At 37.5% G+C, this 137944-nt stretch overlaps 8 protein-coding genes and 1 long non-coding RNA gene across 15 annotated transcripts in view; 3 read left to right on the top strand and 6 right to left on the bottom strand.

Moving 5' to 3' along the window:
• The window catches only part of LOC135737955 (uncharacterized), a 29555-nt gene extending 20219 nt beyond the window's left edge, over nt 1-9336 (bottom strand). Inside the window, exons 1-2 of the long non-coding RNA XR_010528627.2 lie at nt 8936-9336; nt 8673-8783 (exon numbers count right to left, since the gene is read on the bottom strand). This is a non-coding gene — a long non-coding RNA (uncharacterized lncRNA). The remainder of the gene's footprint in view (nt 1-8672; nt 8784-8935) is intronic.
• A 16555-nt stretch (nt 9337-25891) lies between these two features.
• Nucleotides 25892-38647, bottom strand: smek1 (SMEK homolog 1, suppressor of mek1 (Dictyostelium)). The gene is made up of 15 exons (XM_065268402.2): nt 37479-38647; nt 37341-37396; nt 37043-37141; nt 36316-36933; nt 31831-31908; nt 31635-31751; nt 31338-31454; nt 31110-31241; nt 30889-30991; nt 30583-30741; nt 29369-29538; nt 27983-28125; nt 27666-27856; nt 27362-27573; nt 25892-27254 (listed from the first exon to the last, which is right to left on the bottom strand). The coding sequence occupies exons 1-15, from the start codon at nt 37618-37620 to the stop codon at nt 27135-27137; spliced, it is 2457 nt and encodes an 818-aa protein (XP_065124474.1). The 5' UTR covers nt 37621-38647; the 3' UTR covers nt 25892-27134.
• A 3296-nt stretch (nt 38648-41943) lies between these two features.
• On the bottom strand, nt 41944-43570 carry erh (ERH mRNA splicing and mitosis factor). Its single transcript, XM_065255991.1, has 4 exons — nt 43434-43570; nt 42859-42946; nt 42643-42763; nt 41944-42532 (listed from the first exon to the last, which is right to left on the bottom strand). Exons 1-4 carry the CDS (start codon nt 43434-43436, stop codon nt 42430-42432), a joined length of 315 nt encoding a protein of 104 aa, XP_065112063.1. The 5' UTR covers nt 43437-43570; the 3' UTR covers nt 41944-42429.
• A 274-nt stretch (nt 43571-43844) lies between these two features.
• On the bottom strand, nt 43845-48202 carry paplnb (papilin b, proteoglycan-like sulfated glycoprotein). Its single transcript, XM_065268359.2, has 13 exons — nt 48150-48202; nt 47630-47739; nt 47507-47567; nt 47315-47417; nt 46764-46894; nt 46586-46686; nt 46267-46468; nt 45932-46108; nt 45698-45848; nt 45128-45208; nt 44841-44982; nt 44661-44736; nt 43845-44526 (listed from the first exon to the last, which is right to left on the bottom strand). The coding sequence occupies exons 1-13, from the start codon at nt 48198-48200 to the stop codon at nt 44245-44247; spliced, it is 1668 nt and encodes a 555-aa protein (XP_065124431.2). The 5' UTR covers nt 48201-48202; the 3' UTR covers nt 43845-44244.
• Nucleotides 48203-51703: 3501 nt separating this feature from the next.
• On the top strand, nt 51704-57718 carry drc1 (dynein regulatory complex subunit 1 homolog (Chlamydomonas)). Its single transcript, XM_065268378.1, has 16 exons — nt 51704-51914; nt 52067-52154; nt 52350-52462; nt 52864-53047; nt 53123-53260; nt 53391-53477; nt 53562-53684; nt 53847-53986; nt 54068-54202; nt 54861-55215; nt 56137-56226; nt 56305-56400; nt 56473-56588; nt 56724-56876; nt 56992-57094; nt 57598-57718. Exons 1-16 carry the CDS (start codon nt 51784-51786, stop codon nt 57631-57633), a joined length of 2088 nt encoding a protein of 695 aa, XP_065124450.1. The 5' UTR covers nt 51704-51783; the 3' UTR covers nt 57634-57718.
• A 629-nt stretch (nt 57719-58347) lies between these two features.
• On the top strand, nt 58348-63043 carry kcnf1a (potassium voltage-gated channel, subfamily F, member 1a). 2 transcript variants are annotated; one of them, XM_065268383.2, is made up of 3 exons: nt 58348-58432; nt 58792-59944; nt 60035-63043. In XM_065268383.2, exons 2-3 carry the CDS (start codon nt 58800-58802, stop codon nt 60261-60263), a joined length of 1374 nt encoding a protein of 457 aa, XP_065124455.1. In that variant the 5' UTR covers nt 58348-58432; nt 58792-58799; the 3' UTR covers nt 60264-63043. The 2 variants fall into 2 exon arrangements, with proteins under 2 accessions (XP_065124455.1, XP_065124454.1); XM_065268382.2 differs by having other exon boundaries at nt 58792-63039.
• A 9719-nt stretch (nt 63044-72762) lies between these two features.
• LOC135738100 (uncharacterized) lies at nt 72763-74213 on the bottom strand. The gene is made up of 2 exons (XM_065255992.2): nt 73783-74213; nt 72763-73712 (listed from the first exon to the last, which is right to left on the bottom strand). The coding sequence occupies exons 1-2, from the start codon at nt 74120-74122 to the stop codon at nt 73054-73056; spliced, it is 999 nt and encodes a 332-aa protein (XP_065112064.2). The 5' UTR covers nt 74123-74213; the 3' UTR covers nt 72763-73053.
• A 2316-nt stretch (nt 74214-76529) lies between these two features.
• On the bottom strand, nt 76530-124299 carry rock2b (rho-associated, coiled-coil containing protein kinase 2b). Of its 6 annotated transcripts, none has more exons than XM_065268211.2 (34): nt 123716-124299; nt 114995-115076; nt 113203-113303; nt 110834-110971; nt 110135-110395; nt 109248-109392; nt 109029-109167; nt 108505-108596; nt 103977-104139; nt 102064-102157; nt 101524-101612; nt 101351-101399; nt 99801-99936; nt 99477-99568; nt 96159-96405; nt 95511-95617; nt 95260-95419; nt 94873-95033; nt 94573-94757; nt 92082-92151; nt 88847-88950; nt 87937-88123; nt 87761-87854; nt 87586-87680; nt 85925-86110; nt 85504-85675; nt 84918-85130; nt 83103-83173; nt 82926-83014; nt 82479-82557; nt 82121-82385; nt 81730-82036; nt 78131-78213; nt 76530-77181 (listed from the first exon to the last, which is right to left on the bottom strand). In XM_065268211.2, the coding sequence occupies exons 1-33, from the start codon at nt 123812-123814 to the stop codon at nt 78180-78182; spliced, it is 4506 nt and encodes a 1501-aa protein (XP_065124283.1). In that variant the 5' UTR covers nt 123815-124299; the 3' UTR covers nt 76530-77181; nt 78131-78179. The 6 variants fall into 6 exon arrangements, with proteins under 6 accessions (XP_065124283.1, XP_065124280.1, XP_065124281.1 ...); XM_065268208.2 differs by lacking the exon at nt 78131-78213 and adding an exon at nt 77498-77593; XM_065268209.2 differs by lacking the exon at nt 78131-78213 and adding an exon at nt 77498-77593 and having other exon boundaries at nt 83103-83170.
• A 972-nt stretch (nt 124300-125271) lies between these two features.
• On the top strand, nt 125272-137636 carry ak9 (adenylate kinase 9). Its single transcript, XM_073816302.1, has 36 exons — nt 125272-125690; nt 125929-126123; nt 126218-126281; nt 126366-126418; nt 126914-127010; nt 127134-127246; nt 127438-127599; nt 127866-127982; nt 128284-128358; nt 128868-128969; nt 129052-129191; nt 129273-129595; nt 130301-130431; nt 130530-130674; nt 130780-130897; nt 131047-131156; nt 131359-131406; nt 131523-131717; nt 131807-131937; nt 132115-132318; nt 132399-132698; nt 132776-132897; nt 132975-133194; nt 133325-133423; nt 133511-133726; nt 133855-134073; nt 134248-134458; nt 134560-134761; nt 134868-135014; nt 135178-135395; nt 135780-135976; nt 136061-136230; nt 136319-136417; nt 136706-136808; nt 137044-137158; nt 137350-137636. The coding sequence occupies exons 2-36, from the start codon at nt 126013-126015 to the stop codon at nt 137589-137591; spliced, it is 5319 nt and encodes a 1772-aa protein (XP_073672403.1). The 5' UTR covers nt 125272-125690; nt 125929-126012; the 3' UTR covers nt 137592-137636.
• Nucleotides 137637-137944: the final 308 nt, after the last annotated feature.

Raw genomic sequence — 137944 nt, 5'->3', positions numbered from 1 at the left:
AATAAATATTGATTTCCCAGACGCTCATACAGTCTGCACAAGTTTACAGACTGCAGATTTATATAACAAAGACCACCAACAATCATTTTAACACCTCTGCAGTGCAATCATGCAAAATTTAAATTCTATATTATTTTATATATTTTGCATATAATTAAAAAAATATTATTTGTAATGGGACTCAAAAATAATACTTTTAATATATTGTTTCCAGCAATAAATGACTTTATTTTTTGGCATTCCAATAGATTGAATAATAATAAATGTGCCTTACATTACTAAAATGTGTTTATTACTATTTACCATAAAGATATTAAATTGATGCCGATAAAACCCATAAATAATGTAAATCAAAAGTTGTGGAGTTTAATTAAAATAAATAAAATGACAAGCATTGGGTAAATAATGAATTAATTGTTTTGGTTTAATATACTGTACTATTGTCCAGTAACCTTTATGTGATTTTATTGGTTTTATTCAAGCTAAATCCGACTAAATAAAACCCGACTATATTCAGAAGTCATTTTTAAAGGTTCGAATTGACAAAAATTGTGAAATTCCTGTCTTACAATGTAGGAAATGTATGATATTGTCCACACTACATGTAAAGAACAAAGCCTGGATAGCAGGCTGCAGTCTCCCAGGTGCTGCGAACAAAGAATCTCAGCTCACGGCTGAAAAGTGTATTACACAACTGCAGCGCTGTGCAATAAAGGATTGGCTGAGATGAGCTTAAATCTGACTCCAGGTAATAAATCCACAAACGCACATACACACACTTTCTCTTGTGTATAGACAAAGCCTCAGTCTTCTTCTCTTTGTTACCAATCTCCCTTCATGGGCTCTTAACCTTAAAGCTGAAACAACTAGCCCTACAGTATGTAGTTCATAAAAAAGCATGTTGGGACACACACAGTGCAGGGTCTCGGCAACAAAGAAAATGTACAGTACAGGCTGACTGCTGGGCTTTTCAAATGATCCAGTACCAAAGCATTAAGAGCCATTAATCATGAGCAGGACCGGCGATATGAATTCATGAGCGCATCACGCTGGGGTCATCTCAGTCATTCAGCCGAGTGTTTCCTCGGCATTCCCACGACATTCACGCAGAATTCTCAAACCTTACCACACACGGAGCCCGAACCGAACTCCCCGTACCTCACAAAGGTAAACGGCTCCCAGCATACGGGAGGGAGTCGGCTCCTGTCCGATTCAGTCAAAGCAAACGTCCGTCCGCGCACAATCGCTCAGTATGGAAGAAGACAAGAGACAAAATTACCAAGCACAACCAATTAAAGAACACAATGTGTTGAAGAAAAGTGAAAAACACAGAGAGGGAAAAGAATAGAAAGGCAAAAATCCTTTCCTTTGTTATGGCCATGTTTGAAGCCTTTGTGCCAATGGAAATGTTTCAGGTTTAAGTGAATAGCCAGTGACGGGTGAGCAGAGTAGCGGGGCACATGAATTACCCCGGGAGGGGCGGTGGATGACCGGAGGGGACGCAAGAACAATGGCAGAGCGCTGGTCCGGGCTGGAGCTCTATTTGTGCGGCAGATGGATGCTGCTTTGCGCAATTTGTGCGCTGTACATGATAAGAGGCCCAGTAGAGCTCAATTAATTTTACTGTCCGATCACACACATACATTAAGCAATAATATCTACTTATTTGGTATAATTAACCCTTAATGGTACACAATGAGGACAAAATCTCTCCTTAAAATTAAACCCTATAACAATATCAATAAGCATTTGTTTTGTTGCTTTAAGGCCACATTGTACCACAAATGGACCATGTAAAACAACACTTGATAACCTTCATGCAGAGCGGGAATTAAATGAAACCTTAATGAGTTTGGACAACCCCTCTCCCTCATAGCGCTGCCGTTTGGTAGCGGAGCTCAGGTTCTGCTGTCATTTCCATATCATTACACAATCATTGTTGTTGGATTTCAGCCTCCTCAGTGTCCCAGCTCCATGGCTGCTCTTGCTTATTAGGGGCCCTGAGGTTGGTCCGCTCGCCTCTGCCCTACACACAGCACTCTGTTCTGGTGAGCATCGTAGGTGGGTGAGGCGGAGGGCCAATCACCCACATTAATTCCCAGGAGTGGAGCACCATGGGCCCCCAAGATTCCCCCCAGGGGTAGAGGCATCTGGATAGGGGGAAGAGGGGGGCACGATTGTCAAAAGCCATCAGATCTCAATATAAAGCAGAGTTTTTCCACTTTTTTTACTTTTTAAAATCCTTTCTCTTTCTTTTCATCGCCCCCTTTTCATTTTTCTTCAATGGCGGTTTCTTTCGGCCTTTCTCTCTTCTACTCTCCCCATTATATTTTCTGCTCTCTAGAATTGGTTGTGGAATGCATGCCTCGGGATTTTAAAGAGGTAGTGCACCCAAAAATGAAAGTCTTCTGTCATTTACTCGCCTTTATGCTGTTCCAAACCTGCATGACTTCCCTTCTTCTCCATCACAGCTATAAGAAAATCTTTTCACCCTTCGCAACAAGACACAGATGATGCCATACATAATAAATGCATCAGAATGAATATAGTGTGCATTTGCATTATTAATAATAGCCGGGGTGAGTGAGTTCATACATACAGAGAGAAATGAGACAGGCGCACACACACAAAGCAAATCACTCTCTGTACATGACCTCATCTGTAAGTTTATATAATCTACTTATATCATTGATTTACACCAATGAATGCTACAGACACTCATCTGTGTTTCATCATTTCATAATCCTGATCCACCTGCAACATTTTTTGATGATGTAATAAGTATGAAATGTTACATTACCGCATATGATAAATAATTACAGAGTAGATCTTACACTTTCAATGCAAATGTTTTATGCCCTACAAAAATTTACCATGGTAACTATAGTTAGGGCTGTCACTATTATGAAATTTGGGTGGCGGTTGATTGTCTAATAAATTGTGATGATTATGGCGATTAATTGTCTGTTTTATTGCTTTGATATTTACTTCTCATAATTTTTTTTTCATGAAATAATTTTCACACATGATCCTACTAAGGTCATATTAGTACTGGACCACATGTCTGTAGTGGCTGCAAAAAAATCAATTTCTTACAGATTCTTAAGTATAGCATCCTTCACTTCCTTAAATTTGGAGTTGTTGTTGTTTTGGAAATGTATGTTTTACTTGGCAGTTCATACTGCTTATCAAAGTTTTGCAGCATTTCTTTAAAAAAAAATGTCCACTGTATTGAATGGTTATGGCTTTACAATGTTGTTTATACAAGCGCTGCAGCTCCCCCTTGTGTTTTTAAAGAGATGTGCAATCATTGCGGTGATCTGAAATCATCACGATGAGGTCAAACAATCGCGATGAAACGATTATTTAATCGTTGTGACTGCCCTAACTATAGTTACTCAGTTACTAACTTTTCCAAAGCGACTTACAAACAAGAGCATTTAACATTTTGTCTAGTTCTAAACAAAATACCATAGTCTCACTCTTAATAGATATTATTACAATTGCAAATTATAATAAAATAATATGGCATCTCTCTAAAACAAAAGCATTCAAAATCTTTCTATACGAGTTCAGTATCGTATAGCATCAATATTTGATTTCAATCGTTGACTTCAATTTTTGACACTGCCTTACTCAGTAAGTTTATATTTTCACTAGGCATGGGCCGGTTACCGATTTCAAGGTTTTAAACAGTCGAGGTTACAAAACCACTAACATTTTCTGTAATACCGTTTGCAAGGTATGATTAATAAAATCATTAAGTCATGTAATTTACCAACCCAGTCTCACAGCAAGTCGTGTTATAGTAACGAAAATTTTGATTTATTTATTCGTGTTTGATGACACAAATTTCCGCTGTTTTTCGTGTCTCTGGAGACGAATGTTTTTATCATCCTTCCCAGCACGAATTTCTATCAATGGCTGTTCGTGTCTGTGACACGACTTTCTTTATCGTGTCATTTTATATTTAGTTTTTTCATCGTTCTTTTCTATTTTTTGACCATTGTCGCTTGGGGTTAGGGTTAGAATCACTTTTTGCGACTTCCTAACCCAAATCCCAACTCTAACCCCAACTCCAGGCGAGAATAGTTTTAAAAGCGGACGAAAAACATGTAGAACTCAATGCAAAAAATTACATCCTAATGCAAACCCCGTATCTAACCCTAACCCCAAGCGACAATGATTTAAAAATAGGAAAGAACGATGAGAAAACAAAATATAAAATGACACGATAAAGAAAGTCGTGTCACAGACACAAACAGCCATTGATAGAAATTCGTGCTGGGAAGGAAGAAAAAGACATTCGTCTCCAGAGACACGAAAAACAGCGGAAATTCTTTTCATCAAACACGAATAAATTAATAAAAAAAATTCGTTACTATAACACAACTTGCCGTGAGACTGTGTTGCAATGCATTTACATGTAATATATATTACAAAAATATTTTTTGAAAGAAAATTCTAATTTAAAGGCTTCATTTTCACCCAGCATACATGTTATATGTTGCTTAAAAAATAAAATGTATTGTGTCCAGTTAAAAAGTTGTTGTTTGTATACGTCTGAAAATAACACATTTTAGTGTTTTAATAACAAAAGCGCAATACTGTGAAACTGTGGTATTTTTGCTTAAGGTTATCATACCGCCAAAATCTCATACCGGCCCACGCCTAATTTCCACTGAATGTTCTTTACATGATGTAGGATTTAAAAAAAAGAGTAAATCACAAAAATGACTTTAGCTGGGTTTTCATAGATTGGGTCCCACATGATTGAAAGCCGTATATAAACAAGTTACCGCAGTTGTCTTGTAGTAACAATAAAGCATTGTGCTGTAAACTAACAAAGATCACAAAACATTATCCAAATGTGTTTGTGTGTTAGAGAGAAACCACAAAGAAAAGAGAGGGAGACAAAGAAAAGGAAAAAGAGAAACACGCAATTATCCTTAAATCAAGCCACAAGACATCTCAAGAGTGTAATGTTAATGTCTGAGGCAGAAGCGACACATAAAGGGAACAAGATCTGCATCTCTGCTCTCTGTTCAAACAACCAATTAGCCAATCAGCAACCAAAGCTCTACATGGTTGTAGATTTTAATTGGCAGTTTCCTCCTCCCCTTCCCTAACACGTTTTGTTTTTGTGCAGTCACAGAAAGGAAAGACTCATCTGCTTCAACGCAGCGGCAGCAGTGAAACTCACCAACCCTCGCGGCACAACACGGGCACTTATCTGCATATGACAGAGATGATTTAAATAAAGAGTACATATGTAAAACAGGGGGCGGAGTGCGTACTTTGTTAAAGCAGTCCTAATTATTCAAGTAAGCTGTCGGCCAATCAAAGGCCTGCTTAGAGTAATAATAAACCGTGGCGCACCCGAAATAAAGATTGTGCCTAATCTGATGACATGCATTTTAGAGTAACATGCTAGAACAGAAGCTATATTGATTAATTGTAAATTATCACTTTTAAAATCAGCAAGGCAGTTTCTAGCTTCTAAGCTCTATTCAGATGAGACTGGAGTCTTTATGTTGAAGATTTCACTAGTAAGGCCATGAGGAGGAAGAGACATACAAATATACACCAAGACCACCCCAACTGTCACGGTTGCTGTGGAATGTAGCGTTACCACAAAAACGATGGGGTCTCCCCCTAAACCGCAGTGAAAGGGGTGGGGGGATGCTTTCTTCCACCTTTTCCATCTAAATCTGAGAGCAAGTTTAGAGTATATCCTGCCCTGGAACCGTTTTCCAATGCTTTTGATCACGGAGACTCCTCTCTGAACTCACTGAGATTGGGTCCAGGAGGAAAACGGGCAGGTTTGTTGTACTTAAGCCGTTTAAATTCCAGTTCTGAACAGACAGGAAAAAATGAGGGAGCCTGTGACCATTATGTCCACATTTTCCCCCTAAAGTCACAGGGAATGTTTGGTGTGGAAATCACGCGTTACCTTAAAAGCACATTTCAGTTCTTTAAATTCTCATTCCCCAGGGGGTTATTTAATACATGAAGCACTTCCAGTTCAAAAATAACATAACCCCTCCGAGCATGAGGTCTTCATGAAGTGCGCAGAAGCCACACACCATCACTTCAACATCAAAATATTTGTGACTGCGGACGAAGATTTTATTGCTCAGTGGTTGCTCTTCCTTGGCTCAGGAGAATAAAGTTTATTTAAGTATCAACTTTCTCGGTCTAAGATGTTTCTTAAAATTTGCCAAATTTGAGCTCAGTCTGTGACATTATTGAGATTTCTTCAGAAACATCTGTGAGATTTTTTTTTTTTATTTTAGAAAAAAACATCTGAGACACATTTATTAAATCTCTTTGATGTCTACTAGAAATAACTACGATATTAAAGTCGCAATGAAATTGAAATGAAAAAACTGTAATTTGCTTTGGAATATTGTGGTGTTTTTTTTACAAATTACTTCTGCGAGCTTCATTATTAAAAAAAACATGTGCCCTTATAATCTTTAATCAAAAATGCAAATCTCATTCCATCCAGGAAACAATAGGTGTGTTTAAGTTTATGCGAAGATGCACAGAACAATCGGCGAGGTTTGCCGCTTGCAGTCGAGGGAGGAGCTGAAGACGGAGCCATCAAGTCGGACAGCCGCTGTTTCCTTTTTTATTGTGAATTATTAAGTGATTTAGATGGTGAATTTGTCAAAAACAAATCTTCTAATAAAGAGTTGCAACCAGAAACACTTTATATTGAATTTTTTCAATTTATATTTATTAATTTATATGTATTGCTGCTTATACTGTATGCCCGAAATAACGGGAAACATAAGCCTGCATTATTAAAATACCAATAGAGTTTGGTCTTTCGCTTCTTTTTATTTTTATTTTATTACATGACAAAATATATTAACGAGTTTTACCTGTTATAAAAACTTTTTTATATATAATTTATATATATGTTTATTAGTGGAACTAAAGGTTGGATTAAATATGAAACGCACATGATCGTTGTCATCAGTGAGGCGCCAATCACGAAGAGCTATGTCATCATCAGAACTGTGCAGCCGCTCTGGAAGGTCTCTCGCCAGTACTTTAAAACCATACGTCACAGTCACATGCCTTCAGCACAGCTCAAGTCTGACAAAATTTCTATCCAGCATGCACTGCTTCAAGTCAGCCGCCGATCAGTCCGCGCAGCTCCACATGAAGTCGAACACAACTAATGTCTCTTTACATCCGGTCATATGGCAGGTAGGCGGGGTCCCGCAACAGCACCCAACCTTAAGCGGTCCTATTAGTTCTCGATGCACTAATTCAAGTCCAGCCTACCTTTTTTCATTTCAAAAGCCGTTTCACTTGGATATACCTCACTACGGGGAATATAAAAGCTTCGCCATTTCGGTTTCATGGTGACTTCTGTGACTAGTGGTATTTGCAGGTTTGTTTCCTTCGAATGTTTTGTTGTCGTAAAGAATTAGGACTCATGGAAGACAACAGATTCAAAGTCATACAGGTTCATAAGTTCATAGTTCATAGACACAATCACAACAAAGTCAAAACAAATGTAAGGGGGCATGTACACCAAAACATTTATATGCGGCTAAAACGCCAGGCAGACGCCGACTGTAGGTGCTTGCCAGATTTTTTCAGCTGTGCGCTTTGGTTGCTACTTCTGCTTTATCAGTTGTTAAATGATGTGCTGGTTGGTTGTTGTGATATTTGTCCCACCCCTCCTCCACTGTGATTGGACGACCAAGTGAGAAGTGACATTGACAAGCTGAGCTTTTCACCCAAAGTTGAATATTTTTTCAACTCTCAATGCTCACTGAGCTCAGAAAAAACGCAGAGTGCCAGCGCTCAGCGTGGACAAAACCTGCCAGCTGCTGGAGTTTTTGAAAAGTGCAGCGCTTCCATTGGAAACAACTGAAAACATACGCCGGCCGCCGACGTAAACACTTTGGTGTGCACCCTACCATAGCCACGTAAAAGCAACATTAATTGTGCACAAATTAACCAAAGTCGTCAATTACATCACGATGTGCGCGAAAGCAACATATAAATATAAACATATATATAAATATAAATATAGATTTACTGTTAAAAAGCAACTATGGTCTGATTCACAATTAACATTTCCTTTGGTGTGTAAGTGTGTGTTAGTACATGTTAACCATATTCAAAAGGTACAAACCCCCAAGGTAAACGATGACGCGAGTTATCATTTCCATTGTGAATCTCTTTTCTTGGACTACAACAAACACATGGATTGTAGGCACCGGTTTACTTCCTGGGCCTGTTGACGTGGACACGACGGACATTATCATAATTCCTCCCGCTTTGACTCACAGCCTGTAAATTAACTCCTGTCAGCATTGCATTGTGAGCAAATCTTTCAAATGTGCGTCACATTTCCGGCTGATGTCAGAGGTATTCAGGCCAATCACAACGTACAGATTAGCTGGCCAATCAGGGACACAGATCTTTTCAGATTAAAGAGTTTTGTACAAAATCAAAGCATTTGAGGAAGGCAGGATATCTGGTGAAACAAAAATGTACGGTATGTGGAAAATATTGTGCTTTTTAAGCATAAACTACGCAAAGACGCTGTATAATACCAAATACACAAAATAATGTCGTTTTTAGCAATGAAATAGGTGCTCTTTAATAGGTTGTGCTTTTGTAAAAGCTTGAATGATACTGACCGGGTTCTCAGCCTTTTGTGAGGTGAAATCTTTTTGGTTGTGGTCCAAACATATCCTCATATCACAGGCCTCCTTGTTAGAGTTCGTGTATGTCCACTTAGATCAAAAAACCTGGATAATAAAAACAAGCTTTAAATATATGGGCATGTATTTCCTGCGACACACATATTGCTTCGGGGCAATTTAACTGAGAACCTAAATTGTAGACAGCAAGATGTTTCTCATTGTGAGAGAGTGTGTGTTGGTCTTGTGTGTATTCTTACCGTCGCATGTGTTTCTGATGAGCAAATATAGATCTGAATTTCAAATAAAAGTAATGGCGAGCAGACGCCGTGTATATGGGTTAACATTCCTGGGCGTTGAGGTAAGGGGAAGTGAAATTAAAAATATCCCGGTCGGTTGGCTCAGCTCCAGGCGTGTGAACCAGCGGGAGGCCCCGCCGTAGCAAACGGTTAACGGAGCGGGTGAACGGTAGCGGGCGCTGAGCGCAGCGGTTCCCGGTGACATTTCAAGCGGGAGGCTGTTTCAGCGCCGGACGCGATGATTAATGACTAGCATTATCCCTACTGAGAGAAAACACACCACTCGCCGCCCCCCAAAAATATACATGTGCCTCTTCCTTCGAGAATAAAGGGATGAAAAGAACAAGTGTGGAAAGGTTCAATTCCTTCATCCTCTCTCGGCTCTGTACGTACTGCGGCAAACTCACACATATGGCACATCTGATGGCAATCATCTCTCTCTTTATCTTCCACAAGAGATATTTATTACTTTCTCTATAGCAGAGATTGTGTGACCGAGCTGTGCAACGGAGTAAAACAAACACCGGTTGTGTTACAAATCAAAAAGTAGTGCATACTGTCTCTGCAATAAAAATAAGATGAGAGGAACTCAAACATTTATCAAACACTCGATCTTATTACATTGCATGTTGAAGTAACCGATGAGAACTATGAGAAAATAAATAATGATGTATACTTAACGTGTAATTTTAATTTATGTAAACATGTCCCTGCATTGGAAATCACATACAGTACTTCCATACTTTATAGTATGCAAAAATCAGTGTGCAAAATTAGTACTATTTCCAAGTATGCATAAAACAGTCTGGCTGCGTCCGAAACCGCATACTGTTCAGTAGGTTCCGGCCCTGTCCCAAATGTCACACTCCAGACTTGTGGTCCTCCTCAGAGTCCACACTTTGATTACATCATGCAGTGCAGACCATAGGGACCCTTGATGCGAGTCAACGTGGGTACAACGGAGGCATATTTTGGGACAGACTCGAGTGTCATGCCTCCCTTCCGTCGTCTGATTGGTCTGCTTGCTCTTTCGCAAGGACTTGCGCGAAGCCTGCTACAGTGCGGGCTTTGCCGAAGACTGCATCAAGGGGGCAAAGGGGGCGCTGATGAGCACACTTCGAAGAGTAAAAATGACAGATGGGACACCCTACGGATTTGTAGACTAAGCAAGCATGCGCAATTTAAGGCCACGAGACCGACCCCTTCTTCAGACAGCCAGTGACGTTATCGCTGTGTGTCGCCCGTCTCTTTCAATGAGGTGTTTCTAAATCTGCTTGTCATAAACAAATGAGTACCATCCACGCCAGTAACTGACGAGAGAAGGATGACGTGAACTCCACTGCTTTGTTCTCATTGGTAGTCGCTCCCGAAAGTCGCTCGACATTTGCATAAAGTTAAATTTTTCTTAACTTTCTCGCGTCGCTGGACACGCCCATACGGTCGCCAACGGTCACTTTCGCTCGTGTCGCCGGAAGTCGCCAGGTTTCCATTGAAATGAATGAGATTGCGTCGCTCTGCTACTGCTTGTCGTTGGCTGTCTGAATGGGGCGCGAGAGTCTACATGAACCCCAAGGCGACATCTAGTGTATAAATCTATGGCTGCTTTTGCCTTTCTTCTTCGTTGCATAACTCCACTCCTGGGGCATCATGGGATAGTGAAGTGTCCATAGTATGCACGCTTCGAAATCTAACCGGAAGTAGTAGGTCATCCAGGTACTTTTCGCATACTTTTTTTGGAATACTATGTATTTGGACATACTACTTGCCTCACCTACTGCTTTTCACCTACTATATAGTATGGAAGTAGGCGGTTTCCGACACAGCATATGTGAAAAATACCCAGATGATACTGCATCCAATGAGATTTCATCAGATTGATACTTTTCCATCCCATAAAACACTGGAGCTAAGAAGATGGCCAAATTTAATCAATATGTAATTTAATTAAGTATGTATTATTATTACACAATTCTGGACGCACTGCACAGGCCGAAAATGGAGATCTTGAGTAGGCCTATGTTGCATTCTGGAACACAATATCTCATGCACTGAGCTTTAAACTCAACAATAGGTTGAAACAACCCAGCATAAGGTAAATTACAACCCAGTGTGTTGAAAATAACCCAGCATTTTTTTAGAGTTTAGGTATTCATACTTTGCAAAGTACACAGACAGCATGCTGCCAAAAAGTATGAATAGTATGGCAGTATGCTGTTCTGCACATTCCCCTACTCTCTCTTTTTCTCTCTCTCTCTAATCATAATGTTTAGATAGACGCTCACTTTTTAATGTATTTCCCCTATGGCTTCCCCTTTCCCACATCATCACATTCACATTTAAATTTCAATGTGCTGAGATTGAAGCAGCTGATAGATGTTGATGATACATTAGCAGGCTTTTAAATCCACTTTGGTATCTGTGTGAGACATATACACAACAGACTGATTTTATTAGAGCATGCTGTTACGTGTGTGTGTCTGTTTGTGTGTGTGTAACCTAATGCCTTCTAAAGTGTGGCCGATCAATGAGGATAGAGACTCTGCTAGAATTTCGCCTTCTCAGCACGCTGGAGGTTGGAGCTCGGTCTGTTCACTTTGACCTCCACAGGCCAGAGGACATCTGTCTGGCCTTACCGATCACCACCTGCTACAGTAATACAGCACCTACACACTACACAAACAGCATTCTATTAGGAAAATAACAAGATCTTATCAGAATAACAGAATTAACAGTGTTTATTTTTTTTGCACTACTAAACAACTACACTTGCTGCCACAACTTGCATCACTTATTAATCATATACTGTATTTTTCCCTGCATACATTCTGCATAGCTTTTTGTGGAAGAATGTAAATAGCGGCAAATATGTGTCTGAATCCGTCTGTTGATCTTTCAACAAAACACTTGATCATTCCAGACAAAACCAGTCTGATTTTCTTCACTTTTCCTTTCAACGGCAGAACCCCTCTGCTCTTTGGAAAGTATCAGGTCACTCTTTAGACAAACAGAACGTCCAAATACATCTCGTACGTCACACCTCCCGTTTTAAAGCTTTGTGTGACACAAGCAAGCAGATTTTTTGGAATGTCACCAAACAGTGAAACGTGACTCTCAAACTGTCACCCATGACCGAGCACAGAGCATGCGGCCTCACGGTGACCTCTGACCCGGATCCACTAGGCATCATTTTTCTAGACCTCAACCCTGACCTTAACGGATTGCATTTGGATATCATTGATCAGTTTGGCCAAGCAGTCTTTTGTGGTCGGTGACATTCCTGTTCCAGAAGGTTCCAGGGAGGTCTCATAATACCAGTAACCTTTCACCTAAAGAAGTGGGCATGGACTTCTGGTTAATCCAGTCATTGAACTGTGCATCAAATGGCACAGTTAGTGGCGCTTATGTGAAAACAGCTCATCGCTCATTATTGATGTTTTAATCTGATCCAAACGGTGTTTAATTGGTTAAAAAGCAGAGTGGGGCAGAAACAGTGTGTTGTTTAATTATATTCATTTAAATTCAATTGAATTTATATAATGCACAAGCAGCAGCAAGGAAAACATTTAAGTACAATGTTTTGAGTTTCATTTCCTTATTGTGCACTCTTCAAGAAAATTTTTGGTTTTGTATTTTTAAAGGGCTGTACAGTACACCCGGTATAACTTTACAATGTATCCTAATGCTTACCTTAAACTTCCATGAAGGAAGCACTTGCGGTTACATTCTTGACTCCTTCCTTGAATCGTTTTGAGACCATTGATGTAAAAATATAAAAAGTGAAAACAAATGTAGATTAGAACTGGACAGCGCTTGCTAAATTTTACATGTAATGCTTTGATGTCATGTTTGAAATTGTTGCATATACACTATTTAACAAACCTCAAATTTTACATTCTGCCCTGAGCCAATCAATTATTAATCTGTAAATGCAAACCAATCTGTAAATACAAACAAGCCTCCATCTTAGTCCAGAAAGTCTGTGTAAGCTGTCAAGAGTAAGTGTAAAACAAAATTATGTCGGCACACAAAAGTCATATCAGCTGATATGAATCACACTCAAGGGCTTTTCAGAAGAGATAACCCTGGGCATTCATAATCTCATGTTTCAAACTGTGAATTTCAAAACCCTAGGTTAATGTTTAAATTTGCATATTTGCAGTGTAAACAGTCATGATTGGATAAAAAGCGATGTCAAACTGACTAAATTAAAATAACGTGCTGACACTTTAAATAACCGATTGTCTTGTGCTTGTAAGGAAATCTCTCAGCCTCCTTTTTTATTTTTACTCCAATTTGGGTGTTTTTTAGTACACAGATTGAGTAATATGAGGTACATGCTCTTTAGTTTCTGATTGGCTATCTGTTTTGCTTAGGATTCAGTCACAACACTCTAACCCCGCAAAAGCAGGGGTAACTCTGCTTTGGAGCAGGGTTTCATAACCCTAGGTTAATTTCAGGGCTCATTAACCTAGGGTTAAAATCGGGGTTTAGAACGAAGGGTTAAGTACAGTGTGAAAAGCTCTTTAGAGATGTGTACCACATTCACTGATTCATAAAGGAATGTATAAAGGAAATATTCAGTCATAGGTGTGTTGTAAAGCAGCAGAGCGCTTCCAACCCAAGATCTGTTAACTGTCTCACCTGCTTTATAGGCCACACTGGGAAACTAAGAAAAACCATGTAAAATCACAGCAGCAATAGCCGACATTTCACATCTACAGACCCCATGTAGTCTAGTTATGAGTAACCCAAATAAAGCCAAAATAAACTTGAATTTGACATTTTTTTGTTCTTGCCAAAGTAACTTGTGAGATGTATGATATTTCATCATGGAAGCAAAGTCAACAGTAATGTGTTTGGTTTTATTTATTTATTTCATAATTTTTTGGGCTATGGTTAGACGTCTATAAAATTTTCAATGACAGCCCAAATTTTGCCTTGTTTTAGCCTAGATGTCTAGGCTGTGTTTGGATGGCTATTAGATTTCTTTGAAATGCAAAATTGCTTGCAGAGTTTGGCAAAGTTGAGCAAAAAAAAACTTCTTAAAAGAGTGAAGCGACCAGGAGATGCTGCTTGTTGTTCCCAGACCGGGTTTGGATGAATCCAGGACTAGGCCTTAGTTATATTAGGACATTAAGTAGTTTTTACAAACAAACCTCACAAAAAACATTACGGGTGTGCATCTTGAGACAAAACAACAGCACTGATATATGTTAAGATATGTCAATGCAAAGTGTTTTTGAATTAAGGCAGCTCAAATATGCATTTTAAACTGGGATAAACCCTGTCCGGGAAACCACCCCATTGTGTGTTTCGTTCTAACTCGTTCTTATGGACAAGATATAGCACTTACACACAAGGTTATATAGATTTAAAACAGCATTAAGGTGAGTAAACAATGAGGGAATTTTTAAGCTTTAATTGAACATAAATGCTATCAGATGCTATCAGTGTTGGGGGTAACGCATTACAAGTAACTTGCTTTACATGATAATATTACTTTTCTGAAGTAACGAGTAAAGTAACGCATTACTTTATAAAAGTACACATTAATACTTGAGTTACTTTTTAAAAAAAAGTAATGCGAGTTACTTTTCAGTTTAATTAATTTGATGTAAAAAAAAACATGTACTGTATTAAACTGAACGTATTAACGTAGAATTACACACTCTATGCGTGAACAGTTTTAGTCAGAAATGGAGATGGCAGACCAGAGCTTCATATTTTTGGAAATATGCTATTTTTTAATGCAGATTTTCTATGCAAAAACACCTGCAAGGTAAGAAAAAGTAACGCAAAATATTAACGTGAGCATTATTTTCCATGAAAAGTAATGAAGTAACGCAATTAGTTACTTCTTTGAGGAATAACTTAATATTGTAATGCATTACTTTTAAAAGTAACTTTCCCCAACACTGCATGCTATTAAGCAAAATGATCTCACGGAAAGTCATGTTATAGTCACGAAAAATAAAATAAATTTATTTGTGTTCATGGCACAAAATTCAGCTTTTTTCATGCATTCAGCACAAATGTCTTTTTCATGTCACACACACAAATTTTTATTAAAAGTTTCTCACATCTCTTGCACGACTTTCTCTTTCGTTCATTTTATGTATTGTTTTCTCATTTTTTCCCCCTATTTTTAAATCATTGTCGCTTGGGGTTGGGTTTAGATTTGGGATTTGGGTTAGGTTGTTCTTTTATGTATTGGTTTCTACATGGTTTTCTTCCGCTTTTAAAAGTAGTCTCGCCTGGAGTTGGGGATATAGGGTTAGGATGTCTAAAAATGTAACAGAAAGTGATTCTAACCTCAACCCAAAGCGACAATGGTAAGAAAATAGGAAAAAAATATATGGAGGTGTTTCAATATTTGAAAGTGTTTACAGCCTTCATACAGTAGGCTTTTGTTGAGCCTTTTGTATTGGATGTGCAGGATGATCTGTTTCGATCAAATAAAGTGTTTCAGTGATTCTTTCAAACTGTTGCCTCTCTTTGTTTCAATAACTTTAAACTTTTGGGTAAAGTTTACTTAAATATTGTAAGGCAATCGGTTTCCTAAGATTTCCTTAGTATTGCGAACACTTAGCATTGTAAGGATAACTTGCCTTAATGAGTACTGCTAACTGAACATAACTCGGTTCGGTTGTCTGAACTGATATTTCCTTAGTGAAAGGAGCTAATGATTTTTGAGTTCACTGTACTACCATGACATGGGTTGTCTGGACTAACATTTTTTTGTCATAATAACTAATGATTTTGCGTTAACTGTACTCAAGTGTACTACCATGATATGAGTTGTCCTAACACGTTTCTTTTCAGCTACAACAACTTAAAAATTGATTGTAAACTTTACTTTAAAATTTTGAGGCAATCAGTTTCCTACGTTTTTTTAAGTAAAGTCAACAAATTACTTTTACAGTGAAAACAATACATAAAATGAAACAAAAAAGAAAGTTGTGCACAGGACACGAAAATCTATTTATAGAAATTTGTGCGAGTGACACGACAAAGATATTTGTGCTCAAGGCACAAAAAAGCGGAATTTTGTGCCATGGACAAAAATTAATGAATCAACTACAACATGACTTTCCGTGAGATCAGTCTGGTATGAACATATCCTTGTTTTATTTTTTATGATGTATTTTGTTTGAAGCCTGAATAAGTCATAAATGAAAGGCAAATTTATTTCTGCCGAGTTATCCTGTAGGTGATGTGTGATGTTTTATGAAAAAGGACGGAAATGATTCTTCAAAGCAAAAAGGAACATACCAGAAATAAATCAAACAAAATAAACAATACCTTATAACAGCTGCAGCTGCTTTTCAAAACGTTCTGTATCAAAAAAAGCCAAGAGATATCCACCTGAAAAAAGATCATGGTTAGGAGCAACTGTCACTTTTACAGAAGGCAAATAAAGCTGATGAAAAAGTCTTTTATGCTTCTCAACATGTTATTGCCTCAGGTCATAGTAACAGACTGCGATTAAACATGTTTTTGATTAGCGTGTGAAGGCCTGACAGTCTTTGAAACACATGGACTGAAGCAGACCCACACAATAGATTGCTCTTCCTCGGAGACCACACTGATCTGCCATCAGCATGTGACCACCGGCGGAGACGGTAGACAATTGCGTTTCGACAAATCACTGTTCTTAAACCAGCCATAAAATCTGTGAATATATTACCTAACCTCTAAATTCAAAAGCAGCTGTTAACTGTACCGGTTCTGACCCAGAGAGGGTTTGATAGAGAAGTCGAATGGTCCACTGTGATTTGTGGTCGGTGGGGAATGGCTAAGCCTCAGCTGGGGAGTGTTTCCTGTGTCATCTCATGAAAGACCATTTTACAGTCTGAGCGGTTGGCTTTATGGACAGCAGGAGAGCGATCTCTACGGCCCTGATTTACTTTAACAGAGATGACTCTGTTCTCTCCCTCGCACACAGAGACATACATAAATCCACACGCACGGTTTCCGAAATAACCTGTAAAGAGTCATGCAGATTTAACTTATGTGCAAAAACAAAGAAAACAAAGCAAGGTATTGTAGAGTATACTGCTACTGAGAAAAATCACAAGTCCTTTCTTGGTTTTGCAAGTTTTTACATTAGTTACTTAAAGCTCACATAACATAAGCTGTTTCTGATGTTAATCTTATAGAGTAGTATTAGATTTTTCATATATCCAAGGAGTTTAATCAGATTTATAAAAGACAGATGAGCTCTACCAATTCTTTCAAAATAAACCCGAGCTCCTGGAGGCAAGCCACGGGCGGACCAAATCATGAGCAAGCAACACACAAAAAATATTATCCCACTATCTCTGAATAACTTAATAATTCGCTATATGTTCGTGTCATTTACATTATATGCACTTATGCGCCGATTGCCAACAAAACACAGACATTTGATGCAGTTTTACTTTCTGCCTGAGACCGCCCCATTTAAATGAAATCCAGCATTAAACAAATACACTGGCACAACTCTGCTGCTACCCTGGATAATTAAACTATATCCATTGTTTCCATAAGGATGGGTTTATTGGAAAGCTGAACAAGCTTTAATTTTCCTCACAAACAACAACACACTTCTTTGGCGACGTTGATTTTGTGTCCGCTCTTGGTTGGTGTGCGCGTGTGATAATCTGGTGAAAGTGCCCATATATGGACTTCCACCGTACTTTCTGCACTGAAATTGCCTATAAAATTGTTATGTATGAATCTTTCATGTTTCGAAAAAACTTTCAGAAACTTGTACGAACTCTTGCGCTGTGTATTCACTGTGTAACTCTTGCGCTGTGTAAAATTACATTTTGCCTATGTTTAGCATGAGGAATCCAGCTCTTAAACAAGGTTAATAAGTCATAAATGCATGAAATAGCTTTAGAGCCCCCCTTTAAAATCTATTTCACCTTGCAATGCAATACTAAATACAGGGTTCCCACGCCTTAGTTAACTTCAAATTTCAACCTTTCAAAAACTTTCCAGGTCCAATACCCTCAAATTCAAGGACTAAATGTGAGGACACATTTCAAGTGAGAGCAAGGTTACATCGTGTTACCTTTTAAGATACATCGTTGCTTTCACTTTTGAGGGAACTCACGCTGCGTCACTGCTGTGACACTTTAGGGACGCCTCCAGGGGTGTGTATATCAAATTCAACCAATGGTGAGGCTTAACGACAGAGATAGGGTGACACGGGAGCCAGGAAGTATATCACTATCTGAAATATTGCCGAAGATGGCGTTACAGGGACGCAGGAAGTATGGTAAGTGAGACGCAGCGTCTGGTTCCCTTCTCAGGAAACAACAGTTACATACATAACCCGAGATATTTTCATTTATCAAACACAACTTTGCATTTTGGTATGAATAAACATTCGCATACAGAAGATATAAGCATTTAAAGCGAACAGTTTAGCACGGGTGCTTAAAAAGTCTAGAAATGTTTTTTGATATTATCCTACACTACACAGGGAATAATATGAATTTTTTTCCAGAAAACTTCTTGCATAAAATAGAATTATGCACTTTCAGTGACCTGTATCTATGTGCGTATATTTTCAAAAACTTCCCAGGGCCTTGAATTTTTTCCCCAGATTCACAAACTTTCAAGAATTTTAAGGACCCGTGGGAACCCTGTAAATAGACTTTTTACGATAGTTTTACTATTTTGACTTCCAGGACCACTCATGGTCTGCAACAATATGTAAGGCAATCCACTCGCAATTTCTAACAAAAAAAATATTGTAGAGCCTGACCTAACTAAAAAAAATTATAGTCCTTATAAAAATAAACAAACACAAAGACATCTTGATATTTAGCAGTTTTACCTTATTTTAATACCTGTTTTGTCTTATTTTTAATACATTTGTTTGAGGCCCTCTAGTTGCAGGATTGCCAAGCCACGGAATAATCCTACGTGTTGAAGGTGGAGCGATTTTGTTTATAAGGTGATCATTTATAAAAACAATGTGTTTATCTTTACTAGTAATTTTCAAAAAGAAATAGTGTGTGCGCATAACAGAGTGTACATATGTGTTTCAGTTATTGAAGTTTTGGATTTAGGCTAGGGTCATATTTGAGCAAGTTTTGATTGACCAAGGCTGCTTTTGTTACACGTCTGGCAACCTTGAGTTTCTCCAACCCCTGGTTAAGAAACACTGCTACAGAGCATCTTCTACCAAAAAATATGATGCTAACAAGCTTAAAATAACTTACTAACATTAAAATGAACAATGTAGACAAACATTTCAAACAAGTGACATTGTGCCAACTATATTTAAAATTTTAATGTTAACAAGTTTAAATGATGTACAAATGCAGATTTGGCATTATATATATATATATATATATTTATTAATGTTTAAGTGAATTCAAGTCCTACATCTTCACTCATGTATTTGCTTTAGCTCAAAATAATTTATCCACTGATCACTGGCATCAATTTCCCCAATGCAATCAGTGATTGAAAAACCTTAAAGCAATGGCAACAGCCTGTTTTAGACATCAGTGTGTGTGTATTAAGGCTTATGAGACAGATATGAGAGCTCAGAGAGAAACACTGGTCTTTAATGCTGTTGTTTTCATGATGCACTCAAAAGGGTTTTTAAAATGAGGGGGGAGAGAGAGAGAGAGAGGGAGAGAGAGAGAGAGAGAGAGAGAGAGAGAGAGAGAGAGAGAGAGAAAATATAGATGCTTTTATACATAGAGACCTGCAAAAATATGTTTTATATCCCTTTTTCAGATGCTTGAGACATTATGCAATTAGGCTTTAATTGATCTTTTTTCCAAACCAATCCAATTTGGCTCTGGGCAGTACACAAAGAGCTGTGGGCACAAAGAGGAAGCATGTGGGCTTTTTTGCATCTGCTGGTAGGTGTAAATCAAACGTGTGGTCACTGACAAGGTTTTTGTCAAGGTTGCTTTTCTGCAAACTCAGATGTGGAGGAATTTCAAAGGTCTTACGTGACGGCATGCCCCATATGCCAATGAGAGAACGCTGGTCTGGGGTTTGTCACCAGCTAATCCAGCCACTTTCAACCGCAAAATAAGAAAAGCAGTAAAGAGCATAACAGTACTAACAGTGGTACAGTTTGACACACTTCTCTTATCTCTTGCCCATAGCCCCAGGCTATTAACAGCACAGTGAATGAGTGAAAGAGATTCAAGACAGCCGTACAGCGCTAACCAGCAGCACAGATTGACACGCTTCTCTTATCTCTCGCCCAGGCAACAGAACCTGCAGGGAGAGAGAGAGCAACAGTCATGACCCTTTACACAGATGCCACCCAGACTGACACTGCAAAAGCCCATAGACTCACCATGATCCAGCATTCAGTCAATGAATCTGTAAGAAAATAGTACAAACACAATTTATATAATTATTAGAAAAGTATATAAAAATTGAATAGTGCTTTTTAACAATAAAACCCTAAAGCTGCTGCCAAAAAACATTTAAAGATATGTAGGTTATACTTACTATCAAGAACATTAGGTTAATTTAAATCTTCTTAATTAAACTGGTTTGTCTGAATGCTCGATTCTGATTGGTTCTAAGGTTTGCAACAAAAAAGTTAAATCGCAAGGTAGTTCCAGTCAGTTTGATCCCCATTTTTTAAAGGAAAACACCACTTTTTTAAATATTTTACTATGTTCTTACCTCAACTTAGATGAATTAATACATACCTATCTTTTTTCAATGCGTGCACTTAATCTTTGTACAGCCCGCTGTGAATGTGTTAGCATTTAGCCTAGCCCCATTCATTCCTTAGGATCCAAACAAGGATGAATTAAGAAGCCACCAAACATTTCCATGTTTTCCCGATTTTAAGACTCTTACATAAAACGTGGTGATTTTTTAAGCAGATAAAATTGAGAACTATATTGTATGGCAGAAGAGCACTTAGTTTGCAGCACTTCGACCTCAGCACACATTAACATCATCCCCTCTCAGCAAACTTCTGCACCCGAGCAATGTTGCCAGGTTTGCGGTTTTCCCGCACAATTGGTTTTATAATGTGCCGCGGCCACAAAAAAATGTTTATCTGTAGGTTTATAAAATGAACGTTCTTTATTTTCCTAATATGCATTAATAACAAAAGCAATACCTGTCAACCCAAGGACTGCTGCAGAGTCAGGAAGTCAGTGGAAAAGTCAGTGGAGGGGCGCGTTTTGCTCTTAATATCACTTCAGAAACGTGTTACAGTTACGTCTATCATGAGAGGATATTTACAGACTATGTGAACCTATCTTTGTATGATATTTTCAAGTTAAATAAAACATTTTAAAGGAACAGTATGTAGGATTGTGGCCAAAACTGGTATTGCAATCACAAAACTTGTGTCTGAAACTGGTACTGCAATCACACAGCTGGTGGCCAATACACAAAATGACAACATAAACATCAGTTGAGGGCTGCAACTCCACTTTTTAAATGACAATATCCTGGCCAGACCACTGTTGTCAGTAATACAAGTATTTGAAATGAAAATGATTTCTTAATGTCTAGTGACATAACAGGGCCATTTTATGATTTATTGATATACATGTCTTACATACTGTTCCTTTAAATACAGAGATAGTATGTTAAAAGGGCAGAGTTCATATACTGTCTCAAAATGGCATGGTTGGGTACAGTTGGGTACTAAAGTAGAATATTTTTGTATATTTATGCTGCGTTCCAGGCAACCTGTAACCCGTAACTCACGACTTCAAAACCACGACTCACGACTTTGAACTGGGAGTACATCGATCTAGTACGAGTTCACGGGTGGGAAGTCACGGGTTTGACTGCCGTTCCAGAGCACTTTCACCGGTAGAAGGTTGTAAAAACACGAGTTACAGGCTACCTGGAACGCATAGGGTCGTGAGTCGTGGTTTTGAAGTCGTAACTCACGGGTTTAAAAACCTGCCTGGAACGCACCATTAGAACAGAATAGTGTGTGAAAATAGAGATCATCCCGCAGTTTTCAACTGTAATTGGACAAATGTAAAAATTGGGCTAGTTTTCATTCCTTTTGGGCGGGTTTTAAGTTGTATTGGGCTGGAAATTTTTCTTGAACCTGGCAACCATGCACCGGAGGTCAAATTGCTGCAAACTAAGTGCTCTTCCGCAATACAATATAGTTCTCATTTTTTATCAGCTTAAAAAAATTGTCATTTTTCGTATAATTATTAATAACATTATGGCTATAATTCATATAATTAATTCAAAGAAATGCAATCCTGTCACCCTGCTTTATATCTCTGCGTCGGATTTAAACCGTGCAAAATGAGACGTAATTGACGAAAATAAAATAACCACCTTTGTTACTAACATTGGCCGTCCGAATCGAAAGTTTACATGATCAATAACAACTTTAACTTTTTTTACTTGGCAATGAACGGTATAAACGGGATAATCTGGATATATGTGCATTCAAATCTTAAAAAAAGGGCTCTGTTTCCCGCTACTTTTCACAATACAAAAGTTGCATACTACTCATATTCATACACTCTATCTGCATACTTATATAATGCTATCCCAGACATATCCGAATGACCTCCTAGGAGAAGAAAAGATGAAACACAGAATCAACGAAGACATCATCACCGAACAGGCTAAAAAAAAAAAAACACTCAAACGGGAAAAAACTAAAACTGTGGATGTGGAATGGATGTTTATAAAGGACCTTGTGATCGTGGCACACCGAACAAAGGCTTTAGTGAGTATTCCCAAAGATCAATCACTTATAAGACGTTTACCCCAAGCTCCATTCAGCAATCAGCAAAACTCAAAATAAAACAAATCCCAATCATGTGAATCAGTCGGTTTCTTTAGCGCCTTAATCTCAACCATATGGTCAAACTTTTGCCCTCTTCACACAGCTACCGGGCACCGTTACACGACGCGTAAACGGAAAGGCGCCCGTGGCTCCTCGCTCCCAAACGGATACGCTAGAGTTTTACACGGTGATTAATCACACAAACAGACACGCTATGCTGAACATGCCCCTCGATCACCTCCACAGCGGCGAACAGGGCCAAGAGAAGGCCGCCCGGCCTACACAGTAGCCACTTTGTGCGGGGAACACAAGCGATTGTTGGTGCGGGCGACAGGGTCGAGTTGTGCACATGAAAGTGCACATTGTGCGGCTGTTTTGACAACCTCGTTGGGAGACACTGAGGATTTCCTGCTCGGCAGACCTTACCGCGGCTAAACGATTATACAATCTGTCACAAAAGCCTTTCTTCTGGTGCTAAGGTGTGTGTATAGGCATCCCCGCCATCTGCTGGGAGCATATAGGCTGTGCAGTAAGTACAAGAACGTAAGACTGTGGGGTAAAATGCACAGATTTGTGTCCCTGCCTGTAAATAAAGTCTTATTATCTAATAATGAGATTAGGAACATTAAAGTATGATTTTAATCTTTGATATGAACCTTATTCAATATATTAAATATATCATCAAGATGATTTTATGTAGAAACCAAAGATCACACTTAAATTTTCTCAAACTTTTTTTTATCAAATATATCAGGACAAGTCAGTTGAATATGTCAGATTGAAACCAGCAACACCATATTTGTTGACTAGGTTAACCAGATTGAATAGCCCTGCTGATAGCAATAGAGACCATAGATATTCTAATCTAATGGATTTAATGGGAATTGTATTTAATGGAAATATAATGGTCTTAACTGGTAACGTGTTGGATGTTACCGTGGCAGATGTGAACCAATAAAACACCATTAAATCCTACTGGAATAAATGTAATGGGTTTAATGGTAAACAGCTGATAATGGTATTTGTAATAGAAACCATTAGAATTCTATTTTTTTCAGCAGGAAGACCACCTAGACCAGCAAAAGCCAAACTGGACCATCAATGTAACTTTACCAGGTTGAATGAAAACAAATCAGTTAAACCATCACATTTAAACTCAGCCTATTTTTGATTGGCTGCATTATTAAATTTTTTTATTCAATGTCTGGGTGGTTTCAGATCAAAAGGCACATCTGTAGAATCTCTCCATTGGCATCTTAACAGGCTTGATGCACACTGGCACCGTCGCGTGCCAAAGGAAAGGACCAGTAATCCTCTCTATAAATAAAGTCGCAGACCACCCCACACATCGAGGGAGACACTCGCTTCAGTCCGTGCAGTGATGTTGGCACAGCAAATCTCCTTTGAGGAACTGCCAGTCGCACTTCATCTGACTGCTGTGGGACGAAGATGAGCCGGACCCTGAGAGTGTTTGTATGGTTTGATTGGTCACGGTAACTTTTCTAATTAAAAGGCACATGGCATTGTTTGATTTACACTACGGGGTGTGCCAGGTCACTGCATGGGCAATAACAGGTGCGTGTTGTTTAAATGGGCATCATCTCAAAGATGAGACATATTGCTTTTTAAGAGGACATTCAACTAATTGAAGTTAATAGAGTATTCAATACATTTTATTTAATGTTAAAGCTAAAAACAGACCAGGACTTTGGTAAGTGAATTTGATTATCTTAATTAAAAATATGATTTTGTTTGTGCAAATGGTTGTCACACCTCATAGAAACGCTATGGAAAGGATTCGTACATTTTCTTAAAAAAAAAAAAAAAACATAATTTACTCACCACCATGTCATCCAAAATGTTGATGTCTTTCTTTGTTCAGTCGAGAAGAAATTATGTTTTTTGAGGAAAACATTCCAGGATTTTTCTTATTTTAATGGACTTTAATGGACCCCAACACGTAATGGTTTTAATGCGGTTTAAAATTGCAATTTCAAAGGACTCTAAACCAGTGGTTTTCAATCTTGTCCTAGGGGACCCACAGCTCTGCACATTTTGTATGTCTCCCTTAACTGACACACCCAGTTCTGTTCATGGATCTCTCCCTTAATGAGCTGATGATCTGAATCAGGTGTGTTAGATAAGGGAGACATGCAAAATGTGCAGGGCAGTGGGTCCCCTAGGACAAGATTGAAAACCACTGCTCTAAACGATCCCAAATGAGGCAAAAGGGTCTTATCTACCGAAACGATTGTCATTTTTGACCAGAAAAATATTCACTTTAAACCACAACTTCTCGTCTATCTCCAGTCCTGTGGCGCACCAGCGCGACCTTACGTAATTGCGCAATGCCGGGAAAGGTCACGTGTTACATATATAAAACGCACATTTGCGGACCATTTTAAACAATAAACGGACACAAAGACATTAATTAGTATCATTCCACATACAACAACGTAGAGACGGTCCTCTTTCTCCACACTTGTAAACACAGGGGCGTAGTTTCGATACGTCATCCGTGACCTCTTGACGTGATGACGTATTAAGTGAGGTCACGCTGGCGCATCACAGGACCAAAGATAGACAAGAAGTTAAAAGTGCATATTTTTTATTTTTCTTGTCAAAAATGATAATCGTTTTGCTAGATAAGACCCTCATGCCTTGTTTGGGAGTCCTTTGAAACTGAAGTCCTTTGAAACTGAAATAAACTGCATTAAAACTGTTACGTGTTGAGGTCCATTAAAGTCCATTAAAATGAGAAAAATCCTGGAATGTTTTCCTCAAAAAAATAATTTCTTCTCGACTGAACAAAGAAAGACATCAACATTTTGGATGACATGGTGGTGAGTAAATTAAATGGATTTTTTAAAGAAAATTGACTAATCATTTAACGCCACCTGCATTCCAGATCTAGTTTTCCTTGTTTATAATAAAATAATTAATTTCTTGAACCGGTGCCAATTATTTGGCCTCTCTTTGTGGTCCTTATTTCAAGTGTGCACCTATTGCTAAGTAAAGGGGAAGTGCGCCCTCTAGTGCACACTTGCCTGCACTCCATGCTCAACTACTTGAACTAAGATTATGTGTATAGCATGTTCGTGATTTGTGATACATAAAACTGTACTTGAAAACACTCAAAGTAAAACAAATGATAATTCAGAAAATAAAAACTTATCTTTAATTGTGTGCAGGTTGTTTAGCAAGACTCTGTCAAGTAGAGGCAAGATTCTCCACTGATGTATTCAGACTAAGCAGACAGGAGGATCAAAATATTTCAGTGACGAAATCCCAAAAGACAAAATATCAGCACAGTTGACATGATACAGGGAACCAGCACAACCGTGAGAGATCTACTACAGCAAAGATCTTTTAATGGTCCCAAATATACCGAACAACTAAGAGTACACTCATGTAAAAGAAAAAAATGAAGATATGACAAAAACCGATCACATCTAGAGTTCCACTCAATCTTTAATCAAGACGGGCTTACAAATTTTCCAAAAAAATCTGCAGTTTTGAAGGGCAAAAAAAGGGTAAAATTATCTCCCCACTGAGGTTTTAAAAACCTGTTCAAGTGCGGCTGAAAACATCCTGAACATTAAAGGCAGGTCTCTTGTGTCGTTTAAAAAAATGAGGAGGAGAGAAGAACTGAATCAGAAAAGGGGGAAACTGCTGGCTTTGAAAGAGGAAGAACTTCCGCTGAGCCACAAGAACAACGGTGACATCATAAACAATGACGACACAGACCTCTCTTTGCTCCCTAGTGTCCCGCCTGGCCCTAGAAACTCAAAAAAGGAAAAAAGATCAAGAAAAAAAAAGGCAAGAGAAAAGGGGCTAGAGGAAGGAGAGAAAGAAATGGAGATGGAGTCAGCAAAGGTGAGTGGTGGGTGTGGATTGGCTGGCCCAATTGGGTCATGTGAGGTCCTTCCCTGAGAGGGGGCAGTGTGTCCTGGTCCAAGCCTGGGACGCTCTGTGGGGCAACAGCTTTGAGAGTCTGAGTGCGCGAGGTCTTTTTCACCCCCCAGTTCATTTAGCTTAGTTGAAATTCATTTTTGTTAAATCCTTTTGTCCAAACCACAGTTTCATCTTCGCTCTCTCCATCCGTTTCGCGAGTCTTTTTTCGCTCTCTCTCTCGCTCTCAGATTGGCACTTGGACAAACTCCGCGTGGAGACATTCACCTTTTCGCTCTGTGGCCGAATCTTCTCTCTCGCGCTCCCTTCCTCTGTTCCTCACATAGCGCCCCATGGACTCCTGCGGGGGGCTGCATTCGTTCATTTATCCATTCGTTTGTGTATTCATTCATTTTGTTTCAGTTTTGAGTTCTAGGCTGAGCGCTGCAATAGTCTCTGGACAAAACTCCCGTCGAGCGTTGCTTTGCTGACTGAAGAGGGAGTGCTTTAGGAGCTCAGCTTGGATTTCTTGGACAGAGGAGGACTTTCTTCTTTACTGTCTGCATCTTCCTCATCCTCGTCCTCTTCATCATCATCAGGATAATCCACCAAACCCACCAGACCTCCCTGCAGTGGGAAACAGGTGTCATTCATCAAAACACTTTATTAGGTAGTTTTGTAAAACTTGTGATGATGTTAAAATGTACACTAGTACCTCAATATTATTGACTAACCTTAGTGGTGACAGCTGCCGTAGGGGGAGAGCTCCGGGCTCCTGTCCCGGGCGAGCTTGGCGAACCAGGTGAACCGGGGTGGAGGGATGCGGTTGGGGGAGACGACAAACTGGGTTTAGGGGAGCTAGAGAAGGAGAGTTTAAAACTGGGGCTCTGGCGTCCTGAGAGGCTTGCCTTCCCTGTCAACACCTCCTTCTCTTCCGACTCTTTCACTTAGGGAATGAGAGAGAGAAAAACAAGTGAACACTCCAACCTAAACTCCTAATTTATCAAAGCAGTTGGTCAATCATACGTAGTCACATACGTTTCTTTCTCTCCATGAATTTGCTGATGGGATCCATCAGGTCCTCATCGCTTTTCATCTTATCTGAGGGTGGCACAACAGCTTCACCGTCCTCCAAGTCCTCCTCATCCGTGTTAAACCACATCTCCTCCTCATCTTCAAGTGTGCGTGCGTCCCGACGAAAACGGTGATTTCTCAGAATTGACCGCATGCTGGGGAGAATTACAAGCAATGTTTGATTTATTAATCAATATGCAAATGCATTTGAAAGTAACAATTCAATGCAAAAATTATTAATACTTGATCCATGTCAACACTGATCTGAAATGACCTCTTACCTGTCAAGTTTAGGGTTGTCTTGCCTTTCTCTCTGCTGTTCATATCGAAGCTTTAGTCCCTTAAATGTCTGAACATAGTCTACGTCCTCCAGGGCCTTCCAGTAGTTCTCTATGATATGAGCTGTGAGAGATTTCACGTCCTCCTTTGCGCACACAAAATGCAACAATTATACAAAAAGTCAACACAATTATTAATCTAGCTATATGTAATCATTTTACGAACAACTGGGCAAATGGGTACACAAGCTATGTGTGCGGGAGGGTTTAATGTAAATTCTCAACTCTTTATTTCGACAATAACCCGCCTAAGACATTGTGCAGACAGCACTGAAAAAAAAATGTTGGAGCAGACCCCTATGCATGAGACTCCAAAGGGCCAGAATGACATGGGAGAGAGCCATTGAGATTACATAGGGAGACTGCTTTATGGAAGGTATTACATTGTTTCTCTGGTCCATGTGTACAATGTGCTATTCCATCACTCAAATCTTTATAAGTGGGGTAAAGTAAAGTATGTGCTTTAGTAGAGGCACACAGCCTGACCTGCTGCCCTGGGTAAGATCCAATACGGTTCAATGTGCAATGACCAGGTACCGATGTCATTGCTGATGCAAAAAACACAAGCAGGTTTGTCACTTTACTTAAGTGATGCTTTATTGTAAGGCAGCTAAATGAGCTCAGGATCATCTTCGAGCAGGGGTCTCCAACATGGTGCCCATGGGCACCAGGGGCCTCATTTATGAAGCGTGCAAAACAGGGCTGGAAACGTGCGTACGCTAGTTCCCACGCAAAGGTTGTGATTTATAAAAAACAAACTTGATGGGAGAATGGCTTGCAAGGTGGGATATTAGAATGATTCATGTACACACACTTGCAGGTGATCTGTGATTTATAAAGGGAAAATTGCTTTGTTTTATAAGTCTTCAAAATTTTTGGTGTATGCCATTTTTGGCTTTTGTGCGTACGTAGACTTTTAGTAAGGATCCTACGCACAGTTTTATACACAAGGCCCCAGGTCTTTTGAGGTATCCGCCAAAGCAATTCTCAATTTTAATATTTATTACATATTTTTTATATAAGCTTGGCTTGAAAAACGTATGTGTTAACATTTTAAACAATACTAAAAAATATCAACAAGTAAAACAAAAAAGTTTTGAATAGGCTATATCAAAGTAACCCTTCAGATCGTTTTATCCATTGTAATAGCCCTTGCTCACAAAAAGGTTGGAGGCCCCTGTCTTAGAGTATGTTCAGGAGCGTCACAAGATTTATGTTTACATGTATTAAGTGTTTTGTTATTAACATGTAACTGCACACTCCCAGATCTGCAAATGCTGAGGCATAAACATGTCTGATTTGGCAATTTATCAGTATAAGTGTACTCACCACTCTGACGTACTCGAACATCTCTATGATGGCTGAGTTGATGAGGTTGTATCTGGATCCATTGTTTAGGAAAGCTTTGACCACTGGCTCAAACAGGAAGTTCCTCATAATGTATCTGTTATAAAACTCATCTTTCAGACCAATGATTTTCCTCATGAAACGCAAAGCACCTATAGAAGAGAAATTGGAAACACAAACAGATTTAGCAGTCAAAATGGATGTCTGTCAACAGGGTAGCGCTCAGTTCTTAGATCCATTTTAAATAATGCATTATTTTTCATTATTGATGCTGCTGGCACTACATTTAGAATCACTTGGCATGTCAGGGCTCAACGCGAATATTTTTTTATACTGGCCTGGTCTGGTCAGTGGTTCAGGTTTTCACTTGCCCCGCCAATAAAGATTTTAAATAATAAGTCATGTCAAATATAAGTGTATACATGTACATTTTATTCCTCATTTGTAAAGACAATTGGCAATTTTAAAACTCTAATTCTGAAATTTCATAATCTCTTACTTTTCACTTTGACCCATTTGACTGTTTGAGTTTACAGTCATTCACATCTATTATTATAAACATTATATAACCGCTGCTTACCCCTATTACTTTAGTCTCATTTGGATAAAATAAAAAGATTGACACAGGCAAACAAAATATGAAGTCCAAAATATCACACTATTTTTAATGAAATGTCAGTTTGTGGTAATACTTTACAATAAGGTTGTATTAGTAAACATTAGTAAATGCATTAACTAATATAAACAATATAGTTTTTCACCATGTATTAATTCTTGTGACTCATGTTAATCCATTGATTGAGTATTAATTACTGTTAACAGTAACAACACTTGATTTTATAAATGTATAAGTAAATGCTGAAATTAACATGAACTAAGATTATTAATGCTGTAGAAGTATTGTTTATTGTTAGTTCGTGATAGCTTATGCATTAACTTATTGTTAACAAATACAACCTTTTTGTAGTGTTACCCAGTTTTTTGTTCATGATTCATCAATATCATAAAACTTTCTCTGCATAAAAAAGAAAATCTATTTCCTTATAAATAAATAAAATTAACACTTAACATCACAACAAATATCATTGTCAACTTTTTACAATCAAAATATTTCAAAAATAATAAGCTAAATACATAAATGGTAAAGGCTTTTCATGTTGACTTTAAATTCAGCATGTGTGTGCGTCTATACTCACATAAGGCTAGGAAAGCGTGTTGAGATGCGGTGAGCACCAGGACTCTGCGCAGGATGTCCTTGTTAATGATGTAGTTCTTTATGTGATACGTGTGATGTTCCACGCAGAAGGTGAGGAGCTCGACGATAAGAGCAAGCAGCTGACACGTCTGGAAATCGTCTGACAGGGCGGAAACAGAGAGAAATGGAGATGAAGTCTTTAAATAGCTCTTCTAATGTCAATTGCAGACTAAACATTTTTTTTAAATCTACATGAACATCCAGTCTACACAAATGCACATGCACACAAACATCTCTTGCATCTTACCTTTGCTGGGTTTGTCCTCTGTGGTGTTGGCAAGAAGCGGAGCAGAAAGCACGTGCATGCAATGCTTGTAAAAGAAACTCAAGAACTCGGTCTTCTCGGTTTTCTGCAAGGAATCAGTTGCAACATTACAATCTATTTGTTTATGAGTTGTACCTATGGACATAACTAACGGTGTGGTTTTCCTCATATCAAATACACATTTAAATTACAGTTCTTCTCACATTAGCAGTCGCAAGCATGTTTTCCGGGTCCACTAGTGTCCTGAGCAACCCCATTAGCTGTACGGCTCCACCCAACTCTGGGTCCGTGTCACAGATCATATGCTCAATGATCAGATTTATCAACAGAATGTCCTGTGAACGAAGACAAACAGGCAGTAAAAGTTAAACAGGCATGACTAACAGATGGCTTGTCCAGTCTGAATGTTTACTGTAGCATGTGCAACTTACATCATCATTCTGTTGAGACTCCTGCATAACAAACTCTCGCACCATAGACGGGTTGTACTCCACCAGGTAAGAAAAGATATCAGTGGCTGCTCCACGCACCTGTACATCGTCCATGCCCTTTTACAACCAAATCACGTGCATGTTAGTAAACACAGCACAGGTGTATGTTGCAGAACCTGTTCTTTACGCAACTTCAAATTTTTTGAAATACAATAAGAAGGACACAAGTATAGATTTCAAATGATAATCTCTTCCCTAGAAATTGTTCATCTCGATGCAATAGCAAAACTGTCTTACAAGAATAACTTCCAGCGCTGGCAGGATTCCCATGTTGGAGAGCGTTTTGAAGAATGCATCCCTGTTCTGTGGTTGTAATGTTTGGGAGAATGCACAAAACTCCTTCAAGAAATTTACCTGGAAAACAACAACATCAAAATGACACGTCAGTAACAGGAATTACTTGATGCATATATTAATAATGAGGTTTTCGTACCAGTTCGTGACGTTTGTCGTCATCTGTGGCTTCATCGGTTAACTGCGCAAAGAGCTCAGTCAAAAATTTCTCATCATCCTGAAGACAAGAAAACAACCAGACTAATCAGAAATTGTAAGTTCTAGTTATCGAACCACATATACCAAATTTGTTACATGAGTCATGGTGCAATGAGTTCAAAGTAAAGCTAAGTAATATTTCTTTATGCTCATAGCAATCAACCTCTCCGCTGAACCATACACTTTAAAGAGTTTTGCTTAAAGCACAACAATAAATGTACCAAATATGTTATTGTCCTAGATTTGCTGCACCAGATCCACATTCAATTTCTGTAAATCACAGAGAGCATCAAAGGGTTTAGACATTTGCAACACATTAGGTACGTTTGTAATCGTATTGATGACTCAATCGTGTTGAAAAGTCTTCATGTAAACACCTTACTCAATACGATTGAGGACAATCGGATGCAAATTTGGATTGTATTGATGTACTCCAATCTGTAATCCGATCAGCAGAAGAAAAGTATGCATGTAAATGCGTGAATTGTAGCATTTTCTAAATCGGATGCATAAATATAGATACCTATATCTGAAAACTTCCTAAGAACAACTTTCTCCAACTCAATTTTGACTTTTATCCAGAGATGAAGCGTGAACTCGACAATAATGAGATGCTGTCCGCAGGGTAGCGTTGCCAAGCCCTTTGCTTTTTTGGAGTTTAGATTTGGTCTACTGTTTAAACGGTTTCCACCGGTTTTTTTCTGCGGGTTAAAGATTAGTAGGGATGCACCGATAGGATTTTTTTGGGCAGATACCGATTTAAACAGACAACTTCTGGCCGATGCCGATATTAAACACTTGTATACAATACTATACAGCTGGTCTATAAGCTAGTTTATTTCTGCATCAAATTATTTTTACTGAACATGGATTTGATCTAATTAACATTCAACTGACCAACATAATAAGAGAGGTACAAATTAAGCTAAAACAAATATAATAAGACAGCATGACAACCTTCAAAGGGTGTTTTTGCTATTCAGCATTTATTTTATTAACAACATTAACTCGTTTTTTACATATAATGGATTTCTTTATGCAGTTAATTAATAAATAATCGGTATCGGCCTTTCTCGTGCTATTGCCGATATGCAGATGGTTTAAAATTCATCAAAAATCGGACAATAAATATCGGCGGCCGATACATCGGTGCATCACTAAAGATTAATTGATTTTGTTGATTAGTTATTGGTATTTGGGCTGTGAATAGTCATTGGGATGCTTTGGGCTAGTTTTGAACGTCCATTCGGATGGTTTTGATACGCGAATCTGGCAACCCTGGCTGTGTGCTTGCGGACACTTTCGGTTCAGATTCTATATAATGTACATGTTAACAAACATTTAAATCAGATTAAAATGTTTAGGTTGCATGTAAACTATATCGTCGTAACCTTCAATCGGATTGACAAAATTTTGTGCATGTAAACAAAGCCATTGTAAACTAATCTCTACCTGAAAACGATGATGACTGGGGAAGTGTGCTCAAAATCCTGATATGCTATAGTGTGATTATTATTTTGCAAAAGGCATAACGTTAATGACAGATATATTATCCAAAGAGGCTTCAACACTGCAAATTGTTTAACGGCTAAAACATGTCAAACAGATCACCACAACTAATCAAATTGATTAGTGGACCATCAAGATCCATTCCTAAAAAGAAAGCATATTAAAAAAAACATTGTAAATGTGAACTACTTTACTTTTCTACCATAACAAAGCATTGAGGGTTGATAGTGAAAAAACGAGTAATGCAAGAAAAAGAAAAATACTATATGATAAAATTCTATTATTAAATAGAATACATAATATTATAATAAAATTATGTATTATGTAAATATTTAACAGTGCTACAATAATCACATTAAGTGCAAAACTGTGATTCTATCATAACTAAATTGGGCAAACAACCACTGAATCCACAATTAGGATCAGTTACAATGTGAATGCAATAAGAACTCAGTTCACTTGTGAGACTGAAGTGGTCAGTTTGTTTCATTGAAAAGAAAAGGGTCTCTTAAAATAATTTTTAATAGGAAAAAAAATTATTTGATGATTTTTCACACTCTTTTGAGCACAGCTGCTGTTCCAAATTTCTGTTGTCAGTCTTGAAATACAAGCAGAATATATAAATAATTATATATCACAGTTGATACTGCAATATAGATTTTTTTACCACCCCTGGTGATGTATATTTGATCACTGCATGTCAGCACCAAGGTTAAACATGTTACAGTTACTGTATTCTCCTCATCACTTTTCATGAATATAAAAGATTAAAGAGATTGTTTGCTATACACTGTCATGGGAAAGTACACCTAATTGTTTAGTCTAAAACAGCTTGCAGTATCTACCTATATGGTAGATTGTTTATTCAATCAGAATACAGACAGCTAGTACTGTGATACGGTAATATCATGGCACATATTGCTTTTTTATGTCCATTTATTTGCAAAGTTGGACAGAATAAGCATACTGAACTGATGCTGGCTGAAGGTTTGAGACTCCAGAAAAATAATCATCCAACACGCCTGCCAAAGCGTTTGTGACATCACATGATATTGCTCTAAAGAACATGAAGGTGCTGTTTCCATGGAAACAGGCCCCCTCCCTTCAACTCCACTCCCAGTATACAACATTTCCACTGTAAGAGGTTCACAGAAGCGCAAGAAAGAAGCACGTATATAAAACTATATACAACATTTCTATGCATTAGCTAGAATTAATATAAAATACAATTTGAATGCCACATTGCATGGTCATTCAAACTGTTTTGATCTGTAATAGTTATTAAAAAATAAAGATGGTGCTCCATATGCAAAAATGTTTTCTGTATACAACTGTAAAGCTTTCAGTGTGAAAGCAATAAAGGCTCATGACCTTTACAACAGGCAACCAAAGTTCAACCACCAAGGACATCCCACTGAAACCAAAGAGATGTGCTCAAATAACGAAAACAAGTTTGTTGCAGCACAAATTATTGAACATATCCATTGTATTTTTGCCAGCAATAGATTAGGATGCATTTTATTTGTTGAAATGGAACGTGCTGGTATGTGATAAGCAAAACTGGAATGTACTATGAATTGGGAAATTATTATATCACCTAAACAGCATTTTAATGGTAGTACTAAATTAGTAGTTAGTTCATTACGAAGTCCCTACAGGATTTCGATATTTATTTTTGTGATTTTTGCAATTAAAAATTACTGATTTTACGGCAGTACTTTTCAGAAATTTGTGCAGAAAATTTCATTTCCCCCCTCTACTATTTAGTATTCCAATTGTCTAATATTAAATTATTATTAAGAAGTTCTCAAGTCATTAAAAAAATTTGCAAACAGTGATATAATAAGAACAGAGGAACAAAATAAAAATGACAAATAAATACTCCAAGATAAAGATATATTTTGATTAACATAGACAGTGTAACGCAGTGGTTTTAAAAACTGGGTCGCCAGGATGATTTAAGGAAAATGTTATTAAAATAATAAACTAGGGATGCTTAACGATTAATCGCGATTAATCGTTAGCAGAATAAAAGTTTTTGTTTACATCATATATGTGTGTGAACTGTGTATAATAACTTTGTATAAATAAATGTACACACATGCATGTATATGTTTTAGAAATGTTTACATGTGTATATACATTTGTATATCTATGTATAATTTATATTATATATAAATATAAATACTTAATATATAAAAATAATTTTCTTAAAATTATATATGAATGTGTTCATATTTATATATATACATATTTATTATACACAGTTTACACACATGTGATGTAAACAAAAACTTTTATTCTGCTAACGATTAATCGCGATTAATTGTTTAGCATCCCTATAATAAACCACTTCAGCTGCATAAATGTTTAAAAAATGTTTGATATTAATAAGAACATTAATTAATCCTTTTCACCAACAATAAGAGAGGTGCGAGCCGTAATCTCTTTAAAAAGTTTAAAATTGACTGACCTACAGTAAAGCACAATAGCCAGTCTAAACCAAGTTTTAGAAACCAAGTCTAAAACTACTGTTTCCCTAAAATGTGTGTATACTTGTGTGTTATTATGCGTCTATGTGACCGTTCAAGTGCAAAACAGGTCGGTCCTCATGTGCACAGGAGATTGTGATTGACTGTTAATTGTGGGGTGTAGCATGCTGGAGAGAGAGATTGTTTATGTGCGCTAGTAAACTAAAGTAAGAAATGTTCACCAGGCTGTCTAGTCTGTATGATGATGACACAATATTTGATCATTTTATAAAAACATTATGAGACCTTTTTTAGTTTTTGTAATTATTTTGCAGTGAAATAACGAAATATGAAGGATCGCAAATAACGCAACATTTTGTTGATTGTGTTACGCGATCGCAAAAAACTGGAGGGACTGACTGATCTCACCATGTATGAAAACCCACCTGCAGCATGCCGACAATCTCCACTTTGTTGAAGAAGATGAAGGAGTGCAGGGTGGAGAGCATGTTCTCCTCAAACACAGAGGGGGTGGGTAGCACCATGTCCTGAATGTACTGCACTCGATACGTCTGGTGAATCTTCTGTCGCAACTCTGGGTCTGAAATGGGAATGACCTCTTTGAAGCGTGCCGTTGTGGTCAGGAACTCTCGATGTCTGCGTGGTTGGGGCAGCGACGGGTCGAACTCCAAACACCCGATCACATCCATGATGCATTCTTCAGAGAACATGACTTCGAAAAGCGCCGTGCGATTAAGGAGGAAAATGCCCTTGATTATGTCGTAGAGGTGATGCAGGCCTTCTCTGTTTTCCAGGTCCTCACATACACGGAAAAGCTCTAGCAGCTTGCGGATGTAACCCTCGTTTTCCAGCGCCAGGGCAAGTTTTTCCCGCCGTAATGGAGAAGGTAAGGACGAGGCCACCAGCTCAGCCACTTCCTCCAGCCGGGAAAGCTCACAGGGTGGGAGTTCAAGACCAGGAGAAGACATATCATCAAAGCGCTCTTCTTCAGATTCATCTATGAGCTCCTGGGTGATGTCTACTGAGGGATCCTTTCCCTGGACCTAGAAAAAGAACAGACATACAATGAAGAGTATTGCAGAAAAGACCAAAAATCAGATTATTCAAAAATTTCATGTCGGGTATGACCAACAGGATTAGATATACAATCACCTGGCATATTTTCTCCCAGATCTCATCACAGCCAGCCTTTTCCTGGAAGCTGAGGGCCAGGTCGTAATTTTCAGCCTCAGACCATACTATTAATGTATCCTTTAAAAGAATGTAAAAAAACAATCCATCAACAAATACCGAAAGGACATGAGATTAACAGAAAACAAGGAAGTAATCTACGAACAACTAAACAGGTTCAGATTCACAGTAAGCAATTATATGCTTTTATATAAGAATAAAACATGCTCAAAATTGTACCATTTAAAAGCATAAAATTTTGAACTAAGCTGATAATAACCTGCTGTTTTTGATAGGCGGTATTAGGGTTGATCTTTGACTCCAGCAGCAATGAACCTGTTTAAAAGAAAATATGTGCCTTACTCATAATGTGAATGAAGAATAAAGCACCTTATCTTTGTAGTGTTTTGAAACCCACCATCACTTTCGGCGCGCACCAAGAGAGAGGTGCCTTTCAGCCTCTCCACGTAGGCAGACGACACATGTCCCGTGCCCCGATCATCCCACTGGCGGTCCTCATTCAGAGTATACACCTTTACTCGTCTACGAGTGTCAGTCATCCTTGGAAGTAACTCTCGAGGGGTTTGCCCTTGATTTAATAAAACTCAAAGTCCTCACTTTACAAAATGCAACGAAGTCTGTCTTCTAACCTTAAGATCGGTGTGTGCACAGATCCGCAAACGATTTGTCGTTTACTTGCGACCTGTGGCTGAGCTGATGGGTATATTGTTGTGTGTCTATCTCAGTAAACTCAACTAACGTTATTGCATTGAATTATTCTTACCAGTCTAGCGATGGGCAGCTAGCTGCTGTCTGCAGCCGAAACTCTCCACAACATACCCAATATTTTGAAATATTTAAACCAAGCCACTGAAATCTTTATTCCGCCTTAAAATGGATGAAAATGTGAGAAACTGGCTTAAAAGCATGCAAGAGAAACAGGAATGCAGTTTATTTCTCACCGTGTCCCCTTACTTTTAGCTAGTTATGCTAAGCTAACGCTGCGACTAATTCAGTCAAACGGGGTTAGCTTAGCTAGCACCTCAGCTAGCCGGCTATCTGTTCGCGCGAGCCATTTTAACCCAGAAATTAGAGAACCGCACGCGAATAAACTCCAAAGACGTACCGACAGCGTTATTTGATCATTATACTCGAACGCGTTCAATGAAAATGTGTGGGGAGTCGTGTATAAAATGGCGCGTTCATAATAAGCTAAGCTATATTTTCACCAAGTATTCCGCCATATTCTGGCTAAGGGCCGCGTAGGGACCAGCCAGTCTTTTCACGCAAAGATCAACATTTTCCGACTCAACTATTCAAATAGACTCGCTCGTTTTACTTTCCGGGACGTTAAATTGTCAGCGCGACCGTCGAGCACCATGAAATAGCAGCGTCTTGAAGAAAAGTAATTATTAGCCCCACTGTGAAGATTCGGCCATCTTGGGTCCCCTCAGAAAGCCGCTACGGGGTTTCCTGTGCTGCAGGCGCAGGGCCGTCGCCACAGTTTAAAGACACAGTACGCCAAAATGACAAGCGAAGACAAACGCTGTTTCGTAACACCAGCATTGTTGATATAGGTCGGGAGGAAGAATGCTGTTATTTTATGTACCTGAAATTAATACATAGTTAATTTGCTGAAACACTGTAGTTTTATTAGTTTAAAATAGAGGGTTCAGCCATTTAAGTCCCCATGAAATCAGTTTTTTTTTTTGCTTTTAGTATGAATATGTTAGCTTTAATGATAAACTAGTGTGCTCCAAAACATTGACACAATTGGCACTTAGAAGATTTAGCAATTCAAAACTTACAGTCTATTAACCTTCTTTTCTGTCAGAACAGACAAACAATTTTTATGACATCATTCTGCCCCTCATCTTCTCATCTGATTTTTTGACCAATCAATGCGAGGTAAACTAAACGCTAATGGCTGTTTTAAAAAGAGGAGGAGCCACTGAATATGACCTAAATCAGGGGTGTAAAACATGCGGGCCGAAAACGACCCACAAAGGTTACGCCGCGTAGCCTACTGTGGAAGATATTTTGACCCCATTCTTGGACCCCATTCACTTCCATGGTAGGAAAAAAGAATACTATGGAAGTAAATGGGGTCCACGAACAGTTAGGTTACAAACATTTCTCAAAAAATCTTCCTTTGTGTTCATCAGAACAAAGACATTTATACAGATTTGTAACAACATGAGTTAATGAGATATGATATATGAAATAATGTTTATTTTTGAGTGAACTATCCCTTTACAGAGGTAAATTTGTGTTTATATGTTTTACTTGTTCTACCTACTGGAAAAACCCTAAATGGATAATAATAAAACTGACCAAGAGGTCTGCTGGGCATAAGCAGGTTAACCTTTGTGCCATCTTTTATCAATGGATGTTCATTTTCCAGCTTCTGTCAGCTAGGAACGCAAATCCAAAGTAGGTTTTAGGTAAATTTTCAACCTGTTAAGTAGTGTACACATACTGTGATAAGCAGACAACCCTCAATAGAGGCTACATGAAATATGCTTTCTACTGTATTTATTGGGTAGAAAGCATATAAATTTTAACCCAGAGGTGTGTTCTGTCCAATATTTACCTATCATGGGTCAAAAATATCCCAGACATTTTTAGAGTGTAAGTATATACCTGTAGTAGTTTTTACACACCATTTTCCAAAGATAACTATGAGACAATGTGACAATAGACTGAAGTGTGGTCAGGTTTCCCCAGCAACATTATTGCTACACACAAGTGTACTGGGTCACAGAGACCTTCTGAGTATTAACAGGCAATTTATGAAAACGAAACATATAAAAATGAAAGTTTGGCCCTGAATATGTGGTGGAAAATATAATGCATGTAAGTCATTCCAGTGTTATGGATGTGACATTTGCAAACTTCACAGAGAATGCATTTGTTAAACCCCTGATGATAGATTCCAGACATCAGAAAAATATTTACGAGTTTTCTATTTAAGATGAAGGAAATATACATGTGATAAAAAGTGTTTGGAAGACAATATACTTTGTGGGAATTCTGTGAATTAAAAGGCACAAACCAAATGGAATAATAGTTACCCACAAAATTAAGAAATGATATGCAAAGAACATTTAGGGGTGGTTTCCCAGCTAATCCCAGACAGGGATTAGTTTAAGCCAGGACTAGACCTTAGTTTAATAAGGAAATATAACTAGTTTTAACAAACATACCTTATTAAACATTACTTGAATGGATTTTGAGGCAAAACAAAAGGCACTGATGTATTTTAAGATATGTCAATGCAAGTTGTGTTCAGTTTGGAGACCTCTTAGATTTATTAGTCTAGGATTAGTCTAATCCCTGTCCGGGAAACTTGCCCAAAATGTTTATTTACATTTTTGTATTCCCATTCATAAGGAAGAAATGATATGGGCATGAAATTTCTCCATTATGGACATAACAATTCTGAAATGTACACTTAACTATAGAAAATAATGTTCTGTAGTCCACAACATTAACCACTAGAGGGAATCAATCAGTCCAGAATGAACCGTAAATGACAATCACAAAATTATAGACTTGAAACATTTGAATTTAAATGGCACAACCTAGAAAGAGTAAAAATCTTTAGTCCTATAAACATGTAGGGTTGTCACACCTAGTTTAAAGATATAGGCTAGTGCACCCAAAAATGAAAATTCTGGCATTATTTACTCACCCTCATGTTGTTACAAACCTGTATAAATCTATTTGTTCTGTTGCACACAAAGGAAGATATTTTGAGCAATGTTTGTAAACAAACAATTTTTAAGCACCATTGACTTTCATAAACCTCATTCACACAGCACTTACCCGGAAAATCTGCTTCTGTTTTAACGTAAACACGTCTCGTACATTTTCTGGGATTGCTCCCGGAAAGAGGGTACCTAGTAACGTTCCCATAACATTCCCGGAAAGCCCTCTGTGTGAGTATTTTTGTCTGCTATTGAAGTGCTTCGGTTTACTGCTTCATTACAAGCATCTTCCTTTGTGTTCAGCAGAACAAAGAAATTTATACAGGTTTGTAACAACATGAGGCTGAGTAAATGATGACAGAATTTTCATTTTTTGGTGAACTATGCCTTTAAATAATTGCCATGTGTATTGTTGACACTTGTATGATGAAATACACTCAAGGTCTGCAATCGACACAGGAACAACAACTTGTTTAATACATGCTTCATGACTCCCTCTCATTTGAGCTTTCAAGGGTAACGTCAAGAAACCAATGATAATTTTTTCCACACACAAACAATAAGAGATCATGAAAGTTGCTGAACCGGTAAAGCCGGAAAAACAGAAATACCGGCAAAGAATTCCGTAAATTTGACCCCGTAGCAGAAAAACAGGACGGTCTAGCAATGCTCTCTCTATACTGTATTGGGTTACTTTATAGTAGGAGTGCGGTGTAACGTGTTTTCTTAATTTTATCAGAAAAACATTTAAGTGTCTTTTATCAATTTAAACACTGCTTTGAAACAGGCTCTACAAGTCTAAAAATTGTATAGAGTACAAAGATTCAACAGATTGGTTATATGTTCTGTATAAACATTAGCAGGTTTTCACAAAATAATTTTAATCCGTTTCACAAAACAGCATGAGAAAAGTATGCTTTAATTACTGTAAGTCGGTAGAAAATTAAGCATCCACATAAGCAGGTTCTAAACAAAACAATGCGAGTTTCTTTCAGTAATGAAACACACAGTTAAACTTAACCTAAAGTTATTACAAACTAAGATGTAGTGAAAGCTTACAGTAGCATAATACTTTATGTTAACAGAAAAACAGTTCAATAAAAATAGGCCAAATAAGTATCAAGTCAATTTGTAATGCTTTAAAAAAAAGTAGTGCACTGATATTGTCAATCATCAGAGTAAAGATTTTTTTTATTTTTTACTAATAGCCACTGAAAACATACACAAACTAGAAAAGGTCAACAAAATTTGTACAGGTATTGAGGACCACCATTTACAGGAAATGGGTAATGAGACAACTCAACAATGTGTAAATAGTATACTTTACTGGGTTCAACAACCATTAAAAAAAAACACAAGAAAACACATCTTCATTGATTGAGAGGGTCCTAAAATAAATCCTGTACCCAATTTTACCCATCATAGGCTCATGTCTGATAAATATCCCAAGTCCCTAACTTCTGTTACAAAAATGCAATTTAAAAGGCAAAATAGTTTAACATTTACTGACTGAACAGACATGCAATCAACAAAAACTGAACTAAGCGGTACCACATTAACGTTAGATCTGGCTGCTTTAGTCCTGTGATGTGGCGTAGTTCAGATAAAGTTAATGTCTAGCATCAGTAATAGGCCATTTGCATCTAAGTCACCCACTTCCTATTTCCCTGCCTGTTGGGCCTGACGCCTCAGCAACACGTAGATCTTTTCTTTGATCCAGTCTTTGTTGTAGGGCTGGTAGGTTTGTGTGTCTGCCCTGTAACTGTAAAAAAAAAAAAAAAAACTTAAATTGCTAGATTGATCAAACTATAATAACTTGCATTTCCTAAATTATAGTCCATGAGATCCTGATGTAAAAGTTGCAAAACTTACACAAGACAGCTGAGGTCAGCAAGATCATCAACAAAATCAAATAACTGGCTTATGTCGTATGTGATTGAAGGACTGTTAGGATTCATCCTCTTCAGATGCTCTTCATACATCTTACACACTCCTATTAAGAGAAAAAACATAAACAGGTATTAAAGCATGTAATGCACTTGTTATACTATTAGTACTACTGAAATGGAAAAAGGGGGTAAAACATACCTTCCATGCAGTCATTGACAGACTCGTAGTCTGCATATGTCCTGCCTTCTGGTCTCTTGGTGGGCTGCACCAGCAGAATCGTGTGAGACTGAACGGGACGTAAAAAAGTCAACCATGAATAACGAACTAATTACAACATAATCTAATATTCAAACCAGTAGACCTGGCAAGCAGAAATATTTGTGAATTTATACTTGGAGTCTGACATAAGACCCCTACAAAACAGCTGTTGAGACTCCAACCCTCCCCCAAAAACAAAACAATCTTGACGCTTCTTACACAGACATTAACTTACCCAGATAAAACTAAAAATTAAAAAGCGTTTATTTTAATCACAATCTTAACAAAACAGTTAACGTTACAACGAAATTAAACTACCGTTATAGTGCATTTAAGAGGAAACATGAGAACTCAAACATTCGTGTATTTTCGACGACATTTTGCTACACATCTGCTAGCTGCGCGCGTGTGCTCACTACAATTTTCGTCAAACGGACAATGAAACCCATGTTTATACTATTACAAATGTCAACAATAACACATGTAGTAATAAAATATAGCATTTCAAAACTTACCATAGCTGTGTTTTATACGTAGATGTCGCGAAATGTCCTGTGCTAACCGCTAACTGACACTCGCAGATCGCAGGTACAGAAAGAGCGTAAATGTGCAGCAAACATCCTCTTCCGGTTGTCGATAGAAAGACTTTTCAAAATAAGAGTCGAATTACAATATTTTAAAACGTTGATAAAAGTCATTCCAGTTTTGTAAACGTTTGGAATATAATAAACATGAAAAAAGGCTGGTACACGATGTACGATTTGTGGTAGTAATTTCTCTTTGTTAATGTTTTTTTTTTTTTTGCACATTAACAAATAAAGACTGTGTGCAAGATAACACATACAAGAGATGTATTTTAGTAAATCCTACTAAAGCATCATTAATGTCAATATAATAGAATAATCACCGATCATGGTTTGTGTTTTCTTTTTATTAGCAAGAATATAAGGTTAAGCAGCGAGAGAACTGAAAGAACTGTGGTTACATGTGACTGAAAGAATACATAAAGCTTTAAATGTGTTCGTATTTTCATGAATTCATGTGTATTGTTATTGATCTTGCTGTAGATTTGACACGTTGCCCTTTAGAATAAATTAATCAGGTCTAACATAAATAGGGCATTATTCCTACAGTGGCATCAGTAAGTAAACACTTTTGTTTTTGCATTATGCTGCATCCTTGAAAATTAGCATCTCAATTAATTTCCATCATATCATCCATGAAAAATTATTGTGTGCACCTTTAATTGTGTATATTGTCTTGTATACATAAGTAATCAATTTGGTTGACTTTTTTAGGGATTTTATGACCCCTCTTTAATTCCACCTATGCATGTGATCTCAGTTTATAAACTGTGACCCGCTTGATCCCTTTCCTGAACGTTGGCTTCCTTGAGGCAAGACCTCCGGCAGCACCCTTACATCTCCTCTCACATTCTTCCTTGGAGACAAAGTTATTGCCATTGCCATGGCAACCACCGAACCAAAAATGTGAGCAGGAGCCTGAAGAACGATCAAAGTAGAAACGAGATGTCCAATCAGAGCAGGACCCAGCATCTCTTTCCAAACCACACTCACTAGCAGACTCGATTCGGATGGGAATATGATCCTGAAAACAAAGAGAAACCAAAACAGGGTCATGTTGGAGAGATTATTCATACAATTAAATGACATTGTATGGTAATGGATGGAGCATAGAAGAATAGTAAGGGTGAAAATTAAAAAAAAGAAAACCAATTGCACCCTAGAAATGAGATCAGGACATCCTTGTCTTTTAAAACCTTGGGCAGGTGTAATTCCATCCAGACAGCAACCATATCTATATCATCAGAGATACAAACACACATCATTAATAATTAAAGAAAAATTCAAGTGGGTCAAATTTAAGTGCTTATCTTTGTGACTGTGTGGATGTGTATGTACCTGGTCCTATGACAGTCTTCTTCAGCACAGCCTTCTCCCAGAGGGCCAGAGGCAGCAGTGTGACCATCAGGGCAGCAGCCGAAATTTGATTGGGCACAATATGGGCCAGTCACTGGAGGGTATGGATCACTTTGTCTGTTAACTACCCAAAGAGCCAATGTAGAGGATCAGAACTTACAAATATAGTATGAGTGATGCGTACATGAATTGAAAACTAATTGCAGTTTAAAATTAAAATAATTTGCATATTTCTGTTGACTTATATCTTATGCCAGAAGCTTATTAACCTGAGGGTGCATCATGGGTATGAGGCACGAATCCTTGCAAGGTGCGTTTGTAACCATTTGGGTTCTGAATGCTGGGCACCACTAAACCAAAGCAGATGCAACAATTTTTTTATGCATATGCATACTGTCAGGTTTTACATGCATTGATTATATGTTGCTTTACAAATAAATATCTAAAATGTAAAACTGTGTCAGATAATGTCAGCTTAATTCAGATGTTTTATATATATAATTAGATTTTTTCTTATGCCATTGACAAGTTTTAGGCATAAGTTAGTCTTTATGTTATATTGTTAACTAAAAAAAAAAAAAAAAAAAAATACTAACATACCCTTGGCTATGTATATTGATTTGGACTTGATGAGACTATTTCCAGTGCACTTATGTATTGCTGTTCTTATGTTGCCATAATTGCTTCTATTGTTTACCTCACTTGTAAGTCGCTTTGGACAAAAGCGTCTGCTAAATGACTAAATGTAAATGTAAATGTTAATGTATCTTAACAATGCTTCTAAATTTTTACTGAAAACCAATGGTTTATAAAAATATGTATTGCCAGGTAAAGCTCACTTTGGGCCCTTGGACAAGCCTGTGTGTTGCAGTTCTCCACAGTGTGCGGTTTGCTAAGAGAAGCGCATATTTCATCTGCATACTGATTGTGATCCAAATCCATGCACACCACCTTGCGCTCCCGAGTGCCGGTTCCACAGCTACGAGTACACTGAGAGACATGACAACACACAGATTTAATACTGACCAGCTTCATCGAACTATTCACTTCCTTCGCCTTCTTTCTTTCCTCACCAGGCTGAAGTCATTGGTATAGTATCTGAAAACTTGCTGGCAAGCAGGTCTCTGACAGGATGTGATGTTATGTGGGCGCACAAGGCCATTGCAGTGGTGCTCTGGGATGCGCTGCCCTCTGTCCCCAATGCAAAAGACCTCTCGATTCTGCTGTCCCTTGCCACACGTGACTGAACACTGGAGGAATGGAAATATTGGTTAAGCTAGTTGAGAAATGCTAGTTAAAGGGGTCATGTGCTGCTATTAAAATGCTCCACCAATAAGATAAGATCTTTAGCAAAAACATATTCTTCTGTTCTGTATGTGCATGAATGAAGTTTGAATATAACACATACATCACCAAAGGGGCCGACACTGTACTCCACACAGGGAGGCTGGTTGCAGACTTGCTGGGAAGTTGGTCTCCTGAGGCCTTGTGCAATACAATGGGTGTCATCTACCACAGCTGATGTTCCCTCATTAATACAATGAACAGTACGGGTTTGCACGCCTTGACCACAGTGAACAGAGCACTCTGAATACGACCCATATGTGTACCTACAAACACACACAACATTAAACTAAAAGTCAAAAAAACTTAACAGTGTTTAATGCAGCCTATCTCATCCATGCGTCTTATTAATCTATGTTTACGCTGTAATATATGGTGTTTACCTGTAGGTGTCCATTATGTGGTTAGAAACCTCAGAGCCATGTCTGGAGGTGACAGGAAAAGGGTGATCCTCAAAATCCACAATTTCTCCATGTCTCACCGCCTTTCAGCAAATACATGGGTGTGTTAGAATAAAGTGTTTGCGTGTGTGGTTTTGTGTTATAGCCAGCTTCCACATACTTTGCAGACACCCGCCACACAGACGTTTCTGCGGCCCGGATAGCATGGTGTACCATCCACCACAGCTGCTCGGTGCCGGTAGTAAAAGTTCTGGCCCGTGGGCACACACACCAACTCGCACGGTTTTGAAGCTGGAGCAAAACGTACAGTAAACAGATCATGTGACTACACGAAAAGCCCCATCATACTACTAAACCACCTGAGGGAAGCTTTTAGCCATAGCAAGAAATTTAAGCATCTGGAACGTTCTTGCTTAACCATTGCATCTAATTATAGGTTTTCATTATGTGCTCCACAAATTAAAGCTCCAATTAAAGTCATTGTGAGATCATTATGTCTTTATAGCAACCTACTTTACATTTATGCATCTGCCAGACACTTCTGGAAAAAAATACATTAGGGCGGTCCATGCATTCTATGAGAATTAAACCCATTACTTTGGTGTTAACACCAGGCTCATTTAACAGTTGAGCAAAATAGACTCCCTCATTCAACTTAAGGACCGTATAATAAAAAATACTATTTAATAAAAGTTAATTGTCATTCTTCACCTCCGTAATATGGCCGCCAGCTGTAACTTTTTCCCTGGAATTCCGTTCGGTCAAACAGGGAACACTGTTCTTCACGGAAATCTTTAGAGCCATCAGGGCAGTCCTTAATGGTAAACAAAATTTAGGGCACTGCAATCAACATTGTTTTATTTTAAATTGTGTGTTTGTTTTGTAAAGTATTATGTTGTTTACCTGTGTGTTACAGAGTTTGTAGGATTTGGAAGGCCCTAAACAATTGTGTCCACCATCCGTCCTTAATATAAAAAACAGAGTTAAGAAGAAAGTAGGATAGAAAACATGAAAGAAAAGACCAACCTCATGGTGTTACAGATCCTGGTTCTCACAGCGACTCCTGTGCCACAGGTGCGGCTGCAGGCTCCATACGGTCCATATTCTTCCCAGTAATCATTACTTGGATGGCCAAGCTAAAACAAAAGACATTACCATTTTCTTCCATTAACCTTTATTGTTTTTATAATATCCAATTTAAACACTGATTGATAGATGCCAGATAATTGCCAACTAAGACAAATGTCAATGTGACATTGACAAAACCACATTTTATTAATCCTGTAAACATGCAACAATCTAGAAAAAAGTATATAGAGATATGTCTGAATGTTTGACATTTGTTACACTGTGAAAAATGTATTTTTTTTTTTGTTGTTGTTGTTGCAATTTTATTACACAAAAGGTTATGAATGACTTGGATCAAATTCTAATAACACAAATCCAGACTAATTTCTAAAATAAATTATTTAAATTCCTGACCACAACAGAGAAACTTTTATATTTTGGGACAGAAAGTGTTTTATGTTTTGGTTGTGTTACTCACACTGAGAACTCCATAAACCAAGCAGTACAGCCAAAGAAGACAAAGGATCATCATCTACACAGAGACAGTTATTTTTCACATTTTATTTCTAAATCATAAATAAATATACAGCCACAGAAAAAAATAAGAGAATGTCAATTTCAGTTTTTCTAGATTTACTATTCATAAGGAATGTATTTAAAATAATATTTTTTGTTTTGTCTGTCAACTACTGAGAACATTTCTGCTGAATTCTTAATAAAAAAATTTTTTTTACTTGCATTTATTTACTAAAAATTGAATTGGGGAAAACATGGTCAAAATAACAAAAAAGATGCAGTGTGTTCAGATCTTCAATACTGCAGAGAATTTTCAACAAACAAAATAGTAATGTTTTACATGTATTTTAGGAAAAATTATTTTTTAAACCCTGATTTTTAGACACATCTTTCATGGGTCTTGTCATGCTCTCAGTCTTTTACATTTGCTGTTGGATGACTTTTTGTCACTTCCAAAGTTTGCTTTTGTTGGAATTCAACAGACACTGGATCTAGAAATGATGATTAAAGTCAAAACTGGAATGGTATGTTAATGTTTTCAGCAGCTGTAAATGTTGATATTTAAATTTTGTGATGAATTCTCTTACCTTCAGTGTTGAAGTCACCCAGTCAAAAAATGCACCCAGTCACAGTGAGGGAGTAATGATACTGATGTCCATTCACTTTGGACTAAATACTCAGGACTCTTGGACTTGCCTACACAAACTTACCAATACACACCACTCATATCAGATTACAACAACCCCTCTTAAAAGTCCAGAATTACTGTATAAAAAATTACAGTAGGCTTTTCAAGGACTTATTTAGATTATCAATCATTTTCAGAGAGTGAATTTTTTTTTTTTTGACCTTTTTTTCATTTTATTTCAGTGTTCTTGAACAAAGATCTAGATGGACACATTACATACGGTATGATTAAAAAAACTTTTTTTTTTGTAAAAAAATTAAAATGTAATTGTAATGGAATTTAAAAATCACATTTACAAGTGTGAATATGGAAAGATGAGGGAAACCCGGAACAGTGCACATTATCTATATGACACCTTGGACCTTTCTTTTCTCAGGATAGAGCCCTATAAATTATATTTCAAATGTAGATATGTGATGAGTGAAGATCTCTTTTAGTCATGATGAGTTATTGTGTCAATGTTCTGGCCACAGATGTTCCTTTTAGCACTGCCACTAAACAGTATTAAATCATAGGGTGCAGGCATTATGTGACACCCAAGGCTACAATGTACTATTTAAGGTGCTATTTAAGGTGCTTTCCCTTTTCAGCAACCAAAATGAGACAGACAGAGCTGTCATTTTGAAGGAAAATTCAACACAAACAAGACTCATTCTGCCAGCTTTACCACATAACACAGGATACAACAAAACAACATTCAGAAGTGCATTATTGCCGCAAAAGTAACAAACATGGCATTTTTGTTCAAGTACTTTCATGTGCAACTATAATTATGTCCTTCCTGGATTACTATCCCTGAAAAGAGTAAATATTTAGCTGGTTTGCTCAAAAGAAACAACTATTTATTGCTCCTAAATTTTTGGTTCTTTCTTCTAGATTATAATTTTGTGTTTTTCTCTCAGTTTATCAGAGCTGTCGGTTGAGTTTATCAGCCTGTCTCTCTTTAGAGTCTAGTGCATGCTTTGTCCCCCGAAAGTCCTCAATGGTCTTAAAGGCCTTTTGCAGCTCCTGGGTAAGGCTGGTGTATTTGTCTTTCAGTATTCTGTTTTCCAGGCGGAGTTCAGTGATCAGGCGACTCAGCTCCAGGTTGTTATGGCCACAACGTCCACGTAGCAGCTCCACGTCTCTCAGCAGGACTTCCATGCTCCTCATCAAATACTCCAGCTTCTCCTGTTGTTCTGACATCCTCTTGTCTGTCTTGCTCTTGTGTTTAGGTATCTCATGTGCTTTAGGTGATTATAAAGCTCATAATAGAGGAGATGAAAGCTGTATAAAATATAAAGCTCCTCTCTTCCTTTTTCCTTGCACTTGTGAACTCCTAAAAGACAAATCCAGTTTGCCTAATCCACTCTTTTATCATTACATGCATATGTAAAAAATAAAGGATTAGTTCTCAACTGGTTTTAATACAGGACTTATTTTACATAAACAATTAGGGTGTGACAAGATCTTGTGCGACGAGATGTAGAAACGACAAGGATGGCAACCTGGATGGTAACCCATGATGACTGAGGACCACTGAAGGAGAAACTCTAGTCTCTCTAAATAAATGCATGGATTTAAACACATAAACACATTAACTATACCTACAGAGTAGACAGATGAAGATCGTCTGTTTCTTCATTAGTTCATCAAGATGGAGAATCTATGATCTTATGTCCTGTAAGGCAAAGGCAAATGTCCGATTTACTTTAAGCCACTGTAAGGTGATTATAACGACAACACAAATAGCTACTGTAGCCCCAGACTGTATGACTGCTGATAGACTGTAAAACCGTTTGAACATTACCTTAGTAAATTTTAAAGTATACAACATTTTTTACAATATTTTATAACTATTGTTAATACTACAGAATACAGCATATTACACCCATAGGGCAAAATATATATATTTTTAAATACAATTTTAAATATATTTCAAAGTCTACAAATACTTTTTTTGCCATTTTTTGTATATTTAAATAAAAAGTTGTATGTTACAAACCTGTAAACATAACAAGTTTGAAAAGGTTATAATTAATTATATCTCAACTGGAAAATAAATACTTATAATTTTATTTTTTATACTTACTTATACATTTTATACTCATATTTTATAAATTTTATGCAAACCTTTTTATTTTTGCAAAAAAAATTATATAGGCTTTAATTTTGCTATATGGGTTGTAAAATTAGAAATGTATTTGTTGCCCCTGAAATACATTTTTAAAAATATGTTAATATATGAAGGTTAAACATTGAAGTAAGTTTTACTTACTACAAAATGTATTTTAAAACATATTTTGGTCAAAGAACTGTATTTTTGCCGTATAAGATACTACAATAATTTACTACAGTTTACTTTAATAGGCTACTACAGTATTAGTGTTACATTCCCACATTAAAAATACTGTAGCATACTTTAGTATTTAGTAGTAAAATGTCTAGATATTACAGGGTTTTGAAGATTATCATAATGAATTTAAAAGTATGTTTCAATATTTACAACTTTATTGTTCAATATAGTTAGTAGCCTACTAAATAATACTACAGCTATACATTAACAGTGTAGTAGTAAGTGTTGTAGAGCCTAATAATATACTAAAGTATAAATTTATCAGTTTGATCAATACCAAAGTAGAAAAGTCTCCTTAAATATGAAAGCAGTCAGGTGCACACGAAACACACAAACGAATCCAGCCAAAAACTCCCGTCCAAATAAAAATCAATCTTATTATGTCTGTGGATGAGAGATGAGAACACTGATCTGTAAGATGCGCATGTTATCAGTGAGAGGATGTGACCGGCCAAGCGGAAGTGGCCACTGTATCATAGCAACGCGGCTGTAAACAACGCACGCGCTTAGTTTTGCTACTTTCTTTCTGGTGTTGTTTTTCTCTTTCTACTGTACTTATTAACGCAAGTCAAAATGAACGAACCCGATTCGTTTCCAGTGGATGATGCAGATGAATCTGGACCATCTGTTGAGCCTGAAAACCAGGAGGAGAGAATAAAAGCCCGCCGTCTGCGCATAACCGCACGGAATGAGGCCAAAAAACGGTACGCGTTCTTAGAGACGCTTTTTAGTATTTGTACTATAGTAAACCACAGTACATTAAGGTTGAATAACAAAACCGTATTCAGTTACCACAGTTTATTAAACTAACGTTATGGTATTCTTCATGTGGGATATGGACAATGTGTTGTTGCAGACAAGAGCTTGGAGGAGATTCCCAGGAAAAAGAGGTAATCAAAGAGGAAACACGGACAAGTCTCAAGGAGGTGGAGATATGTGAAAAGGTGAGATACAATTAGATAAAATAATAATTACCAAACTTTTTCATGCCAAGATTTCTCAAGAACTTTATTTAGGAGTCTTGCATTAAAGAGATAGTTACCATTTTTGGTTTTGCATAATGTTGCCTGAAAATGCATTAAAAATAGGCATGTAGTGTGTGAGGTATATTTGGTAACAGTCCTCTGCTTATTTCACAGCACCTGGCAAAATTGCAAAGTGATGGCTTGGAGCTGGTGACCAGCATTCGTGTAGCTGCAGATGCCAGAGAATCGAACAGGAGAACAGAGCAAGAGGAGGCAGATCGGCTGAGGTATCCACATTCGGCATTACATAGTTCATATTCTTCATAGACAATTAAGGTGTTAAAGGGATAGTTCACTAAAAAATGAAAATCCTGTCATCATTTACTCCCTCTCATGTTGTTACAAACCTGTTTAAATGTATTTGTTCTGATGAACACAAAGGATGATATTTTGAGGAATGTTTGTAACCAGACTGATCAGGAGCACCACTGATTTCCATAGTATTATTTTATCCAACTATGGAAGTCAATGGGACTTTTGATCGGTTTGGTTACACATTTGATAGTGTACCAAAAAACAAATTGTATAGGGCACAAATAGAGCCCAAAGCTTTTTTGAAAATTGTACCATTCAAACAAATCGATGACCTTTGCATTCATTGTCATCTTTGCCTTTTGGTCCTGTGAAGGAGAGAAAAGCTGGAAAGCAAGGCCAAGTCCAGCTTGGAGAAGTTTGAGGAGATCACTTACAAGTGGACGGATGCCAAAATGAAACAGACACCACTAAATCTGAGAGATGCTTTAAAGAACCAGCAGCACCTCTGCAACCAGATTATACATGAGAAGAATGAATTGATCAGTGATCTACAGCAGGTGCACACAACACTTTAACCTGCAACCAATGCAAAAACATCAAATCAATGCCAACTTGAGTCTTTGTTTATATAGGAGCTGAAAGCCAGCGATGATCGATATGTCAAAGACTTAAAAAAGCAGACTAAGGACATAGACCTGCTGATCGAGAGGATGGAAGAACAGATCACAAGTTTAAAAAAAGCATACAGGGAGAAGCTGCACCAGATTGAGGTGTGGTATCAAATCATATCTACCATAGAGTTTTTTTTATATGTTTATGATTAAGAATAAGTATTTTCACCATAAAGACAGACCTGGGAATGTATACAGCTTCATGCAATTCCTTATATTGACATTACAGAACGCTTTTGGTGATGAGAGGAGTACTTTGCTAACCAAAAACAGAAAAAAATGGGAACAACAAATGAAGGAACGTCGCGATAAAGAGGTACTGTTTGTAAAGAAAAAACATTGGCAAAAAAAGTCCTTCTGACAAATAGCTAAAAGATTTAAATTAGATTTTTGTCTGTAGCTGAAGAACATGATCCAGAGTTTAGGCCTCATGGAGGAACACGAGGACCTGCTGCAGAAGCTGAGGGTCCAAATAGGTGAAGAATGCAACATAGAGAAAATTAAACTGGATACAGAAGTACAGGTACATACACATAATATTAAAAAACTGCTTACACACACACACACATATATATATATATATATATATATATATATATATATATATATATATATATATATTATTAGAGACTTTAACACTGTAGGGAGAGGTTCAACAAAGGTTTCTTTCTTTTTATGTGTGTAGAATTTAAGGAAAAGGGTACAGGAGGTGAAGTTCAGTTGCCATCTGAATCAGGAGAAACTTGATAACAAATTCAGAACTCTAAAGAGACGAGAAGAGGAAAATGCAATCTTAAAATCCCAACTAAAGAGAAAACTCATTAGGTACTTACCACATTAAGTAAGTTATACACTCTAGTGCAACCACATTAACTAAATTAACAAAATCTGAATTTACTTTTTCAGAATGCAAGATGTTCTCAACAACCTAAAGTCTAAATGTGCAGACCATGAAAAGGAGTTAAAACTGGAGAAACAATCACTGAGCAGGGACTACGCACGCCTCAACCAACAATACAAAGACATGCAGAAGAAAGCAAGGTGAGCATCATAACCTAGAAAGACATTAAATGGACACTCCCCTCCCCTAGAGTTAAACATTCGATTTTTACCGTTTTGGAATCCATTCAGCTGATCTCCGGGTCTGGCGATACCACCATAGCTTAGCATAATCAATTGAATCTGATTAGACCATTAGCATTGCGCTCAAAAATAACCAAAGAGTTTCGATATTTTTCCTATTTAAAACTTGACCCTTTTGGAGTTACATTGTGTACTAAGACTGATAGAAAATTAAAATTTGCGATTTTCTAGGCCGATATGACATGGGTGCAGCAGGCGTAGTGATCCAATTTTAATTTTCCGTCTGTTTTAGTCCACAATGTAACTACAGAAGAGTCAAGTTTTAGATAGGAAAAATATTGAAAGTTTTATTAAAATCTTGTGAAATGTCCCCTTTAAATATGACTGAAAATAAATCTAAACAAGACCTAGAAGAACGTAAGGCTCAATATATAGAATAGTTTTTCAGAATAAATAGGTTGTATGTGTAATATTACGGCTGCTTTTTAAAACAGATTGTGTCACTGTATTATTTTAGTGAGAAAGGTAATAATGCATACATTTGGGGCTATACTGAAAACATCTGGAAGCCTTTGTCTAATGGGCAAAACCTGTGTTTGTGTGTGTGTGTCGCCAGACACTTTGGAGCGCTGGATATGCAGCGCTATGAAAATATATGGCTGATGAATGAAGCGGAGGTTAAGGCCCTGGCACACAAGGCACTAGAGGTGGACAGACTGATTCATGAGCAACAGCTGGGTCTTGCCTGGGAATCGCCTCCGCTTTCTTTCATGGACCGATCTGGCCCATTTGGAGGCGAAGAGCAAGTCCTCCGAACCGCTGGACAGGCAGCTGCAGAGGCCCTCAAGGAGGAGCCACAGGAGGAGGAATCAGGAAATATAGTAGAAGGATCTGAGTATCTCCAAAGCACTGAAGATAGAGTTACTAGGACAACAATGAAGAGAATCCTAGAGATGCTATGTGATGAGACGGTGAGTTTTAATGATTAAAGCTATTCCTTAAATATTTTCTGTAAAAATGATTTTTTGGCTTAGTAAATTTAAAGGGATAGTTCACTTTAAAATGAAAATTCTGTCATCATTTACTCATCCTTGTGTTGTTCTAAACCTGTATGAATTTCTTTTTTCTGATGAACACAAAAGAAGATATTTCGAGAAATGATTGTAAACACACAGCAGAGTGATAGTGACCATTGACTTCCATAGTAGTTAATAAAAAAAATACGATGGAATTTAATGGGTACCGTCAACTGTGTGCTTACCATCATTTATCAAAATATTTTCTTCATCATTTATCACAATATTTCCAAAATATTTTTTCCTACTATGGAAGTCAATGGTCACTATCTGCTGTGTGTTTACAATCATTTCTCAAAATATCTTCTTTTGTGTTCATCAGAAAAAATAAATTCTAAATAAAAAAAATGATTGTTATTTAACCAAATTTTTGTAAAAATAACACAAAAAGGTGAGCAATTCTAAATGAACACATCATTTAATAAATTCAGCTAAATTTCATTATGTCAAATTTGTAAAAAGGAAAATAAATTCATAATTTTTTCTTTAAAACTACTTGAAATATTTTAGTAAATATAACTGCAGTGGACTAAAAATAATAGGCTGTATTTACTTTAAAATATAGTGCATCATTTTTGCATCCACTTGTTAAGTAAATTTAACACGGAATTTTAAGCAATTTAAGCTTAAAATTGGCTTTTTTAAGAAATTGCTTAATATTCCATGTAAAACTTGGATGCAAAAATAATGCACTGTATTTTATTTCTTTTAGTAAATCCAACGTATTATCAGTGTATATTTTACATATGCATTCTGTAAAGTACTATACTAAAAAGACTACAAAGTGTTTTATAAGGTTTTTTTCTCATCTTTCAGGGCTTTCTTGTAGATAGTAAACTGCTTAAGCTGCTGTCCCTTCTGGAGAAGAATGAGCAGTCCCTTATAAAGCTGGATGCTATTTTCTCAGTAAGTTAAACTATCTGACTAAAGTGATACTAGCTAACAATTACAAACGAGAATCTTGTGTTTTTTGCATTAATGCAGGTAATGGGGATTGAGAGTGAGGAGGATGTGTACAGAATGACAAAGTTCTTTATGAAGTACAGACAGCAGAACGGAGAACAGAGGGATCAGATGGAGGTAAATGTAAACAGATTCACCATTGCATGTGTTGTCATCATTGTTACTCTAGACTGTACCTCTGTTTCCCAGGAAGAGGAGGATGACGGTGATCAGGCCCAATCAGTGGAAGAGCCCCGTGACCTCATCCATCCAAATGAAGTACTAGTGGCTCTGAAAGATTTTACTGCCCAATACTGCAGACCCCGGTCAGTGTGCTTGTGTTTTCACTTACATAAACACTTAGACTTGTATGTGATTCTTGGGATCACACCCATGGTATTGTTGGAATTTTAAAGAAATAAAAAAACCTTACTCCGTGTTTTTGTTGGATGTGTATTTAGTAAGGGTCTGGCCTCACATCAGAACAGTGCTTTGGAGTTGAATATGAGAGATGACATTGAAGATGCTGCATATTGGGAAAGCCTGGCTAATGTCATTCCAGAGTCCAAACTCAAGCTGTGGGCTGCACTGGATACAGCTCTCAACAAGTACCAGTAAGTGCACATTTTGTAGTCGATCATTAGCATATTGCACCTTGGATTTTATTCCTAAATTTACCTTCTAACTTTCTCTCTATTCTTATTTATAACAATACTACTTTCTTTGTAGTACCGTACTAGCTGAACGGTCTGAGCTCCTAGTAGAAACACAGAGTATTAAGCAACAGAATACCGAGCTTAGGCATTTACTCCACCAATACACAACCTCCAAGGTAAGTGTGCATGCTTGTTGCATGTCATTAAGGTTCAGTTTGGCTGTACATTTAAAGGGGACATTTCACAATACTTTGTTATGATGTAAAATAAATCTTTGGTGTCTCCAGAGTATGCATGTGAAGTTTAGCTCAAAATACCATATAGATCATTTATTATAGCATGTTAAAATTGCCACTTTGTAGGTGTGAGCAAAAATGTGTCCTTTAAAATGCAAATGAGCTGATCTCTGCACTAAATGGCAGTGTTGTGGTTGGATAGTGCAGATTAATGGCTGCTATTATCCCCTTCTGACATCACAAGGGGAGCAAAATTTCAATGACCTATTTTTTTTCAAATGCTTGCAGAGAATGGTTTACCAAAACGAAGTTATTGGGTTGATCTTTTTCATATTTTCTAGGTTGATAGAAGCACTGGCGACCCAATTATAGCACTTAAACATGGAAAAAGGCAGATTTTCATAATATGTCCCCTTTAAAATTATCTATTTGTCTTTTGATAGGTCAGTGCTGAGCTGGAGACCCACCCACCCAGATGAGACAGTTTCTTGGGAATTAATAATCTCTTTAATCATTTTGAAGAAGAAAAAATCTATAACTGTAATCTATATTAACGAAAACTACGTATTTCAACTACAATAGAATTTGAAAGTTATATGAATTGTAATAAACAATAAAATTGCTTCAAAAGAATGAGTCAATGTTTATTTTATAACGTTAATTTTTGATGAGTAAGCTTTCACTTATATAAGTAAATAAGAATAAACATCTAATTCTTCTTATAGATTATGGACTGGAAAATGTTGTCATTCATTTGCTAGTTTTACAGTATATTAGCACTAACTGTATTGCAATTCCTATTGTTAACACTAGAGGGAGATATTTTAACATTAATAGCAGCGCTGTTTGTGACCACTGGCAATGCCACAGGTACGAGTTGCTAATAGTAGCCTAGTGGATCATCTGTTCGTATTTAGTAGAGAAAGCAGTTTTTGACTAAAGATAAATTTGCCTACTTCCCTCAAAAATATTAAAAAATTGTAAAAATACCTGAATAAAAATGTCCACTATTTTTTTATTTACAGCTATTGATTATAATCTCTGTAATAGGCTACTGTAAGCCTACGAGTTTTATGACTGCATAAAATATAGCCTGTTCTAAAAACATAAATTATAACTCTTCACCCCTCCCATCACTCTCTCTCTCTCTTTCTCTCTCTCTCGCGCGCGCGCCCCCTCAACCTACCGTTATTATTATTCCTCTGTCCGCGCGGACATCATGCGGCTCAACTGAACTGAAGCTTTTGAGACTTTCTTCATAGGTGGTGTCATACATCAGTAAGTTGGATAAAAACTGACTTTTTATTTATGTTTTTATATTATAATATTTATTATAATAACTTGATGCTCTTTATTTTTATTAATGGACATAACTAACTGTTAAATCGTCTTAACAAAACCTTGTCGTCTACATGAGGTGAATGCACGTCAGAAATATGGAACAACTTCATGCACCCTTAAACTTTATGTAGAGATTTTATTATAGATTTCATTTTTTAGGATTTGCAATGTTTAAATGATGATCTCTCAATGTAAATGCAAAGTTAATTGTTTCATAATCTATGGCCTTTTATACTGTTCTTTAAAAACTTTGTTTACTTTTTGCTTCTCACTTTATAAAACTTTGTATTGTACAGTATCAGAAATGTGGGAGTTACCGAGAATACGTTTCGGTGACTGTAACAGTTCAGAGGGGAGTGAAGAGACGGAGATCGCTGTAAATATTGGCGGTGTCAAGCACGTTTTGTATGCAGACATGCTAAGCCGATATCCCGAGACGCGTTTGGCGGAGCTGGCGAACAGATCCACGGACTCCGCGCAGGATTTCTCCGCGCTCTGCGATGACTACGACTCATGCAAGCGAGAGTTTTACTTTGACAGAGATCCGGACGCGTTCAGGTGCATCATGGATCTTTATTACTACGGAGAGATTCATATGAAAAGAGGCGTCTGCCCTATGTGTTTCATGAAAGAGATGGACTTCTGGGGAATCGATCCGGATTATCTGGACGAATGTTGTAAAAGTAACTTAAACGAGGTGGAAAGTGAACTGGCAGAAATTGCGGAAAAGGTCAAATCCATCCTGGATGACCAGGAGGGCGATGCACAGACAACCAGTCTCCAAAGGTGCCAAGTGTTCCTGTGGAAGCTCATGGAGAAACCGGAGTCATCACTGGCAGCGCGCGTAATCGCCATCGTTTCATTTGTCTTTATCTTATTTTCCTCCGTGGTCATGTGCGTGGGTACCATCCCTGAACTGCAGGTGCAGAATGCCGATGGACAGTTCGTGGAACACCCGAGCCTTGAGGCCATAGAGACGGCTTGCATCATTTGGTTCACCGTGGAATACATTTTGCGTTTCGTCTCCTCTTCCAACAAGGTGCGCTTTATGCTCTCCTTCATGAATATAGTAGACTTTCTGGCCATCATGCCTTTCTACGTGGTGTTGATTCTTACTCATCTGGGCACCGCTATGATGGAGCTGGCCAACGTGCAGCAAGCGGTGCAAGCGTTGCGCATCATGCGCATTGCGCGCATATTCAAACTGGCGCGACACTCATCAGGTCTCCAAACTTTAACCTACGCGCTTAAGAGCAGCTTGAAGGAGCTGGGACTCCTGCTGATGTACATGGGCATCGGAATTTTTTTGTTTTCCGCGCTGGGGTACACGTTGGAACAAAGCCACCCGGAGACCATGTTCACCAGCATCCCGCAGTCCTTCTGGTGGGCTATCATTACAATGACCACTGTGGGTTATGGAGACATCTACCCAAAAACTACGCTGGGGAGGTGTAACGCCGCTGTCAGCTTTTTGTGTGGCGTGATAGCGATTGCGTTGCCAATCCACCCGATCATTAACAACTTTGTCATTTTTTACAGCAAACAACGTGTGCTTGAAACTGCTGCCAAACATGAGATTGAACTCATGGCGTTACGCGCAAAGGAGGAAGAGCAGGGGTGCACGGATGATGCCGAAAAGACACGGGCATCAGAGCTGGGCAGTGCTGGTGTGAGAGGGTCACATGATGGTGAAACCTTTATACCTTTACATGAAGATACAGCTGGGGCGTCCAAAGGACACCCTGGTCACAAATGCAAAAACAGCTGAGTGATTTTTTGTTCACGTGTTTGTAAAATATAGCTATAGGGAGTTTAAGTAAACTGTGATTTATCATATATAATGTTTAAAGATGTATCTATCTCTTTTGTGGATAAATCCTTCAGAGCATATCAAAACTTTAAGCTTTTAAAATGTCGACTTGTGTTCCTTTAGCTCAGTTGGTAGTACATTGCATTAGCTGTGCAAAACTCATGGGTTTGATTTTCTTGGAACAAATATACTGATAAAAATGTAGACAGTAAATGCACTGCAAATCACTTTGGATGAAACTATCTACCAAATGTACTTTTTGTGTGTATATAAATAAAGGGTCTTTAAAGGAGTTCCTAAAGATCACTAACCAAACAAAAATGGATAAAGCCCTGCGTATAAAAATGGCTATGACTTTTTAATTTAATTGGTGCACTTTGAAAGATAAAATCAAAACCTAATTTTAATGCATTCTTGTTATCATCTCAGCTTTTGTCTCCAACTTGGCATCTTAAAATGCATGAGCGAGGCTGTATTGATTTTTGTGAGCTTGTGTCATTTTGACCTTGTCTTTTAATTGATTGCTGCTTTTTAATTGATATTGCTTTTGTAGACTGAGCAATTACATCAAAACTCTAAACAAAGCAAAATCCAGCAAACAATACATCCATTGTGTTTTAGCATGCTAACTAGACGTGCAAAAAACGTACAGTGCCATGAACAACCACTTTAGTTGTATTAAATTATTCGAACAATGCACTTCGAATAGATGCTTCTGACCTGACCTGCACTTTCTCTAGATGCTTTAATCCCATCTGCTTATTAAACAATGTTGTGCACCACCATCACCTGCTGTCAGATATGAATGATGTGTCACTTGAGGATTTAAACATTACTGCGGTGCTCCTTCGTGGACCATTTGTTGGGTCATGAAAGACATGGATGACCATGAGTGTGTGTGTTTGTGTGGGCTTTGTCCTTTTCTTTGTCCTAGTGAATTATAGTGTTCTGAATGTGCTTGTGCCCACGTAGAAAGGTAGGGTGAGTTGGTCTTTGTGTCGGTCTGTTGATTGTTGGACACTGAGATATGCTTTAGATTTGCCATGTGGGTGGACAGGGCGCAGACACAGCTAATAGCCAGTAATCACCGACCCCCTCTCACTCAGCCCAATCGGCACCACATGCAAACACTGAAAGCTTAAAATATTCACCAAGAGAAGAGGAATTCAGACCACACACACCCTCCCTAATGCACACATTACCATCCGTAATATAAATAAACATGGCCAAATGCACCTCTGTAATGCTCACATACCTTGCTGTCACGTATCATTTTGAGAGTCCCATTTGGTATCCCATTAAGCCAAAGCAATGCACAGCGCAAGACCGAGAGAGGCACATGTCCCATGCAGCTGACCGACTGCGTCCAAATTCCCTCTCAATTGCACATGGATCAGTTTTGGGTTACACACATTGCATTGTAACCAGAGCACATCGCGAGAGTTATGTCTAAGCCTACTGTTTGTCATCTTCTAAAAATATAAGGGTCCATGTTTCCCATCTGAGTTCAGGTTTACCATTAGACAAAACTGCTACAATCTCCACACAAAGTAGGCCATAGAAAGATACTTTCACTAAGGTCTTGACCTGTATGCAAGGTCATTGTGCATGATTTTTGTGGAAGAATTATTCAAGCATTTATTTTCAGGAGATAAACAGACATGAGTTAGCCATTATTCGTCATTTATATGAACAACTAATATCTAATGAAAATGGAAATATAATAACTGCACTATAGATCCACTTTAATGGACCAGGTGACAAAAGCAGCAGCCGTGATTTAAACCGACTGGGTCAGAGTGATATTTTTCTGCCTTTCTGCACACCATAACCACACAGAACAAAGAGATTCATTTTCAGAGGAGAAAAAGTGAAAAAAGGTTTCATAGACTCTGATATTTAAAAGCACTGCAGAAGTGCTGCGGGAACAAAGCTACTTTTTCACAATAGGAAATTACTTAAGTGCTCTTAAGCAGCAGCTGAGTGACATTACGACTGCAGTTAAATCTGAAGGAGAATAATCATAGTTATTAAAACTGACCTTTACTGATAATGCAGTGATGGAGAAAGAATAAGACTCTGCTCTCTAACAAAACTCTGTTCTCTAACAAAACAAGAGTGAAGTTATAATAAATAAATAAGCTAAAAATTAAATACGGTGAAAATTACACAGCTTTATGACAAAAATGCAGTAACACTTTGTTTTACATTACTTTTCTTACACATTACATGTAGGGGAGAGCGAGGCACAACATAACGCTTTTTGCTTTGGCTCTATCATTCAAAAAATATTAAAGTTAAATTAATCATTTTTTACACAATCAACACACACATCTATGGAAGCCCGTTTCCACCATGTTGTAAAAAAAATCTGCCTTTGTATCTCAAAATTCTGAGATATCTCAGAGTATTTATATCACAGAATTCTGACTTTGCATCTCAGAATTCTGACTTTGTGTCTCAGAATTTTGAGATACAAAGTCAGAATTGTATTTTATTTTTTTACAACATGGCGGAAACGGGTTGCCATACACATATCTGCTGCAAATTAACACTTAAAGTTTGTTTGTGGGACTGCCTATATCTGCCTTTGTTTATATATCTGCCTATAATAGATAGATTTCCACACATTCATCCATCCATGATCTAACCATCCTTGTATTATGCATCAATGCCTATAAATAGATTTTTTTGAAAAAAATCATAATTGTCAGTTATTTACCCATATATTGTATTAACAGTTATAATTTTAAAGCAACACCATGTAGTTTTTTTACCTTTAAATAATGTCTCTAAAATTATTTCAGTGATAGAACAACTTTTAACTGGACAAATTGTACTGTTGCTGCAACCTGAGCAGCCTCCTAGCTGCTACAAGCACACTCTGAAAGTGGCGGTGGAGGGTAGGAAACACAGCCCCGCCCCTCCCCCTGCCTGCAGAAGAGTGTCTGATACCAGACACTGTTGTGCTTTTCAACCACATGGGGGAGCTGTAAGTCATTTTTACATGGAAACTACATAGTGTTGCTTTAATTAATAGTATTTAAATTGTTTTCATTTCATTATCATTGTATACTGGAGGCTTAATTATAACACTGTGTGACAACGAACCCTGCTGTGTAAAAAATGTTTTCAATTCCAGCTTTTAGTTACTAGTTGCTGACATATTAAAAAAATAGTGCTATGTTTTAGGTAACAAGACAGTGATTACAATAATATAAGGGTGGATTTGGTGACTTACACACCCAACTCAGAAATCGAAAAAAACTTAAGATGGAGAAATGTACTTGCTCCAACACAGTCTTTGTTTAATATCTTAACCAAAACACATCAAAACTTTTCACAAATTCACAGGAGATCATCTTCTGACAGTATGACCAAAAGCACAGATTGCTCGGCCCTGTATAAATATGTAAAGTAGCTGTGTTACAATTAACCCCGTGTTAGTTTGTGCCCCGCTCACCCATACTTGATATCACAGTAAAGTTGAGTAAAGTCTGAGTAATTAGCTACATGCGAAATCTTAACGAAACCCTATAGAAAAGATAACATTTTGTTAATAAGTAAATTACTCAGCACTTAAAATGTATAATAACATTGTAACAATGAAACATAAAAACCAAAAGTTTTGAATTAATGAAAAATTATTTAATCAATAAATTAAAAAATTATCTGTTTTCATAAAGATGTAGCATGTTTGCAAAAATTGCAAATGCTATATAATAAAAAATAAAATAAAATAAAATAAAATAAAATAAAATAAAATAAAATAAAATAAAATAAAATATAATATAATATAATGTAATTACTCTAAGAAAGGATGTGTAAATTTTAACACATTGTTTTGTGCTATCCTATTTAACACATTATGTGTCATTTTGTGTTCAAATAAATTAAAGGGACAACACAAGTTGTTCCAAAAATAACACAGAGATGTGTTAAGTACAACACATTAGATGTGTTGTCCTTAGACACAATATGTGTTATTTAACACATTTGTTTTAAGAGTGATATAATATTATTCAAAATAATACAATACGATACAATATGTAAGGGATAATGTATAGGCAGTAGGTTGTTATAGCAGAAATAAGCCCTGGGTATTTGTATCACAATGAATGGACTAATTTTGCGATAACATGGCTGCCTGTAAATTATCCCGCTTATTACACGGCAATTTACCTTATAATTAGCCTGGTTAGCCAGACCTACATCAAGATGTAAGGTCTGGCAACTCTTCACACAAACGGCTCAATGCAAGGGGCGGGGTATAAGGTTGTCCCTCAAAATGCCTCTGCACGCAATAGGATAGCGCTATGACCAATCAGAGCAACGAAGAAGGTGACGTAGTTACCGTAACCAGTCGGCAAAACTCCAAACACATCTTTCTTGCTTAAAAAGGACTTCAGTAGGGTTTATTTGCTCTTCTCTCAAAGAAAAGCATAAGTCTAAGTCCTCCAGAGTCGCGGCCAAAGCCGCTTCAAAAGAAAGCTGTTCGCCAGCAGCAGCAGCCGTTTTCAAGTAGGAACCGTTGCAGCTCTGTCGTCATCATGTTAAGCCCGCCCCACAGACGCTATACACGATGTGATTGGCCTGACCAAATTTTGGTTTTTGGAGCTGTTAAGTGTATTGTGAGTGCCTAGACTAAACTCTGGCAGCAAATATATTTTGCGGCCGCTGCGTCTAGATTTCTAGGCTACCTTATAATAGTAATAAACATAAAATATTGATTTGAAATATTTTATTTGCTTATTTTTTTAAAATACAGAACTCCTGTGAGGTAAACAGAAAAGATGTTAAAATGTCAAGGACACACTATTTGGTTGAATCATTGTATATAATGTCATATATGTTGTTTAAGACAAATTTATATTTAATTTTTGTGTAATATATTAATGTATATTGTGTAATATAAATGTATATTAAACTGATTGGTTGTTATATGTGAATAACAAACCTGCAGAATCAAAATCAAGCATTCCAACGAGCTGTGTAATGAATAGAATAAAACAGAATAGATTGTCAAAAATTAAGGTAAAAATTGTCCCAAGCTGTCACTGGGGCAGTACCCTTTAAAAATGTCCTTTAGGTACAGATATATTTACATTTAGTACCAACATGTACCTCTGAGGTACTAAAATAAACTATTTAAGTGCAAAGGTGTTCTTTTGAAAGGGTACCACCATAGTGACTGCTAAAATGACAATTTTTTCTGTAGAATATCATCTTATTTAAATGGGACATTTTACAAAAAAAACTTTGTTGTCCCCAGAGTGCATATGTAAAGTTTAGCTCAAAATACCATAGGCTATAGATATTTTATTATAGCATGTTAAAATTGCCACTTTGTAGGTGTAAGCAAACATGTGGCGTTTTTAGGTGTGTCTTTTTAAATGGAAATGAGTTGATCTCTGCACTAAATGACAGTGTCGTGGTTGTATAGTGCAGATTAAGGGGCGGTATTATCCCCTTTCTGACATCACAATGAGAGCCAAATTTCAATGACCTATTTTTTCATATGCTTGCAGAGAACCAAAACTAAGTTACTGGGTTGATCTTTTTCAATTTTCTAAGTTGATACAAGCACTGGGGACCAAATTAGCATTTAAACATGGACAAAGTCAGATTTTCATGATATGTCACCTTTAATAGCTTGAACTTCTAAGTTTGACAAGCAATACTTTTAGAAGGTTCAGCACATTGTTCCACTGACCATTTTTCTAAAAAGGAACAAAATATTTACATTTTAGGCGTGCCAGGTCCCATTTAGTGTTTGTGGACAGTCAACTTCCATTAGATCAGAATGACTACTGTAATTTTATTAAAAGACATTCCCCATTCATTTGACATTGAAATAAGCATTCAAATCACCCAGACCAAAGTGGTTTTACCCGTGACTGAAACCAACGAGTCAGGATAAAAAGGTTAAGTGCAGGGTAGTGGGAACATGGCTTGGTGCCACTAGAGTAAAAACATGCAGTGCCTGAATAAGCTGCTCACCCTTTATGCTAAATTCAGAGGATGCAGAGAAGAATACCAATAACAAAAATGGTGAATGCTTATCTTCCTGACGGAAGGAATCAAATCATAAAGATGACACTAAGGTTATGATGCCAGTAGCTGCTGGAAGAAATGCGACTCAGGAAGTCATTCTTCACAATTTCATGTCATCCCGGCTGCTGTTGGGAACCGTGATCCAGCAGGACTCAGTCCGCATTAATGTAAGTGACAGTCACACTGTAGTTCACTCTCAAGGTCATCCTTAAAACAGCAGAGATTGCATTGCATGCTCTTAAATCTTATGGCGAAGTCTTAGGCAGCTAATGCAGTGCTTTTCAATCAGACGAGTGTGCTGTTGTCACAAACCATACTTTTATGATAGATTTATATTATATTTTCAGCAGACACCTCATTAAGGAAATTGGCTTTGAGTGACAGCGTGTGGTGCAGAGTAAAGTCATTACTTCGTAAAATTAATTACAGTAGAAAGCAGAATTATGAGCACACTCGGCTCAGGATATATGAGCAACATGCACAGCACAAAATAGTTTTTGGCAAGGAGTTTTAAAATCATTATAATACCCAACTAGAATAAGCGTGACCCTTTTAAGCAGAATTTTCCCCTTTTTATTAATGGATAACTTAAAAAAGTACTTGATTTATGAAGAAACAGACTGGTTAGGATTTGAGAGCTGAATATAGACTGTATACATTAAATAGATAAACTTAAAAATGTTAAATGTAAAAAACATTTTTTTTAAATGCCATTATTATTGCTTTTAACCATGATTATGTTTCATAGTGTGGAATAGCCTGATGTCTTATTTCAAATCTATTTCCATATTCCCTTGAGTAAGCACTATTTCTGTTTCTGTCTTAAAACTAGATGTAAAACAGAGGACTTAACAACTGGATTGGCTTGATCTAAATATAATTTAAAGGATTGTCTGACTTAACATGCACACACACAGTACAATGACATTTTTTAACAAATGAAAAATGATAAGATGTTGAAAACATTTTCAGGCAACTTTGCTGGTCTTCAAGGTCAAAGTATTTTGTGAGACTTGGTTTGTGTGTGTGTAAAACTTCCCATAAAACTTCATGAGAATTGCGGCCCTAAAGGCACAGCACTGTTAAGGACAGTTAAGTATGGGTTATAGCCAGTCTCTCGGAGGGAATATAAAAAGCATTACATTGCATTGAACAGTGAATAACCTTTATACCCCCATTATAGTGTAAAAGGTGAAACTAGGACTGGACTGCTTAAACAAAACTAAAAAGCTTCAGAAATGTTGACAAGCACCAGACTAACATAAACCAGCTCAAATCACCACGGGCCTGGTGGGATTTCAGCTTTTGTCATTTTAAAACAAAACTTTAAAATAATATTTTTGCTTGTTAAATTTATGAATATGAAATTAAGTATTTTTTGGAAAACAAATCAAATGAATCTTGTACTGACAAATTTACCGAAGCATTAAAGTCTTTGGCCATGCTACCATTAGATTTGTTGTTTTTACAATGTTATAGTGATCATATATAATTGTTTCTCAGTCTCTTTAAAGGGATAGTTCGGCCAAAAATGATATTAAACCCATGATTTACTCACCCCCAAGCTGTCTGAGTTGCATATGTCCATGGTTTTTCAGACAAACACATTTTCGGATATTTTAGAAGATGTTTTAGATCTTTCAGTTGATTAAATGTAATGTTACGGGGTCCACAACCTTCAAGTCCAAAAAAAGTGTGTCCATCCTTCACAAATTAAATCCAAACAGCTCCAGGATGATAAACAAAGGTCTTCTGAGGGTAATCCGCGCGGTGTTGTTGTAGAAATATCCATATTTAAAACTTTATGAACAAAAATAAATAACTTCCGGTAGCGCCGCCATCTTAGACTGCTTTTTATTCAGGAGAGAGTATTAGCGTAGTGTACGCACTTTTCTTAGTGACGTATGACAAATTCGGAGGGCGGGGACACAGAACAGCAGCAGAGTAGCCTCCGTAGGCTGCGTAAGCTCTCATCCCGAATGCGGACGCGACTAAGATGGTGGCGCTACAATTTAATAGAATACATCCAGAAAATACAGGAACTGTTTATATAGTATTAAAAACTGTATAAAAATGTAAACTGATATGTCAAGTTTTTAGGGTAAACTTCCCTTTCACTTGAGCAATAGCAGGAAACTGCAGGATCTCTTAAACCTAATTAAAATAAATTTCTAATTTTAAAGAAATTAGTCTTTTAACTTCATTTTGCTCAAAACCACTCAAGTTAGTGCCAAGAGAGGTCACACTAAACACAGACGATTCCTAAAGAATCATTTTTCAAGATTTTTTTTTATTTGTGCATATTTCCTCTATTTTCTGTTTGTATCTTAATACAATAGATTGAAAATAAATATGGATGGGCATTAAAACTTCTAAAACAACAAGTCTGGTGGTGGCCTAAGACGTTTGCACAGTACTGTATAAGAGCAATTCTGTGTCTCACTAAATAATAAAAATAATGTTGCCATGCTGTCGGGTAAGACGTTATGCTCTGTCAGAAAAAAATGGTCAAAATATACCCATCTATATGCACCTAAAGAGTCCATATAGAGGTCCGGATGTCACGTGACCCATTCTGTTTACGCCATCATACTGGCAGGCAAGGACCGCCAGGAGCGAATATGAAATGAGTGGCAACAGGAGTTTCATGACAAGAGAGTTCACTATGCACTTCAATTCAAAAGATATAGATATGTACATCCAAAATTTAATAGATAAAACATTAAAGATCCTTATAATACCTGTTAATGTAATAATCAGCCCAGTTATTTTCCACATTTTAAACTTCTCATATCAGACTCTAAAAAAAATCCGTAAAAAACGGACAAAGTACTGTGTAAATATGAAGGAATTTTCCGTATTTATGTTTTACAGGCGTTTTACCTGTTTTTTTTAATAACATGTTGCATTATGGGTGCAATAACCCCTGCTGCAATCTTTCACTTTTGCCTCTCTATCACCATCTCTGTTTGAAACCTAAAATTACAACTTGCTTGCAGAGTTCTTTTCTAACATGGATTATGTTTAACTTCTAAACAAATGCTGTCAAAACAAGATACAAGTGTTCAACTATTCCAGCATCGACACGTGATTTAGTAGACAAATCTTCTTTCTTTCCGAAGTCAAATGGATATTTACCACAACATTTATCACATTAAATCTACAGTTTGTGTTTGTTTTAGATTACTTTGAAGTCACCACTATGGTGAATAGTGTTCCCTTTAGTTAGGCATTTGTCCCTTGACCTTCACAGAACTAACTCTGCTCTTTTAGCATTACTGTGTTTTTTGCTTTTAGCAATTGCAACTTGCTTGTTGCAATTGAGGTGTCTATCATGTCATCTAAGCTTGATTGTTTTTATGTTATGCTGCCTAACATTTAAATATGAAATGATAAAATAAGAATAAAGAACTGAAATGTGTTAGAGTGTCACTCTATGCTGATCTAATAAGACACTGTATTAAATAAGATTGCTGTAATGTGTCAGTTGTGGTTTTTGCTTCAGAGAGACATCAACACTTTGGATACAAATCTCAACAATGGTGACAGTAAATGGTAAGAAAGAGTTTTCTACAATCCTGGTACCCAGCATGCATTGCGGAATGAAGCGTTGTTGTTGATTGTCACCTTTGTTGCGTTTCATAGGCGGATTGAAGTGTCCCTAAAGGCTACGTACAACGTTGTGTAAATCTACGGACAGTGTTCTATAATTCTACAGAATGTTCAGTTTTTGAATAAACGGAAATGTCTGTAAACATAACGGAAAAAGTAGCGGTAATTTTCTGCCAGGACATTATCCGTTTTTTACGGATTATTTTTTTAGAGTGCAGGGTTACTATTTAACATAAAACCCTTATACAACATGATAAAATAGCAAGGCTTTAAGGTAAAACCAGTCTGGTTTAAAAATTACTGTTAAACCATAATTGGTAACATAATTGGTGGTGGTTGAGGAGAATCCCCCTTTCAATTGTAAAGCGCTTTGAGTACTGCAGAAAAGCACTATATAAATGTAATGAATTATTATTATAATTAATACCAATAGTACACCAATAATACACTCTATATGATTGCCTGCCAAAAGGGCGGAGTTTAGTCTGCGTGACATCAACAACAGGAGCTCATTATTGGTACCGCAAATGTATATATCTGTACCTAATAGTATATTAGGACACTTAAAGGAGGGCCCATGATCTTTGAAAGCCAATGTTGACATTTGAAATAACCTAAACAAACACGTCCTACCCCCAATATAATCTCTACCAGAGTCCCGCAACGGGTCGGGTACCCGTGGATACCCACATAAAAGTGTCTAAAATGGGTGGGGGTAAAATTCACGGGCGGGGATGTGGGTGGATAATTAATGAATGAAAATATGTGCAATATTTGTATGTCTAAATTACCATTTAGAACATATGCCCAACATATGACATTTGACCCATCACGTCACCACCACTGCGACAGTGCGCGACCTTTGATGATGCATCTCGTAGCCTAGTTGGAGCGATGCATAAAGTTTTGCAGTTGATAATAAGGTGTTGCTGGGAACGTCTTTTCTTAGAAAGCATTTCGAGACGAGACTTAGGAGCATGGCAGGGGTTGTGTAGGTAGGTTGTATTTTTTCTTGTTCTTTTTTTCATCAATAGGTCTATTTGTGTATAGTTATCAGGTTCCATAGCCTATTTAGGTGCCGATGGTAGGCTACTTGAATGGTACAAAACAAAGCGCACTTTAGCTGCCCATGACGCTGTTGTGATGTTGAGAGAGGTACGAGATAAAAAATAAAGCACTTTAATTGGAATGATTTTTGCGGGTATGGGTCAGGTAACGGGCCAAATATTAACTGAACTGAGCAGGTCTCCAAAAATGGACCCGTGCAGGACTCTGATCTGGACTTCCTTTTGATATCCCTCCACACATACGCAACCCAGGCAACAATGTTGGTTAGTTGACACGCCCCTTCCTGCTAATTGGGTGCAAGTGTGTTTTGGTAGTCGGCCCGACTCCCTTCTCCAAAGTGTTTATCAAAAATCACGCACCCTTTTAAAAGGTTACTGCCACAGTGACAGCTGGAGCCTACATATTTTGACAATTTTTGTAAGAGTGTGAAACCAGTAACACCATGACAAACTTGGTTAGGTTGTTTTTTTAAGATCACAAGCATGGATATAAAAATGTTGGCACTTTATAAGCTGAAAGTAACTTTTTCTAGCACTTCTTATATTATTATATACAGTAAATCGCTTTGTTGTTTTCCACACTGTTGTAAGTTGCTTTGGATAAAAGTGTCTGCAAAATGTAAAATAATAAGAAATGTCACCATAATTATCAACACTTTTACATCTTAAAAAAATATATTATATTGTAAAACCTGTGTGCACAACATCTGCACTGCAATTACTACAATGGTAATAAAATAAAAAATAAAGGGGGAATAATGGAAACAAGGGGCAGCTCCTGGAACACAGGAAAGCTCTGATCATTATGTTACGCCTTCTGGGTGATCGGTTGTGTGGGTGTTTGTGTTTGTTTCTTCTTCTTCTTCTTTTCGTTTAATGGCTGCTCACTCCTTTGGAGTATTACTGCCACCTACTGTATAACTTGCGCATATGTGTAATGAATCTGAATTGTGAGAAAAAAAAAAAAATAATAAAAAAAAAATAAGAAAAGGAAACCCCTTTTGACACCCCAGAGGATCCGAGCCCAAGCTTCAGCTGACGCTGCGTGTTTGTGTTTGTTTGTGTTACCTCTGTGGTGAAGGATCCTCACGTGCGCACTGGCTCCTCCCTCTATTTCTCTGATTTGTGTCCAGCTGTGTCTTGTTCCCTCTTGTCTATTTATACCTTTCTGTTTTGTTTTCCGTCACGCGCTCGTTGTTAGATCTCTGTCTCGCCGCCCGTCCAAGTGTTTCTACCACGCATAGGTTAACATCTCCTTTCTGCTCTCGCCATAGGTTCAGCCTGCCTGTGTTGGATTACGGTCTCTGTATTCGGGATCCTTATCCTGTGTTCGGGTTTCTGCTATTTGGTTCCCGATTGTGTTTGTCTCCTACTTTTTGGACTGGATGCTTTGCCTTCAAGCGTACGCCAGTCATTTACTGTGACTCTGTGTCTGCGAGGAGGATTATTGTGTGGCTCGGTGTGTTTCACGGACGGCTGAGACAACTGTGACTTTCATATGTGGATTATATTTTCCTGTCTACATCCAAGTGTTTTCTCCTATTAAAACTATACTTGCATTGAGACTCTGACTCTGGGTATTTCCTAACACATTACTTTTTATCGTCTTTCACCCATCTTGTTGATGCGCTCTATAAAAAGGTTTAATTTTTATTAGTTACCACCCCTGCACTTTACTAGAGTCATACATTTTCCAAAGCACAATAGGATTTAACAGACTTACAGAAGGATCAAAAACACTTTATTTATGCATTTTTATAAACTAATAACATTTATCCAAATAAGAATTCCAGCAGAAAATTAGTATCTAGTGCATTACTCTTTGCTTTTAAAATGCAATATCTTTCTCTGTTACTGTATAAACTGAAAGACCTGTAATTGACATTTATTCAGGAATGTTTAGTAAGCCAGAATGTCTAGACTTTAGTTCCCTCTACTGGCAAAATGTTGCTATGCATTTGGTCAGATCTGGCAATGTAATATTCAGTATTTTATGATGACTGTCACTTTGTAATTCACTTAAGCCTTGCAAGCTCTGTGTCAGCAAGTTCAGTGATGTTTCTACCCTTCATGTGCTCAGGTGATTGACAAGTGACCTCATTGAAATGAAAAAGTCTATTTTCATTCTTATGCAGCCAATGCCACAGATATGCCAAACTAGAGTTACAATGCCATGGATTACCAGAAAACACCCCAAACAAGTGTCCATCCAACACACCTGGAGTCACGCTTTGCAGGTAGTTGTTACCGAGGTCAAGAAAAACAAGCTGAACCTGCTTACTAAAGAGTCCAGCAGGCAGGGTCTCCAAACGGTTATTACCCAAGAACAACTGCCGGAGGTTTGGGTTACCACTAAATACTGAGACATCTAAAGACTTCAGTTTATTGTTTTCCAGGTACAAAGCCTCAAGCTTGGACAGTGAGTTAAGACCTCCAGGGCGCAGTTCTTCCAGTTGGTTGCCTTTCAAGTCTAAGCTCTCAAGGTTGCCCAGTCTTTGTAAGAGCGAAACGGGTAACTGTGTGAACCTGTTAAACGATAAATCCAACCTTTGGAGAGAGTTGTTAACAGGCAAACAGTCAACGTCTATCTCAGACAGCAGGTTATCTGCGAGTGTGAGCTCCACTAGAGGAGAAGGATGAAACACTCGTAGTGGTAAAGCTGACAGGTTGTTACCTGTAAAGGCACAAAACCGATTAGGCTCCAAAACAATACTCAACTATTTTACTTAAAGTTTGAGTATTACCTGTAAGGTCCAACAGCTGAAGATTTGAAAGGCCATTCAGCAGGTCAGCAGGTAAAGATCTCAGCTGGTTTTTGACCAAACTGAGGTCCCTCAGATCCGACAAAAGTTTAAGGTCGTCAAGCGTTATGGAACTTAAATTGCTGTAGCTTAAATTTAGATTTGTAGTATTACTCGGGAAAGACTTAATGGGTAAGCGTGTAAAATTAACATGAAGACATGTGACTCTGACCTCGTCGGATAGGGTGACAGATCTGCATTGTCCTAGATCAAAGACGCTGTTTTGCGCATGAGCAAGGCAACTTAGTAAAACCACACATGGAAAAAGATAAAAGGTGTTCATGCTGTTATATGAGGAGTCACAGATATGGTCCTTTGAAGGAGAATCCTATGCTTCATTCGAGCTGTTGGTGCTTTATAATCCCAGTATAAATATTACGTATTTTAAGCTCTTGTGCAACATCGGACTTTTATCAATCAATTTATGTGAATCATTCACAGCACTCAAATCCCCCAAAATCTTTTGATGTAGCTTGTGAAAATGTTTAATACTTGGTAATAAATAAATCAACATTTACTATATCAAATAATATTTTGGCATTTATGCACTGTAAAAGTACAAAACAGCACATTTTCTGTCACTGGGGTGGTCCCCTCAAAGGTTCATTTTTGTACTTTTCTGGGTGTAGAACACAATAAAATGTTGTACCCTTTGGAGTACATATTATACCCTAAGGACCTTTTCTGTACCTTAAGGAACAATTTTGTACCAGTTAGAGGTACAAAACAGTTAATTGTACCTTTAAAGGTACACAATAGATCCTTAAAGTACAGTAACGTACATAAAATGTAACCTTGTGTTATGTTTAGTATACCTGTACAAAAATGAAAACTTGGGGCAGTGGTTCTCAAACAGGGGGCCGTTGCGACACAGTGCCAGAGGGGCCCCATTTTTATGACATTTTTTAAAATAAATGAATTTATCATCAATTCTATGTAATTAAACCCTAGAAAAGTAAGTGTACTTACCAACCAACAGCACTACGTTGTTTAATTGTATGTGTTCTGTTAAATTAAAATGTTATGTTTTAGAATGTTTTATGTCAAAAAATTATTTTGGGGGGCTGCGAAGGGATGCACCATACCCAAGGGGGAGGGCCGCACACCAATGAAGTCTAGTAGGGATATCTGCAGGCTGGAGCTATGGGCGTGCCAAAAGGTAGGAAAGGAAATGGGCGTGCCAAAAGGTTTGGGGTGTTCCAAAAGGTCTTTACAATGGATGCGAAAGCTTCCAGTTCCACATAAAGCTAGCCATCGTAATCACCATTGGCCAACAAATAATTATATAAGATCAAATACCTTTCTTTTCCTGTAAAATTAGCAATAATGATATTGAGAATGTTACATTCTTCTTCTTCTTCTTTGAGCTTATTGGCGGCTCGCATTCTTAAAAGAGCATTACCGCCATCTACTGTGGGTATTGGATCAGAGACACTATAATCCTTCCCCCAGACCACTCAGGACTCAAGCTTTCGATGTTGCTGCGTGTTCCAGCTCCTCCATCTACAGCTCAAGTCCGTCACAGACCAGAGAGGATTAATAATAATAATAATAATAATAATAATAATAATAATAATAATACCTATATTCTATTTATTAAATTAGTACTATTTAAGAATTTAATTAATAAACTATCCCCTACCTCTAGATCCAGAAGCTTCTTTAATGTTAGTTGTTGTACACCTTTCTTCCTAAATTCTTCTATTAGTTTAGTCCTTTCCTCTATGTATCTATTGCAATTAATAAGCACATGCTCCACTGTTTCAATGTTACATTCGAAAGTACGTTACCTTCTTAACATCTGCTTGGCGCGGGTTACATGATGTCATCATCACTGTGACCGTTGTAGGGCTTAAAGTGCATCAGACATTCAAATAAATCATTAAAAACGAATTACAATTATTGTTTTAAAAAAAAAATGTATGACACTAGAGTCACACTAGTTTTTCATCATTTGGAAATAACCTGTTTTAGCGTCTATTACCATTGTTAGTAATGTATGATTTGAACTGATTTCAGATTAAGTTTTTTGTACTTTCATTTTAAGTGCATTCAAACCAAAACATTTTTTTGCTGGATAAAAACAAATATGTTTGATAAAACACTTACCACATAATTATAAGATAGGAGAGTAAAAACCTTCTGTTAAAGGAATAGTTTACCCTTTTGCCATATTAAACTATGTTATTACCTCAACCTAGACGAATTAATGGATAACTATCTTTTTTCAATGCGTGCACTGTACAGCGCATTGTGAATGTGTTAGCATTTAGCCTAGCCCCATTCATTCCTATGGTACCAAAAAAAAGTTTTATTTTGTGGCATCATACTTACTGGTATAACTCCTCATGTAACAGTCTTTAAATAGGGAAAACACGGAAGTGTTTGGTGGCTTCCCTGTTTGGTAGGAATGAATGGGTCTAGGCTAAATGCTAACACATTCACGACAGGCTGTACAGTGCACGCATTGAAAAGAGATAGATATGTATTAATTCGTCTAAGTTGAGGTAATAACATAGTTTAATATGGCAAAAGGGTAGACTATTCCTTTAAGTGACATTAACTAATTAAGCAAAACTGACAACGTTTTTACCAGAAATATTTTTCATCATGATGCTTACGATTTATTGCGATTTATTGTGCAGCCCTAATATATAACATTAAAAAGAAACTACAAAGAACACAAACGATGTGGTTTTCACCAAATTCATTTTTTTATTTACATTTTCACAATGCTGCAAAAGTTTATCAATGGCAATCTGTACATTGTATTACTTGAATAAAATACAGAAAATGGTTGCTATGCAAACAGATCAAAAACTTATTTTGGTGACAGCATAAAACATATAATGGTAAAATGTGTTCACACCAGTTAGTAATCCAGTGAGCAGATTGTTTTGGTAAAAAAAACGAATGCTTTCTAAAGGCTCTTGAGTTAAGCATTTGCATAAAAGTATTCTTTTATATAAATAAATTTTTTGCCACTTAAATTGTCAGTTTTCTAAAAATATATATTTGATTATATAAATTTAGATTACCATAAAATTGCAGTGCAACTACTGTATATAGTCTATTTCAAACTCACACACAGGCACACATTTGCCAACAACCTTTTAAAGTGACAAAATTTACTTCTAAACTTCAAAATAAAACACTTTCATGACTTTTCAAAACTATACCCTTACGGTGATTTATGGCTTTTGCAGTGCTAAATATTACGCTCATCAGTCATTTATACTTGGCACTTGCAAATCCTGCCATTTGCCAGTTTATCATTCTCTTCTGTGATGATGTCACTGTTCCCAGATGGATTATCACCTATCCGAACTTCACCAAGGTTAACTGAAATTAAAGTAAAACACAGACTTAGGAAATGAGTGTCAAGGTCATTGTGTAATAAGCAGGTGCTGAAAAAATTTACATTCTCTATTTAACCACAAACAACTGCAGGCATCAATACAAACCCTTTTTAGTATCACACTACTGGTTTAATCGGTTCCATTCAATCCAACAAAGCCAAATTAGCCAAACATGCACATATATATACAAACTCACCACAAAAATTGATCCAAAACGCAAGCATACTAATAATAATAAGAAACTACTTTTAAGGCTAAACCTACACACAAAACACATGCGATGGCAACACTGTGGTTACCCCTTTCAGTGCTTCAGAAAGTCTAATATATCGTCATCATCATCCATTTCAACATCAAGAGACCAACCCCAGTCCTTCAGACCCAACTCAAGCAATCTGAAACAAGAGAGGACTCAAGGGCTCATGTAATGAAGCATTAAATTACTCCGCATCACCATGTGGAAGTCAATGTAAACAACTATGACTTATGAGCTCTAAAACATTTACTGATAAATGAAATATCAAATGAGATTCTTCAGGGCCGTGTTTGGCAGATATTTGCCATTATTTACAACCAAAAGTCTTTAAGTTTTAAGAATTCAACACTCCTATCAAAACCGATGGATTTAAGGAAATCATCATGACTGGTGATTATGAATTAAGGCCTGTAAAGTTGTATTCATCCTTAATGAAATAGCAAGTTAGTTTAGTTAGCGTTAGATGGCAGTGCTTATTTCAGATGTTATGAAATTAGAGGTTAAAAATGCATTGCATTGCAGTGCATTGACACGCATGTAAATGGGATTTTTAGTTATGTTATTACTTTAACCGAGGACAAAATGAACAGTCAATCATCCGAAGGGGATGTTTCAGGGCTGCGCAGGCAGGCAGGCAGGCAGGTAATCTGGTCAGTGAGCAATGATGTGTACTTACTGTCACACAAATGCACAAGGCGGGAGATGAAAGGTCAGAGGTGAACAGGTCAATGAAGAATGATACGGAGCATTGGGCCAGGGCTATAAAATGTTAGCAGCATAAAGAAAGCAATGAGGACCTGCACAACTCTACAGCCAAGTACATAAAACTTATTAAAACTGAAAATGTTGTCATTATTTACTATTTGTAGAACATAAAAGGAGATTCGAGCATATCTGTGACCGTTCACTGTGATCACATCATTCATGAATAACGTTTTTGTCTTTTTGAGAGCTCAATATAGATCACTATCATCTGTCATCATTACTCTCGAAATTAGCTGGGTTATTTTTAACCCAATGCTGGGTAAATATTGAACAGAACACATAAACCTGTCCTGCGTTGTATCAGCTCATGGTTTGGTTAACAACAACCCAGTATAGGTTTATTTATAATCCGACATGTTTTCTGTCCAATATTTACCCAGCATTAGGTTTAAAATAACCAAGCAGGATTTAGAGAGTATTTTAGAAAAAACACTTTGAGTAATCTTGTTCTTGTTTTTGTCCTTCTGTGTTTCAATAGCATACAGAATAACACAAGGGTAAGTAAATAATAATGACAGAACATCTATTTTTAAATAAACTAATCCAAATACAAAGGGAGAGTATAAAGTTATTATTCATATTAAGTATTTTATTCATATGAAGTATTTATATAAGTTATTATTCATATGAAGTAGATTAATATGAAGCATCATTAGGAGCAACACAAAATTTCTAAAGTGTGACCAGAATAGTATAAGCAAAAGGTGTAAGCGTGAAACTATCAAGAAAGAAAATATTTGAATGATGAAAAATGCCTTTGTCTACAATGTTATAAATAATACATTCAGACAGTCATGGAAAGCAGAAAAAAACAAGAATGTAGTGTCAGTGCCGTATTTCTTTTCATGTCCAGAAGCTTGTAAAAGAGGAAGCTTGTAATCTTTTTAAATGTTAAAACTAACTATAGAGACAATTATAGCTCTTGTTACGGAGACTTGCCAAATACACAGTGGCAAGAGGACTATCTGTTTATCTGAACAAATCAATTTGTCATTGTTTTGACAATCCCCGTGCTGCCCTTCCATTGGAAGCCATTCTCATTTACATTTCATTTATGCATTTGGCAAACGCTTTAATTAAGGCCAAGCAACTGGCATTGCATTCAAGATACGTTATCACAAAGTGTGTTCCCTGGGAATCAAACCCATCATCTTAGCACTGCCAATTCAATGCTCCTCCTATCTTAAGGTGTCCGAATCCACTTTTGCTAGTTTAATGATGAGGAAAATGGTCTATGCGCCTGGCACACAGTCTAAAAGGGTTGTTCCTATTCTCGTAGTGAGTAATGGGTGTGTTTTGGGCGCAATGTGCAATAAATCAATGAGTCTCATCTCTCATCTACTTTAAAAGCCAGTTGCACTCGCGCCAACATTTACATGCCACAGTTTGTAAGCGGAAAACTGTAAGCAGAGGGAGAAGACCACCAGTTTATTTATTAATGGTTATTTGTGTAATTAAAGGGATAGTTCACACAAAAATGAAAATAATGTCATTAATGACTCACCCTAATGTCGTTCCAAACTCATAAGATGAAAGAATTTTGGTCCAAAAATAACAAAAATTATGACTTTATTCAGCATTGTCCTCTTCCTGTTCTATTGTAAACTGCGTGCACGAGACTAAAGTCACAGGACTGCAGTGACGCAGAAGACGTGTTTTCCTCAGACATGTTTGCAAAGTTTTTTTTTCAAACTTACAGCGTATGTCTCCCTCAGACTGTAAACGAAGCCCAGGCGCGCAAAAAAAAACAGCTGGGGCGCACCAGATAACACGTCAGCCGTGTCATACGTCACCCGCGTCACTGCAGTCACGTGACTTTAGTCTCGCGCATGCGCTTCACAACAGACGCGGAAGAGAAGACAATGCTGAATAAAGTCGTAATTTTTGGACCAAATGTATTTTCGATGCTTCAACACATTCTAACTGACCCACTGATGTCACATGGACTACTTTGATGATGTTTTTATTACCTTTCTGGACATGGACAGTATACGGTACGTAGATTTTCAATGAAGGGTCAACAAGCTCTTGGACTAAATATAAAACATCTTAAACTGTGTTCAGAAGATGAACGGAGGTCTTACGGGTTTGGAACGACATGAGGGTCATTAATGACATTATTTTCATTTTTGGATTAACTATCCCTTTAAGGCTTTGGTTCTCTTCAAAAGTCGTAATATCAGTCATGAAGTATTAAGTAAAATAAGCTGGTAAAGTATGACACATGATCACTGCAATCTCAAAAAGGTTTTTATAATAATATGCTAAAAAAAAGAATTTACAAGCGCATCTATAGTGTTTTATAAGCAAAAGCGCTGTGTTGTCGTCCCGTTTATAGACGGTTTCATCGGACGCACGTGCGCTGACACGATACACGTCTGGGTCTGAACTTCACTTCAGGTTTCGTTTATTTTTTATGGTCTGACTAGTTGCTAAACTGATCTCTTAAACAAATGCCTCGTCAAAAATAACAAATCTTTTGGTTTCCTAGGTAATCTATGTGTTGTTTTTGCTTAAAACTATGTTTAAAGAACTTTGTTGTTATTTATTCTTAGCAGAGTATACCGGAAGTTACGTGTGGACCACGACAGCCGCTTGTTTATGTTGTTACTGATAAAACCGTCTATAGACGCTTTTTTTCTAACGCGCTCTTTTAAAAAACAATATTGCTCCTTGATTTTAGACCAGACTTTTAGTTTGGTCAATGGCGTAGTCTATTTTAGTTGCCTTAAAATAGCAAAGCGCCAACAATGCACCTGAACACACCTCGTTTTCAAGCCAGCACACCCATGGGGCCACAAATGAATTTTTTTTATTTAAACAATCATGCTGGGCGTGAAATGATAACTGTGGCGTGCTAAAACTAGCAAAAAACACTGGCGTCGCGGATTGCGCCGGGTGTATGATAGGGCCCATAACATTTCAGTTTCTATGATGGCACAACAATTATTTGCTTTTTCATTTAAAACGTAACAAAATTACACGCAAACACATTAATAACTTACATAAACATTAACTAATAAGCAGTTTATGTCATATATATTCTGTACTGTAAGCCCATTTTTTGAATAATATATAGCAGAATAAATAAACCTGCTAAATCAGCATATTTTTATCAGCATTAATTGTTTTTGAAATTTTTTTGTACGTTTGCAGTTTTTATAAAAGGTGTTACTGGATGGATATTTGGATACAGATCATGACACGTGCACTACATCCATATTTAGCTCTGAGGCGTGGATTATGGTCAAAACAAATGTTTTGTAGAGATTTATTGCATTTGTACCAGCTATAATGGCAACCCCCTAACTGCCCAAATTATGCCGGTCTTTCCGGATTTCATAATAAACATCCCCTAGCCAGCCAAAACGGCGCATACGACTACCTTTAGTTTTAGTGGCTCACCAGAATCGTACACAAAAGAGCTCAAATATGTCAGCGCCCACATTTACATCAAAAATAAGGTGGATAGCTTCTGTGAACCATGTTGATTTGTCAAGCGGTTCTCACCTGGGCTTTGGCGGTGGCTGTTGTCGGGTGGAATGGGAGGCTCCTTTGATGGCTGCTCTGTGGGAAATCCTGGGAGAGCCCTGTGGCGACAGGTGAGGAGAGGGTCGGGGTGACATGCCAGGAGAAAGTTGGGGGGACATCCTGGGTGTAGATCCCCCTGATGGAGTAGAGGGTATAGCTAAGCTCGCGCTGTGGGCTATGGGTTTACGTGGGACCCTCTTGAGCAAGCGGCTGACCCATTTCTGCTGTTCCTCTGTCGAGTTGGCCAGCAGCAGAAGCTCCTTTGCTGTGGACATGTCATAGTTCACTAAAAAAGAAAACATGATATGGGTTAGTTTCTGCCCAGAGGTAACATTCCTCATGTATGTACAACTAGCAATAAACATCTCACCTCTACAGGGCGCAAGCACCTCCTCCTTATGGTCTATGTGGTCTTTGTGGCACTTGACCCGGCAGCGTCTGCACTCCAAAGCAGGCGGGGGCTTTAACATGCTCCACAGAGATCTCGGACATACTTCACAACTGGAGGGGAAGTGATAAAGTGTGGGCACAAACTCGTGGCCTTTGTGTGGGATGAACGATGACCTATCGACTGCTGATAAGGTTTCCATAGCAACCTCCTCTTTTTTGCTCTCGCCTTCATTTGCATATAGTATCTGTAGAGGAAGATGTAGTGTTATTGTGCAACATGTTTCATTTTTTAATTATATAGCAAATGCATTTCGGCAGAGACAAATTAGGCACGCTACCTGGAAAATTCTTGGGATTTCTCTGGGATCTGCGCGATAGACATCCGTCTGGGTGACGGGTCTCACATGGAACAGTTTTCTAATATGGAAAAAAGGAGAGGCATAAAATTAAATGGACCGTTTAATGGTTTGTAAGTGCAATGATTCATCGACAGTTCATTAAGTTGTCTGATGTTCAATGTGACTTATAACCTAAAGTGCTTTACAGAGAACAGACTGTACTGTAAACCTAGACCAAGCACTTACACATCCAGCTGATGACAGTGACCATTTGCCAACATTTTACAAAACACATCATTAATATTTCTTAATTGAATTGGATGCTGCTCTTCCTGAACCCCTGGTAAACCACTTTAACCACAATATCATTCTTACAATCCACCCTTACCATTCCAGCATACTGCTTAAACCTGGTCTTTCAGAGAGCCATAAATGTCATAAACTTACTCTATGTCCAGAATCATGAAAGGGCTGGATTGCTCTCTGTCCTGCTCCGAATCGTAAAACAGGATCTTCTTGCTGCTTACAACTACATACTGCAATACACACAAGAGATACATGCACAGATTAAGAGAGAGTCTTTACTGATGTGACATTGGAATATGTGTATGTTTAACCCTTTACCTTCTTTTCCCATCCAAATCTTTTAGTGTTCTTGGTGGGCAAAGAGAGCCATCCCTCGAGACTGACATCTGCTGTACACATAAAAAAAGGTTGATAAACAACACAGGTTGATTGAAAATGAACAAGCAGGCTAGCACATCTTCAAGCTTTTTTGGCATTCAAAAATGGCTTTTATAGATTCATAATGCAAATCTTTATTAGACAGCTTTTAAAATCAAGAAGTTTCTCTCTGCCAGTAGTGTTAATGGAGTTTCATAAAACACACGGTTAGCAAAAAGATGTCAAATCCAGTGAGCATCACGCACGCCATATTTGATTGCCTGTGCCCGTGTAGCTCAAATCGGATCATATATCGGATCATACGGATCACGACCCATGGTTCGGCTTGCATGTGATTCGCGGATTAATACGCAAATTTAAAAAGGGAAAGTTTGTCATTTGCACGTGTTTCGAAGGTTTGCAAATGATAACATTCAAGTGATTTTAAACAATTTAACTCGCAAAAAGGCGCTTAAGTAAGCAGATTACTTTACGCACAGACGCACGTGCGGTCAGATATGATCATTCTTTAAAGATCAGCAGAATCAGAACTCTTGATGTGTAAACTCAGATAGTTGCGTCACTGTGTCTCATACTGTAGTCGATTAAAATACATTTCGCGAATAGAGCACTGAAAAACAACGTAACGTTTTTATGTGGAGCGACTGTTTGCCGTTTGGAATTCGCCCTCCGTCTGTGTGTGCGTGTGGGTTTAAGTGCACTCAAAAATGAACACACGGAGAGACGCGTTTCAAAAAGCAAGCAAACATAACATTTTTCTGTTCTTGACAGGGCACATACAAACAAAATTATTTCCACAGTATTCTTTTTCTAATAAAAACATTTGTTTATGTCTAAAGTGTGTGTATAGATTAAAAGCAGAAACCAGTCTGTGCTTATTTGGTCTTAAAGAGACAGTAACCTCAAATAACCTACTTAAGTCTGTGTCATTAATATCAATCAAACAACCCAAGACAAACAGAAAATCACTTCACATCAAGCTCTATAAAAATAATAATTACATTTAATTAATAATTTAATTTTAGACCTTACTTAATGTGCAACTTTGTTATTTTTTATAAATGTTTGTCATTTCTTGATTTGTTATAAGATTTCCCATCCTTTTTTTGCTGATCCCAAAAATTAGATAATGATTGTAACCAAATACTCTTGACATGTACTATATATACTTTTTGATCAAATTCGCTTAATCCCACTCTTAGGTCATTCAGAAATATTGGTTTTTAGGCATTATCCATAAAAACATCATGCAATAAATCATGCCAGATGCACTACGCAGGTTTGTCATGAGCTCTTTAAATGTAAAAATCTAAATCTTTCTAAAATTACTGAAAAGCATATCTGGCCATCATAGACCGACAAAAACATTCACTCATCGAAGTAGGCACCTCACAAGGTTTTGAAACACATCCATGCAACTCCCCAGCAAGCAATTTTGGCTAAAACAAGGCAAAATTTGGTCAGTGAAATTCTAATAGACATCTAATTATATCCCAAGAATAGACAATGCGTATACGCTTACAAAATGTGCGTATAAAATGAAATAAAAAGCAAACACCTTGACTTGTCTCTTTGCTTACATGACGAAATATCTCGCAAGTTATTTAGGCAAAAACAGCATGTAACCAAATTCAAGGTATTTAAAAGAAGTAGGTTAGTCAAAGCTAGACTATATCGTGTCTATAGTTAGCTGTCATTTCACTGTCTCGGTTATTGCTTGCTGGGTCCACACTGAACGAGACTGTGCAGGGTCACCTGCAGGATTTTGGTCAGCTGGTGTATCGTATGTAAGAGCGGGCCTTGAATCCCACCCACCCTCCTCATCCTCCTCATAATCCTCCTCTTCCTCGGAGTCAGAGGGGTTCAGAGGGTTAATCCGGCATGGCCGGGTATCAATACACACTGACTTGGAGCTTCGCTGGTATGTGAAGGACATTGACTCCGAGGTTTGTGAGTGTGTGATGCGAACTAGAGGGTCACGGTGATGGGAGAGGAAGAAAGTGGGGAAAATAATTACGAGAAGAGGAAAAAAATTAGCTTTTGTGAGCAAAAGAAGAAAATAACAGTAGATAGCAATAAGAAAGACAAAAATGAAAGAGTGAAAGGAAATACATTTAAGGTTGAAGTGAAGAACAGAGTATGAGTTGTGTGTACATGGTTTTTTATGGTACACTGGCCGTTTTTTTGTGACTTTAAACCTTGCCAGCTTACATTCTTCATTATCATTCATATTTATGACAGATAGTTCTTTTCATTTTTGGGTGCACTCTTTCTTTAAATCTCTATTTATTATCACCATAAGTGGCTCTGTGTCTGCCAGTTCCTAACAATATAAATCTACCTGGATAACTGTCATCGCCATCCAGGTCATTGCCGGTGCTGCTGATGCTGGTGGTGTCCAGTGAGTGGATGCTGAGAGACGTCAGCTGACAGCGCAGACGCTCGATATCGCTGTCTTTACTGTCCAGAGCCATCTGGAGCTCTAGTCGCACCTGAGACTCCTCTGCTATCACCTACAAACAAAAATAAACACTTCTAGTTAAAGAGGATTAGTGTATAAGACTTGCTGCTGTATATCTTATGAAGATGGATCGTCAGTGCATTTAATTTTTTTGAGGCAAGCAAAGTAGCAGATTTCACACACAATTAAATTTATGAATATGATGATGCGACAAGCAATTAAATTTTATAGTCTTAATAAAAAATTGTGAGTGATTATATTTTTGGCTGGTTGTACTGTATGTCTGTTGTGTGTCACTTACAGCCTGCATGTCATTGAGTTCTTTCTGATATTTGATGAGAGTATTGTTGAGTTTATCTTTCTCCATACGCAGCTGTGACTGCAGCTGTCTGTTTTCTTTTTCCTTCCTGCGGATATCGGTGTCGTGATTTTGCCCTTGCCTGGTGCCCGTTGTCTTTTTCATCACCTCTGCCAGCTTGTTTATAGCCTAACATGCAGATAGATACAATTACATTTTACCAGACAACAATAGATATTACAGGGACACTCTACTTTTTTTTGAAAATATGCTCATTTTCCAGCTCCCCTGGAGTTACACATTTGATTTTTACCATTTTGGAATCCATTTAGCTGATCTCCGGGTCTGGCGGTACCATTTTTGGCATTGCTTAGCATAATATATTGAATCTGATTAGACCATTAGCATCGCGCTTATAATCACCAAAGAGTTTTGATATTTTTCCTATTTAAAACTTGACTCTTCTTTAGTTACATCGTGTATTAAGACCGACAGAAAATTAAAAGTTGCAATTTTCTAGGCCGATATGGCTAGGAACTATACTCTCATTCTGGCGTAATAATGAAGGACAACATGGCTGCAGGAGGTGCAATGATATTATGAGCAGCCGAAAATAGTCCCCTGCAATTAAAAGCAACCAAGGGGACTGTTCTGCAGCCATGTTACAGCAGCAAAATCCTGATTATTACGCCAGAATGAGAGTATAGTTCCTAGCCATATCGGCCTAAAAAATCGCAACTTTTAATTTTCCGTCGGTCTTAGTACACGATGTAACTACAGAAGAGTCAAGTTTTAAATAGGAAAAATATCAAAACTCTTTAGTTATTTTTTAGCGTGATCCTAATGGTCTAATCAGATTCAATGGATTATGCTAAGCTATGCTAAAAGTGGTACCGCCAGACCCGGAGATCGGCTGAATGGATTCCAAAATGGTAAAATAGCAAGTGTTTAACTCTAGGGGAGCTGAAAAATTAGCATATTTTCAAAAAAGTGGTGTGTCTCTTTAACATTCTCAAAAAGTGAAATGTTAAATGTGTCACTAGATGAAGTTACAAATATTATTATTGCTTCGGAACAACGCTTTCCCAAACAAACCCCCAAAATGCTTATGTGGCGTACACACCAGAAGCGAATTGAACTATTTGCATAAGTAGATTACACACAAGTCAATGCAAAAACTCTAATTGACACGAATAGACGCAAACTCGCGCAGAGCGATGTGAATGACTTGAATTGGGCATTGCGATTGCGTAAACATGCGCTATTCGCTTCAAACTCATCTCTCACGCAAGTTAATATTCAACTTAAGCTGAAAATTCGCAAGACACAAAGTTAAATTCTACAAGTAATCTAGAGCAAGGAACGCGATGCTTCGCGTTTGGTGTGTACGCAGCATTAGAACCTTAACCAAGATTTTCTTTAAGCAATAATAATGTACAGTATAGTTTGTATGTGCTTTCTGGAGCTTCGCCATTTTGACCACCATACTGTAAGAGGATAACATGATAGATAAGAAGATAATATGTCATATACAGTACATCTGGGATGGCGTGAGGGTGAACAAATTATGATAATTTTCATATTTGAATGTGAACTGTTCCTTTTAGCTATGATAGGAAAATGTTTTTCACAAAACCCAACCCCACCCCGCCTTTTAAACACACCTGAATCTTGAGCGTTTTCTCAGACTGTATCTGCTTCTCAAGATACATCTTAACAGATTTCAGCTCTTTCGAATCTTCTTTGGCATTCTCCAGCTCTGCATAAACATTTATAACATGACTCTTTTCATGTAACCATAACATTCATTGCAATTTGTTGCTCCAGCCGTCTACTCACTTTGCTGTAAATGTTTGACGTGATTGTTGAGCTCCTCTTTTTCATTGGCCAGGGTCTCAACATCCATGGTCAGCATGCGGTTCGACTCCTCCAGCTTAGTTTACAAAGAAGAGAAGCATGTTAACACAAATTCATTCTTGTAGGCTATCTCTCTCTCCCTCTCTTTCTCCTCTCACCGAGTTGATGGTATTATCCCTCTCGCTGAGTTCCTGTCGATGTTTGGCAATCATATCTTTGATCTTCAGCTCCTTCATGATCTTCTCCTTCTCCAGGTTTGAGTATTGCTGCTCAATGATGGTTAGTGCTAGCTGCTCAGAGTCTGCTTTCTCCAGACTTTCCTCCAGCTTAATTGCCAATGAATTCCTATATAAATCCACAAGCAAATCAGTTACGCACACATAAACAGCAGTGCAACATACTGTACACATCAATGTATAAAAATTGGTATAGGTTATTTCATTTTTTATTAAATCATGCTGCTGAGGTGGCTGTATCTATGTTGTAATTTATATAAAACCATATTAATTAATTTTTTAATAATTTATATAGTTTCATTTGCATGCTGTCCTGATGTGCCTACATCCATCAACTTTGTGTTTTTCAGTGTCAAAACCACTAGGGAGCACCCTCTGCCCAAATGAGCTTTATTGTCCCAATGAAATTCAAGCTTAAAGGGATAGTTCACCATTTACTCACCCTCATGTTATTACAAATCTGTATACTTTTTATTTGATGACCATGAAGATATTTTGAGAAATGTTTGTAACCAAACAAATCAGAAGACCCGCTTGACATTCATAGTAGGAAAAATAATAATATGGAAGTCAATGGGGCTTCTGATTGATTTACAAACATTCCTCAAAATATTTTCTTGTGTTCATCAGAAGAAAGAAATTTATACAGATTTGTAACAACATGGGATTGAATAAATGATGATAGAATAAAAAAATTTGGGTGAACTATCCCTTTAAAATGTTGATATCTTCCCCACTATCTTCCTGTTATAATATGAAAACTGCTTGTCGTATGATTTTATACTATCATTACAGTCAGGATTAGCCTGTTCTTACTCGCTTTCATACACACCTCTCTTCCTGCAGTTCCTCTATTCTCTGCTGAGCATCTTGGTAGAGTTTAGTCCTTTCGTCTTTTTCCTCTTTCATCTCTCGTATTTGAGTCTTATACAATTTCTATAATCAGGAATATAAAGCATTTAATAACAAACACAAACAAATAAAACACATCCTTCCACACACAATGTAGTAAATGAATTTTTACTTACATTTTTAAGTTTATGGCTGGCTAGTAATTTCAATTTACTATTTATAATTTTGTCTTGAGTTGTTATAACTTATAAAAACCAAGTTGAAATAAAATAACTTAAAGGTGCAGTGTGTAATTTTTTAGAAGGATCTTTTGACAGAAATGCTAAATAATTTACAAAACTATATTATCAGGGGTGTATAAAGACCTTTCATAATGAACCCTTATGCTTTTATTACCTTAGAATGAGATGTTTTTATCTACATACCGAGGGTCCCCTTACATGGAAGTCGCCATTTTGTGCCGCCATGTTTCTACAGAAGCCCTTAACGGACAAATTTTTTTACCAAGTTGTCTTCGAAGATATGTTTATCTGGTGGTGGCTACTGTAGCTTCTCTATGTGTTTCAATTCACAACCTCACCACTAGATGCCACTAAAATGTACACACTGCACCTTTAAACTTAAAATCACAAAGGCCTGGTATCACAGACAGGGCGTAGCCTCTTATGGAACGGCTGAAAATCCACAAGGGGGCGCATTTGTTCCTCAGACGTTGCACAATAAACATGACATCCGAATATATTCATTATAAATCGTGAATGAAAAGTGAGATTCGAACGAATGTCTGTTAGTGAACTTATTGTATACACTATTTATATCGTAATTCGGTCAGAAACGTCAAGATTGTGAGATGAACAAATCGTTTTGGATTAAAAGGCTTGGATATTCCATTTCCTTGGACTTTTGGGGATTTATGAACAATTTGTTTTGGACAATTTCACCGAAGCGGATAAAGGAAAGATTTTGAAGGTAAGTAAATATTCTAAATCGGCGCCGCCCGGTTCAGGTAACTAACAACTAGATTACAGTTTTATGACTGCTAAAAATCATATTATGGTTTCTGTGTGCGCTTATTGGAATCCCGAAAGTCTAAGCTTTACAACGATGTGCCGCATGACCGTATATTTTGAAGATTTAATGCTTCAAAGTTACAATGACGTAATGCAGCCTCACGTGCAAGGGAGGGGGTGTGCCGTGTACGGCACAGTGTTCCTTATCAGGTTAAATTAAGCCAGGAATAGGCCTTAATTAAATTAGGACATTTAATTAACTTTTATAAATGTGACTTAAGTACTATTTGGACAAAATTAGTTTTACATAGGGAGGTGGGGTAAATAAATTTTTATCAGAGCTTCTCAGTGATTTTAGTCCCGTCCGAATGCTCCATGTCAGTAATCATTCTGGACAATGTCAGTAAAGACTTTTACCTCTGTAAAAAGGTCCAGAGAAATTACCTCAGGTAATACTAATCCAGTGCGAATAGACCAGCTGTAAATATACACGTAAATTTCGTAATTTCCTGTTATTTCACCAGTTTATTTCAAATATGAAAGTGCTTCAAGAAGCATTTACTTGAGTTCTAAGCAGAAAAACAAGTTCCTGAATACCACGACACATAACAAAAAAAAGTTTGCACATGTGATATGTGACATGTGAAGCAAGGTATTGTGCACCTGACGACGAGAGAGGTGACGAATCGAATTACCCCTCCTACTTTTGAATGTTTTACTGAGATTTCTAATCCCGTCCGATTTGACCATTAATATTACAGATGTCCTGTGGTAAAATTACATTACGCCATCTAGCCCCTTAAAACGAATCCCGTCTGAATAGGGCTTTAGAAGAAACAATAGTGGTGTGCATGTTAAAGGGCTAGTTCACCCAAAAAGTTGTTACAAACATGTATAAATTTCTTTGTTCTGCTGAACACAAAAGTACTATTAGGACGGGATTAGTTTTACATAATTTTATCAGAGCTTATCAGTGATTTTAGTCCCGTCCGAATGCTCAATGTTAGTAATCATTATGGAAAATGTCAGTTAGGGCTGGGCAAAAAAAATTTGATTTTTCGATTAATCGTTTTTTTAAAATGTGGTCGATTCAAAATCGATTCTCAAAGAGCATAATCGTTTTTTTCTTTCGTATTTATTTTCGCAAACATTGAACGTAAGATTAACGTTAATCTAATAACTAGTCTTCTTCACTAGATGTCACCCTCTGTTTTGCCTTGTGTGATGTTACCTAGGAGCGAGAGGCGAGCCTGTCATTCATTCATTAATTCAGTGCTTAAAATTGTATTTTTAGGTGCTTCATCGACGTTGACGCCACCTTCACATAAAAAGTCAAAGGTATGGAAGCATTTTAGATTTCGCAAGCAAGACGATGACGATAGTGTTGTGGCTTTTAATTTCTTTTTGTTAATAACCCACTTGTAAACTGCTGTTCACTGTTCTTTTTTATAAATATAGTATTTGTATTAAATCTATAATCAAGAATCGAGTATAAAAACCAACCCGAGAATCGGAATTAAAAAATTGAATCGAGAATGGAAATCTAATCGATTTGACAGCTTGTGAACCGAAATCGAATCGATCTGGTACATCTGAATCGATACCCAGCCCTAATGTCAATAAAGACTTTTACCTTCTGTAAAAAGGTCCAGAGAAATTACCTCAGGTAATACTAATCCAGTGCGAATAGACCAGCTGTAAATATGCACGTAAATTTGGTCAATTCCTGTTATTTTGCCAGTTTCTTTCCAATATAAAAGTGCTTAAAGAAGCATTTACTTGCCTTCTAGGCGAAAAACAAGTCAGTGGCAAATCAGTTCCTGAATACCACGGCACAAACTTAAAAAAAGGTCAAATTCACTTCTCAGAGGCACGGCCTGTTTCTGACACTAACGTTCTCCTCAAACTGAAATTAAACACAGTGTTTCGAGTTTTTCTCGTCTGTGTCGTGTTTTTTGCACATGTGATATGTGACATGTGAAGCAAGGTATTGTGCATGTGACGAGGAGACAGGTGACTTTTTTTGTTGAACTATCACTTAGACAAACATTTCCACTGATATATTTTAACAGGGCAAGTTGTATTTAGTTAAAACAGCTCAAACATGCATTTTGTAATCTAGATGTAAGCCTTGTCTGTGAAACCAGGCCAAAATGTTTTACAGTGCATACATTCACAAAACATGGAAAAACCTGGCACACATACTGTAAAGTTTTGCTCTGACTCCAGTTGCTCCTTGAGGTCTTTCAGATGTACGTCAGCTTTTACTTTTTCCCTGTTTGGACAGAGCAAAGAACTTTTAGATGCTGTTTTTGCTGTTAAATGTTAATGTTAAATATTATTTTCGGGAAAAAAAATTTTTTGTGTATAGGTAAACTCGTATATAAATTGCCTTGGACAATATATTTGCTGATATCGTTAAGCTTGACTTTTCTAATGATGGGTATCGTCTGGTAAATCTTTACTCTTAGATAATAAATCTTTAAGTTTGTCCACCAGCGCATTAACATTAACATTTTGTTTCTCAAGAACAGCCACTGTAAGCATTTCACGAACCAAATGAATACCAGTTGAATACCACAAGCTCGGATACTATTTATATGTACATTATATCTTCTAATAGAAGGATGGCTTTTAATGATTATCCATAAAATAAATCTTAATAACTATTTGCATCCTTAATCATTTCATGAAAACCTTATATACATGAATATCAGATGACGTCAACATACTGACGTCACTCACTTCTCAAACACTTGTCTGCCGCCATCTTGAATACCTGATTCGGCAAGATCAATATGTCAGTCTATGTGTTTCTGTACTTTGTTTTACATCAAATATTCAACAACAATCATAAACTTTGCATTATTTGAAAGCTAATACACTCAAGATTCATGTTCTGAGCTTATTTTGCCATCAATACACGGAAGTGAAAAGGATTAAATGAAATGCAGACGGACCGCATACTAATATGAATGTCAGTACTCACATATCTTACCATATATGGTTCTGATCATTTCTGACATATCCAAAAAACTTCAGCGACGCGTACATTGCAACCTAAGGGTCACTCTTCAAAATGCATCCCACACTTTAATTCAAAACAATGAAAAATAAGGAAAAATCCTGCAAGATCCTTTACAGTTTACATGCACGCTTACGGTTAGTATGATCGATCATGTTTATTTTCTATCAAATATCGATTCTTATCACTGAAAATGCATCTCTTCCCGATTCGTTAGACTGTTCCGATGAATCCCACCCTATTTTTCTGTTTTGTCCAATCAGATGAGGTTTGAGGACTTAAAATGTCCTGGAAGCGCACATTGGGTAGGTGTTATTTTGTGCACCTTCGCTTTTGACTGGATAAAGCCAAAATGCAGCCAGCCATTGCTTATTCAGCAAAGCTTTTATTAATTGGGGGTAGTAACCACTCACGAAACGATTACAAGGATTCAACTAACGTCAGTAAAATATACTTTTGCGCAAATCTGCACTTACAAATGCAGATACATTCGTGCGCACCCGAATGTTTTGTTTTGGTAGCATAGCGGGCCGGCTAGTCTCTCACAGAACCGCTGAGAAACCTCTTCAGAGGTTAGATATTAAAACATCCCCATTGTGGATCGTCGACCGCATATGACTTTTTGTGTTAAAGGGATAGTTCGGCCAAAAATGATATTAAACCCATGATTTACTCACCCCCAAGCTGTCCGAGTTGCATATGTCCATCGTGCGGTGTTGTTGTAGAAATATCCATATTTAAAACTTTATTAACGAAAATAAATACCTTCCGGTAGCGCCGCCATCTAAGTCGCGTCCGCATTCAGGAGAGAGTTTTAGCGTAGTGTACGCACTTTTATTAGTGACATATGACAAATTCGGAGGGCGGGGGACAGAGCAGCAGCAGAGTAGCCTCCATAGGCTGCGTAAGCTCTCATCCTTATCATCGCGACTAAGATGGCGGCGCTACCGGAAGGTATTTATTTTCGTTAATAAAGTTTTAAATATGGATATTTCTACAACAACACTGCGCGGATTACCCTCAGAAGACGTTTGTTTATCATCCTGGAGCCGTTTGGATTTAATTTGTGAAGGATGGAGGCACTTTTTTTGGACTTGAAGGTCGTGGACTATAGGTGGACCCCGTAACATTACATTTAATCAACTGAAAGATCTAAAACATTTTCTAAAATATCCGAAAATGTGTTTGTCTGAAAAACAATGGACATATGCAACTCGGACAGCTTGAGGGTGAGTGAATCATGGGTTTAATATCATTTTATAAAAATCACTGTATAAAAATGAGTTGCACCGGACTGTGGAGCTGCACTCAGATAAAGTAAGTTTGTATTGTTATGTTCATCATATATTTACAGTTTTTGTTTTCATGTAAGCTGTTTTTGATTAAAAAAATAACAGTGGAGATGGCAAGTTTTACATGGGCTTATTTTTCTATGACATGATATGTAATGCATCATATTTATGGTATATGAATCTAATGCATAGAATATACAAACTAAAAACAAGAAAATAAGATTTTTAGGGGAAAAATATGCTGTAAATCATAGCAAGCTAGCTATAGACAGTACTCGGTAGGTACTTAAAATGGTGGCAGTCACCTGGAAAAAGAGTGGATGACGTATAAGGTCACGTGACTAATAATCATGAATAGATGAATCAGTGAGTAACTCACCTGCGCAGCTCCTCGTTGTGTTTCTCCAGACTGAGTTTGAGCTCCAACAGATGGTTGACTTCTTGTTTAAGCTGTTTCTCAGAGGAACGCAGGGTGCTGATCTCCTGTCTCTGAACTTTCAGATCAGCCTGACACAAAGTCTTCTTCTGAGCCTCCTGCTGCACGCGCACATTTAGCACCTCCACCTAATGCATACACATAAAACTTGACATAAAATATTTTCTCAATTGCATCATATATAATATTATAATAATACATTATCTGTCAGTCAGACAGACAGCTACAGACAGACAGGTGTACCTCCTCATTGAGTGTGTTTTTGAGCGAGCGAAGCTCCTGGAGTTCATTTTTGGCTTGTTTGTAATCACAGTCTAACACCGAGTTCTCCTTCTCCAGCTGCATCAGTCTGCTTTCCAACAGTTGTTTTGCAGATCGTTCTTCTAGCAGCTTACGTTCCATATCTGTCACACACACACACAGTGTCACTGAATCCAGCCGAAACAAGATTTGCACCAAAAAAAAAAAAAACAGGGTTGTACTACGAATTTCGGAAAAATTAACTCACTCAACTAAAACATAAAGTCATCTTGGAAAATAAATATCACATTTTGTTTTCATACAGAGACACGGTATTGCTCTCAAGAGCACCGTAAAACACTTTAAGAGAAGTAGAGAAAAACTTGGCACCTTTGAGGGCCTCTGACTTGGCCTCCTCGATGGATTGGTTGATTTTGTTGTTGTCTGCCAATTTGGCTTTGGTGTTTTTGTGCTCCGCCTCCTCCTGCTCCAGACTCTGCTGGACAGCTTTCAGTTTGAAGGTGAGATCAATCTCCTGTTTGCTTTTCTCCTGTAGGTGAAGTGACAACAATAATGGGGTTTCACAAAAATAGACATACCCACACATAGATGCTGAGAAAGTCTTGTTAACACACTCGCACCTTTTCCAGGGCAGTAAAGTCCTCTTGTAACTGTCTTTTCTCTGATTCAGCCTTTGAAAGAGAACTTTTCATGTGTTTTAACTCGTCTTCCAACCCAGAGACTCGACCTGAAAAAGAGAGACAAGTAGGGTAGGGTCAAGGGTGAAGAATTCAGGATTACAACGTCAATAAAACTTTACATCATAAAGACCATACGTTTCTTATTTAACCTACTCTGTTTCAGTAGAAAAAATGTGACACAGAAGAAGTGAAGAGAGATTTTCGCTCAAGCCCATTTTCCCTGTCCAGCAAAATAACGTCAGCTACCTGCCAAGGGGCTTTAAATAACGCTCTATTCATGTTTACTCTCTGTGGGCAGCTCCACCCCAACAAAACAACATGGCCCAACAGACAAGAGTCCAGTGTGTCTTTCAGCAACAACCTGGCCACTACTCACTCACTCACTCACACATAAACATTTGCTTTTACTCTCTCATTCACACACACACACACACACACACAGACACACACACACACACAGTGGGATTCCTAAAATTCAACGCAATCTCCTTCTAAGAAGCTTGGTAAATGTTTATTCACTTACAGCTACTTTTGTTTGATTTTTTCTCAAGTTTTTGGCACCACTGGCACAGAAAAACACGCACTGACCTTGTAAGTCATTGATGGTCTCAGAGCCAAGACTTCTCTCTCGCTTCTCCGCCTCCAGTGAGGTTTGTAGGGTCTGTTTCTCCTGTTCCAGACCCAGTCTGCTGTTCTCCAGCTGGGCCAGACGCTCCTGAAGCTCTCTGAGAGAGACCTCCAGCTGCTGGGACTGTCTCAGTGCCTCAGCCTGGGCCTTTTTCAGCCGCTCCGATTCCTCCACCTCTGCAACAAGTTTTGCATTTACCTCCTCCAACTAAAAAGAAGGTCATTCATATCATTAGAATCTCTTATTTTACACATGTGAAGTACAAGAATTTCACTTGCACTTCAAAATTCAACTTGCAATCCCATTGTTAATCCGTATCTTTGTTGTTTTTCTCTCTAAAATATTTAAACGTTATTAATTTTATATGAGCATTTATCCTAATGCAGGGGTCTCCAACGTGGTGCCTGCCAAAACACATTCTATATTAATAGTCTCAATTGTTATATTCATTTATTACATATTTTTCATATTAGCTTGGTTTACTTATGATAACATTTTAAACAATACTAAAAATATCAACAAGTAATAAAATAAAATCAACAAGTAAAACTGAAATGTTTTGAGTAGACTATACCAAAAAGTAGCCCTCCGGATTGTTTTATCCATTGTGGTAGCCCTTGCCCACAAAAAGGTTGGAGCCCCCTCTCCTAATGGATTCCTGTATGTGACCCAGGACCGCAAAACGTTTCGTAAGGGTCTTATTTTTTAACTGAGATTTATACATCATGTGAAACCTAAATAAACAAGCTTTCCATTGACGTATAGTACAATATGTGGCTGAGATACAATGATTTAAACATGTGGAATCTAAGGGTGAAGAAAAATCTAAATATGAGAAAATTGCCTTTAAAGTTCAAAGTCCAAATTAAACCTTAGCAACACATAAGGCTACTAATGAAAAATTGGTTTTAGCGCTCTCACTGCTGTAAAGACCTTGTGGACTGAATGGGGATACATAAAAATAAATTTCAAGAGCAGGTATAGCAACAAGTAGTTTGTAGGCGAGTTTCTGAGTTTACTGAATCCACTCACAAAAATAAAGTATTTATATATTTACAATAAAAAATGTACAAAATATCTTTATGGTAAATAATCTTTACATAATATACTAATGATTTTTGGCATAAAATAATATTATTTTATATATTATAATATTAGATAATTTTAATATTTTTGTAGTATTTTTTGATTTTTCTAAGTTCTGTAATATGCTTTGAGAAATAGGGCCCTATCTTGCACCCAGCGCAATTGACTTTGTCAGTGACGCATGTATCATTAGTATTTTACACCACAAACAGCGTGTTTTTCCCTCCACAGACGCACATCGGCAAACTAGGGAATGAACTTGCGCTCCCTGGGCGCCCTGGTTCAGCGCAAAAAAGAAGGCGTGTTCCGGCGCAAACCATCCCTGATGCTTTTTTGCAGTTTCAAAAAACAATTGCGCCACTGACCAAAAAAAAAACTAGTCTAAAGTCAGTGGCACGTTGCGCGTGGTTCATTATGCTATTTTAAGGGCGCATGCTTGACCATAATGTATAGCGTGCACAACGCACACACAATTTGCTTATCTAATCTACACAGATGCAACAGTTATTTTTGCAAATCATAAATTGTTACAATAAAAAATATTAACACATGAGATAAAGGAAATCATAGTGGTGAGCATTGTGGTAATAGTTTTTATTTATTGTGTGGCTGCGTTAAAAAATTCTCATGCAAATAACGATTACAATATTTTCATAAGTTTGTTGTTTGGCTGTATTACGTTTATTTTATGTAAATAATAATTAAAATGTTTTCATAAGAAACCTTAATGTATATGAACTTGATTTGTTAGTGTTCTTTGGGGTTGGACCTTGCTTGCGTTTCTTGGGGTCCGATTTCAAAGCCCCCAAACCCTTTCAGCGGTGAGGGTGGACGCAGATCTGTGTAGAGGCAGATCCACCTCCCGTTACACGGCGTGCCCGATTTATGCTGGCAAGCTTGGGATTCCCCCGTCTCCTGACATCATTGTAGCGCTTGCTGCGCAACGTCCAGGGGATGCCAGCTGATGAGACAATTGTGCTATTTCCTCCCACGCCTGTGTAATCGACGCTGATTTGGGCGGGTTTCTCCCATCCCCATACAAAACAACTTCTCTGTCTTTGACTGCTCTTACAAGAACATCGGTCTCCTCGACTGTGAACCGCTCCTGGCGTGCGCCTGGTAAATCCGTCAAAATAATAGCAACCCGCCATGGAACTTCCGCCCTTGCGTTTAAAGGGAATGTTGGATAGCGTTCTGATTGGTTTATTTGACGTTACGCCCAAACGACACCTATGAATAATGAACCTACTTCAGACCAACCCCTTATTGATTTGCGCCTGGCGCAATAGTTATTTCTCCCGCCGGGAAAATAGCAACAGCGCCCAAGATCCGCCCACAAACTCACTTGCGCATTGCGCTTCGCACTTGCGTTTCAAATCGTTAAAATAGGGCCCATAGTGTCTGCCAAATGTAAAAATTTAAACGAACACCCCATCCCATACACCAAAAACCTACACACTTAAGCTTTAGTTTCTTATTTAATATTAGTCATTTTATAGCTTTGTGTTAATGTATTATAGGAACACGCTGACGTTTTGGGATTTTAGCTTATTCACCTTATCCCCCAGAGATAGATAAGTCCATAGACACCATTTTCATCTCTGTGTGTGCCGTAACTAGTAGCAGTGCTTCGCCTTCTGAGAATATAGTTCCCAGTATTATGGTTAAAAGATGTCTATGTCTAATATGACTTTGTTATTTGTACACGCTGTGTCAGCCATGCAAGGCTCCATCCAGCTCAGCGGGAGCAGCTGGGGTTAGGTGTCTTGCTCAAGGACACCTCGACACTTGGTCAGGTGGAACCGAGAATTGAACCACCAATCTTCCAATTTGTAGACAACCTACATGAACCACTGAGCCACTGCCGCCCATACAAATCACAACATATAAATAGGAAAATGTTGGTGTTATTCTGTTACTTATTGGGAGCAATATGCTAGCTGAAGCCATTTACTTCAAGTCTTTGTGCTAAGCTAGGCTAGCGGTGGGTGCGTCAGACAGAATTACGGGACGCACAGAGATGAAAAGCGTATGTATGCACTTATCTAACTCTGGGGGATATGGTGAATAAGCTAAAATGCCCCAAAGTCGGTGTGTTCCTTAAATCTAACAAAACATATTGCATCATGGCTAGAATTAGTTTTAGGTAACTATGGTTAAAGTGTATGGTAAAGTGTGATAAACAGACCAACCTGTCTCTCCAAGTGAATGTTCTTTTCGGTGGAAAGATGAGAGTTCTGGTTCTTCTTCTTAAGCTCGGCTAGCTGCTCTTTCAGGCTACTCACTACACGAGACAGAAATGCCAAATATAGACCATTAGCACAGCAGAACTATTACTTTCTAGATAAGAGAATATTAGAGATTAGAAGTGAGCAAATCGTGTAGATGCTGGCTGTGGCAATGCATGTGGTTAAATGCATTTGCATGACAAATAATGACTGAAGTCTACAGTAAATAACAAATCAGATCACTGTGTGTTAATGCAGTCATCTATGTTCAGTGTTAGTGTTCCTCACCCTCATTCTCAAGAGCACGCTTTCTGTCTGTCTGAAGTCCGGCTTTTCTTACACTTTCTGAACGCTGGTGTTTCAGCAAAGCTTGCTCCCTCTCCAAATCCCTCAGAGACTCTTCTGCAGTTTGTCTCGCATTCACCTATAAGAAGAGAGAAACAATGAGAGGGTTTGAAAACACATTCAAACAGTGACAGACCATTAAGTGATCTCATAAAGAAAATTATAAAGATATATATAGTGAGTGACACAAGATTGAGCACTGCTATAGGAGGACAATGCAACACTAAATTTGGCCGCCCTGCCATTGGAAATCCCGCCTTCCAGTTAAATCCTCAACCAATCATCAATCAATAAAGATTCTCTGTAGGAGGGGCTCTATACGGAGTCGCACGAGGCACTTGCCAACCAGTAGCTGTTTGAGCAATTTGAGCTTAACTCTTTCCCTGCCATTGACAAGTTATCTTGTCAATTATGAGAAAACATTTCCCTGCCAATGATGCTTCCCTGATGAGTTTTTACAGCAATCTGTAATTCTGCTATTATCTACTAGGTGGCGCTTTTAGCCAATTTATATAAAACTGTAGCATCAGCTAATTCTACAACATTGTAAACGCTGTGTTTGTTTCGATCTTTGTTCTGAATCTGATATCTAACAAAAGTCCTTTACAAAAATGCAATTATCTCAGCTTTTTGCTCAATTTTTTTTATTTTTGGAAAACAAATGAAGATAGGATAAAACTTTTTTTCGTTTTGTTTGTTTGTCTAAAGGCAGAGGGTCTGTTCTTTCATGTTAAATATATTGAATGTTTATACATAGAAGAAAAAATTCCTGAAACGCATTTTGTGTAACTTTTGTGAAAATCACAAAAAATGCTGGCGGGCATTGGAAATATAGACGCCGAGTGGCACAAAGCTAAAGGGACTTCAAACCAAGGTCCTTTCAAATGTTAGGCGAACATAAAATGCAAAAAACATGCTGGTAATACAGGCCATATTAAGTACACTGAAACATTGAGAATGAAAAGTGGAGAGTCTAATAAGTAAAGCTGCTTATATGAACTAAAATGTAAACCCGGGTCACAAAACCAGTCATAAAAGGTCATTTTTTTCAAAAAAAAAAAAATAATAATTATCGAATTTCTTTTATCTTTTATATAATAATCTAATATATCAGCTGAAAGCTGAGTAAATCTTTATGAAATCTGAAAAAATCTAAAAGCTTTCCATTGATGTGGTTTGTTAGGATAGGACCAATATTCTACTAAATTTGTCCAAATGTAAGTCCTTAGCAACACGTAGTACTAATGATAAATAATTTTTTGATATATTTATGTTAGAAAGTGTACAAAATATCTTCATAGAACATGATCTTTAATATATATCGTAATGATTTTTGGCATCATTTTTTTTTTTTTTTTTGACCAATACAATTTATTGTTGGCCATTGCTATAAATATACCCATGCAACATTTGACTGGTTTTGCGGTCCAGGGCCACAAAAAATACTTTAAATTCTTTTTAGAAACAATAGTGATTTTATAACAGTGGCTTACCTCTTCTTCAAGCTCTTTGGACAGCTTCTCCAGTCGCTGATTTGCTGATCTGTTGGGATACAACAAAGTTTATATTTGTTTTAATTCAAGGGACTCAATGTTTTTGCCTTTGTCATGAATCATCCATTTAAATTGGTTAAAAATTTTAAATTTAATGGTTTAAATTTTAACACCTGCATTTACTTTCCAGCTCCTCCTTTGCTTGTAACTCATGTTTGATTTTTTCCTCCAACTTAATCAGTTTCTTCTGTAGATCATTGGACTAAAAAATGCAAAAAAAAAGAAACAAAAACACAGGAAAATAAAAAAACATACCAGTTTGAATACAGCAAAATGTGGATAACATTTATATTGAGTAATGGCACAAAACCGTAATACTGCTATTTTAAAAATACAATTTTGTGTCTCATACTTTTTCCTTAAATTAAAAGGGGACTGTTTGCCAGTCTCTGCCTTTATAAAAATCTGCTCAATACTGACTGAAAAACTTTTTCTTTTTATTTACAACAGTTTTCCAGTTGAAGACATTGCCAAATGTCACAAAAAGGAAAAAATGTCCTCTTAATAAATTTAGTTAAATTTCAGACAATTTCAGTTTCTGGGGTGGGTGCATCCTTTACTGACCCAAATGAAACTAAACCATAATACAGGACCTAAGTGCCTCATGATCAGAGAACCAGGGATAAGTCAGTCACATCCAAACAGATGTATACCTTTGACTGGTTTAATCCATGCTCCTTTTCTATGAACCTATCATCAGAGATCTCAGATTCCTCCTCTGAACCGTTTTGTTTGTGGATTAACAACCTAAAACAGAGAGACAGAAATAATGTTATGTTAAATGCTTCACAAGTTAGAAAGATGGCAAAGCAACTCTTCAACATCTTCAGTTGTGCCAGCAGCGCATGTGGCTTTACTCAGTAACACTGGAGAAACTGAGTGAGCAAAGAGGAAACAGGGAAAGTGTGAGGGAAAAATGAAGGAATTGTGATAGAACAAATGCAGTACTCATACCCGGTTACTATAACCATACCCTGCAATGAGCAATAATACTGTATATCCTGCTCACATCTATCAGTCTATACAAAGGCTTGCTGTAATGTTAAAGCTCTTAAATGTTCATCTATGAGTTTGTGTATGTAAGAGAACAAGATACCTGTGTAAACTCAAACAGGATGATGTCTGAAATGTTAAATGCTTTTAACTCTTTCCTTCTCAGATGGTATAATTTCCTGTCATTTAGATGGATATCTCCTTTTTACTCTACCTCAGAATAAATTTACAATAATTCCACAATCATGGAAAACCTGGAAATATCTGGACATTTTACACTGCAATATCCATGGAAATTAGTAATCTTTTAAAAACTCATGCAGGGTTCCCACACATTAGGTAAACTCAAATTCAAGGACCTTCCAAGGACTTTTCAGGTCCAATACCCCCAAATTCAAGGACTAAATGTGGGGATACATTTCAAGTGAGAGAAAGGTTACATCGTGTTACCTTTAAAGATACATTGTTACAGTTCCATTTCGAGGGAACTCGCGCTGCGTCACTGCGGTGACATTTTGGGGACGCCTCCAGAGGTGAGTGCGTCTGAATGTGTATATCAAATTCAACCAATGGTGAGGCTTAACGACAAAGACAGGGTTACACGGGAGCCAGGAAGTATATCGCTATCTGAAATATTGCCAAAGACGGCGTTACAGGGACGCAGGGAGTATGGCAATGGAGACGCAGCATCTCGTTCCCTTCTCAGGGAACAACAGTTACATACGTAACCCGAGACGTTTTTATGTGTCAAACACAACTATGCAAAAAAGCATTTTGGTATGAATCAACATATGCATACAGAAGATATAAGCATTTAAAGCGAACAGTTTAGCACGTGTGCTTAAAAAGTCTAGAATTTTAATGATATTATCCTACACCACACACTACACAGGGAATAATATGGATTTTTTTTCTTGCATAAAATAGATCCAAGCAATTTCATTGACCGGTATCTATGTATGTATATTTTTAATAACTACCCAGGGCCTTGAATTTTTTCCCCTAGATTCACAAACTTTCAAAGATTTCAACTGGGAACCTGTCAGGTAAAATTGTTTACATCAGATAAAATATTCTAGATCTATAGAAAATAAATCTAAAATCTATTAAAAAATAACAATCTCTATAAATTATAATAATAAACGTACAATGTTTCAACCCATGATTTGGTAAAATATGGACAAACCCAACCGCTTGGTTTAAATGAATCTATAATGAATCTTTTCAATCCAAAACGTATAGTTGTTTAAAAATATGAATGGGTCAAATAAGACATTTTCTAGATTCATTGTGCTCATTTTAAAGAAAACCTTACCCGGCAAAAAGCAATAGTAGTTCTGTTCACAAGCAGTATCGAGCAGAGTAGATTATTGAGTCCTTGACAAAAGTATAAAATTGCCTTTTTCAGCTGGTAAAAATGGTTTACAATGTTTAAAGTCCAAATGAAAGTGTTGTAACTCCTTGAATCCTACAAGCGTCTGTTATGTCACATTGCCATATTATGCCATATACCAATTTTAGCAACCGTTCCACTTTAAGTGCCCATCATGTAAACACATAATTTTACACTTACTGGTCCTCCCTGAAGTAGGTGAAGCCCACAAACGGTAGCTGATTTCCTGCAAAGGCACGTGGAGGAGGGAAGGTCTCGATGCCTAATGGATCATCCTTTATATCATCATCAAAGTTACTGGTGTCAATATCGCTGCTCAGCTCTGGCACCACTGGAGCCATGGCTGCGAGAGAGAGAGATAGATAGATAGAGAGAGAGAGAGAGAGAGAGAGAGAGACTATGAAAGGCTCAGTGTGGGTAGCATACAAAGCAAACACTGTGCTGAGAGTAGGAGTGGCGTGTGTTTCTTGCCAAGCTGGCCATTGCTCACTCACTACCAACTATGCACACTTTTTGGACGATCACTTACACCTCCAAAACACACTCTTGCTGTAGAGAGCATGCATGTTGAGAAAACATGTCTTTTAAAGGGAACTGGTTGCATTTAGAGCTGTAGATACCCCCACATCCCCACAGGAATTAAAAAAAAAATCACTTCAGAAGTACTATAATATAATTGATGTCACTATAAAAAACTTACAATAAGGAAAAGTAGTTACACTTTACAATAAGGTTGTATTTGATAAGTGTGATGTGGAACCCAACGAGGAAGGGTCCGTATATGTCATTCCACTTTTAACATGGCTATTTGCCACATGAGTAAACATACAGTACACAAACTACTGATGTTATTAGCTTGCATTTGGTTGAATCATTTTTAAATAAAATCTCAAATATGTTATTAGTAGGGCTGTCAAAAAATTAATCGTGATTAATCACATCTAAAATAAAAGTTTGTGTTTACATAACATATGTGTGTGTAATGTGTATAATTATTATGTATATATAAATACACACACATTCATGTGTATATTTAAGAAATATTTGCATTTATATACTGTATAAACATTTATATAATTTATATTATATAGAAATATAAATATTTTATATATAAATATAACCAATTTTTCTTAAATATATACATGACTGTGTGTGTTTTTATATATAAATATTAATTATACACACTACACACACATATGTTATGTAAACACAAACTTTTATTTTAGATGTGATTAATCACGATTAATCTTTTGACAGCCCTAGTTATTAGTCATATTTATATTCAGTTTATTTGGAATTATTAAATTGCACCCGTCAAGATGACTCACAGTCCCCAGATGAGAGAAGTTGTATTTTTAGTTCCGCAGTTATTATCTGGGAATAAAAACCTTGGAATGTCGCCACTGATCAATCACAATCAAACATTCCAGAGCGCCTTGTAATAACATAAGGCATTGGTTAACTAACATGCATTTATTTATCTTTAATAAACCCTTAATAAAATATAGCTATTTTGCACATTTTACATTTGCACATTTTGCATTTACGCATTTGGCAGACGATTTTATCCAAAGTGATTTACAGTGCATTACAAGGTAGGTAGGTATATATTTTGTATGTGTATTCCCTGGGTTTTTCTGCTGCTAAAGCAATGCTTTATCAGTAAGCTATACAGAAACATGGTATAGCTCATAGTATACAGAAACATGATAGTAACCATTTTAGTAAAAACCATTCTTATTGTTTAAATCTGATTTTAAAGATATTGTAGGAGTGTTTGTTCATTGTTAGCACCAGTGTTGGGGTTAACGCATAAAGTAACGTGCATTACGTAATGATATTACTTTTCTGAAATAACAAGTAAAGCAATGTATTATTTTATAAATGTACATGATATTTGAGTTATTTTTAAAAAAAAATAATGCAAGTTACTTTTTAGTTTAATTAATTCAATGTAAAAAAAAAACAATGAAATATGCAATTTCTGAATGCATAAGTTCTCAGTCGTAAAAGCCACCTGCATGGCCTGAAAGAGATCAAGCATCAGCCAAGTAAGAAAAAGTAACGCAAAAGTAACGTAAGTATTACTTTCCATGAAAAGTAACTAAGTAACGTAATTAGTTACTTTTTTACAATTACATTTAGTCATTTAGCAGACGCTTTTGTCCAAAGTGACTTACAAATGAGGTAAACAATAGAAGCAATTATAGCAACACAAGAACAGCAATCCATAAGTGCAATGGAAATAGTCTCATCAAGTCCAACACAGTATAGCATACATAGCCAAGGGTTGGTTAGTAAAAAAAATTTTAAGAAAGAAAAAGGAAAATAGAAAAAGATATATTAGGAAGTCCTATATTAGGAAGTGAGGTAATGGTGGAAGAGATGGGTTTTAGCCAATTCTTAAAGACAGCTACAGAGTCAGCAATTCGTGTTGTTACCGGCAGTTGTGGAACAGCTCCTGAAAAGGTACGTGCTAATGTTTTTTTCCCTTTTTGAGATGGCACCACAAGCCGTTGCTCGGTGACAGAGCACAGGGATCGAGAGGGTACATAAAGCTGTATACGCAAGTGAAGGTAAGGGGGAGCTGACCCAGTGGTGTTTTTAAAGGCCAGGAGCAGAGCCTTAAATTTGATGCGAGCTGCTACAGGAAGCCAGTGTAACTTAACAAAGAGAGGAGTGACGTGCGCCCATCTTAGGCTCATTGAAGACCACTCTTGCAGCTGCGTTCTGAATCATCTGTTGGGGTTTGGTTGTGCAGGCTGGAAGTCGAGCCAGTAGTGCATTGCAGTAGTCCAGCCTGGACAGGACAAGAGCTTGGACAATATTTTCCTAATATTGTAAAAGATGAATCTACAAGCGGTGCTGGCAACATGCTCCATGAAGCTAAGTTGATCATCAATGACCACTCCCAGGTTTTTGGCCGTCCTGGAAGGCCTTATGGTCAAGGAACCTAGCTGAATGGAAAAGTTGTGCTGAATCTTTGGTTCAGATGATATGACAAGCAGTTTTGTCTTCGCAAGGTTAAGCTGGAGATGATGATCCTTCATCCAGAGTGAGATGTCCCTCAGTCATGCTGAGATGCGGGCAAAAACCGTGGGATTTTTGGGGAGTTACTTAATATTGTAATTCATTACTTTTAAAAGTAACTTTCCCCAACACTGGTTAGCACACATTAGCTAATCGACGATTAATATAAACAAATACAAACTAAATGTAACATGTAAAATAAAAATGTATTGCTGCATTCCACTGTGGTCCAGTCATCATATGGCAACATTTATATTTGCAAAGAAATTTTTCTATACAGTTAGAAAGTGAAGGAAAATGATATGTTCCCATATTGCAAAACCATATCATAAAGAGACTTGGGTGCATGTAATTGAGCAGTTTCTACTCAGTATCCCGAAATGCTCCTTGATAGCACCACTAATGACAGGTCACTGTGGCGGCAGAATGCAAGACAGACCGTGAAAAGAAAGTATGTGAGCGACGGCACTGCTGGAGTGAGGGAGGATGAGAGGAGAATCTGTGGTTTTGTGGCTTTTCTGTCATTAGTAGCTGCTTACGGGCCACATGCTGGTTCCACCCTCAGGGTAAAAACAGGAGGGCAATGCAGAAAAAAATGTGATGAGAAATCGCAGATAGAACGATAGAGCAAAATATAACACAGCAAAAATGTTCAAAGTTTAAACGGATTTGTAAAGAGGACTAAAATGCATGGTGAGGACAGTAGATGGCGATGTCACCTTGTAAAGAAGCACTACACACCTGCGCACATAGGCATTATTCTCCTACAGAGCAATACATACAAACAATCAAGATGGCAAAAGCATCGACCACTTTTGTTTAGACGAACAATGAGGCAGGTTGATTACTACATGGGACCCTGGACAATAAAGCACCAACATTATGTAAACTTTGTAATAATCAAGGACTTTGCTGCCTTAACATGGCTGCAGGAGGCGCAATGATATTACGTAGTGCCTGAAAATAGCCCCTGCTATTGAAAGATACTCAGGGGACTATTTTCGGCTGCTGTGTAATATCATTACGCCTTCTGCAGCCATGTTACGGCAGCAAAGTTCTTGATTATTACGCAAGAATGAGAGTATAGTTCATAGCCATATCTGCCTAGAAAATCTCAACTTTTAATTTTCTGTCGGTCTTAGTACACGATGTAACTACAGAAGAGTCAAGTTTTAAATAGGAAAAATATCGAAACTCTTTGAAAAAGTGGTAGCGCCAGACCCGGAGATCGGCTGAATGGATTCCAAAACGGTAAGAATCAAATGTTTAACTCTAGGGGAGCTCTGGAAAATGAAAATATTTTTTAAAAATGTGGAGTGTCCCTTTAAAAAAGCACAAAAGCATTCCTGTAGTTTGTTGTATTGCATTCCTATATTGTTGTTTTGGTTATACTCGCGCATGACTATTGACCGAAATAAGACATTTGCTTGACATCAGCGTTATCAGAGATCCACCTTTACGTACAGTAGTTGTCCATAAAGACTCCCTGTTTATAAACATGAACAGATATAAATGACCCAATTTGACTGAAAAGGAAATTACTTTGGCATAACCAATGCAAGACTTGAATGTTCTCAACAAATACTGCACATTACAAGTCATTTAATATTATTTAGTTAATATAAAAGTGACATTCACAAGCCATGATCGCAGACCAGCCACACACTCTCAGACTTACCATCTCGAATGTTATCGAAGGTCCACTGATCATTCTTGAAGAAGGGATGACACTTTATCTCCTCCACTCCATTCCGGCCAAGCCTCACATCCCTGAACATAGTAAAACACTGGTCAGCAAAACAAAAACACAACCGCTAAGTGTCGTGTGCATGCGAGTGAAACATCCAACAGCGAGTGGCTGATGGAAACGGCACGGCTGTGTTTAGGAAGAGCACAAACACACGCAGACAGAAAAAGATCAGAAAAACAGTTGTTCCCTCCCATTGCTAGCATCTGGATTCGAGGGGTGCAGCAGTTGGGGCTGCCACGTGTGGGACATTCCAGCCATCAGAATGCAATGGGAGGGGTGTTTGTTTGTGTGTTTTGCTCGCATGAAGCTGAATTACAATCAGAAAGCCCCTCTTTATATATCTGCTTAGGAATGCATGAATGTGTGCACATGTAAGATGAGACAGTGAGAGAAAAAAAAAAAGATTGAGTTTGCATGTGTATCACAAGAAATGAAAGGAATGAGAATGTCACCTGTCACTCAGAAAAGCCCGGATGAGGTCTTCGGCATCCCTTGACATTTCGATGTCATCTGGGAAGGTTAATCTGTTTTTATGATCCATGATCTTTCCATATGTGCCAACCAGGGACTCGGCATAAAATGGTGTGTCACCTGTCAACATTTACAGAAAAAAATTTGGATGGATGGAGAAGTAAGAGTAAGAGGACAAACAAAAGTACCTTACTACTCACCAACTAGCAGCTCGTAGATAAAAACGCCCACAGACCACCAGTCACACTCACGACCATAGTAACCGGTGCCTCCTTGTGACATCAAAACCTCAGGTGAAATGTAATCAGGAGTCCCAACAGCGGTGTCACAGCGGACCATACCAGACTTAAACAAACATACAGATAGATAAACATACATAAATATTTATGCGTACACAGGAAATCTCATTCATTGTTTATACAGTAACATAAACCACCTGATGACCCTAAACTGTACGTTAACACATCTCCACTAGATGGCAGTGTTCACATAATTCTCAATGCATGGGAGTTTCTAACTATAACTTGTGCACTAGAAGCATGTACTTCATATGAGTGTAGCATGTAGTGTAGTATAGCATCGGCAATATAAGAAAATACTACAACCACATTTAAATATCGCAGGGGGTTATGGGCAATTGCATGCATGGATTGGATTCACGCTTTGAGAATCCATAAGATACAGGACGGCTTTGCCTAACAATTTTCAAGATACTACAGTACACACTTTAAAAAGATATTTCACCAAAAAATGAAATTTCTGTCATTACTTACTCACCCACATGTTGTCCTAAACCTAAATGAGTTTCATTATTCTGTTAAATGCAAAAAAACGACCTTTTGACAAAAAATGGTAAGCAAACAGTTGACGGTACCCATTGACTTCTACAGTATTTATTTATCTTACTATGGAAGTCCATGGCTACCGTCAATTTTGTGGTTACAATCATTTATCAAAATATCTTCTTTTGTGTTCTCAACAGATAAAGAACTTCATACAGTAAATGACAGATTTTTTATTTTTGGTTGAACATTCCTTTTTAATCAGACCCAATGAGATGTTGACTCTCAAACAAATCGGTACACACCGAATCCATTTTCATACACGTTCCAAAATCAGCAAGTTTGAGGTGTCCGTTGCGGTCTAGCAGCATGTTGTCTGGTTTGATGTCTCTGTGGATGAAGCCCAGAGAATGAATGGCGTCCAGAGCAAGCACTACTTCAGCAGTGTAAAATCGAGCCCACTCCTCTGGGATTTCATAGTTGCTGGTCAGGGTCACCAGATCTCCACCCGGCATGAACTCCATCACCAGATAGAGATACTTCTCATCTTGAAATGCACAGCACAGCTAAATATGTGGGCAGAAAGAAAATGAGGTGAATATTTAAGTTTATAATTAGGGCTGGGTATTGGCAAGGGCCTCATGGTACGATACATATCACGATACATGGACATGGTACAATGATCATAATGCGATACAATATGTTGCGAATTGCAATACTCTTTTTTTTTTTATAACTCTTTTTACTTTATTTTACTTTTATTTAAAAGCTGCAGGTGTTTTAAAATTTTCTGCCAGGACAGTGACGATACTAAAGATTGAAATATCGATACACTATTGTGGGGAAAAATATCACGATAGTTAGCTGTATCAATTTTTTTTTGCACAGCCCTATTTATAATGGACTACTATTGTCTAAATATCCAGAATTTTAAACAATGCACAATAAAACATTGTATCATCCACCTCAAGAACATCTGCAGTCATATTAGGAGGCAATCCTACCTGCACAATCCATGGGCTTCTTGAGAATGCCATGATGTCACGCTCCTCCCAGAAGAAGGCGGAGTCAGAGCGTTTGACCATCTCAAACTTGCTGAGCTGTTTCATGGCATACACCTGCTGAGACCCCTTGTGTCGTACCTAAAAACATCATAAACATTCATATAACAGACATTATTGAAGTGCACCACATTTAGTTACATTTATCTTTCTATTAAATAATCATATGAAGATAGTGATATATAAACAGGTGTATAATTGAACACCACTGTTCTGTAGCTTGGTGGCAATTCTAGAATGTTTGCGAATAAAAGTTTTTGTTTACATATTAAATGTGTGTATAATGTGCATAATAATAATGTGTATATATAAATGGACAAACATGCATGTATAATATTTTTAAGAATTATTTGCATGTGTATAAACATTTGTATATTTACATATAATTTATATAATATATAAATATTTATTTTATCAATATATTTTTTCTTTAAAATTATACATACATGTGTTTGTATTTATATATACATAATATTTGTTGATGTACTGTGTATAATAATTATGTAAACAAAAACTTTTATTCTGCAAATGAATAGTCATGACTAATCATTAGGCAGCCCTAGGCAATTCAAAACAAGTTTCTTACCAACAACTTTAAAATTTGAATGGGTAACAGTTAAAAACTGTGTACAACCATATAGATGAAAACTGTTATTTAAAGAGCCCATATTTTCCGGTTCATGATTTTACATTTAATTTGGTGTGTAAGTGATCTGCAAAGTAACAAATCCCAAAGTCTGAGATGATGTGACTTTTCGTCTACAACTCTTTTCATGGACTACAAAAAAACGCATGGATTGTAGGCAACAGTTTACTTCCACAGCCAGCTGACGTGGACACGATGAATATTATCATAATTCAGCCGCCTCTGACTCACAGTCTGTAAGTAGTCTATGTTTTCATGATTAAAGTTACTGACTATTCAAACACGAGTTTTGTGAAGTGCAGAGTAGCGCTTGTCGTTTTTACGAACACAAATGCAGATATAATTTATTGTTTCAGTATCCTTACCAATCTGTTATGTTCTGCTCACCCGCGCTGGCAAAGTATATTGATCAGCTTGGTCATCTGCATTATTAAAATTGATTAGGTAGTAAAGACAATATTACCTCCTATTTGGAGCTGATTATCCAAATATGGTAAGGAGTGCCCCATTTCCGGCACTCGCTTGAGGTATTCGGCCAATCACAATGCACTGCATAGCTGGCCAATCGAAGCATGCAGCACTTTTCAGAACGATAAGCTTCGTACAAATCGATGCATATTAGAAAGGCGGGACATAGAGGAGCAACAATAATGTACGGAATTCTTTAACCATAAATCATGCGAACACATTGTATTACACCATATACAAAAAAATATATTTTTAGTAACATTAAAATATAACATGCGGACGCGACTAAGATGGCGGCGCTATCGGAAGGTATTTATTTACGTTAATAAAGTTTTAAATATGGATATTTCTACAACAACACTGCGTGGATTACCCTCAGAAGACCTTTGTTTATCATCCTGGAACCGTTTGGATTTATTTTGTGAAGGATGGACTTGAAGGTCGTGGACCCCGTAACATTACATTTAATCAACTGAAAGATCTAAAACTTTTCTAAAATATCCGAAAATGTGTTTGTCTGAAAAACGATGGACATATGCAACTCGGACAGCTTGGGGGTGAGTAAATCATGGGTTTAATATCATTTTTGGCCAAACTATCCCTTTAAAATGCTAAGAGGCTCTTTAATGAACACTGACTTTACACAAACATAAAAACTAACTTTTTACTTTAGTTCTTAAAAAATAAGTTTACTTTCTTGTCTTTTCTCGGGTATTAAGATGTTTTGTTAAATAGCCTCACAGCCTTTGGACAAGCATGAGGAAATAGTATTTTAAGGGACTTATAACAAAGTCAGCAGCTGATGGGTACAGTATGTAAAAATGCAAAAACGAACGGAATTTGCAATCTCATTTGAATTTTTACCGCAATATGCTTCCACAGCATTCAACCTGTTTTTGTACTCAGTTCTGTATATGTGAACTCGACACCACTTTCATATTAGCCAAAAAATACCTTTTAGGTAAAGTTTTTTTAATAATTCATTGTTTAAGTAACAGTTAACACTTCCTGTAGCCAAATAAAACAATGGCGTCTGTATACAATCCAAAACGCTGTGCTTTCTGCATTTCCTGGTAAGTAAGAGCAGTCAGGACAAGTGTGTACAAGCCTCACAAGCATTAACACACAGACAAAAGGCTTCACCTGAGGACAAACAGATAACAGACTTACACGCATACTCCCCCAGGCACATACTCACCAGCTGAACCGCGCCAAAAGCTCCACGACCGATCAGCTTTACTCTTTCAAAATCATCCAGTCTCACCTGTAATTCTCTGAGGCGGCCGACGGCCTTTTCATCTACAGATACATCAACAGTATATTCAAATATTACACGAATGCATGAATACATGATAAACAGCAAACTTTCAAAATATCATATCAATGTGGATTAACACTGTGGTGTGCAAAAAGTGTTGACCCACTTCCTGATTTTTTTTACTGTTTGTCGCACTTTAATGTTTCAGATCATTAAACTAAATATTTATCAAAGATAACACAAGTAAACACAATATGCAGTTTTTATATATACAGCTCCTGCTGTTTAGCAGCATAGGACAGGTTTATAAGAGTTCACGCTAAGAGTTCACGCTAGGATACCTGGTCATCCGTTGAAGAAAAGGTTAGTGTCAAACAATTTTCTTATACGTGGGTTAAATTTGATTCCCATCATGCAGTTGTAGAAGACGTTAGTTGTAAATTTACAGTCCTCTGGATTGGTGGGAAACAGATAAGCTTTAATGAAAGTGAAAGTGGACATGATGTAGCTGAGGATGTTGGTGCACCACAATTAAAGGAACTAGTTGTCGATTATGGTTGGAGAAAACATTCATAAAAAACTAAGAAAGAAAGTTATTGAGATATATCAGTCTGGAAAAGGTTATAAAGCCTTTTCTAAAGCTTTGGGACTCCAGTGAAACACAGTGAGAGCCATTATCCACAAATGGAACCATGGAACAGTGGTGAACCTTCCCAGGAGTGGCCAGCCGATCAAAATTACCCCAAAAGTATAGCAACGACTTATCCACAAGGGTCACAAAAGACCCCATAATAACATCCAAAGAACTGCAGGCCTCACTTGGCTTAGGTAAGGTCAGTGTACTTGACTGCACCATAAGAAAGAGACTGGGCAAAAATGGCCTGCATGGAAGAGTTCAGAGACGAAACCCGCTGCAGAGCAAAAAGAACAAAGACTCATCCCAATTTTGCCAGAAAACATCTTGATGATCCCCAAGACTTTGGGGAAAATACTCTGTGGACTGACAAGACAAATGTTGAACTTTCTGGAAGGTGTGTCCCCCATTACGTCTGGTAACACAGTAAAATAAACAGCATTTCAGAGAAAGAACATCATAACAACAGTAAAATATGGTGGTGGTATCGTAATGGTCTGGGGCTGTTTTGCTGCTTCAGGACCTGGAAGACTTGCTGTGATAAATGGAATCATGAATTCTGCTGTCTACCAGAAATCTTGAAAAACAATGTCCGGCCATCTGTTCGTGACTTCAAGCTAAAGTGAGCTTGGTTCTGCAGCAGGACAATGATCCAAAACACACTAGAAAGTCCACCACTGAATGGCTGAAGAAAGACAAAATAAAGACTTGGACAAGTCAAAGTCCTGACCTCAACCCTTTGGAATGCTGTGGCATGACCTTAAAAAGCCAGAATTACAACAATTTTGCAAATATGAGTTGGCCAAAATTCCAAGTTTAACGCAAATGCTTGATTGCAGTTGTTGTGGCACAACCAGTTATTAGGTTTAAAGGGCAAGCACTTTTTCACACAGGTTTGAATTTTGTTTTCCCTTCATAATAAAAAACTTTTTTTTTAAACTGCATGTTGTGTTTACTTTGATTAATGTTAAAAAAATGTTGATGAACTAAAACATTAAAGTGTGACTAACATGAAAATAAAATCAGGAAGGGGCCAACACCTTTTCACACCACTGTATATAAACACACACAGTAGTAACGCCTCTCTTTTACACTCACATCTGTTGAGGAAGGCATCAATGTTTTTGTTCTTTCTTAGCGCAGGATGATTCAGATCAAGAGCGAGAGCAGTTATTGAGTCCTGAAAAAAAAACACATTAACAATAGTGTGAACTCATATTTGGACTGCAAAAATTGATTTATTTTTAAGTATTTTGGTCTTGTTTTTTAAATTAAATTAAAGGAGCTGTGTGTAGACTGTAATGCCATCTAATGATGAGATTGTGAATTTTGAAACGCATAGAAAAGCTACGGTAGACGCCACAAGAAAAATTCATTATACATTCATTATAAACCACTGAAAAATTTAGTTATGATTATTATATTGCATTTCTGTCAAGTGATCCTCCTAAACGATAAAAAAAAGAAAAAGAAATGGAAAAGTTTATGCTTAAAACAATAAACAATCTGCCAAATGGGTTGGAAAAATAAACTTGAATTAAATACTTAATAAAGAAGTAAAACTTAATTCAGGTTTAGTTGTCTTTTCCCACTGGCAGATTGTTTGCTTTAAGCAAAAAGAAAACAAAAAAATTATCTTAGGTCAATTGCTTCTCAACCTGGGCGGTATATTGAGTTTTGTTTTTTCCCAGCAGGATACTGTATATGGGAGAAGACAACACCATTTATATCGGTGGTCTGATATGACCCCTTCTTTTTTTGCTACAAAAGCTTGCCTCAAATGCACACTGAGGTCAGATGTAACCTTGTGTATTTTATTTTAATCATATGCTGATTTAATAAAAGTGATTGTTAGATCTCACACAAGGCTTTGACTTGCATGTAAACATTTATTTCACTTTGTAGGAAATACAGAGATATTTATTGCAATCATCATTCGAAAATTCGCAAAATATGAATTTTGGACTGTTTCGCCCAGCCCTATTCTTAAGTAAATTGATCTCGATTTTAAAATTTTCTTTAAAAAAAATCCAGATAATTTACTCCAACCATGTCATCCAAATTGTTGATGCCTTTCTTTGTTCAGTCGAGAAAAAATTATGTTTTTTGAGAATCTTCAGGATTTTTCTTATTTTAATGGACTTTAATGGACCCCAACACTTATAAGTTTTAATGTACACTCTAAACAATTTCAAACGAGGCATAAGGGTCTTATCTAGCAAAACGATTGTCATTTTTGGCAATAAAAATAAAAATATGCAATTTTAAACCACAACCACATCTCGTCTTCCTCCGGTCCTGTGACGCCCCGCCAGCGCGACCTCACGTAATTGCATCATCACATCAAGAGGTCACGGAAGTGTTGGGGTCCATTGAAGTCCATTAAAAAGAGAAAAAATCCTGGAATGTTTTCCTCAAAAAACATAATTTCTTCTCGACTGAACAAAGAAAGACATCAACATTTTGGATGACATGGTGGTGAGTAAATTATCTGGATTTTTTTTTAAATGGACTAATCCTTTAAGAGATTTAGTGACTCTATTTAAAGGAACAGTATGTAGGATTGTGGCCAAAACTGGTATTGCAATCATAAAACGTGTGGCTAAAACTGGTACTGCAATAACACAGCTGCTGGCCAATATACCAAACGACAACATAAACATCAGTTGAGGGCTGCAACTCCACTCTTTAAATGACAATATCCTGGCCGGACTGCTGTTGTCAGTGATATAAGTATTTGAAATGAAAATGATTTCTTAATCTCTAGTGACATTTCAGGGCCATTTAATGATTAATTGATATAAATTTCTTACATACTGTTCCTTTAATGCCAAAACTAAAGCTCTCTCTGACAGACTGTTCTGTTGTGTTGTATCTTTTTAACATTGGATATAAACCAAAGGTGAGATTTATTAATGGACTAAGGTCTTTATAGTTCTTATAGAGGTTGTCTCTTGTCATTCAAGACTATTAACTTGAATGTTAAGTGAATGCAACTGAATTCCTATTAATACCTGTGGGATGTAGGTGCTAAAATGAAACTACATGGTCATGGAAATGTCCATACATACCCACTGTGTTACAAAAATACAGTGACGCTGCAGAGCTAATAATACATCAAAACCAGCAGCTGCTGGACACATAGCGTACAGCCTGAGCCCTTCCTTCTAACATTACCCACCCAGACACTTCCCTCTACCCATGCGCACGACATCAGTTTAAACTTAGTGACACTACATAAAAAATGAACAGGGGTGTTTTGCACCAGTCATATAAGACAGAAACAACTAGATAACTAATCCCGCAGCAAGTTGACAAAACTGTCACTCTAGAACTAGAAAATAATACTGGGGGAGGGATTTACTTTCCCAGAGAGAATCTGATTGGATCAAAATCTGTGTTGTGCACAATGAGTCAGTAGTATTTTTGGTCCTGTCGTATTTAGAACCTGTCCCAAAGGGCACCCTAAACACACATGGTCTTCCTAGAAGTCCGTACTTTCATGACGTAACTCTGCTCGGATGTCAGGGAAAAGCCTGCTGTGAAGTTTGGAAACGTGTGCATAAAGGGCAAATATTGACAGAAGGGGGGCGCCCATGAGCACCCTTTTGAAACCTAAAAAATGGGACACCCTACGGTTTTGTGGACTTTAAAGACATATGCAAACAGCTGTGAAATGCAGCATTTGGGAAATAGCCTTAGTGTGCCTGTAGTTATAAAACTAAGAAAACGTATGGCATGAATGCACTGCAAGTCGCTTTGAATAAAAATGCCTGTTTAATGCATAATGTAAATGATCCCTGTAAAATGCATTTTTATTTTATTATTTTATGGGTTTTGTGTAATTTACTGAACACTATTTTGATTTAAAATACATCAAGTTAGAATATCTACATTTAGATTCATGCTTCTGGCATGTTTTTATCCAAAGCGTCTTACTTTTAATTTGTACATTTTTGTTTATCAGAATGTGGTTTTCCCTGGGGTTCGAACCCATGACCTTTGTGTTGCTTACTCAATGCTTTACCAATTCAGTTACTGCAGCTTGCTAACATAAATACAACTTTTTTAGAAGTGTGAGAATGATTTCCCAATGAAGAAAACAAAACAAAAATCAGACGTATTTGCTGCAGACATAACACACAAAGTGTTATTCTGTAATTCATATCTGTTTGTCCCGTTCATTGTTTCTCTCTATCATGTGCACACAAAAACACACGCATACAATCAACAATGACAGAATCCTGTTTTTCTTGTGCAGACGACAATATGGTTTACTTGTCGAAGGAAGTAGTGAGTGAGTACTTTGTGGACTGGAGCCAGCTATCTCTCTTCTGAATTGAAGGATGTGAACTAAGCTTCCTGTATAGCATATCCCTGGATAACATGAGAGAGAGGAAAATATGATTCTGTATTCATTAGAAGAATCATTAGTCATGAGACTCAATATAAAAGTGTCCATGATGCAAATGTTACCCTGGGGACACAGAAGTTGAGTTATATCATTAATACTACACTAAAACACTTAAAGGGATAGTTCACCTAAAAATGAAAATTACTCTCATGTTGTTACAAACCTGAATAAATTTCTTTGTTTTGATGACCACAAGGAAATATATTTTGAGGAATATTTTAAACCAAACTGATCATCATGAGCCCCATTGACTTCCATAGTAGGACAAAAATAATACTATGGAAGTGAATGGGGCTCATGATAGGTTTGGTTACAAACATTCCTCAAAATATCTTCCTTTGTGGTCATCAGAACCAAAAAAAATTTATAACAACATGAGAGTGAGTAATTTTCATTTTTGGGTGAACTGTCCCTTTAAAAACATCAGTGATTGATGACAGTCAATATAAGAAAAGATGTAATCCACTGGATTAAGGAGAATTGAACCACAGGCTACGTTTAACGAAGTTACTATGCTGACTTAGTATGCATGGCTAAGCAGTTGAAGTAGTGAATGGATGTTTCTATGTAAACCTGCAGGGATTAAGTCAGGTCTTTCCATGGGCCAAAAAAACGGAAAACTATATTTGTGCTAATCTGATAGTAAATTCTAACCTTATAGGAGTGCACTACATTTACATGTATGCATTTGGCAGACACTTTTATCCAAAGAAACTTACAGTGCATTATAAGCTATACATTTTATTTGTGCTACAGTACAACATTTTAATTGTAGGGGGTATTTACATTTTTAATAATAGTATCCACATCTGTCATAATAGTGTCCAGCTGTCTGTCTTCCTATCTACCTATAGTGCCTACATTTTAAGGTTAGAAAACTGAAGGCAGCTAGTTAAATTCTCACAATTAAAAAAAACAAAAAACTATTAAAGGAATAGTCTACTCATTTTCAATATTAAACTATGTTATTACCTTAACTAAGAAGAGTTGATACATCCCTCTATCATCTTAGTGTGTGCACGTAAGCGCTGGAGCGCGCTGCGACACTTCGATAGCATTTAGCTTAGCCCCATTCATTCAATGGTATCAAACAGAGATAAAGTTAGAAGTGACCAAACACATCAACGTTTTTCCTATTTAAGACGAGTAGTTATACGAGCAAGTTTGGTGGTACAAAATAAAACGTAGCGCTTTTCTAAGCGGATTTAAAAGAGAAACTATATTGTATGGCGTAATAGCACTTATGGGAGTACTTCGACTAGGCGCAGTAACACCCTCCCTCTCTGATTATAAGAGGGAGAAGGGGAGCGGACTTTTCAGGCGCTTACGTTCACGAACATAAATGATAGAAGGAAGTATCAACTCTTCTTAGTTAAGGTAATAACAGTTTAATATTGAAAATGAGTAGACTATTCCTTTAACTGTCCAAACTGTTTACTCAAGCAAGGAGGTTTCAGGTGCACTGTCCCTTTAAAGGGGACAGAGAATGAAAAAACATTTTTACCTTTTCTTTGTTGAATAATGGTAGTCTACCCGCATTTACGAACCTACAAAAAGTGCTAGACATGCTAAACATAGAAATTCCTCTTTTAGAAATGTCAGCCAGAAAACGGCCCAATCTGAAAAACTAATGCTTATGACCAGGGTTCTAAATTAACTTTTTTGATCACCAGCCAATGTGGCTGGTAACTTTCTAAAGTTACCAGCCAATCAGCATTTCCACTAGCCAAATTTTTTCCGGTGAAAAAGAGAAATTATGAATGCATTTGATAATTTTATTAACATTGTTAGTATGAAAAACACACATAAAGTGAGTCTTCTCCAAGCAAGGCTCTCTTCAATACGACCTGTCTTGGCAGTTTTAATTAACTTTAGACTCTCTGATGACTTTGGGCACTCTCATGGTCCTTTAGCCCTACTGCCTCAACTTTAAAATTATTTGTTCCCACCACAAATTGTTCGTTTCGTTTTTTTCTTTCACGTATACATGCATATTTTCAACATTATACAATGATAGCAATGATTAATAACTTATTTTTACAAGAATATTTGTACAATATTTTAAGAAACCAGTCATTTTATGACTGCTATACTAAAATAATCTCAGTCATAGTTACTGCTAACTGTTTATGTATGTCCTAGTTAAACATTAGTAAACTAAATATTAATTTCATACATGTGTTGATTTTCTCAGCAACAATGCAATTCTATAGACTTGACAAGAGGTTCTCCTGAAATGTTTTCCTCTAATGTTTGAGACCTGACAGGGTGTGAGGATGTAGTTTTCTCTTACCTCCCTTAGTCTCATCATCTTTCCTTTCTGCTTCCCTTTCCCTGCTTTGCAAAAAAAACATTTCTGACGTCCACAGAAGCCAATAGTAATCGAGTCAAAATAAGATTAACATTATAATTTAGAAACTTTAGTTTCGTCATGTTTTTATAAGCTAACATAATCGCGTGACGTTGAATGCGGTTGTGCGTGGATAAACGCAATGACGCGCCGACATAGCTTTGTGCGTGTATGCATCAGTGCGCCTGCTGCATCGCTTATTCGCTTTTACAAGCGCATATAGATCCGTTTTCGCCGCTATTATCTTTGTAAAGGAATACACTAGTTAATTGTTAAAATCGTAACTTGAGATTTACACCGGGGCACAACAGATTTAGACTATGGCATGTGCCGCCTTCCTTGTGCGTTCTTGTGGATGCGCTCCGTTCATTTCCATGGTTTCTCGCGCTGGTTTCACTGCAAACTGCGCGCAGCCAATGGGTGTATGAAACATCATCACGTAGCATTACGGTACAGTGTTCATGGGAAATGTAGGAAGTACTGCCAGAGGAATAAATGTCCGAGAACAGAGCATTATGTATCATGCATGCAATGCCTCATGCATCACCGGCCAAACTGGCTAGTAAGTTTTTATGAACACCCGCCAAAATTAATTTTAACCCGCATTTGGCGGGTTGGCGGGTGTTAATTTAGAACCCTGCTTATGACATCACAGGCATCTCACTGCCCCTACACTTTAAAATAATTGGCTTAATTTTTTAAATGGCAGCAAAGTCAGCCAATCAGTCATGAGATTGCAAGTTAGGGGGAGCCAAATAAGTGCAAAACCACTTGTTTAAAATCCCCCACCCTAATAGAGCTATCTGAGAGAGGTTTTAGGAAATTTCTAAGGCATTACAGACCCAAACAAAAAAAATTTGTCTACATGTCACATCAACACAGTCTCACACCCATGGCGTCAATATTTGACGACACTTGACCATGCGTCAATATGTTGACGCGGAGGGTATACCTTTCGCGTCACTTTTTGACGAACTGGGGACTTCAATACTATTAGGTACGCGAAATTAAACAGTTGTCAACTGACATTGGGGTTAGGGATAGGTTTGGGTAGGGATGTCATTATGTAAATCTAACCCTAAACCGACGCGAAAATGGTAGAAAATGGTAAGAAAATAGGAAAGAGAATTTCGCGTACCTGATAGTATTGAAGTCCCCAGTTCGTCAAAAAGTGACGCGAAAGGTATACCCTCCGCGTCAACATATTGACGCATGGTCAAGTGTCGTCAAATATTGACGCCATGGGTGTGAGACTGTGTTGGTCACATCACAGAACAAGGATAAATACCCCGTTCAATCATTCTATGTCCCCTTTAAATGATCCTATAATTAACTCACTCTCATGCCATCAAAAGTGTGTATAACTTATTTTCTTCTTGTGATGAAATATGCATGTGACAGCTAGTCACACGATCCAAGAACAAATTAGATTCAACATTGATTTATATGTATAAACGCTGAGTTGTATGTTTATAATAATATGCAGCATATTCATTGATCACTAAGATACAAAAAATAAATTGTTTTCTTTTGCAAATGAATTGTTTCATTTCAGAAGACATATTTGAGCCATTTGAATTCCTTAATGATGGACGCATATGCTTCTGGAAAAGCTTGGAAGAGTCCGGATATAATTTGATATATTGCCAACGGCATTCAGCTGAAGAAAGAAAGTCATATACAACTTGGATGGCATGAGGTTGAGTTTATAAAGTATAACTGGAACCCAACCAGTTTTATTTAACAAGTGTGCTTTAAATAGCTTTGGACACTAATTAATTATAGGCAAACAATTTGGGCCTATTTTAAGAACCCTGCTTTGAGAATAAACAACCAAAGAATGTGGGGAGTGCCAACTTTCGCTAAAATATGCAAGCCATTCTGGAATGAGGGTTTTTTTGCAGAGGGGGATGCTGGGAAATAAGGTAAGTGACTTCACTCCTCAATGTCGCTTTTTACCCCGTAGGGCTTGCTCGGCAGGTCCTCACGTTCCACCTTTAACCAATCAGAATGAATGATCTAAATACCTTCAATATTTTGTAATACACGTCTTGCCATCTAATGGAGTGAGAAGCCTGAGGCTTCAGGCGTGGACAAAATACAAGTGTACAGACATATAGCATGCTTTATTTTTGGCAACAGGTTAATGAAATTACAACCCCATACTGTGGAGGAGGGTGTGTTCACAAAACAATAAGAGAAGATAAGACACAGAGCCCTCATAATCTTCCGGAACAAACATGCACTTATTTGTTTAAACTCTCAACAAGTAATGTGCTTGGATTTGTGTCGTAAAGCCTGTTTGTGTATGAATCCCTACCCGTGTGTATGTGTGTAAACTGAGAACATTAATAAAACGTAAAGCTGGGAGATCTTATTAAGAAATATAAAAACATAACACCACTTAAAATGACCATACAGGTAATGTAAACATATTAATGTTTAGTAGTAGCTACAAGAGGTAAACATGCTGTAGGCCTACTTGTATTCATCCATATATGTGATAAACAATTTCATAATATCATGAGACAAACAATATCATAAATCACTCCTGAAATAAACCCAAAAAAATTCTATGTTTCGTTTTTGGTCGTTTTATGATTTAATAGTGGTCTGATTACCTGGCAGATAACACCTAACCAATGAACCCAATAATATTAGTAGTAGAAACCAACAGATACCATTATAGTTTCCATTAAAACCAATACAATTCTGTTATAACCTTTAATGCCTATTAAAATTTTTGTAGTGATATTTGTTGCGCGTTCCCTTACGAAAATGAACATGATAATTAATCAAGTTAACACAAAATAACCATGCTTTTGATAAGCATGGTTTTCAAAAACCATTGTTACACCATGGTTTTGCTGGTAGTAATCATTACACCAAAAAAACATGGTTACTACACTTTTACCACAAAAAAACATAGTGTATTTTCGTGAGGTTGTTAATGATTTTTGTTGCGTTGCAGTGAGGTAAAATCAGATTTCCTGTTGCTTAACCAACACTTTTGTGTCGCATAGGCTACTAATATCATGACAACTCAAACCCTTACCAGCAAACTCTCGAGATTCAGAGGTGATCGTTGATCCTTGATCAATGTCTCCAACTTCGTGACCCGCTTTTCTAATATCTTTTCTGCTCCAGTCGACATTGCAGCAGCTCCCGGTAGACATCAGACTTCAAAATCCCAAAACAAGCTTGTCACTGCCTGTCGTAATTCAGTGCGACAGGCACATCAAAACTCTCAGGAACTCACTGAATGAGTTGCTCAGACGCCAATACAACAGAATTATAAAGTTGTTCCCAAATACATGACGGCGTCTTCCCTCAGAATCAAAGGTTGCGACCCACGCCAGCAGGAAGCAAGTGTGTATTTCCCGCTGCGGTTCAAAGTTACAATGAAAAGCACCTTCCGTGTCAGGACCTGTTAAGAAACCCACGGTTGATCTTCTCGAGTGTGATCTGCCTCAGTCAACAAGCGTGAAAATGAGATCTGAATTGTATACGACAAGCACAGATTTGACTATTAATGGTGTCCCTTATTGCCACTGCCAGTCAGTGTGATTCTTTGTTGCAGTGCGTGTCCCTCCCCTGCGGCCACTGGAATTCTTGGGATCTTATCTAAGCCATCGCTTTAACTTGTCTACCGTCACTCTCTAAATACAACACCATACAGACTAGATATATTTAGCCGATTACATACATGTATTTTTACATTTCTTCCTATTTGATGGCACGAGTAGGCTCTATATTAGATAATTATATTATATTAGATAATCTATATTATATAATTATTCTATATTAGACTGTAATTATGGGCGTTATTACGTAGTCATTACCAAATATTGTATGAACTTACCTTATAAGTAGCATTACGAAAATTAACAATGGTTTAACCGTGCTTAATGGTATTTGTGAAACCATATAGTAACTAAAAATGTATGGTCTCAATACAATAACCAACCATAGCCTAATTGTTGTATTTAATTAATTTACCAAAAATCATAGTTTCTTCACTTTCACTATAAAAGCAATTGCTTTTTGGGTTAAAAAAATACACGTCTAGTGAATAATAAATTAATAAATGTTTACAGTGGGCTATATGAATTATAAAAAAAATTATCCTACCTCTGTGTTTACATAGGCTATTTATTTTTTTCTACTATTTCAGAATTAATTTCATATATTCTCTATAAGGACCAGACAGAGATCCAGTAGTGTTGTGTAAATGGAAAACAGCTGACACGGTTTGTGATTTATAAGGCCGCATGACACCACAGAAGATCAGAGTGCTGGATGATCTAGCTACCAGGCACATGATTGTCCTTTATCAGTAAGTCAGTCCTTGATTGTAAGCCTACTGATAGAGGAAAAAATTATAAAACACATAAAATGTGCCTCATGTCTAAAACTGGTTCTTTTTATGTCAAAGGTTGTGTTTAATATGATTGAATATGATATATGCCAGAGGTAGTACTCAGGAAACACCCACTTCACGCATGCAGACCTCTGAGGAACGAGGAAGAAATTTGGCTCAGAAAAGTGTCCCCAGGGCTTGGCCTACTAGAAGAGCAGAAAGAAATTGCGCCAACTCACTCTTAGTTTTTTTTTAATCACTTCAAATACTAAATATTTCTTTATTTCTACAATTGGTCGTTACGTGTTTAATGTGTTGTGTATGTACTTTAAATAGCACTTAGAGTAAATGGTCTGGTCAGAGTTTATTGGCGTCAGCAGCAGAAACTCAACACTGACCTCTGGTGGTAGAACGTTAAAGCGAGCCAAGTTAAAAGTTTAAAAATAATGTATGTTGGCAATAAAATGATTCTGCACAGATCTTATAAAACCCTGTTTAAATAATTTGAGGCAACACATGATAAAAATAAAAAATAAATAAGTATATTATAATTTAGAAGTCCGTTTACTGCCTGACCATATTGTTGTCGGGTGGTTGCCATGCCGATGTTCAACACATGAAGTGCGATAAGAGATGGAGATTACAGTCTGTTGCTGCAGTTAGTATAAAAGTAAGTATAAAATAAAAATAAAGATAATTGTGATGTTTGTGGACGTATACATGATTTAAATAAATTAAGAAAAATGTATTTGATTTGACAGACAGTTGTAAATAATCATATCGCTGCACAAACACTTACGCTAACGTAAATATAACGTTAGTTATATCGTTCGGCATGTGGTCACTAAACACATAATTGAGTAAAATAAACTATAATTTAACCGTATAACCAAATGTCTTTATGCCAGAAAATGGTTACTGAGCGTAATAGTTTGGCAAGCTTGTTAATGGATGTAAACAAACAGCTCTGAGTAACAGACGCCTCGTCAACAATGTCAGCCAACGCATCCACCTTCCCTTTAGTGGATAAACTATTGGAGGACGAAGCAGAGAGAGAGATTCTGCTCTCCAAACCAACATGTTTTATTATCATTGGAAAACCAGTGAGTCTCCAGCTTATCTATCAAACATAACATGCAAAAACAATAATTTGTATATAAAATGCGTTGATTGTGTGGTTATTTGTATTGTTTATAGGGTGTTGGCAAATCTACTCTTGCCCGAAAATTATCCATGACTTGGAACTGTATCCTCATTGATGGTAACTTTGGTCAGGTATCTTACAAGATTGCCATTAGTAGATAATATGAACTTTCTGACTTTTTAAGTTTGTCCCCCTTTTTAGATACAGATCTTCTCAACAGCCACATTAGAGATAAAACAGAACAAGGTATCCAGGTGTGTATTGCGGTTGTTTTTTAAAGGGGACATATCATGAAAATTTGACTTTTTCCATGTTTAAGTCCTATATTTGGGTCCCCAGTGCCTCTATCAACCTAGAAAATGTGAAAAAGATCTGCCCAGTAACTTAGTTTTGGTTAACCCTTCTCTGCAAGCATGTCGAAAAATAGGTAATTGAAATTTGGCTCCCCTTGTGATGTCAGAAGGGGATAATACCACCCTTTAATTTGCACTATCCAACCACGGCACTGCCATTTAAGTCAGAGAGTTGCATTTAAAAGGACACACCCAAAAACTTCACATTTTTGCTCACACACCTTCAAAATGCAATAAAATCTATATGATATTTTGAACTAAAACTTCACATACATACTCTGGGGACACCAAAGATTTATTTTACATCTTAAAAAAATCTTGTAAAATGTCCCCAATATGTTTTGAAACGTGTTCACAACAGAAATAGCAGATAAAAGACCTATCTTGTCATTTCAGCTCTTCAAGATTCTGTCTGAAGGAAAAACTGTTCCAGCGGAGATAATGGTCAAGTTAATTGCTGACCGTCTCAAGTCACCTGATATACAACATTATGGTAAGGGTGTGACTGATAATTCATTGAAGATAATAAGAGCATAATTACATAATTATGTATAACTATTTGGTTTTAGTTTACATGCCGTGTTTTGAAATCTGCTTATATATGGTGGTTGAACAGGTTATGTCCTGGCTTGTTTACCATCAATCTCAGAGGAGTACCTAAAAATACAAGAGCAAATAGATCTGATTAAAAACCTAAGAATGCCACCGGACTTCATCATTAACATCAAGGTGACCTTTATTTTTTCATAATCTTAATGCTTGAATACTAAGTGATCTGTTCTCAGCTGAATTTAAAGAAACTTTCTTAAGATATCTGGTTACACACAGTTTTTAATCTATTAGCAGCCATTACATTATTGTTGATATGATAAGTCGTCAATAGCAAATGCATGCATGGTTATGTTTGTGTCTGCGTGCAGTGTGCAGACAATGACCTGATTCAAAGACTGTCAGGTGAGCTTCAACATCCCGAGACAGGCCGTGTGTTTCAGAGTGAGAAGTTGAACGCTGTAACGAAAGAATCACCCAGGAAAAGCAACAAAGTAGAGGAAGATGAGGAACCAGATGAGCTGGATGAAGAGGTAGTACAAAAGTGTTAATTGAGTTCAATGTGTTGTTGCTATTAAACTCTAGCTCAACTTGTAACACATAATGCTAGCAATAAATACTAAGGTCATGGTGTAAGTTTTGGATTAAAATGTTTCCCACATGCATATAAAAATATTTATAGATAAACCCATAAGTTTCACATGTATGTTTCTTGAATAAATTCAGCACTGGTAAATTTTAATGGCACATATGGGTTAACTTTATTAATAAGTACCTAAATTATATGTATCTATTTAAGATGGAAGCGGTGGAGCTAGACAAAGATATGATCAACAATCTAGTGAGAGTGAATTACCCGGAGAATGTCAATAGCAGGATTTCGCTTTATAAAAACAACATACTTAGACCTCTAGAGGTAAGAACACTTATGGCACAACTACATACACCCTATTACTGAAAGAGTATTTGTGATCCAATCTGTGAAAACCCAGTAAAATAATTTTTTGTTCTTATGATTTTATGTAAAAACAAGAACATTCTATTAAAATATAACCTTAATATATTTAATGTTGACTAATTAAGACAATGTCAAAGGTGAAATCAAACTTTATGCTCCTAACCTCTTATATAGATTATGAGACTTTTGTCTGGATGTCACAGATAGGTTTGTGTTATTTAGTTAACAATATATTGTTTTACTTATGTTTGATGTGTAGGATTACATGGCAGAACATAACCCCCCATACTTAATTGAGCTGAATGGAAACGAAGACCAAGAGGAGCTCTTTGAGGTGGGTGAACTCTATTAAAGGTGCAGCGTGTACATTTTAGCAGCATCTAGTGGTGAGGTTGCGAATTGCAACCAACGGCTCCCACTGCTCACCCCTTGCTTTTGAAACGCATAGAGAAGCTACGTTAGCCGCCACCGGAAAAACATGTCATCGTCGCAGACAACTTAGTAAAAATGTTTGTACGTTAAGGGCTTCTGTAGAGACATGGCGTCACAAAATGGCGACTTCCACGTAAGGGGACCCTCTGTGTATGTAGATAAAAATGAGTCATTCTAAGGTAATAAACACATAACGGTTCATTATAAAAAGGTCTTTATACACCCCTGATTATATCGTTTTGTATATTATTTTGCATTTCTGTCAAGAGAGCCTTCTAAAAATTACACACTGCACCTTTAAAGCTGTACTGCTTAACATTTAAAGCTGTCTTGAAATTCACCTCACTCATCATTCAAATAACATAATTTAGATTTTTTGTTTTATTGCCCTTGCATGTTTATTGCCCATAGTCAGTGATGTATCGATTGGAGTCCATGGCTGTGAGACGTGCAGCTGCACCTGTATCTTTGATATCAATGGAGGAGGCGGAGCTAGCAGATCAAATGGACATGGTCAGATACTACACCTCTCTTATTCCGAACTGATTGATGCAGAGAAATCTTAATTTAAAATTGTATTACTCGTCTCTTATAGGAGGGGCTGTTACAGACCCTGTCCTACAGTAAGATTGTCGCACCAGGCTTTCATTGGCGAAGGAGTCAATGGTCATCCACTTGTCCTGTGGCTCTCAAAGAGGGCAGGATGATCAAGGGCAGACCTGAGTTCTCTGTTGGGTTAGTGAACAGTAATAGATTAAAAATCTTAATGTTAGTGAATGTTAATAAACAAATATGTAACTTTTTACTCCCTATTAGCTTCATGGATAAGATCTACATCCTTTCGTCTCAGGAAGCTTTGCAAAAGTTCAAGACAAACCCTCGGCGATACCTACTGCCGCCCATGCCCCACCTGCCATGCAGGGTGTCTGTAATCGGGCCACTATGCTCAGGAAAGAGTACAATGTCTGCTCTGCTAGCAAAGCATTATGGGGCTGTAGTGGTAGATGTAGACACTCTGCTAGAAAGAACCCAGGCTATGTTCAGACAGGACATGTTGGACAAAGCACGTCACAATGCCACAATCACAGCCCTGGACAGGGTCAGGGCCAGGATGGAGCTGGAGGCTACACATACATCAGGTTTGAATAAAATGTACTAAACAAATAAAGTGGAATGTTTTGAATAACATTGATAAGCAAGGTCTTGGCTTTTGCATTGGCAAATTCTAATAAACACTTCAGGGTTTAATTCAGGGCTCTATTCAAAGCTTTGATCATATACAGTTTTGTGTGATAGAATAATAATATCAGTGTTTGTTTAGCTCATGATTTTGTTACAATGATTGTGATCTAGTACTCCTAGTAAACAACTTTAGTTCTAGGCAATAATAGATGATAATATAGACCCCTGCACGGTTCACGTCACAGGCGGTTCCCACTGCGCATGTCGGGGTCAGAAAAGTCATTACAGCAGATTGAGTTGCTTATTATTCGGTATCGTCAAAAATGCCTATTTACGTCTTGGGCTGTGAAAGTCGCATCAGGTCTTCTGTTAAGTTTCGGCGATTCCTGCAGAATCTCAAAAACAAAAAAATACATATCTGCGGCTGCAAGCAATTAACGTGCAGACTGGGACAATGCAAATATCAAAGATGCTTGTGTTTGTAGTGCTCATTTCATTTGAGGTAAGTCATCATTTTTTTAGCCCTGTTAGATTAAACTAGAAAGCCTAAATGGTATGAACAGTTTGACCCCATGCTGCGCGCGCACCCGAGAGTCATTCAATGTTTACAAACCTTAAAGGGGTCTATTTCTACACTAGTTTGAAACGTGTTATTTTTACAGTCATAGAGGTGACACAAGATCACCCAGATGTTCAAGCTCTTGTGAAAGAAGCTATGAAGGAGGCAGAACAATCTTTAGCAACAGCTCCACCCGAGCTCTGTTTGGAGGCCCTGGAGAAGCTCATAAGAGAGGTAGATTATCAAGAAACTACTTATATGTCACAAAAACATCCCATTAGTCATTATTTGTGTTTTAGAATACCTGTGAGTTCATGTTTGTGGGTTGTTAGATTGATGCTGAAGATGAGGATGGTGAATTTAAAAGAGGTTGGATACTGGACAACCCCTCCAGATCACAGCTGCTCACCATTGAGGAGATACACGGTGCTGTAATGCCTGACGTCTTATTCTGTCTGAAAGACAATAATGAAGAAGGTTAGAGAAAAATGTATTATGTGCATGCATACTAACTTAAGTATAGGCTTAGCATAGGTTAGGCACAATGTCCATGTTGTTGTAATGGTCACTTGTTGTTAAAAGGAAGGACAGTGCTAACCAGGATGTATGAAAAGAACAAAAAAGAGGTGGATGGGGCTGTGCTGGCTCGTCTACAAGAAGAACAGAAACTGCAGAGGATACAAGACAGCACTGAGACATTGTGAGTCTGGAGACAAGTAAACACCTGTGGAGAAAAAAATCACTACACTTTTAAGACATGTACTGCATTCTTATTATGTCATCTACGTAAGCAATGGAAAGTAGTACAGTCTATATTGGAGGCGAGATTGTTGTGGTTATGTTTTTTAGGAAACACATTGAGGATACAAAGAATGCTTCACAGACTGAGACTCAATCCAAACTCGATCCTGTATTTGAGGAGTCTGATGGTATTTCCCTAACATCTCACATAATAACAGGTGTGTTAACAGTTATTAAACCTCTAGAGGCCAACTTGACTACAGCATGGGCAGCATAAAGCTCCGAATGGTTGTGGTCCCATTGAATATTTGCAGCTCTACTTAACTTTATCAAAAACTTTGACATCTGTTATAATTTTTAAACTGTGTGATTGTGTTCCTAAACAAGTTATGATGAATACCTTACTGTATGTATTTACAGATAAGTCTGATGATGAAGCCAAAGTTTCAGTTACATTAAATGATGATGGTATGTACTCCTGTACTCCTATAATAAATCCACACCCCTTTCCCTTTTCTGTATTGCCACTTTTGATTTCCTGACTTCTGGTGTGTGTGCATGTCTGCATGTGTCCGGGTATACAGAGGTGGTGCTGCCAATGGTGTGGGAAAAGGGTTATCCTGAAAGTCCAGAGATGGATGCCTTTAGTTTGCAGCTGAAGCAGTTTTTAAAGGACTGGGAAAGCATGGAGCACGCTATCACCTGCAGCTATGCCGTACTGGACATCACCAACAAAACCCCTCAGGACATCCTCAAAGAGATGGTTCACCATATGAAGAGTACGTGGAGCAGACTGTCTATCCTGATGGGTCTCTTTTTTACTCATCATATATTCTAACCTATTGTTCTCAATTTCGTTCTCTCTTAGGCCCATTTAAGTACACGGCCACTAAGGTGTCTAGTGAAGACCTGGAAGCAGAGGAAGAAAATATAAAAGCGTTGGCACAGGCTGAGACACCAAAAGATGATGAGGAGGAAGAGGAAGAAGACGAATCTGAGGTCATCATGAATATCATTAAAGCAGCAATCCTCACATGTAGCATAGTCATTTTCATGAGATCAATATTTACTTTATGATACTCATTTATGACCCTGCCTATGAAATCCAGCATAATGGAATTAGTGCATGTTAAGCCGACAATTAAAAAAGCACTCTTGTGTTTCTGATGGTCTCAGGAGGAGGTCACCTTCAAGAGGCAACTGGGAGACACTAAGCATTTTTGTCCAGTGGTGCTGAAAGAGAGGGGCACACTACACCCGTGTCTGGATGAATTCACTGCCAAGTACAGAGAGAAAGTCTATTATTTATCCAGCACAGTGGCACAAGACAAGTTCATCCAAAACCCTGAACTCTACACTTCAAACGTAGAACAACTAAAGGTAGGATTATAATTGAGAATTCATGACCTTATTATTACGTATCATCTGTATAAAACATCTTTCTCCATGTGTGCTTCCAGCCACCTGCGCCACGGGTTTTCATGCTAGGAGTGAGGGGCTCTGGGAAGACCACCCATGGGAAATGGCTTGCAAAGCAGCTGGGTGTTTTCTACATCCAGTTCAGAGAGCGGCTCCAGGAGATGATCCTACGAAAGACCCAGAAACATGTCTCATATGCAGATGATCCCGATCTCCCTGAGGAACCTCCGGAGGATCTCAAGGTCCTGCTGGAAGCTCAGACTCAGAGTACAGTACCCCTTCCTGACCCAGAAGACAAGCCTGGTCATGAGGAGATTGCATCTGATGATGCTGATGGAAAGGTAAGGGGGGCAAGAATTTGATTTTTGTTTAATTGCATTATTTGTTGGCAATTTACTTTATGTAATGGTGTTTGTAGGAAAGTCCAGGATTGACTGATGATGAGGAGGCCATAAAAGCATACCTGCAGGATGGAGATCCTCTTCCACCAGAGATACTTGAAATGGTTTTATTACAATGGTGGAATCAGGAACCTTACAAGTAAATGAGTTCATCATAGAGTTCACCAAACATCTGTGCAACTTTAGTGTGTGTAGCTTTCAACTTATCTATCGCAGGTCCACAGGGTTTATTCTAGAGGGATTTCCTCAAAACCAGGAGGAGGTGTCCTTCATGGCGGAGCACCACTTGTTTCCAGATGAAGTGGTAGTGATGTCAGTTGAGGTGGCTGACTTGGTGCGCCGTCTTCTGCCTGGACGGCTCACGTGCTGGAGAGAGAGGCGAGACCGCAGGCGAGAACAGCTGGCTTTGGTTGCAAAGATGAGGCACGAGCTCAGGGTGAGAGTTAAAGAGACTTTTAGTTGTAAAATCCAAATGATCATTTTAAAGTGAAGATTGAAACTTATGAGCTACAACTAATATTTAGTTTCTAATGAATGTGCGTGCACTGGTCTGTGTCCAACTACAGGACAAGGCCATCACCAAGAGAAGAGCTGAGCTTATGGCTGAACATTCTCCTAAAACTTCAAGCTCAAGACTCGATCTCCAAACGCCTCCCAAAGAAGAGGTCACTGATCATACTGTGTCTGTTCTGTCTTGTTTTGTTGAATGACTTTATGGAAGACTGTTCTGATTGGAGATTTTGTTCCATCAGGAGGATGAGGAGGAAGAGGGTTTGCAAGAAGAAGGAGAGGAGATTGACGAAGAGGAGCAGGAATTGAAAGAGATTGAGGCCATGCTGTTGGAGGAGTTTCCTCCTGTAGAGGATGAGGTAGAGGAAGAGGAAACAGAAGCCAATGCAGAAGAAAGGCTGGAGACAGAGATCAGCCAGAGGTTTGAGAAGGATAACAACAACCTCTCCAGTATGATGGTAAAGATGGAGGCTTGCCTCATGTTAAAAGGTCATATTACAAGCAAATTCTTGTGCATGAGTATCACCTTTTCAGTTGAATATCATTACTCCTGGAGATAGTAAATGAATATGTTTTATTGTTGTAGGAATTTCTTACAGAGAACCAAATCCCCCATCTGGATATAAACACAGGCCGCTTGCCCAGAATTGTAAGGTACCAGCTTCTCCAGGGAATCAAACCTCTGGTTGTAAATAGAGACTCTCTACTTCTGAAGTGCCAGCCAATCAACTACAGTCTTGCCCGAAGACTCCTTTACTCTTCCTTCAAATATCCCAGTGCCTTTGGGTATTGGGATCCTGTTTCGGTAATGCTGATCTGTTTTTACTGATTTTGTGAATATAAAATCATGTCTTTGCATACTGTAGATAGATATTGCAAAATACATCACAGGAAAATATCACATATACATTTTTACTTAAGCTCAAATCGGCTTCTTTGCCCTCATGCACTAAAGACTACTTGCTTTTATTTTTTGTAGTATGGGGAAGGAGATTTTATCCAGCCTCTTCATGGTCCTTCCAACACTTTCCCCGTCATCTTGCATCAGTTCATCTACTTCTTTGCCTCCAAGGAGACACGCAACACCTTTATCCTTAATCCAATCAAATACCTCCGGCAACCAAAGCCCAGTCCTTCCCTGCCAATCAGATTGGTTGTTATCGGCTCATCCAAAGCAGGGAAAACCACAGGTCATATTTCAAACCCATTGTCAAACAATGAAATGCAGTACACTGGTTATGCAAAAAAAGGTGTATTTATAGATTCAAGAAATGTGTTTTTGTGTTCTCAGTGGCGCGGATGTTTGAAAGTAAGTTCGGTCTAGTTCGCCTTTCCATTGGGGATGCGATACGTACAGTGCTGAAAAACCAGGCCAGAACTGAACTGAGTCAGCAAGTGGTGAATCATTTGAACCAAGGCCTGACCGTACCTGATACTCTGGCCATCCAGTGCCTTGAGGTGGCACTGATGAGCCCGGTCTGCAGTACTCGTGGGTAGGGAACAATTTTTACTATTTTACACCACACACAGAGTAATTAAATGTTTAAGAGGAGTGGGTCATTGAGAAACCTACAACCAAAATGTGTTTGGTCCTCTCAGATTTGTGTTGGATGGCTTTCCTGTCACCAAGCACCAGGCTGAGTTAATGGAGTCGTGCAGCATTATTCCTATGTTGGTGATTGAACTGCAGGTGGACACGGCGGAGGTGCTGAGGAGAGGGCTGAGAGACAGAGAGAAAAACGACAGGTCAGACCTGCACAATTATTTACAGAACTTTATAAATGTAATCACCATAATCTTACAAATGTGCCTCACATCCATATTCCTCACATCAAATTTTGGCATATTACATTATTTGATGCTCAAATTTCGATTTTAAGTGAGTAGTAAGATTCTCTTTCTTCATCAGGCCCTACCCAACACACGACAGCCCACAAATCCTAAACGCTCGCAATTCTTGCTTCATGCAGGAGGCTGAAGCGGTCAGACTTCACTTCCAACAGAAGTATCACAACTGGATTCCCATTGACGCTCGCAAGAGCAAGTGGTGGGTGTGGGAGAGAGTCCTAGATGAGGTTCGCATTAGCATGAGACACATTCGTGCTTACCTGGAACAGATTCACACAGGTGAGAGTGCAAATCATAGTCATACATAGATCCTGGCTGATGAATCGTATACCAATGGCGAGCACCATATTGTGGAGGCTGAGTCTTAAAAACATACAGGAGTCATGAACTGTTTTTTAGAGAAATGTATAGGTAATTGTGCTTTTATCCAGAAAACTGCAGCTCCCCCATTTACTTCTATGGGTTTATAGGGCATTCTTGACCTACCCAATATGGTGGACTCATTGGGATATCACAGCAATAGATCAAAGTGGTTAATGAAGCATTTATGTATGTCTGTGGTACAAATTACACCATTTGACAATCCATTATTATGCATGAAATTTAAACTAACCTAACATCAATATGGTAAAATTCTCTTACTTACTATTGTGTTCCTGTCAGGCCAGGCAGCCTGTATATACAGACTGTGCATTACCCCACAAGAGCTTCAGTCTCGACTGGGTGAGTTTGGGCAGTACTGCCCTGTTAGCTTGGCTCTCCATCGTCATCTGGTGGATTGTTCCCATAATACCTCACTGGAATTGGCAGCAGAGTTTAGGGGACACTTCTACAAAATGGCCAGCAGAGAATTTCTAGAGGTAAAGTGTTTGATAGTCCAACAGTTGAAAAAAAGTTTATGCATCACTTCAACTCACTACCTCTTCTTTACTGATTCATGAAAGAGATTTCTAGAGTCCCCAGAACAGTTTGTGGCTCCTGGTTGTCCTCACCCACTGCCGCCTCCTTCCCTGCTGCCTCATAAGCTGAATGCAGGTCAGGTGAAGAGTCGATTCCCTCAACAAGTGGAGATGAAGGGTTTTTGCCCTGTGACTTATCTGGATGGACAAGAAAGGTAAAAAAAAATTATATGTAGTAAATTATTTCCATAAGCTTAAGCCAAAAGCTTACGAATGCAAGTGAATGTTTTTCTTTACACCTAGATATGAGGCCTTGGTGCGTGGAAAAATGGAGTATGCTGTTGAGTATAGAAATAAGATCTTTATTTTAGAGAATGAAAAGAAACAGGAGGAGTTTCTTCGGTGAGTAGAAATAATTTGGCTTTGAGGGAGTCCCAATTGGCTTGTTTTTTGTGTTCGTTGCATGAAGTTTAACTACATCTGCTGTGTATTTTAATATGTTGATCATGCTCGGAGCATATATAAAATAATACATAAAAATGTACAGTATATACAGAAGATCTTTTGTATGTTTTATTAATTAACATAATCAGTATTCATAAAAAATAAAAAGATAAAGATAGTATAGTAGTAGAAACATCATGTAATATGACCAAAAGCACAGGCAATTCACAGAAGAACTGTTTTTAGGTTACCAGAGATTTATTGGGATCTGAAACTTCCACATAAACTTCCTCCCCTGGAAGATCCAGTCTTACTAACATCTCTACCCATCCAAGGCTATTTGGAACAAGTGAGAGAGCACCAAATCTAACAGTCTGCCATTTTAATTATATATTCAATTAACATGGTACAGTATGTACTTATTTTTTTCTTTAAGTGTTGTTTATGATAAATCCTTTTGACCTGGGTTGGAAATTTTAGTACTGATCTCATAATTAAGGTGACATTTGTTTATTTAACCCCTTAAGTTAGTTTAGTTCTAAATATTCTTTTTACTTGTAAATGTTTTTTTTTTGTTTTTGTAGAGTGTGGCGATATCAGTCATCAAAGCCATGACTGCAGTGGGTAAACTCAAACCAAAGTTTCCCTTTCTCAGTGTGAAGAGATCTGCTTTACTGCATCTGGCCTTTTACCTGAAAGGTGTCATATGTATTTATTTATTTTTTAGAATGGCTTGGGATGAGAGGATATTATTTATCAGGCTAAATATTTAAAATAAACCCCAAAGTGTGCCCAACTAATAATAATTCAAAATAAGATCATTTCAATTAAGGACAATAACTTTCCAATGGTTGATCTTAATTTTTCTTTTTACCTTTCCGCCCTCACAGCATTTAACAGCAGTAACCCAGACTACATTCGAGAAAAGTACAAAAGAAAACTTCAGGAGTTTGAGGCAGGCTGTGAGCTTCTCTCATACCTGGGTACAGCTGTGAGGAAGTACAGATCTCCTCATGACGTACCTCCAGATGTTTCACAGATGCTGGACAAGTTTCTGGCCATGGAGAAGTGCACCAAAACAGCTTCAGGCCTGATACAGCTGGGTGGCAGTCAAAACAATCACAGTATTTAAAAATCAGTCCTGGATTACATTAAAATCAGTAAAATTGCACTTGCATTAACGTAATAAAACATTTTAAATGATATTTGTTGAGTGTTATTCATTTTAATGTTAAATGTGAGCTATACAAACAACATCAATTTTATAAATAAATTAATAAAATAATTTAAAAAATAAATAAATAAACGACAGGCAGGCTGTATATTTAATAATTTTATGGAAAACTGCAGTCTGTGTCCCAATTTTAAACGCTGCGACCTTCTAAGGACGCGACCTCAGAAGGCGATCACTCGGTCCTCCGAAGTCCACGAAGAGAACCGAAATGAGATGGTCTAGCCTTCGCAGGATCCACACGGAGACATGTC

Source organism: Paramisgurnus dabryanus, chromosome 12 (assembly GCF_030506205.2).
Source record: "Paramisgurnus dabryanus chromosome 12, PD_genome_1.1, whole genome shotgun sequence".
NCBI classification, from domain to species: Eukaryota; Metazoa; Chordata; class Actinopteri; order Cypriniformes; family Cobitidae; genus Paramisgurnus; species Paramisgurnus dabryanus.
Note: the sequence above shows the minus strand (reverse complement) of the source record. Positions and strands in the feature narration are given on the sequence as shown.

What these genes read in the sequence shown, in the direction of transcription:
- LOC135738100 (XM_065255992.2), bottom strand. Translation starts at nt 74,122, where the DNA reads ATGAACACCTTTTATCTTTTTCCATGTGTGGTTTTACTAAGTTGCCTT. An exon ending in TCAGCTGTTGGACCTTACAG is followed by an intron (nt 73,713 to 73,782) that starts GTAATACTCAAA and finishes GTGCCTTTACAG; the next exon opens with GTAACAACCTGTCAGCTTTA.
- erh (XM_065255991.1), bottom strand. An exon ending in TGTCAATGACTGCATGGAAG is followed by an intron (nt 42,764 to 42,858) that starts GTATGTTTTACC and finishes TTCTCTTAATAG; the next exon opens with GAGTGTGTAAGATGTATGAA. An exon ending in GCTGACCTCAGCTGTCTTGT is followed by an intron (nt 42,533 to 42,642) that starts GTAAGTTTTGCA and finishes TTTTTTTTACAG; the next exon opens with TTACAGGGCAGACACACAAA.
- smek1 (XM_065268402.2), bottom strand. Translation starts at nt 37,620, where the DNA reads ATGACTGACACTCGTAGACGAGTAAAGGTGTATACTCTGAATGAGGAC. An exon ending in ACACGCTTTCCTAGCCTTAT is followed by an intron (nt 29,539 to 30,582) that starts GTGAGTATAGAC and finishes TCTCTTCTATAG; the next exon opens with GTGCTTTGCGTTTCATGAGG. An exon ending in GACAACCCTAAACTTGACAG is followed by an intron (nt 27,857 to 27,982) that starts GTAAGAGGTCAT and finishes AATTCTCCCCAG; the next exon opens with CATGCGGTCAATTCTGAGAA.
- paplnb (XM_065268359.2), bottom strand. Translation starts at nt 48,200, where the DNA reads ATGATCCTTTGTCTTCTTTGGCTGTACTGCTTGGTTTATGGAGTTCTC. An exon ending in GTGTGGCGGGTGTCTGCAAA is followed by an intron (nt 46,687 to 46,763) that starts GTATGTGGAAGC and finishes ATTTGCTGAAAG; the next exon opens with GCGGTGAGACATGGAGAAAT. An exon ending in GTGTCGGCCCCTTTGGTGAT is followed by an intron (nt 46,109 to 46,266) that starts GTATGTGTTATA and finishes CCATTCCTCCAG; the next exon opens with TGTTCAGTCACGTGTGGCAA.
- ak9 (XM_073816302.1), top strand. Translation starts at nt 126,013, where the DNA reads ATGTCAGCCAACGCATCCACCTTCCCTTTAGTGGATAAACTATTGGAG. An exon ending in CAAAGCAGGGAAAACCACAG is followed by an intron (nt 134,459 to 134,559) that starts GTCATATTTCAA and finishes TTGTGTTCTCAG; the next exon opens with TGGCGCGGATGTTTGAAAGT. An exon ending in AAACAGGAGGAGTTTCTTCG is followed by an intron (nt 136,418 to 136,705) that starts GTGAGTAGAAAT and finishes AACTGTTTTTAG; the next exon opens with GTTACCAGAGATTTATTGGG.
- kcnf1a (XM_065268382.2), top strand. Translation starts at nt 58,800, where the DNA reads ATGTGGGAGTTACCGAGAATACGTTTCGGTGACTGTAACAGTTCAGAG.
- rock2b (XM_065268208.2), bottom strand. Translation starts at nt 123,814, where the DNA reads ATGTCGACTGGAGCAGAAAAGATATTAGAAAAGCGGGTCACGAAGTTG. An exon ending in CAAGTCAGAGGCCCTCAAAG is followed by an intron (nt 95,034 to 95,259) that starts GTGCCAAGTTTT and finishes TGTGTGTGACAG; the next exon opens with ATATGGAACGTAAGCTGCTA. An exon ending in GGTGCTTGCGCCCTGTAGAG is followed by an intron (nt 82,037 to 82,120) that starts GTGAGATGTTTA and finishes TTTCTTTTTTAG; the next exon opens with TGAACTATGACATGTCCACA.
- drc1 (XM_065268378.1), top strand. Translation starts at nt 51,784, where the DNA reads ATGAACGAACCCGATTCGTTTCCAGTGGATGATGCAGATGAATCTGGA. An exon ending in AGAAGCTGCACCAGATTGAG is followed by an intron (nt 53,261 to 53,390) that starts GTGTGGTATCAA and finishes TTGACATTACAG; the next exon opens with AACGCTTTTGGTGATGAGAG. An exon ending in AACAGAGGGATCAGATGGAG is followed by an intron (nt 56,401 to 56,472) that starts GTAAATGTAAAC and finishes TCTGTTTCCCAG; the next exon opens with GAAGAGGAGGATGACGGTGA.